At 39.4% G+C, this 144,179-nt stretch overlaps 1 protein-coding gene and 2 pseudogenes across 1 annotated transcript; 2 read left to right on the forward strand and 1 right to left on the reverse strand.

The window, feature by feature from the left end:
* Positions 1-9,496: 9,496 nt before the first annotated feature.
* On the forward strand, positions 9,497-104,575 carry UACA (uveal autoantigen with coiled-coil domains and ankyrin repeats). Its single transcript, XM_028506743.2, is given in 20 exon segments — positions 9,497-9,728; positions 50,638-50,771; positions 55,226-55,314; positions 58,044-58,108; positions 58,905-58,962; positions 66,214-66,284; positions 66,386-66,492; positions 68,481-68,662; positions 71,750-71,787; positions 75,269-75,337; positions 76,420-76,527; positions 77,638-77,670; positions 78,189-78,287; positions 90,361-90,397; positions 91,213-91,265; positions 94,255-95,160; positions 95,162-96,994; positions 98,678-98,830; positions 100,715-100,780; positions 103,352-104,575. Coding segments are annotated over 20 exon segments (4,248 nt in total). The 5' UTR covers positions 9,497-9,653; the 3' UTR covers positions 103,424-104,575.
* LOC118501213 lies at positions 62,933-66,203 on the reverse strand (annotated as a pseudogene).
* Positions 91,461-94,060, forward strand: LOC114492451 (annotated as a pseudogene).
* Positions 104,576-144,179: the final 39,604 nt, after the last annotated feature.

Here is a 144,179-nt window from a genome sequence, read left to right on the forward strand (position 1 = left end):
TGTGTGAATTATTTACAGGTATATGTCATTTTATTTAAGTTTTGGCTTTATAGTTTTATTTTCCTAAGGACAAATTATTTATAAGCATGAATACCTTATTAAACCTGGCTTTACATCTATTTACACAACTCCATTCATAACTACATGCTGACTCTGTCCTTCCACCTCATGAACAACTTCATGGTCTCTAATATTGCTATAATTTAGCCTTCGTAAGCTTCAGCTTCATCACTTATGAAACTGGGATAATAATAGTACATGCTTCTCATTTAGTTGCTGGGAGTATTAAAAGAAATTAGACATGTAAAGAACTTAGCACAGTGCTTGGCATATGGCAGTATCTCAATAAATTTTAGTTATCATATAGTAATATTAGCACTTTGTACTATGGGCTACACACAGCAAAAGTGTGAGACACAGTGCTTTGGTATATAACTATTTTGACCAATCCCTATATAGTTTAGAAACACAAATTAACCAATGCTTGATGTTTAGTTCTTGGGGGTCCCTATCTGAGCTGATCCCTTTGTGGGTAGAAAGATATAAATAAGAAATTATCTTCATGCTGTCAAAATAACACTGGGGATTTACTAGATGAGGTACACCAAATAAATATTTTAGAGTTGAAAGACTGAAAAATATTGGCCAGTTATTACCTTCTTGTTTCTCCTGAAACTTTCAAAAGCCTTGTTTCCTCACTGTACATCTTACTTTTAACTGATAATCATGATTCCTGAGAAAATAGAAGCAATCCAGATAACACCTTCTTTTCTTTCCACTAAATACACCAACCTATGTGTACCTGCACCTGTACTTTTTGCCTTCCTTCCTGTTACTAAGATGATAAGAGCCCAGCTCTTATCTCAAGAATCACAACCCTTTCGTCTGCTCAAGTACCGTATTTTTAGGACTATAAGATGCACTAGACCATAAGACGCACCTAGGTTTTAGAGGAGGAAAATAAGGAAAAAAATTTGAAGCAAAAAACTGTGGTAAAATATTTAATAACGTAAATAACATAGGCCACTGCCCCTCCCCACATAGTGAGCCAGGCAAGCTACATTTGGACTATAAGATGCACCCCCCTTCCTCCCAAATGCGGGAGTGTCTTATAGTCTGAAAAATATGGTACTTAACTCTTTTAGCTGTTCCCCTTCTCTGCTTCATCAGTCCTTTGCCCTCTGCTGGATCATACTCCTCCTAGCTTACAACAAATATTAGTAGCACACAATCTAAAATAAAAAGGTTTCTGACCTCTTGTCACCCTCCAGCTACTATCCCCATTTCTCTTCTCCCCTTCACACCACACTGGTTAGAGTTTCCGTCCCATTTCCTTCCATTCTCTCTTGAACCTACTTTAGCCAGACATCTTTCCCCCAGATGGATGGGAACTGTTTTGCTAAGGCTATTAGTAGCATTATGGTGCCCCACCCATAGTCACTCATCTGTCTTTGTGCTTCTCCATCCTTCCGCGGTATTTGGCAGGGCTGAGCTTAGAAAATCCATCTTCCCTTGGCAGCTGTGGCACCACACTCTGGTTTCTGCCTGCTCTCTAGCCATTTCCTCTCAGTCTCCTTTGCTGGTTCCACATCTCTGTTTGTTTTCTAAAAGTTGTGGTATCCACATCTGGGCCCTTGGCCCTCTGCTTCCATATTGGATCTCATTTTATTCCAGGGCCTTAAATTCCACTTATTTGCCCTTGAGTCCCAAATGTGTGTCTCCAGCCCCACATCTCCAGTGAGTTTTACTCTTGCTGTTTAGTCCATCTTCTTAACATATCCCTACTTGGACGCTCCATGGGAAATTCAAACCAGAATGACCACAGTAAAACTCTTGACTTTCCCTTTAAAACATAGCTGCTGTAGTCATCCCTAGTCAATAAATGGCACTATCATACATTTAGTTGCTTAATGTCTCAACCTGTGTCCAATTTACCAGCAAGTCAGTCCTATTTCTAGACAACATCCCAATCTTCTTCATGCCCTCCTACTCCCTCTTTGTCATTTATGATCAATTCTCTCCCCAGAAGCAGAAAGATATTTTTTATATCAATAAGATCCAATTGTGCCCTGCTTAATTAGGTTCCCATTAGAAAAACTTAACTAACTTCCTATTGGAACATGATCCAAAATCCTTACTTTGGCCCACAGACCCTACTTGAGCTGGCTCCAGCCTACCTCTCCAAACTCATATAGCTCATATTCTTCTCTCGCTCTGCTCCAGCCACACTGGCCTTCAGTATTTTCCTGAGACATGCCAAGCTGACCCTCCCCTCAGGGCCTCTGCATGTGCTGTTTGGCCCGCCTGGAGTGTTCTGCCACCACATCTGTACTTGGCAGGCACCCTCCTTTCTGCCATTCTGAACCAAGTTCAAAGTCTTCTCCAGAATACCTTGCTTGACCACCCAAACTACAGTAACTCCCTCCCTCTTGTTCTTTAGAAAATTACTCTTTTTATTTTCCTCATGTTCACTATCTGAATTTATTTATTTATTGCTCTCCCAAAATAAACTAATTTGATTTCATTTGTCACTTATTTTTTTGTGCACTTTGTCTCCTGCCTCTCACTATTCTTGCTGGAATTAAATTCCTGGAGAGCAGACCCTTTGTCTATCTTGTTCCCTGCTGTTTTCCCAGCATTTACACATAAATTATATACAAATGTATTTACATATATATTTGCATAGAAAATATTGACTTACAGCATATATTACCTATGTCTCCCAATCATTTGTGACTCAACAACAATTGCTGTATGAATGAATGACCATTGCAGACACATAACAAAGATATTTCTGAATATTACAACAGTGAATGTAGTTGAGGAGATTGTCTACTACACTACTCCCTGTCTTACAGGTAAAGCTGCACCACATGAGAAATTTATTTTAGAATGCAGCATCAGGAAAACTTTACCTCCCTTGAGAACTTGCTGTGTCTGTCCTTTTCCAATGTTAAAGTTGTCACTGATTATTTCCATCTTTGTTTTACTTTTGGCTGTTTGGAAGCTGAGAGCCAAATTTCAAATTCAAGGAGGGCAATCATTGTTCTAACAGTAAACAAAAATCCTCCCTTGCTCAGGTTTGTTTCTTACTTTTGTTATCAGAATTATGGCAGTGAAATTTGTTGTAGGTTACTTCAATTTCATTTTTGGAGAGAAGTGTGATTTAAACAAAAGCTTTTACAGTGCTCAAATTCTGGCCTAGGCTGGACAGTGTTGACCTGGAGCGGTGTGATGCGCTATGGGAGCTTTCTGGCTGTGTTTGTTTGGTAGCATGAGCAGCCTTTATTGTTGCAGGTGATGGGCTGTGCTTCACATTAGGGATCCCCAGAGGTTATTCTGGGTAGGATTTAGTTGCCTAATAAGAGTCCAAGCTTCTGGGTGTTAGGGTTTTCCAGCTTATTTTGTTGATGTGTCACTTCGGAGTTATGAGCTGAAAAGTTGCTAGCTCATGAGAGTTTATGATTCTTTCAGAGCTCCATGTCTCAGTAGTAGAAGAAACACACCTTCTAGTTTAGTCTTAAAATGCTACACCTTGATCTTAGGCAAATTCATGGACTATACTCTTCTAAGATTTAAAGGAACAGTTCTTCATTGATGTTTAAGTTTAGGAACATTTTTGAAGTTTATGGAGCATAACACATAATGCTTCTCCCTAGCATAGCAAAATAAAAATGTAACTCTTTAGAAGTCCAGGATATATTGGTATTTTAACTTACTAATTTTTAAATATATTTTGTTTGTGGCAACAACATTCATAAAATAGCAACAGGAAAAGTACACACTGATCCTTTATTATTGCATATCTTTTGATACTTACACAAAATTGATATAGATGATGCAAAAATATATATGTGGTTAATCCATAAGGACATAATAGTGAACACATCTCTTTGATCTGTATGATCAGAATTTTAATAGCCCAAAATAGCCCTGAAGGCTTATCCACAATGCGGAATAATGCTGCTGTATGCAGGAATTGTACCTTAATTAAAATTTTTCTCTCAAATAAGCATTGTAATTAAGGATTACTTAGCAATTTGATACAAGATTATATTTTAACTTTTAATGATAATTTAAACATTGGTGCAAGTAGTTTTGAAGAAGGGGCTTGTATAATTTTTTTTATAAGCTGTCTCTTCCAGGAAGCAAAAGTCTGAGTCTTTTGGTAACCAAACCCAATCATACACACATCATACACACATCCTCTATGATGCCATGCAAGGAAATAATTTTTAAGATTAACCTTTAAAAATATACATTTTTCCCACACATACAAGTGTGGAGATCCCATACAGGGGTTTGATTTTTTTAATCTAAAAATCAGGACTTATGTAAAGATGTACTAATTCATAAAGATATTATATGAAAAAATTCCAAATACTACATTAAAACATATATAATATTACATGATATCCAATATAATAATATACATAATAAACTGTGTTTTTGCATGTAACTTTATTAGAACATTTACATATCCCATTTTTGGCCTATGACCTTCCTTTCAGTATAACTAAGCCACACAGTAGTAATTTTAATCTAAGTGACTGTAAGGTTATTGTTGAATGTGCATCATAATAAAGCTTGGGTCATTTACCTATTGCCTTTGAGCATTAGATTTACCTTGACTTATTCTGTCTGCACTGTTTTTTCATTAGGATAAACAGCAAAGACTGGCATGGAGTAACAGGTGGTATAATAGTCCCATAATTTACTGGTAATTTAATTATTATATCAAGAGTATTTACTAGCCCTGGCCTGCGTAGCTCAGTGGATTGAGCTTGGGCTGGGAACCAAAGTGTCCCAGGTTCGATTCCCAGCCAGGGTACATTCCTGGGTTGCAGGCCATAACCCCCAGCAACCACACATTGATGTTTCTCTCTTTCTCTCCCTCCCTCTCTCTCTCTCTCTCCCCCTCTCTCTCTCTCTCTCTCCCCGCCCTCCCTTCCCTCTCTAAAAATAAATAATAAAATCTTAAAAAAAAAAAAAGAGTATTTACTAATACCTTGTCAGAATTTTAAAAGGCCCCTGGAGATCTGCAAGGAAAAAATGATAAGGAGGACAAGTAAAACTACTATTCAAAATCTATAGAGATAGTCTTTATTTTCCACAGTTCAATTCAAAAGCAAGAAATTTTCTACTCGAATTACCCAACAGGGCTTGTCTTGAAAGTCTTTTTGCTCCTCGTTGATGCATCATATCCTGGTGTTTTGCCTAAGATAAGAAAACTCCAAAGTCCAGGAAAGTTTGTTACGGAGTCAGAGAGTTACTGAACCCTGAACCAAATTCTTTGCATTTATCTGGGCTCCTGGATAAGCAGCCTGTTTTAAAAGAGGCAACCATGAGCTTCTGCCTTTGAGCCACACTGACTCAGGACCATCGATCGGTCTTCTCATTAAAGAAAAGCCAATGGTATTTCTGGAGCTTTGGGTAAGCAAGACTTGATAACAAAGCTTTATTTTCACCAAATGGTATGAGTTAGGTTTGCTTGACATTAAACCTGAATTCAAAGAAATAATTGTGGGTATCTCAAATACTATTATGTGTAAGATCAATTTTGCAAGCAAAGTCTAGTTTTGTTCCTGACCATGTCCCAGCTGTTTTGCTCCCTCTTTCAGTATTGAAACTAATGGCACACTTGGTGTGAATGGCTGGCTGTAAAAGGTCTAAGGCAGAGGGACAGACAGAAGCAAAGGAGAACTCCTTGGGAGACTACTGATAGAGTTATCAAGATGGAAACAGCAGGGCATAAAACAACTCTCAGTGGGGGAGATTGAAGAAGTTTCTGTAAGAGGGAATTGGCATCTCTAGAGGTTTTAGTGCCAAGTAGCCAAGAAAACTCACACAAGTGTCTGTGGTTATATGGAGCAGAAACCATCTCCTCTTCCCACCTTTCTTCCTCCCACTCTAGTTTTCAAGGATGGAGTCCTTAGAGAGCTTACTAGAAATGCAGATGGTGTCACATTTAGTGTCAAAAATGACCCATTTTTTAAAAAAGCTTTCATATGCAATGTGTTTTAGTTTTGACTGTGGCAAGAGAAGAGGGTGTGAGAACTCTCTCAGGTCTCTCATTCCTGGGGCTGCCATGAGTTGTGGGTGTGGGTGCCCTTGCTCATGACCTCATGGCTACTTGTGGCTCTGCCAGCCATCTGCCTTGGCATCTGAGCTGGGAGAGGATGACTGATGTCTTGAGCTCCTCCACGGAATTATTGACTGGCTTTGATGGTCAGGTTAACTGGAGTTACCAGGAATAGCAGGACGCTCGGAAAATGAAGACAGAAATCTTTGGATATGGAATTCATACCTGAAACTGGTCTGGAAGAGCTTTCTGTTTGAAAGGGATAATTTATAATTTTGTGTGTCAATTCTTTGTTCTCCTCCTAAGGAATGTATTTGTCACCTTGTTGCCATTATCATCACATTGAAGGTCTGAATAGTTAAATTGAACAATGTTATCTATGAATATCTCCCACGGGTGCTTTCTTATCTGCTCTGGCTGGTCTCCAGGACCACCTCTGCCTCCTTGGTGTTTCTTCTCAACGCTGTGCACTCACTGAAGCTCCCCACCCAATCCTGCCCTTCATGCAAACTCATTTCCTAATCTTTTTCTTTCTCGAATACTAGCCACATCTACTATCCTACCAAACAGTTCAGTAAGCATTGTTCTCCAGTCGAGTTATACGTTAGCTTTTTTCCCCAGTTAGAACACAAGTTCCTTGACAGCGGGAGCCAAAGGATAGAGCTGGTAAGGAGACTCTTACCTTTTGTATTATTTGAAGTTTGTTTACATTGTATGTGTGTAACTTATCAAAACAATTTTTAAAAGTGTATTTCCCTTCCTGGCTTTATATTATAAAACATTAGACTTAAAAAATTTATATAGATTCAGAACGGTAACAAATAAAAACCTATATAGGTTTGAAGAGTGCCTTTTGTTCTAAAGCGAAGACAAATATAAATAATACTGATAATAGTCAACAAAATAAAACCAAACCTGTCTGGCTGAATGCTAATAATAGTGAGTTTACTTCATGCAGGGGGCTTCTAGATCAACATGAAAAAAAAAAGCCTTGCTGTGCATTCAAACCAGTGCTATTTACTTAGCTGCTCTCAAATGGGAATAAGTAGACATTAGCTATCAAGTTTCTAGCCTGGAAAAATTCATCAGGGCCACTGGACACAGACACCATGGGGACATCATGCAGACAGTTCATAAAAATAACTTGTCTAACATTTTTGGAAACTGATGAAAGCTGTATTTGTGGCTCTGTCTGTTGCTTTTGCTTTATCCAGTAACAACTGAAAAGGGCCAGTTACCCGGACTGTAAGAACTTGGATGCTACAGCAGACACCCAGTATTCACAATAGGAGGAGTATTAATAGTTACATGAGAATAAACAATGAGAATTCACTCCAATAACCAAAAAGAACTCATGGATCTATTCAGAAGTATTTATCAAGCACCTAACATATGTTAAGAATTCTAGAGAATTCAAATATTATCAGTTTTCCCTGGTTTTAAGGAGTCCAAAGTCTAGTAGGAAAATAATGCTTGTTCAGAACTGATGTGTTAGTATCATAATAGAGGTACCGTTTAACTCTTCAGGGGCTTGAAGAACTCACTTGCAGTTGACTGGTCAGAGAAGGCTCTGTTAGAGAGGAGGGCACTTGAAATGAACATATAATTAGAAAAAAACATTTTTATTAAAGTATTATTCACACATAAAAGTGTATGTACCATAAAGACTACAAGCTAACTGAATTTTCACAAATCGAATGCACTGTTTATGTAACCATATAGAATAGTACAATACTCCAGAAGCCCCCTTGTGCTTCTTCCTGCCATTCTTGAGAAGAGTAGAGTTTTGTTAGATGAATGTAGACAGAAAGAAAATTACTGGAGTAGGGATCAGCATGCATAAAGGTGTGGACATTAAAAGACAAGAGCTGTGGTTGAAGAATGGGCTGAAGAGTAATTTGGAGTGTCAGCTGGCAGATGGGGTTGCATCCATATTGTAGCCAGGTAAATGCCAGGTAAAAAAGTTAGATTTTGTTCATCAGCCACTGAAGGTCTGAACAAAAGAGGAATAAGATATTTGATGACGGCTGGTAATTTATCAGTAATGTGAGAGGTGAGACTTGGAGGTTGGGTGGCTGGTTGGGAAGCTTCAATAATATCCAGGTATGAGATAATTTTGGCTCAGCAGTGGCAGGTGGGGACAGAGAGTAACCACCCACAGACACTATAATGAGCCAACAAAAATTGAATGGCTGTGAATCTTGAGGAAGGAGTAGAAGTCCAAGAAAACTTCCTTCTATAGAACTAATCAAAAGAAAATTGTTTACTATTTTGTCAAGTGATAACACAGCCTTTGGATACTATCTGTCCAAGAGAATTCTAAAAACTTTCTTACAGTAGTTGAATAAAACCTTGAGTTACTCTAAGGAGACTCCAAAGAAAGCCACTGACCTTTCCCACAGAGAGTTCTTTGTTAGTCAGAAATGGGGATTGTTTGTCTTTTCATATGGGTGCATGCTAGAATAAACATTTTGGTGGGCAAAATGACTCTAAGGAACACTTTTGAAGACGTCAAGTTAACAAAAAAAAACACTGTTGAGTGTTGCTCACCTGTTTGTTCTTTCTTCCTTTAAATCATTCGCATCCAGATTTCTGGATAGTATACTTTCATTGTATACTTTTACCTGTAATGTGTTTCTACAGGAAGCAAAAAAAATTTTTTTTGGAAATAAAGGCCACAATATTTATTCTTTGACGTCCTCTTATATCACTTTGGCTATGTGGGTCATTTTTTTATTAAAGGCAACCCCAGCCCTAGCATTCCATCTCTTTTCCTCCAAAGCAGTGGGTTCTTGACTGAACAAATGATTATTGAGCACTCAGTCTGTACTTTGATTTGCTATAAAGTCTTTCCTTAACTGTTTGCCCTTCTATACAACTGGCACCTTATTCTTAGAGGTTTTTTGTGGAGTCTTTGATACCTATGGTTGTTTCCAGGTACCGGGATGTGTGTAGTAAAACATCAGCAGATGGAAAGGAAGTTGCTCTGGAAAGCCAGGGTGTATGTGTGTGCAGGTAACCTGAAGTCCTTTCTGGGACTAGATAGCAGGAAGGGAACTTGACTAAATTTACTAGGGAAGGAGCACGCGGGTGGGAAAAGGGTGGTCCTGTAAGAGGGGAGCTGGCATGCATGGACCGCGTGCTTTCTGCAGACCTGAGGCTCCACCTCCCAGGTGGGCAGGTGCCAGAGGTCTGCAGCCCGGCTGTAGCGTTTCTACTCGCTACTAGCTACCCACATCAGCCGTTCCCCTAACTGGAGTTCCAAACTTTTTCTCCTGCAGGGAGAGGAAGGGTGTTATTAAGTTAGGAAGGGAAGTCCCTCCCTCTTCCAGGATTCCGATTGGCTGCAGCCAACCCTACCCCCCGAGGGCTGCGGGCGGATTGGCTGCGGGGACACGGGGCGCCACCGCAGGCCCGGAGCCCTCGGCTGCCTGGGGGCCCCCAGATGGTAGGTGGGGTCGGGACGCCTGTTCCTCGGCGAGCGCTAGCTTCTCGAAGACATTAAGGATCGCCTGTAGAACGGAACCAGGCGCGCTGCGCTCGCCGGGAGTGGGTCTGCTTTGACTTGGCCATGAAGAGCCTCAAGTCCCGCCTGAGGAGGCAGGACGCGCCCGGCCCCCAGTCCTCCGGCGCCGTCACCTGTGCGGTGAGTCCCACAGCCCGCGCGCGTCCCTGGCTCCCGGGCTCCCCTCCCTCGGAGTCCTCCCCCTACTCCGAAGCGCGTGCTCCTCTCGGCTTTCCCTCTGAGCGTCCTGCTGGTGCTGTCCCGGTGACTCCACCCCCTTCAGGTTTGGGCTCCGAGTTAGATTGGAGACCCTCCCCACCCACCGCCCTCGGGCCTCGCGGGGCCCCTCCCCCGCCCCCTACCCCAAGTCGGGGAGGTCCTGGCGCTTCGGGATCGAATCGCCCGCTTCTCCTTAATCCAGTATTTCTGAGTTGTCCTTCACTCCGGCCCTTTTCCTGCGACCCGGGGGCTTGCCCCGCTCCCCACGCACACTCGGTCCCTGCCCGGCTCCGCGGGATCCCTGGAGGGCGCCCCTCAGTCCCCGGGGATGCGGGCGGAGAGGGAGATTTGCAACAGGTACCCTGGTGGTCAGGGTAGCGGACCCGCCCCCGCTCTCCCCGCCCGGACTCCGGACCTTCTGTGAGTCAGAGACGCAGTTTTGAGCGCCGCACGGCTGGGTGGATGTTTTGTTCTGGCCTCTGTTGCCTGTCACTGGGAAAGTTTGATTTCTGAGCGAAGCAGAAGGAATCGGGCGTAGTTGGAAACACAGAGCCCCAAATGGGTGGTAACTCTGGAAGTGGGGGTGAAATTGGGAGGGTGGTTATCCTGCTGCGCCGTGTCTCACCGGTGGGACAGACCTCCATTCGGTGTTGACGTGGAGCCTGCCCTCAGTGTGCACACTAGGAAGTACTAGGGCCCCTTTTTAGTTGGCAGGAGAACAGAAATCTTGAGAAACAGCCTGACTGCAGATGTTGGGATTTAGATAATTTGGTAAGTTAGAAGAATGGCTATATCATCAAAATTTTATATTACTGAAATAAACATTTTAAAGTCTAGAAGAGTCAGAAACATAAAGGATATGTGCTCGAACTGCCCTGTTGCCCATTTGGAGCAATTAAAACGGACCTTTATACTTTACATAGATTTTACCAAATGATTGTATGCTTTTTATGAGAATACTAATTAACCTGCTTTGGAGTTAAATCAGAATTGTACCTTTCTCTCCACCTATTTTTAGGATGATTTTGCTAGGACTTAAAGGAAATTGTGGTGAAATTAGGCTCTTTCATTCCCATTTTTTTTAAAGGGGGGGGTAGCTTCAGGTTGTATGTTTGATAATTTGATGATGTTTATTAAAGCACGATTTTGTTTTATTAATATAAGCACATAGAAGGAGAGATTACTTTGTTTCACATTTTAAAATATTTTATTTATTTATTTTCAAAGAGAGAGGAAGGGAGGGAGAGAGAAACATCAAAGAGCTAGAGAAACATGGGTTGGTTGCTTCTTATATGCCCCTAGCTGGGGACCTGGCCAGCAACCCAGGCACGTACCCTGTCAGGTAATTGAACCAGCAACCTCTTGGTTTGCACACAGGTGCTCAATCCACTGAGCCACATCAGCCAGGGCTGTTTCACATTATTTTTCAAAATAATTGGAAGAAATGGCATTTAGTGATGGCACAGGTCACTAACTTATTTGTGGTACAGATGATGTTTTCAGCTTTAAAGATACACTTTTCCCATGAGAAGGGGATAAATGGTAATGGAAAAAATACAATGAAAAAGAAAAAAAGATACACTTTTCTAGGTTTATTCACTGTACTTTTTCCACTTAGTTTGCACTAAAGAATCACATCCCACGTGGAGGTTAATACACATTAATTTAATCTTTTTTTTCCTTCTAGAGATGCAGAGTAGTTATTGGTACTTCCAGTATGCCAGTTTGCATTTTGTACACTTGGAACATGAAGCATCTCTTTGAGCTTAAATCTTTAGCAGTGCTAAATTGAGCATTTTATTTTTCTTAAAATAACAGCACTAAAATAAAGAGAAATACATGGTATAAAAAAACAGAACCTATCTGATTAGAAAAAGTGAACACATTTCAGTTTAAGTTAAATATTAGAGTAAGTTTTGTAAAGTGTTACGTGAAAATAAATGAGTGTGATGACGAATAAAACCAAACCAAGCATTAAGAACAAAATTTTGCTGGCTGTTAGCTAATTCTGGCAGGAAAGGGAAAAGAAGAATGGACTTACTAACTCACTAACAGGATAATTTCTGAAGATGCAACTTTACAGCGCCAGTCAGCAGTTTCCCTAAACAATAGTTTAAACTTGTAACAGAATTCACAATTTTAATTCAGATTTAAAAAACAAAAAAGAAGGAAAGAAAGAAAGAAAGAAAGAAAGAAAGAAAGAAAGAAAAACCTTTTTTTGACTATCTCCCCCAGCTGCGACCCTCTCTGCTCCCTCCCTGGGCTGTGTAATTTCACAGCTCCACACCGTTACACTTGCTGTGCTTTTGCTTGGAAAGCCCTGCAAACTGCCTTTTGGTTCGGGCTCAATCAAGCCTTACCTTTCTACCTTTCCCCTGACCCCACCCTTCCTACCCATGCTCCCAGGGCAATTTATGCACACCACTATTATGCCTCTGAATGTGTATTGTTATTTTATGCCTAGCTCTCCTAAAGGCTTTTTTTTTCCCAATTAAAAACTGATTTACTTGACCCAGGTGAAGGATGTTAACCTTAAAATTCTTGAAGACTAAATCTTGATTTTTTTTATTATAGAAACTTTAGAACATTTACAAAGTACAATAGTATCACAAAAGTAAACACAATAGTTACAACAATTGTTAACTCAGGACCAATCCTATTTCAACTATATGCCCTGTAATTTACCTGAAGTAAATTATCACAGATTATTCTGAAGTAAATCCCAGACTTCATATCATTTCATCTGTAAATAGTGTACTTGTAAATGTTTTTCTGAAAGCCAAGCATTCTATAAACATACCAACATCAATACCATTGTCACATTTAAATCTTTTATAATAATAATTCTGTAATATCACAATGTATCCAGTTAGTGTTTCCATTTCCTCAATTGTCTTATAAACTTTTATTTTTTACAATTATTTAATCAGGGTCTAAATGAAGTCTACCATTACAATTGGTTAATGTCTCCTAAATCTCTTTTAATCTGTAGGTTTTCCTTTTTTTCTCCTTCTTACAGTTTATTTTTGAAGAAACCAGGCTATTTGTTCTTTAGAGTTTCCCAAGGTCAGAATTTTGTTCATTGCATGCCCCCTTCCTCTCCCTCCTGTATTTTCTGTAAAATGGTTGTTATATCTAGAGGCATGTCATTTTACATCCCATCTTAATCTCTTAGCTGGGATACAATAGCTTTTATAAAGGAAAAACTCCCCTTCATTGAATATTTGGTTACCCTGAGAAAAAGCATGATGTTTCATTCTTGCTCTAGATTTTCTGAATATTAACGGAACTTTAATTTTCTGAATATATAAATGTTGGGTTTCCCCGGCATTTTCTAAAAGTGATCTTTCTTTTTCTTTCTTTTTCTCTCTTTCTTTTTTTCTTTAGACTTTGTTTCTCATTATGAACTCATGGATTTAAACATTTCTGTCTATTGCTGTATATATATTATCTTTACTGGTGATCAAATTGTTCCATCATTGGTCAAGTGGTAGCCTATTTGCTTTTGTGTGCATATGTATGTTCGTCCAGTATATTACCCTATTATGTTTGGTTTTAGATATTTAGGAGGACATTTAGGTGAAGTAGGTCCTGAGAATCCAAACTAAAAATTACCAGCTTACTATCTGGAGATGTGTGTATGTGTGTCTGTCTAAAAGGATACACGTACTTCTTTAGGGGGGGCATATGCTTTAAAATTGACCTTATTGATAATGTTTTCAAAGTTTGACATTACCTCTGTAGTAAGTTTTTCCTTTCTAGGTGCACAAATATATATCTTTTTCATCTTAGAGACTTTTGGTTAATTATTTCTTTCCAGACTGTGACATGTAAGAGAGAAGAAGGAATGGGGTTGGGGGAGGACATATACATCATGCTTACTAAACTAAAAATGTGTGTGTGTAGTATTTCCTATGGCTTGTTGTTGCTCCATGTTTTCTCACCTGCAGGGTGTTTACCCTGTGCAGGGGTTGGGGTGCTATGAAAATGAGTCTCCAGTGGGAAAGCCAGGTGGGTGTGGCTCTAGCGAGGCCAGCACATTCTGAGCTTTTCAGCTGTGCGTGAGAATAGGTCACAAACACTTGCCGATTTAGTGTTTTAATGGGAGATCTTTTTAATGAGAGGTTTTTTTTTAGTGGAAGATCTTGTTTATGATTCATCTCTTTTTTTAAATAAAGATTTTATTTATTTATTTTTAGAGAGAGGGAAAGGGAGGAAGTACAGGGAGAGAAACATCAATGTGTGTTTGCCTCTTCTGTGCCCCCAACTGGGGACCTGGCCTGCAACCCAGGTATGTGCCCTGACTGGGAATCAGACCGGAGACCCTTTGGTTCACAGGCCTGTGCTCAATCCACTGAGCTACACCAGCCAGGCCTGATTCATCTCTTTTTTTAAAAATTAACTTTTCATATTTTAAGAAAGTACTTTATGATATATAAACAGCATTCATGACGATGGATAAGTAGACAAATACGGAAAAAGGAGTGTTTTCTCAGCTTTACAAAAGGCAAATTGTAGGCCAAAGAATATCCATTCACAGCTTTTAAGCAGTACGAAGGGGCACGGTGATGTCTTAGTGTTACAGCATCAAGCTCTGCAGTATAGGTGACTTGGGTTTGAATCTAGCTGCTCCCAGTAAACAGCTTTGTGACTCTAGGCAAATTACTTAAATATATTTGTTTCTGCATTTGAAAATGGGAAAGTAGTGAAGAACTCAATAAATGTTCTTCTTATTATTAACTGAAAAACCTCCCCAGAAGTCATTTCATTTTTGTCCTTTATAACCAGATGAACTGCAGTCTTTCCTGATGATCTTTCCCTTTCCAATTGATACAAGCCCTTGGCTTTTGTCTACCCTAGATTTTCACAGTATCATCGGCTGTAGCCTCCTGCCCCAAGGGAAGTAAGTAGTAGTTCTATTTTTCATTTATTAAGAGAAACCCAAACATTTCTTGAGGGCTGAGCCTAAGTACTGGGGGATGAGAAGATAAGGAAGAGAGGAGTATGAAAGTATTATGGGGCACTCTGTAAGCATCATAGACAGTAAGACCTGCTGTGACAGGTCAGTGGACAAGGTGCTGGTTCAGTCTGCTGCTGAGGAGTCAGTGCAGGTGCTTTTGCAGGATGAGCTGCTGCTGCAGCCTCTTTTGAAAAATTGAAGTGAGATTCATACAACATAAAATTAATCATTTTAAAATGAGTAATTCAGCAGCATATAGTATATTGATAATGTTGTAAAACCACCATCTCTACCTAGTTCCAAAACATTTTCATCACCCCAAAGGAAGTTCTATGTCTATTAAGCAGTTGCTTCCCACCCCCCCTTCCTCTAGCTGCTGGCAGCCACCGATCTGCAGGGTGCCTTCCTTAATCTGGGGCTAAAAAGAAGTGGGTTGGAGTGATCCAGGAAAGGATGAAGTTCCTTTTAGAGGGAACAGTAAGATCAAAGACTTGCAGCTGAGAAATGTCATGGAGTTGTGGGGAGGGAATAGTTAGATTATCAGTTTAGCTCTGGTGAATTCTAGAATAGGCAAGGGATTTAGATTAGAGATAAGCAGGGGAGGGGAGTGTGGGGCTAAATTTTGGGGTGGCTTACAGTTTTCCCTGTTTTAAGAGTGTTGGACTTTGTCCTGTATACACAGAAATGGGGAATAGCGTGGTTAGGTGTGTTTTTAGACAGGCTATTGCAGTAGCTCTGTTGGGGTGAGATGCTGCTGCAATAGTAGAGGCAAAAATTATTGAGAGTCTGAATCATTACAGTGTTGGAAGGATGGAGAGGAGGGCACGTGTTAGAGAGACAGGAGTTACCTGAGACCCAGAGATGTTGTGACTTGCTAAAGTCACACAGTTGACAGACAAGTTGTCAGAGCCCTTGCCTGCCAGCCCTGAGTGATTCCCACTAAGCCCCCTGGGCTTGATGTAGTGTATGGAACTCCCAGTCCCTGACTCGAGGTCATTGTGTTCTAAGTGAGAGAACACTGTCTCCATCTTCCTGTAGGCTAGCAACTTCGTGTTGTTGTAAAGTGGACCTGTAATCAATTTGAATGAACCCCTGATTGTCCTGATAATGGTGGTTGAAAATACTTTTGAAAGTTTAACTAACTATGCTAATGATCATTACAATCACAGATTTAGATTTTGAGCAGATACCTAAGTTATTTTCTCCAACTTTTTATTGTGAAAAATTGAACTGTCCATAAAATGAGAAAGAATAGCACAATGAACTGAGATCCGCCTGCTCACTACTTAGATCCCAAAGTTGACACTCTGCTGTAGCTGCTTTACATACATGTGCACACATTTTGAATGAACCTTTTGGAAGTGGCAGACATTACATTTTACCTTTAAATACTATAGCATCCTTCACTTAAGAACAAGACATCTTTTTACTTTCTATAATACAATAGTGATGTTTTAAACTGTAACTTGTATTTATTGATGAGTAAACTTAACTCATATAATTTATGAGGATGAAACAGTTGGAAGAAATAATATTTTCTAGTTCCTCAGACTGCTGTGACTTATACTGTACATGATAATACTATCTTTCAAATATTACTTCAGTAATATTAATATATTATCTTCATGATTTTTGTCTCATTCATGGAACACTGTGCTAATTGTTAATATTCTTTTTTTTTAAGATTTTATTTATTTATTTTTAGAGAAGGAAGGGAGGGAGATAGAGATAGAGAGAGAAACATCAATTTGCGGTTGCTGGGGGCCATGGCCTGCAACCCAGGCATGTACCCTTACTGGGAATCGAACCTGGGACACTTTGGTTCGCAACCCGCGCTCAATCCACTGAGCTACGCCAGCCAGGGCTTGATAATATTCTTTTAAAATGACTTACTTAAGCCCCAGCTGGTGTGGCTCAGTGGTGTGGTCATTGTCCCTCAAAGTGGTAGGTTGAGGGCTCCATTCCCCTTCAGGGCACATGCCTAGGTTGCATGTTAGTCCCTGGTAGAGGCGTGTAGTATGACAGGCAACTGATCAGTGTCTCTCTTTCTTTCTCCCTCCCTCCCCTTCTCTCTAAAAATATGTAAATAAGGTCCCTTTTTTTAAAAGGAAGATTCTCAAGAGTTAAAAAATGACTTAAAATACATAAATATCAATATTTATTTAGAAAGGGAACTGTATGAAGAAGAGGAAGAAAAGTTGTCTGAGCTGCAGAAATGATCTCTTTGAGGTGAGCGTCTCTAGGGAAGGGGCAGTAGTAAAGGGTGGGGCAGGCAGGAGGCAGAGGCTGGGTGCAGGCCTGTGGCTGAAGCCTGTGTGTGAGGACTTACATTCTGCTGGTCCTGTCACTAGGTTGAGCCAGGGGCCAGGACTTTGGTGTTGGCTCCTGTTGGGCATTTTTCTTATATTTCTCACTTCATGTTCCTGGCCCCACTGCTGCAAATATCCCTCTGCTGCAGGCTGAAATTAAATGGCCTGGAACCTTAGAAGACCAGGGCTGCTAGTAGACAGTGTCACCCACATTTGTGCCTGTGCCAGTGAGGCCTACACATCCGCATAGTGGTGTATGTACCACACTCTTGAGAAAAGCCCCATTGCAACATTCTGCTACTATGTAAATATTTTCTGTGTGTGGATCAAGTTTTTAAAACTTTGCTTTATAGCTAATTTGTTGAAGTTCTTAATTAAATAATTATTTATTCAGTCATTTAAATTGGAGAATGTACATTTTTACAAGTCAGCACTGTTTGCCGGGTACTGTGTTGCCTAGTAATGTAAACAAACTATTCAGTGTATACTGAAGATTATTTGAAGTTTATTTTTCTTCCATTCCTTTTCTCTAAATTTTAAAAATCACCTGGAATTACACTAAAGAAAATAACAGTACTATTTTTGAATAGCATATAAGTTGTTAAATATTCAGAATAGCTTATCTGAATGTAGAAATGATTGTGTCCAATATTTTAATTTGACTACTAAATAAATATTCTAGTTTAGAATATTCGATGCATGGCCATTTTTGTTTTCCTTTATTGGTTTATTTCTTTATAAAGTTGGTGATTTTCTTTAACATTTTCTTTAACATTTAAGTATTATTTTATTTTTCACTGTATAAATAAAAGGAAAATTATGTTGCAATTTTAAAAGTACCACCTTTCATCTTTCTGTCAGTACCATTGAAGTGGGCAAAATAGGCAAAAAGATCAGGAATGACAAGATGTCAGAAAATCTGGTTTGCATTCAGGCATTTTCCCCTGAAAAACTCTGTGACTTTGTGCAGATCACTCTACCTCAGTGAGTTTCATTTCTTCTTCTTGGAAGATGAGGATAATACCACTTGCCTTTCAATCCTACCAGAGATTTTAGGTACTAAAAAGAATGAAAACATTTTAGAAGCTATAGAACAGTATGAATAGTAATCGAAGCAATGATGGTTGTCATTGCTTAAACCATTACATTTTTTTGGTGTGCCTAAAATTGCACTGATCCAGTTCTGGAAATATAGAATGTTTCCATTCTATAAAATGTTTCCATTTTTATGAGGTGAAGAATAAAGTTTATTGTTTATATGTAGAATGAAAAAATATTCTGAATTGTAATTTGAATTGCTTTTTATATTGATTGCATGAATGGGGAACAAGAAGAGTACAACTTTTGTTTTTTACAAAGGAGTTTTGAGTTGATGAGCTAAATATAGCACAGTTGGGATGGAAAAATCCTTTGTAAGGTGACAAAATACATGTTTTTTTCCCCAATGAATTTTTATCACAGAAGAAAGCAATGAATGAGGAAGAGTGTTTTGCAAGCTGTGGAAAACATTACGCTTGTGCATTTGATGAAGAGTTGAAGCTGTGGTTAGTGTTTTATAGTTGCAGCTTTTATGAGCTTCTCATTTCATGGCATCATTCATTGCTTAATGTGCTCTTGCTACCTACTGATTAATACCAATAGGCAGAATCCTTGCTTATTTATCTTTAGAGTTCTGTTGAGCGACAGTGTGCCTACTTTTGTATCTGCCATTGTATGAGTTGTAATTACTTCGAGACTAAAAATTTCAGCAAAATTCAGATCACTAATATATAGCAGATTTTATTTTGTCTTACACTCCTGTTGCTTCTCTTCATTTTCTTCTGTGACTCCTAGGAGCTGTTACCCAGTCCCCTTGCAGAATGCCCCACCTTGGATCCAGTGTCAGCATATTGTGTATTGGCAGGTTGTTGGTAGTTTTTAGTCCATTAGTAGCTGAAATTTAGAAAGAGTTATCTTCTTTGTTTAGGGGGTAAAGGTCCAAGACTAACAAACATTTACACTCTCTTACACTTATTCGACAATATTTATTTATTGAATATTTATGACTAGAAAATTGGGTCCCCAAAAGGTGACAGTTTTGCAAAAACATATCTTTTTTTCTTTAGGAGAAAGTTCAGTTCCTTTTAAAAAAGATTTCCTTTATTTATATTTAGAGAGAGGGTGAGAGAGGGAGAAGGAGATGGAGAGAAACCAATTGGTTGCATCTGGTGTGCCCCCAACCAGAGATGGCCCACAACCCAGGCATGTGCCCATGTGCCCTGACCAGGAATCGAACTGGCAAACGTTGCTGGACGACGCTCAAACCACTAAGCCATACCAGTCAGAGCAATTCCCTTTTTGATTTAGCTAACTTTTAAATTCATATAGTTTTATATTTTTTTCAAGTTTTGAAATAATTGTACATTTTATTTCTGTAATGTGTTTATTCAGTTTTTAGCATTTTAGGATTGGAAAGGACCTTAAAATTTTTTAGGCCAGTGGCTAGATGACCTTTGAACTTTGTGACTACCACCCACAGTTAAAAATGTACAGTTTCTACTGTGATGTAGAGATGTGATAAGCAGAATTCTAAAAGTGTGACCTGCCCTGCCCCGCCCCCATGTGATTTCCCACTCTAATCCCTAGGACTTTGAATATGATGAGAAAATATGCCCATGATTATGTTATGTTACCTGGTAAATGAGATTTTGTGGGTGTAATTAAGGTTACAAATCACTTGAGTTAGCCTGAAAAGGGAGATTGTCCAGGTGGACCTATTCTAAGTGCACGGACCCTTTATGAATAGAGTTTTCTCTGGCTTGCAGTGGATGATGGGAAAAGCCCGAGAGGTTTGAAGGAAGAAAGACTTGGGATGTTGTTGCTCACTTGAGGGTGGATGGGACCATGTGAGAAGGAATGTGAGTGGCCTTAAGGAGCTGACAGAGAGGCTGTGTGCCAATAGCCACAAAGAAAACAGAGGCAAGATCTCAGTCCTACAGCTCCAGGGAACTGAATTCTACCAAGCACCTGAATGAGCCTGGAAGTGAATTCTTCCCAAGTAAGAATCCAGCCTGGCTGGCATCTTGGTTTTGGCCTTGACAGACCCTAAATAAAGAACCCACTGCTGTGGCTGGTGTGGCTTAGTGGATTGAGCACCAGCCTGTGAATCAAAGTGTCACCAGTTTGATTCCCAGTCAGGGCACATGTCTGGGTTGCTGGCTGGGTCCCCAACTGGGGGCATGTGAGAGGCAACCACACATTGATGTTTCTCTCCCTCTCTTTCTCCCTCCCTTCTCCTCTCTCTAAAATAAATAAATAAATAAAATTAAATAAAAAGAACCCGTACCACTCCATCTGGACTAATGACCTGCAAAACTGTGAACTAAGTATTATTTTAAGCCTCTAAGTTTGTGGCAATATTTTACACAGTAATAGAATATTAATATGCAAGACTATTTTATATTCATATGAAGAAATTCTATAGAAAAAATGGAACTCTTACAAATGAAAAGGTCAGAATGAAAAATAACCTGTATTTATATAGTCATGTAAAATATTCACGTGCATAGGGAAAGACCAACAGGGGATATACAAAGATGATCACAGTTGTGGATTATAAAATTTTTATTTTTCATTTCTTTGTTATGTTGTTACTTTTTATAGTTAAAATAGATTTATATTAATATAACTTATATAATTTATAATAATAGAAATTTAATTTAAACTAAGAACTTAATTTTATTTGGGAATTTATTCCTGGAAGCATGCATATTCATACTCCTGAAAGACTATTGCTGGCAAGTGTTACACATGAAAAAACAAATGTCTTCCCTAAAATTGCTTAATTACAGAATATATTATTAAGATAATTGGTATCAAGAATCTGTAGGTAATAAATGAAAAACCCTATATTCCTTAACACTCACCATTTCACTAATTTGCTGAGGAAATAGCTTTCGCCATCCTGCATTGAGGAGAGTGCTCAGGCCTGCATGTTTTTTGAAAAGAGGTTCTGTGTAGAGGTCTAGGAATGGCTGTTTGAAATATAGATTGGAAGTTGCTTATGTATGTATGGCCTTTAAAATAGAGATGTTAAAGGACTTGTGCCTATTATTACTTGTTTTCAAGACACTTTAAGTAATTTAGCCTTCTTAAAGAGCTTATTGCAAGGGGTCCTGTAAGTTTTATTAATCACAGCGAGGAAATAGAACAGCAGGCTTCCTAATTGCTTAGATCTAATTACATTCCTGCTGTGGACGTGTTTTGATAGCTTGGGAAAGACTGAGTCACAAAGGAGGAAGGAACTACATTCAGGACCCATTCTAAACACTTTTGGGTGTGGTGGTATGTTAGAGTATACTCTGAAGACCAATGAAGTGTCTCATTAATGCTATCATGTAGGGTAGGGTTTGTTGTTGGTATTAACTTATAAGATAAACTTTCCTTGTGTCTGCTCCTAACTGCTTAGCATATACCTTAAAGAGGACCATAAGTAGGGAAGGAATAGTATTGTGCTATGAAGAGGAAACCCTATCCTATAGTCATTTTTATATGAAACTGAATTATTAAAATTAACATTCCTAACCACATAGTATACTCTTGCTATTCAGTGTTGCTGGGTGATAACACTGATTCAGTTAAATAGCAATAATTGGAAAGGTTGACTAAAATAAAACATTTCCATTGAAAGTGTGAATACACCCATTTAAAACTTGTAAACCATTTTTAAACACAAGGCCAACTTTATAAAGAACAGGGTTGTGGAGTTCCTAGAATGCCCATCTTTTCCACTGTCACAATTTAAAAACTTGCAAGTGGTCCAGTTGTATATGTGTAGTGACCCTTCCTTTCTGCTGGACTCCTCATTCCCTGTTTGGTGCCATCACTTTAGCAGGCCAGATAGGCCCTATGGTTCTTTGAGGGGACACAGATGATGATGAGGAAGGTGTAAGTGTCGAGGCTTAGTATAGGACAGACTTTGGGGATGTGGAAATCTAGGTGCTGTTTTCTGCTGTGAAGTACATTTCCTGCTGGACTGGAGGTGGGATGAAAGCAGCTGGCTCTTGTCTCATATCCTGGTTCAGTGCCTGGCTCTGAGAGTGAGTCTTTCCCTAAATTTGGTGACCTAAGCACTTTACTCTTCTTATCCTGGTCCCAGCTGTACTCATTGGTGCATCACTGGGTTAGCAAATCTCCATATTTTGCTGTGTATGATGTGCACTTTTTTGTGTAAATTTTTGAGGGAAAAATAAGGATACACATTATATGTGGGTATAATGATTTCATACTATGGGTATAATAAACCCATGTATAATGCACACAAAAACATGGGTACACATTATACACAGCAAAATACAGTACCCCATTTTCTCTTCTCTGAAGGATAAACTATTATTTTTTCACCCAGAGAATCCATAATGAGAGTCCTTGGCTGATATTATCACAGATTTGTATGTTATTGTAATGTAGGAAATATTTAGTTTACAAAGATTCTCAAGATTTCTTATGCATCTGAAGTGATTTCGGTAATTTATATATAGCATTTCAAGAACATAAATATTGTAGAAACAGTTTAGATCAATCAGTATTTCATGACTATGTCTCCTAGGTTTTCCAATACGTTTCCTAGTTTTCTTAATTGTCCAGAGAATATTCTCATTTGTTGTTTTCCTCTTTTTTTAAAAAAAGTAATGCTTTCTACTTTTGTAATTTATTACAGAGGCTTTCCGAGGTGTGTTTCACATTTATTGCACTTATTAATCCTCACCTGAAGATATGTTTACTGATTTGAGAGAGAGAAAGAGACAGAGAGAGAGAGAGACATTGATGTGAGAGAAGAAGAAACAATGACTGGTTTCCTCCTATACACGACCTGTCTGGGAATCGAACCCACAACATTTTGATGTACTGGATGATGCTCCAACTAATTGAGCCACCTGTCAGGGCCAGTAATGATTTTAAAGCACCACAACTGTTCTGGATTTCACGTCTGCTCATTATTAAACATTTTCCTCATCCTTAAAATTCAGAAAAATAATATGATGGATAAGAGACACCCCATACCTATCATAGTACCTAAGAATATCACTAGTCAACATTTGAAAACCAGTGAGTTGGAATGTGTTACATACAAAGCCTGGGGCTTTCACTAGCAAAAGCATGAGCTCTGTCGCTGTCAGCCAGGTGGTTGCAGGCATAAACATTTATTAACTGTGATTTGAGTAATCATCTCAATACACTCCTCTATTAAGGTGATAAGGTGATAATAAAGATATTGAACTTTAACTGAGCTCCATCTTTCCTCAAGTACAGGAAGTATTATTTGAAAGCATGTTGAATATGTCAGCATTCTATTAAAATCAATACAAAATATTTTAATTTCAATTGTGTAGTAAAATATAATATTTAGAAGTTTGCTATAAACAGGAATTTGACTATAAAAATACAATACTTAAAGAATACTAATTAATATGGAAACTACTTATTCATACCAAATTCAGTTTTTTTCATATACAGCTACTTGACTGATGTAAAATATAATGTAAAACACTTAAATTTGCTTTTAAAAATTATTAAATATTTCTAAAACATGAACGCTAATTTAATTAACCAGTTTAGAAATCTAGCAGTTAACTTCCAAACTTCAGACCAAGGGTGTCTCTCATAAATGTATTTATGAGAACGATATTCATATTATTATCTCTGACATTAAATTCTAAATTCAATTCAAAGTACTGGAAATAACAAAAATAGCAAAACTAAAATATTCGTTATCCATTCCTTAAATTTATTTTCTCTGATTATAGAAAATTAGAACTCTTTAGAAGTTATCATTTATAATGTAAAAATTTTCCACATTTACATATATGTGATATATCAAGATATCCAAGAAATATCTGTAATGTGAAAAAGCAAGTTGGAGGAAAGTTTATTAGTTCATTTTGTTAGTGGAGATTTTTTTTAATTGGGAAAATTTACACCCAGTTCTTCACCAAACTGTTAAAAATAGTTTCCTGTGTTGAAGGGATGCAGGAATATGGGGTTCTCAAACATTTGTGGACCATACTTTCAGAGATGGATTTAGAAGCTTGAGAGTGGTGTCAGTCTATGTTTTGAATAAACACATGCACCAGGTCATTTTGATGTAAATTGTTTCCTGCTATTATTACATGGTACAATTTCCTGCTATAGGCCCCTTCAAACAGAGAACTTCTTGAAGAAAAATTTTGAAATGAAAATGATTTGAAAATCTGTGATAACTGTCCTAGCAAGTAGAAGTTCTAGGACAGTTTGAGGGTGTTCAGTAAGTAAAATTTTAAACATCAATATCTTATGTATATTTGGTGGTTTTAGTTTTTGAGAACAATTTCTCCATTATTTTTATTTTAGCCAGTTGTCATTTGTCCTGTGAGCAGGACAAGTGAAAAGTGTATAGTAGGAATTAAAAAATTTCCACCATGATAGAATATTTCAAATAATTTATAAATAGGTTGCCCATCTAAATTTTTCTGCTCTTTGGATGGTAAAGTTCAGAAAAATGTCTATTTAAGATAGAACCAACCTTCTGGTCAAGATGGAGGTGTAGGTAAACATTATTTGCTTCCTAATACAACTACAGCAAAAATTAAAGCTAGACTACAGAACAGATATCACCCAGATGTGTCAGAAAATTGAACTATATGGAAGTCCAACAACCAAGGATTTGAAGAAGCCACATTCATCCAGACAGCTGGGAGGGGCAGAGATGCGGGGTGGCATGGAGAGGCATGGAGATGCTGAACAGGTAGCCACATTAATGTGAGGTGGATAAAAATCAGAAGGGATACCTTGGGAGTGAAGGATCCCAGCCCCAGATCAGACCACCCAGCCCAGGGTTCTAGCGCCAGGAAGATAAGTCTCCATAACTTCTGGCTGTAAAAGCTAGTAGGGGTTGGAGTGGTGGAAGAAACTGAAGGATTCTCAGGAGACTCCTCCTAAAGGGCCCACAATAGTTTTAGGACTTAGGCAGACCTGCTGCTTCTGGGATTCGTCACCAGGGCAATAGTTGGAAGGGCACCAGTGGCATTTGGGGAGAAAGTGAAGTGACTAGGAACAGGATGAGTGCTGGGAGACAGCTTCCTCTGGGCAAATCTCCAGAGGCCAGGCAGCAGCATTGTCCCCTCCCTGAGCCCTCCCCCACACGGAGCCCAGAGCTGTGACATGGGTTGCCCTGGCAATTACCTGAGGCTCTGTCCCATCCAACTTACAGGTGCACTTTTCGACAGTAGGCCACACTACTAAGATGGGGTCAGAGCAGGTCTACCTAACAAACAGAAACAAACACAGGGAATTGCCAGATTGAGGAAACAAATATGGCCCAAGTGAAAGAACAGAACTCCAGAAAAAGAACTAAATGAAATGGAGATAACTTATCAGATGCAGAGTTCAAAACACTGCTTATCAGAATGCTCAAAGGAATTATTTTATGCAACAGCATTAAAAAAAACCTAGGCAGAAAAGAAGGTTACATCAAGTGAAATATTGAATAATCTACAGGGAACTAACAATGGAGGGGATGAAACTGAGAGTCAAATCAACGATTTGGAGTATAAGAAATATGCATTCAATCAGAACAGCAAGAAGAAAAAAGAATTAAAAAAAAAAATAAGGACAGACTAAAGAGCCTCAGGGACATCTTCAAATGTACCAACATCAAATCATAGGGGTACCAGAAGGGGAAGGGGAAGACCAAGAAATTGAAAACTTATTTGAAAAAATAATGAAAGAAAACTTCCCTAATTTGCTGAAGGAAATAGACATACAAGTTCAGGAAGCACAGAGAATCCTACAGAAGTTGGACCTAAAGAGGACCACATCAAGACACATCATAATTAAAATGCCAAAGGTTAAAGATGAAGAGAGAATCTTAAAAGCAACAAGAGGAAAGCAGATATTTACCCACAAAGGAGTTCCCACAATACTATCAGCTGATTTCTCAAAGAAACCTTGCAGGTAAGAAGGGACTGGCAAGAAGTAATCGAAGTGATGAAAAGCAAGGACCTACAGCCTAGACTACTCTATCCAGCAAAGCTACCATTTAAAATCAAAGGGCTTCCCAGATGTGGTAAAACTAAAGGAGTTCGTTATCATCAAGCCATTATTATATGAAATGTTAAAGGGAATTCTATAAGAAAAAGATCAAAACTATGTACATTAAAATGGCAATAAATTCACAACTATCAACAACTGAATTAATAAAGCAAACTACCCACATTTTTTGGATTATAAGATGCACTCCCCCCCAAATTTGGCAGGGATAATGGTTGTTAATGCCATTGTTGAGTTCTGTGGCGTCTAGGTGCGTCTTATGGTCCAAAAAGTGCAGTAAGCAAACAAGCAGAACAGAAACAACCATAGATATGGAGATCACTTGGAAGGTTATCATCTGGGAGAGGGAGGAGGGGGAGAATTTGGGGGAAAGATGCAGGGATTAAGAAGTGCAAATTCCTAGGTACAAAACAGACGGGATGTTAAGAATAGTATAGGAAATGGAGAATCCAAAGAACTTATATGCATGACCCATGGACATGAACCAAGGGTGGGATTGCTGGAGGGAGTGGAGGTACTGAGCAGAGGGGGGCAAAAGGGGAAAAATTGGGACAACTCTAATAGCATAATCAATAAAATATATTTTAAAAAATAAAATAGAACCAACCAGAGTGCTTCATATTATTTCTATGTGATATCAGATAATTTTAAAGTGTCCTATTTGTTTTGATTATGTACATTTTCTAGTTTTATACAATAATCATTTAATAATAAAATAAAGGAAAAACTTTATAGATATTGTGCTTTGTTAAGTAATATATTTCTGATTTCTAGAAATATAAATCAAATATTTTTCTTTTATACATTACTTCCCCCCAAAAAATGTCAGGAAAGAGGAGGGAGACTTTCCTTTTTTACCCTTCTCTATACTGTTGGATCTTTCTAAAAACCATGCATATATATTCAATTCATAATCTAAAAAATGAAATTCAGTCCTTAAGCAAAAGCTGCCTGTTTTCCTAACCTTCTTCTATCTGAACCACAGCCTTATACTTAAAATGGAAGAAATTTGGAGTTTAAGATGGAAGCAAAAAGAACATTCACAGCCGAGTAGGAGAGTGGAAGGATGTAGATGGACGAGAGGTGAGCAGTGAGTTAGGCGGAGCACTGGTGGGCAGCTCTGCTTCTGAGCTCTTCATGAGGTTCCTACATCAGAATCCACTCCAGCGCCACCTGCTAGCTCCAGACTTTGTAGGGCTCAGCTCAACTGTGGTCCCATTACTTGATTTCTGTGAGATTTCCATAGTACCCCATTGTATAGCTTTATGATAAATGTTTTTTTAAGGCAACTCAAAGAATGCAAGTAAGGAAGTCTGACCAAAACAATATTCATTGTAGAAAATTTGAAACTATGAAGAATTGAAGTCTTCTGTAATCCCACATTCCATAAGTTGTCAACTTTTTATTTTCTCCCATTATTTTTCCAAATGTTTATTTCTTAAAATTGTCATGATTAATATTTGCATGCATTTTCATTGTACTGAGCTCTGTGATCTTATTTCTAGTTTAGATGAAAATTAAAGCTAAGTGAAAGGAGATTAATTGGAGAAACTATTTAGTGGGTATGTACTTTTAAAACTTAAATTTTGGAGAGATTCAATATTATGAAAAGAACAGCAAAGAATATGCTTCTGAGCTAGTGAGAAAATCAATGGTGTTTACACTTTGTATTTACAATTTCCTCTGTGCTGTTCATATATTACATATCTTGTAAAAGTTAGAGTTAAAAGTTTTCTTAGGGGAGATCCAATTCTCTGTTGCCAGGGAGAGGGCTTTTGTCACCTTGATAAATTCACTTCAGGCTTGTTTAAGATGAAACAGCCTTGATTGGATTCAAAGATGCTGAGTTACACTGAAAGTTCACTGAGGTATTAAATGTCATCTTATTAATGTATGATGAGGACTAAATAGCTGGCTTTTGGGCTGGATACTTCATCCAGTCTCTCCATACAGGGAAGCAGGTTTGTCAAGGAGCTAGCTTGATGGAGTTAGCATCAGATCAGTGGGAGTGAATAAAAGGACTCAGATGTTTCAAGGCATGGTGGTTTGATGACTTGGTGCCCCGATCCTCTTCCTTGGATTGTTCCTGTATGGTCAGTGTCAGAACTCCTGAAATGCACCTCTGCTCTCTTTCGGGAACAGCTCTAGGCACTTCACTCCTGGCTCCTACTTGGTGGTTAAATGATAAAGTAGGAAATATATTGTTTAGTCAGGTCACAGCCCATCTGACTCTGTGGACTGTGGTGGAATTTAAGAGATCTGTCACCAGAGATCCTCTCTAAGGTTGGAACGACATTGTAAAAATTGACAGATTTCCATTTCCATCAGGGAGGAGGATGTTTACCAGTTGTGGCTACTCCCTTGCACAAAGTTCCCTGTGGCAATGAAAATGACCCTGAGTTTCTTACATTACTGCCTCGTTCTTAGGAACCAGGAGGTCTGTGAACATTCTCCTTGGTCAAAAGGAAAACGCTAAGATTGATTTATCCATATTCACTATGGGAGTGGACACATATAATACTAAGTATTTCCCATTCCTGGACAGGATGATCCCCAAAAGGCTTGTTTCTATTCTATAGAAGATGTAGTTTAAAATTTAATTTCCAGCCCTGGCTGGCATAGCTCAGTGGGTAGAGCGCGGGCTGCGAACCAAAGTGTCGCAGGTTCAGTTCCCAGCCAGGGTACATGCCTGGGTTGCAAGGCCATAACCCCCAGCAACCGCACATTGATGTTTCTCTCTATCTCTCTCTCCCTCTCTCTCTCTCCCCCTCCCCCTTCCCTCTCTAAAAATAAATAAATAAAATCTAAAAAAAATTTAAAGTTACATATATTAAAAAAAATTTAATTTCCTTTAAAATAACAAAGGAAAAATAAAATTTTAATTTTTTAATGCAGCATGCAGCTTTTGGGGAAAATGACAGTTGCTTTTTTTAAATCATAGGATTTGCTACAAACCTGCCAATAACAATAAAAATCTATCAAAAGTCTTTAGATATCCTAGCAAATAAAGATTTGATTCTAAGAGATGTGTTGTAAAGTTTGGTGCTTTTTTTTTGGTTTGGTGTAAGTGAGTAGAGGAAAAGCTATTGAGGCCAAAATTTACTATGTACTTGGGAATGCTTACTATATAAAAATGAGTTTATGTTCTTCAAGTGCACATGCTTTAAGGCAATCATAGGTATGCTTTGGTTTAAAGAAATGCAGTTTGCATACTTCCCAAAGAAACCATGAGGCATACCTTTTAGCTGGTCATCATTAGCTCTGCTAATTTATTTACCACAGATGTCCTGGAAAAATAGAACTCTACTACAGTATAAAACACTCAGTGTCAGACAAATTTTTGTTTGAATATTTGTTACAAAACCAAACCACGCACACAATAAAATTTTTTAAAGTTTAAATCAGAAGTGTTAAGTGGACTGCCATATATTTAGGTTTCTGTCCTCTTAAGGGTGGTTTTTTTTTTTTTTGAAGAGCACAACTTTTTCAGTGAGTTAATGTTAAAGATATTTCTGTGTATGATTTTTTATCAGACTTTATGAACACCAGCTAGCCTAATAAAGAGTACAAAGCAAAATATTTGTAATGTTATTTTATACTTTATAGGCAACCTTGAAGTGAAGTAGTCATGTTTAGAAAGAATTCTTTAATTTCATATGTGTTAATTTCAGTTTGCTCAGCCACTGAACAGATGCTTAAGTGCCTACTCCATGCAGACAAGTGGCTAGATTATGAGGATACAGTGTTTTCAGTACTTCCCTGCGCTTGAGCAAATTGTGGACAGTCAAATGGAGGAGAGAGTATTACCATGCTAACACATTTAAAGATGAAGCTGCAGCTCTGTGTAATAAGATGTGCGAAGGGAAGAGATACCAGAATATATCATAGAGAAGGGCCGACTTGGTCTGGGAAGTCAGAGAACATTTCCCTGAAAAAATTGAGCTAAGTTCTAAAAAAAAGTTATTGTTAAGTAGCAAAGGGAAAGGCATGCTGTTCCTAGGCACCCTGTGAGGGAACTTGGTACTTTTGAAGAACTTCACTATGAAAAATGATTGGAGAGCTGGAGGGAGGGTGACCAACTTAAAGACAACACTTCAGAGGTCAGTAAGGGCTAGACTGTGAAGAATTTTGGAAGTCATATTAACAATCTTGATCTTGAGCAATAGGAAGTTATTAAAAGAGTATTAAGTACAGTGAGTTTATATTCTAGAAGTTAACCTATTTGAATTTAGTAGCTCTATAGTAATTCTTTAGTAGTTATGCTATCTAACCACAACTCAGCATCTTGGTAGGGGTTTATTTTGTACTTATTCTGTATTAGTGCTTTAGAGTATACCCAAGTATAAATACATTAACTCCACTCTTACAACTCGTGAGGAAGTTGAGATTAGCTTTATTTTACAGATAAGGAAAATGAAGCTCAGAAGGATTAAGTAATTTGACCCAGGTCCTTAGCAAATAAGTGATGAAGCTGGGAACTCAGTCCAGGTTTTTCTGATGCCAAATCCTTGCTGGCTAATAGGAATTCACTAAAGAATTGTCCACTGTACACTTTCTGGCAAAATTGTGCATCTTGTACAATTTTAGATGTACAATTTGTACCTAAAGATGTTTTTAGTGATAAATTAGTGCCTGAGTTTGGTTTTTCAAACCAAATTGAATTTTAAAAAAGCTTCTCTTAGTTACCAGCAGAGGGAGCCAGAAAAATTAATAAGATTTGGAATTTTCCAAGTTGGGAATCTTCTTTCTTAAGTAATTCTGTTGACCTCATGTTAAGCATAATCATGAAATGAAATATGTATGTACCCTGTAGTATGTTATTTTGATACAAAGTACATGTGTAACTAGGTGTTGAAAGAAGTCTAGAAAGACATGTAACAAAAGATGAAGTTACTGTTACCACTTAATGGTGGTCTTACAAGGTTGTCTTTTCCTACTTTTTTGAGTATTTGTTAGTCTTGTCTAATTTTTCTATTAATATTTATTATGTAATAATAATTTTTATTTGTAGTCTACATGAGCCATGTAAGGGCTAGTAAGTGGTTTATAAACTGTTTAAAATATTTGTTGTTATAGTCTAAAATGCATTAATATTAATAATTAATGCATCAGGAAATAACTAATTTTCTTAGGAAGTCTTTTTCATATTGACAAGGTAAATTTAGGTCATCACTTATCTGAATCTTTAAAATTCTCAATCAGTATAGTTGAAATTTAAGAACATTTAGAAATAAAATTGTTTTAGATTCTTGTTACATTAATAAGAACATTTTAGAGTATGAGAAAAATTCATTATGAACAATATATTTAATAGGATTCAGACTTAGAACTGAGTTCATGGTATCAGCGTGTTCTTGCATCTGTCTTGTAGAATTGGTAAATAGTATACAGTTAAATTATCACTTTTATAGAACTGTTACTAAATAATCTGTACTTTGGTTGATAGCATGATACAGAAAAACAGTTGAAAAATTAGTCTTCTTCAATTTAACTAGCTTTAGGGGAATGCAAATCAAAACTACAGTGAGGTAACACCTCACACCTGTTAGAATGGCTGTTATCAACAAGACAGTTAATAAGAAGTGTTGGAGAGGTGTGGAGAAAAAGAAGTCCTCATTTACTGCTGGTGGGAATGTAAACTGGTATAGCTACTTTGAGAAACAGCATGGAGGCTCCTCAAAAAATTGAGAATAGGGCTATCATATGACCCAGCAATCCCTCTTCTGGTTATCTACCTGAAAAATTTGAGAACATTTATTTGCAAAGATATATGCACCCTTATGTTCATTGCAGCATCATTCACAGTGGCCAAGACATGGACAGTCAAAGTGTATTGGAAGAGGACTAGATAAAGAAGATATGGCACATATTGTATACAAGGTCTGTCCAGAAAAAGTCTAGCCGTTGTTAATATAATGAGAATGGTTTGCCCAACATCAGTGTAACCTGGCAGCCAAGGAGAGTGGACTGGAATGCACATGGTTGAACAAGGAAACTAGTCAATGAGGGAGGTAGATGCTGGTGAGTGAGCATGTGTACTGTGTGGCCGTCACATTCAAAATGACTGAGTGAGAAGAGCAATGATCTGCATCCAATTTTGCATTAAGCTTGGACATTCTTCTGTGGAAACTATTCAGATGGTTCAGAAGGCCACAGCTATGGGCAACTGGTGATTGGCAGCTTCATCACAACAACATGGCTGCTCATGCATACGAGCTCTGACTGGGATGTGCCCTGACTTGGAATCGAACTGGTGACCTTTTGCTTTGTGGGACAGTGCCCAACCAACTAAGCCAGAGCAGTCAGGGCTCCACGTGTTTTTTTTTTTTTTTCTGAGACCCAGACTTAAGGAGCAGCCTTTATCTGGACCTGCTATTTGCATAATATTGAGGACTCAAGGCTGGCTGAAATTTGTGGTACCTCTGAAAGCTTCTCCTCAGGTGTGGAATGCTTCCTGACTTCCAAGGCATGCAACATGGCTAGGCTCAAAGTTAGTAAGGCACAGAGGGAAATACTCTTCACACTGGAGTATAGCCAAGTTATAAATCAGTGGGTGGGGATGTATAAACCTCTTCTGAGGATGGGGGTGGTAAATAGTGAACAATAGTATAATCTACCACAATCTGTCCTTTTGATCAAAACTATTAACTTTTTCTCCCTTCTGCATACAAAATGCATTTCCTCAAGGAAAATACCTCAAGAATTTCAGTCACAGGCTTAAAGTCTAGAACCTCATTAGAATTTCCACCTTTATACATGTAGATTTTCTGTGATCCAAAGACAAGTTATCTTATACCTTTCCTCTCTACAACATATAGTAATGGAGCAGAGATAGAATATCCACAGTAAAAGTGCCTGTTAAGAAAGGAGAAGGATGGAGGCACACAGCAATCACTGGTCCCTGGTACTTGTGAGAATCCTGCTGCGTAAATGTAATGAGGGTTCATTTTCTTGGCATTAGGGGGATGTTCCTTAATGAGGCCCTGGTTTTGCTCCTGTGTGTAACTCCCAGTCCATTGTGTTCTGTGGCTCTTGGTTGTGCCCTCCATGGCGTGTTTCCTATAATATATCATCCTTTTCCATATTTGAAAAGAGGATTGGAGGATATTCCCTTGGCTGAGGAATGAGGTTAAGGGTTGAGCAACTTTCCTGGCCTGCCTCTTGCCAGTAGAAATCTGGGGCCAAGGGTGATCTAGAAGAATAGCAGACCCTTAAGCTAGGGGTAGTTTTGGAAGTTGTCTTTTGTCTTTTATCTATCTGATGTCAGATCCACTTGCTAATAATTATATTCTCAACTCTCTGGGGTATGCATTTTTCTCTAGATTTGTATACAGTTATCTTGAGCTTGTTGGGCTTCTGTGGGACCACATCCTTAGTCTTTTCCTGTGGGGAATCCCCCTCCAAGTCATTTTGTTTCACCGGAAAGGGCTCAGTGGGTGAAGGGAAAACACTCGTTTCCTTTGCTCAGTACTCACTGAGTACTTTCGTACTGCAAGTGTGGGGGGTTGGTTTTCCACACCAAACAATTCTCTGTTGGCACAGACTGGGTGTTCTACAATTTAACTCAGTTCTGATGCTACCCAGAGTTAGCGCAGACACCATAGGTTCATAGCTCAGTCCCACAAGACTGCCTCTCTCCCACCTCAGACGCCACTCACAAGTCAGTCTTGGTATTTACCAAGTTATCTAATTTTTTTACACCTAACAGTTTTAGTTACCACTATAATATGTGGTTTACCATTTTTCCAATCTCTAATAACAGTTTCTTTGCTGTCTGCCAGCTGGCTCCAAAGCTTATATCACAAAAATTTTTTATTTTTGGAGGTGGTGGTTGTTAACATTGTCCTCCTCTTATGTACCAGTTTCTGTGGTGTTCAGCTTTGTTGTAGTAATTGCTTGTGAATTTCAGTGGCTTCTTAAAATAAGGAAGTTATATTTCCTGAAGCTCCCCTTCAGAACTGAGGGTGAAGGAACAGCCCTTCTATGAAGTATGCCAATCTCTTGATAAAGTACTGAAGCAAGAAAGACTGGCCCAAATTCAGATCGCTGCCACAAGTTTTTGCTCAGATGTGATGAACAATGTATCACATCTGCTCACATTCTGTCGGCCAAAGCATATCACAAGAGTGACCCCAAAATTGATAACTTAGGGATGCCCATTCTTTCCCTGTGAGATATACATGAGTCATGTGTTTACATATGGATATACGAGATCTGTCCAGAAAAAGTTCAGCCATTGTTAATATAATATGGTTTGCCTGACATAGATGTAACCTGGCAGCCAAGGAGGGTAGACTGGAATGCACATGCATGAACAATGATAACTTCACTGTACTGGAGAATCGGGGTGGTAGATGGCAGCTGAGTGAGCATGTGTACTGTGTGGCCTTCACATTCAAAATGACTGAGTGAGAAGAGCAATGAATCTGCATCAAAATTTGTGTTAAGCTTAGACATTCCTCCACAGAAACTATTTGGATGAATCAGAAGAGTGCAGCTATGTGCAACTGGTGATTGGCAGCTTCATCACAACAACATGGCTGCTCATGCATCACGCCTAGTGCAGAGGTTTTCAGCAAAACATCAAATCACCCAGGTGACTCAGCCCCTCTAAAGCCCAGATTTGGCATCCTGGAACTCCTGGCTTTTCCCAAAACTAAAATCACCTTTAAAAGGGAAGAGATTTCAGACAGGTGATGAGATTCAAGAGAACACGTTGGGGCAGCTGATGATGGTTGGGAGAACTGTGTGAGGTGCCCAGGTGCCAACTTTGAAGGAGACTGAGGCATCATTGTCCTATGTAGAGTGTTTCTTGTATCTTGTAGCTTCTCAGTAAATATCTCTATTTTTCATAGTGCATGGCTGGATACTTTCTGGGTAGACTGCACGGACACACACATACATATATTCATTATCTTGCAAGGAAGTGAGGGAATGAATAATGTCAAATAATAATACAGCCTACCACAACTTTCTCACATAGTTTCGGATAATGCATAAAAAAGTCAAAGTATATCCTTTTTAAATTTAAGGACATATTACATTAAAGTACATGTTAATAGGCCTATATAGCTGCACCTGTGAGAGAGATACATACTTTAAGGAATTGCTTACCATACGTATTTTGGGGCCTGGCAAACCTGAAATTTGTAAGGCAGATTGTTACAGTCATGAGGCAGAATTGTTTCTTCTTTGGGAAACTTCAGGTTTTGCTCTTCAAGTCTTCAAGTGATTTGATGAGTCCTACTCACTTTATCAAGGGTAATCTCCTTTATTTAAAGTCATATGATTTTAGATGTTAATCATATCTACAAAATGTTTTCATAGCAACATCTAGCTCATGTTTGACCAAAAAACTGGGTTCCATAGCTGAGCTAAGTTGACATAAAATTTCCCATCATGTATACATAGCATTATTTTGCAGATAGTAGGCTGTAAATACAGAGAGTACTTTCTAATAAGTGTCATAGTGAGGCAGAAAATTTGCTTGATCACAACTACTAAACTAGGTATATTTTGGCTGCAGATAATTAAGCACCTAAAACAAGGATTGGCAAACTATGACCCACTGCCTGTTTTTATAGATACAACTGTACTGCAACATAGCCTTGCTTACTTTTTATATTTTTTGTTTACAGCAGTTTTCATTCTACAATGGCAGAATAGTTACAACAGAGTTGAGTCGCTGAAATAGAGATCACATGACCTGCAAATCCTAAAATATTTATTTATCTAACTCTTTTCAGAGACTGTTTGCCAGCCCTTAAAGAATACATAGAAAAGGCACTTGTGGTTCTTACTCTGTCATCGTTCTGGCTTAGTGTTTCCATTTAAATATGAATGTATACTCATTAAATATTACAATAGCAATGTTTTATTGTTTAAAGCCGTAAATTGTATTAGATTCATAAAAATTAATAATGTCTTCATTTTTTTATTGCGTAGCTATTCAGATTTTCTTTTAGTCACGGTGCGTTCTGTTTTGGTGGATAAAATACTTTCCTTTTTTTAAAATTTTATTTTTAATTGTTCAAGTACAATTTTCTATCTTTTACTCCCATCCCAGCCCACCCACCCAGCCCTCCCCACCTTTCTCCCATTTCTATCCACCCCTAGTTTTTGTCCATGTGTCCTTTACACTTGTTCCTGTAAACTCTTCCCCTTTTCCCCTGAAATTCCCCTGAAATTCCCTCCCCTCTCCCTTCTGGACACTGTCAGCCTGTTGTCTATTTCATTGTCTTTGTGGTGGATAAAATATATATGAATATTATTAATTTTTAAATGAATACTTATATATCTTTGGGAATGAAGAGAGTACTTTTTTCTATAACGTTTTATCAGCTTTCACTTATTACAATTACAGATTTCAGTGTATGTGTCTATTGTCCTTTGAGGCAATAAAAAGTATATTTCACTTTTTAGATAATGAATAAAATATGTAAACTTATTCCTCAGTTTGATTGCTCTTGTATGTCTATAAAATTGAATTAGACTATAAAATGTATTTGTTTTCTAACCAAAGAATAAATTGCATGTTTAGTTAATGGAGGGAGTCTAGGCTGTGGATTCAGACAGTCCTGGGTTTTAATTTAGTGGCTTAAAACAACAGCTATTTTATTTGGTGCTACCTTCATGGGTTAGCAGTTTGGTCTGGGCTCTGCTGTTGGTTGTTCCTCTGGTCTTGTTTGAGGTTACTCCTATGTCTCTGTCAGCTGGTAGCTCCTCTAGGGTTGGGTGGTCTCAGGTGGCCACACTGTTATATCTGGCACTTTATGCTCGCTGGCGCAGCCTAGTGGCTGAGCTCTTTCTCTTTCAAGATCTCTAATGTCTAGTTAGCTAGCTTGTTCATGCTGTGCAACACCATCCCAAGAGGATGCTCACACCTATCCTCAGAAGTCGTACAAGAACACTTCTGTATTCTCTTTGTCAAAATAAGTTACAAGGCCATCCCAGATTTAACGGATGAGGAAATATATGCCGTCTTTTGATAGCAGGTGCGGCAGTCACATTGCAAAGTGATGGACTTACAGGAGTGAAAGGAATTAATAGCAGCTGTGCAGCGCACCTCCATAAATTGCTCAGTTTCTTTATGGCCCGTTGGAAAGTAGAAATAGCAATATGACTTAAAGAGTTCTTCTTATAGTTTAACAATTATGTATATAAAGTACTTCAAGGATTTCTTAATTCTGAAATTGAATTCTGATTTTAATTTCTGTTTGTTATATACTTAAGTAGCATAAGAGTATGAATTTTTCTTCTTATTAATTTGGCCAATTTTTCTTCTTATTAATTCTTGAAGAGTCTTTTGAGTTCTAGCAAACATATTTTTGTTTAGTTAGTTTTTTTCAAAGCCGAGAAAAAATAGAAAGTCAAAGGAACAAAAATATCTCTTACTTTTTTATTGTGGTCATTTATAAGCGTATCTGTTTTTGCATTGTCGGGAACATGGAAGGCTTCCTAAATCTGTTCTGTATTGAGGTATGTGTGTGTCAGACATTGGCAAAAATGTTTGTTAAAATTCATGAAAAGTATTCTGTTCGCTGGTGTATGATGTCGGGTGGGGTACAAATGTAACAGACCCGCCTTCATTTTTACCTTTGTATTTTAAAAATTTTACTGCTGACATTTAGGCATTTTAAGAACTCTAATTTGAATACCTTTTTTCTATAAAATAGTCTAAGGATAAAACTTGTATTTATTTTTTCCCAAATAACTGATTGCTTAATATTTTAAAAGGGATATTAAACGAAATGTTACTTATCCAGCCTGAGAGGGCTGTTGTGAGATACACATTATAATTTGTTGTGTTTAAGACCCATGTGTATATTCACTTTGGAATTTACTGCTGCTTCTAGCGAGGAAGGTGAAATTAGTAATATTACAAAAAAATGAGACATTAAAATTGGAGAGACCATTTCCTGTCTATATTTTTAATAAACTCTTTTGGTGTCTAGACAGATCTAATAAAGGAACAAATACCTGCACTAGGGAGGGCAGACAGTCTGGTATTCATACAACAGACTAGAATAGCAGCAGATTGGATGGCTAGGAAGTCTTAGTAAAACAGTGCTTTCTGAGTCTTTCCGACTCCACTTCTTTATGAAGTTTTTTTTTTTTTTCAGATTTCATAGCTACCTTCTGTCCTGAAGATGTTAGATTAATTATTTAAATCATCATCATCATCATCATCATCATTATTACCTTTTTGTCCTTGACATTTTTATAGAGAGAAATACAGTAAAATGGGATGAAGCCTTTTACTGTTTTGGTCAGAAAGATGATCGATGCAATATAATTTGCCCTTTCCTCTGTTTGTCCATTGGGTGCTAACTACATGCCTTCTGATCATAAAGTGGAAGGCTTGAGAGGTTAAGAGGAGTGGATGGGGCAAAATTAAAAAGGATAAGGAAAAAAACAGGGAAAAGTCAAATGTTGGTGAGAAAGAAGCTGGTTGAACAGCTTTTGTTTTCCTGGTTTATTGTAACATTTTTCTTTTTCTATTATGTAAGCTCAAATTTGCTGTTATATAAGAGGGAGGAATTAAATAACCTTTGGACTAAGTGGAACGGGGCAACTATTTCTAATTATCATCAATCCAGTGAACTGTTGAACAGTTCTTAATTGTGGAGCCTAATCTTCAAGGAATGTGTATGCTTGGTGAGCTTTGCTTTCTGCTCTTTGCTCAGTTTTCAATTGTGGTAGAGCTTGTCTCTTGTTTAATAATGGGGAATGTTGATAATTGTAGGGTACTGTAGAAGCCTGTTGTAATACTTTGTTTCGGTTAGGTGTTCAAGGAATTTGCCTAAATGTACATGGTGTTTAGTTTTTATTTAGGATTTTTTTCCCCTTGGAAAAGATTCATTCTTTTTCTTGAAGAGGCTTATCTTGAGGATGTAATTGGAAATTCTGTTCTTTTGGAGTGCTATTTTCTTTTAAGGTAGATTTTTAAGTGTAGTTCATTGCAAAGTTTGCTCAGGTTTTTAGGTCTGAGGAATGTGATGGAGATTATGATATATATTATGGTAAAATTAATTTTATAAATATTTCAAGGCAAGTTAAGATATAGTAGTTATTGTTCAATGTAAATTTTTAAAATATTTTATTTATTTATTTTTAGACAGAGGGGAAGAGAGGGAGAGAAACATCAATATTTGGTTGCTTCTTACACTCCCCATACCACCAGGGAACCTGGCCTGCAACCCAGGCGTGTGCCCCGACTGGGAATTGAACCAGTGACCCTTTGGTTCGCAGGTCAGTGCTCAATCCACTGAGCCACACCAGCTGGGGCTCAATGTAAATTTTTAGAAACAAAAGCAGTATAGTATGTTGGGATGAATACTTTTTTAGACTTAATTCTAAAGTGGCCAAAAAAACCTTATGAGGAAAAGCTGCCTTAGTTCCCGAAGAAGTACCTTTTGAAATGTTTTTATGAGAAAACCGGGAAATCCCACAGTTTAGTGCCAGCCTCTCCACACCCTCATCATATTTTGTGGTCCTTCAGACTCCTTATGTGTCAGCTGTACTGACCTTCTCTCAAACATGCCAGCCTCCTTTCACTAGTTCCCTCTGTAAATTTTCACTGGCTGGCTCTTCCTTTTTATTCAAATACAGTGATCAGTATCACTCTCTTAGAACTTTCCAGGTTATCCAACCTAACAGTTTATCCCCAGTCTTCCCACAACGTCTCCCCTAGTCTCACCTGATAGTTTTTCTTAGTCTTTACCCTATCATTTCCCCATCAGAACACCAAATTCCATTATGTTTGTATATGGCCTTGATGGTGGTGATGGTTTCACTGGTATGTACTCATCCCCAAACTCATTGTATCAATGTAAGTACAGCTTTTTACATGTCAAACCCATCTCAGTGAAGTTGTTTATGAAAAGAGACTTTGGCTGTCTTGTTCATAACTGTATCCCCAGTGACATACAAGATACATAGTAGGTGCTTCATAAAAGTTTGCATATGCAAATGTGTAAGTTTTCATTCTTTTTTTTTCTTTTGATGTAAAGGACATCTGTTTATGGTGTTTAAATATTTTAAAGATATGTGCATTTTTAGTAAAGATTTATTTTCAGATGATTAGAAAAATGGAAATATCTTGATTAGTGGGAAACAGCTTAATTAGTGCAAGGCACTGGACAAGAAATCATAACAACAGCATTCTCTAATTATTCTGCCACTAACTCTAATTGCCTTATAGTGGACCAAGTTCCATAATCTCCTAGCGACTAAGTTTCTGCCTATAGTGCATGAGAAATGGTGTTAATGTTTCGTGTGATAGTGGGGCAACACTGTTCAGAGACTGTAGACCCTGTTAAGCAATTACTCTTTATCCTGCAAGAAAAACTACCAAAAGATTTTAAGTGAGGTGGGACAGGAGCGAGTGGTAGTAGTGGCGGTGTGATTGCTTTCCCATTTTGGACAAATCACTCTGGCTGCTTTGTGGAGAACATAGGGCAAGGGGCTGGAAGGTATATGGACAGGAACTTCAGTAGATTAATGCAGCCATCCTGATGAGGGATGGTGCTCACTTGAAACAGAGTAATGTTGGTGGGGGTGGAGCTGAGCAGATGGATTTGAGTAATAATGGGGAGGTAGAATCACCAGGACTCAGTGATAGAAGACCAAGAAGACTGATTTCCAGGTTTCTGTCTTGTACAACTGGATGGATCATGGTGTCATTTGCTATGTTGGTGAAACTTGGAAAAGGATCAGATTTCAGGAGGAAGAACATGTTTTTGTTTTGGGACATGATGATACTTTTAGGACACTAAAGAAGTATTGTCAATTAGGCAATTGAACACATGGGCCTGGACCTTAGAGAAGTCTGGGTTGCAGACATATGTGAGTCATTCGTGTATAGATTTTTAATGGACATGCATGAACATGAATGTGAAGTGCTTTGTAAATCATAAAGGGCTGCAGCTTGTGTTTGTAGTTTCATAATTTTTGGTGCTATTTCAAACTTGGCGATTTTCTACTCATCTCTTAGTAGATGTTTTACTCATTTTTTTCTATAAAACTTTTCTGATTTTCTCTTTTTTGAACTACTTCCATCCCTTACATGTAATGATCATGGTATTATCGCAGTGTATTATGATTATGTGCATGTTTGTGTACATCTGTCTGTCTTTTTAAACTGCAAGCTCAGTTGGAAGAAGGTGGCTGGGTTTTATTCCTGTGAGCTGCCTTAGGCCAGGTCTCATGTCTGCTTTGTTTCCTGTGGTATATCCACACCCAACATGTGATACCCAACATGTGACACACCCATACCAAAAGATTGTGCATATATGAATGTTGAGCGAAATATTTCTATCCCTTTACACATAGATGTTCAGTGAATTTTTATACTTATTGAACAAATTTTCCAATTGTCTTGCTGTTGTTTATTACTTATTTTATTAACATTATGTAAAAGACAAAGGTCTCTTGCTGCTTCTCTTTAGCTATATTAGGGGTCTTTTATCTTGGTGTTCATTCATGGACTTTATTTTTGAGAGAGATTACTGAACACCCTAAAAATAAATGCAAATTTGTCATATTTGTACTCATATATAATTTTAAAAAGAGGGTCCATTGTTTTCATCAGATTCTTGATGGGGCCCATGGTACCAAAATTATGAAGATCTGTGAGTCAGATACTTTTGTTCAGCATGATTCCTTTTGGTTTTAAACAGTTTTCTGTGAAATTTTTGCTGTCATCTTGTGTGCGCGTGTATATATACATATATATATATAGATAGATAGATAGATAATGTATCAAAAGTTGACTTTGGGCTAAAACTGGTTATCAAATCATTTTAGCTGTGATCTGTTGAGTCCATCCTTTAAACATAGTATTTTATATGTATTTGCATGTATTTTTAAAGTCTGCATGTTTTTTGCATCAATAAATTTCTCCTCAGGAGACCTAATCTAAATATTGAATAAGTGAAGCAACTGTTGGACTCATTTAGGTTTAAAAAAAAATCTTGATTAGACCTTTTAACAGAAAAGAGATTAGAGGTTAATATACAAAATTTTTAATAATAGTCTTCTGCATGGTGGAACTATATAGTTCATCTCTTTTCATGTATAAATTTAAATATATTGCAGTTTTTCTGCACTGAACGTGAATTACTTTTGAATTATTTAAATTTCCTTTTTTCTGAAAAAGTTATGAATTTACAATTGATGTTAATATGAGTTATCACTGTTAAATTTTTTAAGTATTTCCTTTATGTTGATTTAGTGTTTAAAGTTAACATCCAGTTAGGTCTCTACCTAGTGAAATAATTACTTTATGTTAGAATGTTATATTTATTCTCTAGAAAAATCTGTATTTTGACTCTTTTTTAAAGAAATATTTTATTTATTTATTAGAGTGATGGGAAGGGAGGGAGAAAGAAAGGAAGAGAGAAAGAGAGGGAGAGAAACACTGATATATGAGAGAAACATCAATTGGTTGCTTCTCGCATGTCCCCAACTGGGGGCCCAGCCAGTTGGGGTGCAGCGCACCACCCAGGCATGTGCTCTGCTTGGGAAATGAACCAGCAGCCTTTCAGTTTGCAGGCCGGTGCTCAGCTCACTTGAGCCACATCAACTAGGGCTGTATTTTGAGTCTTACCAAAGGTACTTTGGCTTGCTGCATTCTGAGTTTGATGAATATCTCCTTTTCAAACTAATGCAATGCCCTAGTATAGAAGTATATTCATTATAATAAATAGTCTACATTAATGCTCCTTAAAAATCTTACTGCTTCTTTTTAGAATGCTTTCACTAGCTACCATGGGCTTATCTTACAAGTACATGATTATGGACTCACCAAGATATGTTGAAATGTCATTAGCTTCATTCCAGTCCAGAGAGAATTGAGCACATCCTGTTGCATTTCCTGCTATATAAATGAGTCAGTGACGGGCCTTGGTGATAAGTATGTAATGTAGTTTAACATTTTTTACATCAACCAGATTTATTGGACCATGTATCAAAAGTGCATGAAATATACAGAAGGGGAGAGAGTAATTTAGTAAATGATCCCTGATGAACCTGTAACTCAGCTTTAACAATTATTAACCTATGGCTAACCTTATTTCATGTATACCCTGACCTACTTGATTGTGTTTAAAAATTGTTAACTCATATTAATTATGCTAACGATACTATGAGAGATTATATTTCTTTTGTTTCATTATTTTTTAAAGGATTTTATTTACTCATTCTTAGAGAGAGGGGAAAGGGAGAAAGGGAGAGAACCATCAGTGTGCAAGAGAAACATCAATTGGTTGTCTCTCGCACACCCCCAACTAGGGACCTGGCTTGCAACTCAGGTGTTTGTCCTGACTGGGAATTGAACCAGTGACCTTTTGGTTCACAGGTCAGTGATCAACCCACTGAGCTACTCCAGCTAGGACTCATTATTTTTATTTTTAATTGTGGCAAAAACATACAGTTTACCATTTTAACCATCTTTAGTTGTATAGTTCAGTAGTGTTAACTACAACATGTTCATATTGTGTAGTTGATCACCAGGTTTTTTTGATCTTGCAAACCTGAAATGCTATACCCATTAAACAACAACTCACCATTTCCCTCTTACCCGAGCACCTGGTAACCACCATTCTCCCTTTTGTTTCTATGAATTTGACATTCAGATACATCATATAGGTGGAATCATATACTATTTGTGATTTTGGGACTAGTGTATTTCATTGTCCTCAACATACATTCATGTTGTAGCACATAACAGAATTTCCGTTCTTTTTTTTATATATATAGCTCAATACTATTCCATTAGATGTATATACCACATTTTGTTTATCTCGTCATCCATCAGCTGACACTTAGATTGCTGCCAGTTCTTGGTTATTGTAAATATGTTGCTGTGGACCTGAGTATGCAAGTGCCTGTTTAAGACCCTGCTTTCAGTTCTTTCAGATATATACCCCAAAGAGGGATGGCTGGATCATATGATGATTCTATTTTTAACTTTTTAAGGAACTACCATCCTGTTTTTTATAGTAGCTGTACCATATTTTATTCCTGCCAACAGTGAACAAGGGTTCCAATTTTCTCCACATCCTTGGCAACCCTTACTATTTTCTGTTTTTGTTTTTTTTTTTGTTATAGTAGCCATCCTAATGAGTGTGAAGTGATAACTTGTTATGATTTTGATTTGCACTTTTCTTAAAATTAATGATGTTAATCATCTTTTTATATGCTTGTTGGCCACTTGGATGTCATCTTTGAAGAAATGTCTATTCAAGGCCTTTGTCCATTTTTAAATTGGGTTGTTTCTCTGTTATTCAGTTGTTAGAGTCCTTTATATATTCTGCATACTAGCCCTTATGTAATGGGAGAGGTATTTTCTCCCATTACATAAGTTGCCTTTTCACTATGTTAATTACATCTTTTGATTACCTTGATGATGTTCCATGTGTCCATTTTTGCTTTTGCTTTTGGCGTTACATCTAAGAAATCACTGTCAAATCCAATGTCATGAAGCTTTTCCCTATATTTTCTTTTAGGAGTTTTATAATTGGATCTTAAATTTAGGTCTTGCCCTGGCTGGTGTAGCTCAGTGGATTGAGTTCTGGCCTGTGAAGCAAAGGGTCGCTGGTTTGATTCCCAATCAGGACACATGCCTGGGTTGCAGGTCAGGTCCCCTGTGGGGGGCATGTGAGAGGTAACCACACATTGATGTTTCTCTTCCTCTCTTTCTTCCTTCCTTCTCCTCTGTCTAAAAATAAATAAATAAAATCTTTAAAACAAAGGAAATAAAATCAGTTTAAAAAATAATGAATTTAGGTCTTTAATTATTTTGAATTATTTTGTGTATGGTGTAAGACAACTTCACTCTTTTGTGTGTGACTATACAGTTTCCCAGCACCATATGTTGAAGCGACTGTCCTTCCCCCATTGAGTGGCCTTAGCACTTTGTTGAAGATCATTTGACCATATATATGAGGGTTTATCTTTGGGCTCTCTATTTTTTTTCACAGATCCGTGTGGCTTCTTTATGCTAGTGCCACACTGTTTTAATTACTATGCTTTTGTAAGATGTTTTGAAATCAAGAAGTGATTTTGGCCCTGGCTGGTGTAGCTCAGTGGATTGGGTGTGGGCTGTGAACCAAAGCATCGCAGGTTCGATTCCCAGTCAGGGCACATGCCTGGGTTGCAGGCCACAGCCCCCAGCAACCGCACATTGATGTTTCTCTCTCTCTCTCTTTCTCCCTCCCTTCCCTCTCTAAAAATAAATAAATAAAATCTTTAAAAAAAAAGTGATTTTGAAGTCATTCAACTTTGCTTTTGTTTTTCTAGGGTATTTGGCTGTTTGGATCCCCTTGAGATTCAATATGAATTTTAGGATAGATTTTTCTATTTCAGCAAAAAAATGAAAATTGGAATTTTGATAGGGACTGTGTTGAATCTATGTGATCACTTTAGGTAGTATTGAAATATTAACAATATTAAGTCTGCCAATTTATGAATATAATGTCTTTTCATTTATTTGTGTCTTTTCTAATTTCTTTCAACAATGTTTTTTAGTTTTGGTGTACAGCCTTTCATCTTCTTGGTTAGTTGTATTCCCAATTATATTTTTTTGATGCTACTGTAAGTTAAATTGTTTTCTTAATTTTGTTTTTGGAGTATTTATTATAAGCACATGGAAACAGTTGATTTTTGTGAGTTGACTTTGTGTGCTACAACTTTGCTGAATTCATTTATTTGTTCTAACAGTTTTTTTTCTTGTGGAATTTTTAGGGTTTTCTGTATACACATAAGATCAGATCATTCACAAACAGATAGTTTTACTTTGGATGCCTTTATTTACTTTTCTTGCCTAATTGCTCAGGTTAGGACTTCCAATACTATGTTGAATAAAAGAAGTGAGAGTCAAGCTTCCTTGCCTTGTTTCTGACCTTAGAGAAAAAATTCCAGTTTCTCACTATTGAACATGATTTTAGCTGTGTGCTTCTCATATATGGCATTCATTTTGTTGAGATAATTTTCTTCTATTTCTTGTTTGTTGAGTGTTTTTTTTTTTGTTAAATCTTGTATAATACTTTTCCTGTATTAATTGAGATAATTATATGATTTTCATCCTTAATTCTGTTAGTGTGGTATATTGCATTGCGATTTTCATATGTAAATAAAATCTCATTTGGTCATGGTGTATAATGCTTTTAATGTGCTGTTGAATTCATTATTTTGAAGCAAGAATTAGACATGGGCAGTGAGCTAATGAACAGGCAAACATATGCTACAATGGCAGATACTGGTAAGTATTATGAAGAAAAGTAAAGCAGTGCAGGAAGATAAAGAGTGGCAGGGGTAGAATGGGCCGGGACTGTTTTGATACAGACTTGAGAAGCCTTCTGAGGAAGTGACGTTTGGGAAGAGCCTGAATGAAGGTGAAGGAAGAACCTCACGGGTACTGGAGACAGCAAAGGTGGGAGTTTACCTAGAGTTTTTGGGACATATCTGGGAAGGAGGTGGTGAGAGTAGGAGTAGGAGATTAAGTCACAGAGGCTGGGGAGGTCAGGACATCTGCAGTATAGGAGGGCATGAAAATTGTCGCCTTAGCACCGACAGCTCCTTATATGGTTTTGAATACTTGTTACAGGTTTCCCCTTTTCTTGTTTCCTTTGCCGTTGCTGTCCTATTTGTAGAAAGAATGTGCTTGCTTTGTTAAGCGAAGGACAGAGCCTGAGTTCTATTCCAGATTTCCTTTGAAGAAGGGTGAAACACAGTGGGTGGAGTCTCTGGGTCCAGCCAAGAATTCATCGTGATGTCTAATGGGATTTGAGAAAAAAAATCATTGTTTCAGAAATAATACATTATGTGTATGACCTTATATGTATTTTATAATTAGAATATATACCCAATATTTTAAATTTAAATAGTGTGAAATGGATTTCTTGATGAAGTTTATAGCAGTTTGAACTGGCAGCAGGATCTCTAGCATAGCAGTTAGCTTCTTCCTGTACTGTTGTGTTGGAAAGTTTTGCATTCCTGTGAAACATTTTTCCAAAATCTGTCTTTTTGGAGGAAGTATAAATTATTCTCATGTGTTGTGGCAATTAAAAGGTAAAAACACCCTGGAGCTTGCAGATGTTTGTTCCAGTCCCTGATAATATAAGGAATGTTGGTACGAGTATTCTAAACATCATTGAGAATGTGGAGGAGTTATCTGCTTTGTCTCCAAGTGGAGTTTTATTTACAGTCCAGCTCAGTGTTTAATATACATTGGTCTCTTTTACTGTTTAATCAGTTTGTTTTTTAATCCTTGAATCCCGATAATTTGATTTTCTACTGATAAAATATTTACTTGTCATAGCAGGCAGGATGCTAAACTTGGAAATTAAGAGTACTGAGTTAAATATAAAATTTGTTGAAGCATATTCATCATAATGCAGTCTATTTAATGTCTTGGCAGCACCTCTGGCTCTTCTCATTTAACGTGTCAGGAGACAGACTGGCAGCAGTTGTAAACTGAACCTGGTTGTGTGTGGGAGACTGATGGGCTAGGAAGGAAAATGGAGAAAATTTGAAAGTGTTACCGTGTGTGTGTTTTCTTAAATTAAAGTGTGACACATTTGCTTAAAATAGAATTTTATATTCTGTGTATCAGGGCTATTATAAGTTCACTATGGATGGTCCTAAGGCTGAAGCTGGTTTTAAATATTATTTTGTGGAATAACCAAATTTGACTCTTAAAAATATTGCCATAATGTCACACACATTGTTGTTTTGATACAATAAGCATATTTTATAATATGTTTGAATCATTGGTCCCCCAGTAGACCTGAAATGTATTACTCAGAGGAGAAGCATGCATTTACAGTATATTCTTAGCTGCTGCTTTCTGTCACTCAGCTGTCAAGTCCTATGGAATCTGAAATAGAACCTGACCAATGGGAGACAGCCTCCACACTGTTTACCGATGATTAGGATGTGGACTGTTTTATCATGCACCACAGCGTCGGTGCTGCAGTTTTGAGGCAGCAGGATGCAGAGTGCACTTCAAATTTTCCACCGGAGTCCCTGAAAGGGAACAGCTTTGAAAGACAGCCTCTGAAGAATAAGAAATAGGAGGAGTTACGGTACCTGACTTGGGGCTGCTCTTATTCAAGTTCTGCTCAGCAAAGAAGATAGTTTTGAAGCATTATGAAGGCGGAGAAGGATCCTGAAGATGAAGAAAATATTGTTAGAGATCCAAGCTAAGTACAGCACGGCATGAGGAGTGTAGAGCAGGAAGAGTGGTAAAGAGAGGGGCGAGGCACTGCTTAGGAGTTTGCAGGCTTGCTTTGTGAGCCACGGAGATTTGTAACTTAATGCGAAGTAGTTTAGTGTTAGCAAAAGAAACTAAATCCTGTCTATGATGAACTGCTGGTTTTCTTGTGCTCCTAAGAACAGAGTAGGTATCCGTGCCATCCAGTCTAACAAGATTTCTCTTTTAGGCTTTCTGAATTGTATTTGTTTAAAGCGTACTACTGTTTTATTAACTTTGGTTTCTTTGTCTTACGATATTGTTTTTGATTTATCCGATTAACAGATTGGTGTTAATATTAGAAAACAAAATTTCTTCTTTCTTTTTCTAGGTTTAAAAAGCTTATGACAGAATCTTAATAATTCAGCTGTATTTCTGTTAACGGACAGTGGAGCAGTGTGGAAAACCTGCTTGGTAGAGTAGAAGTGAAAACCACGTGATAATAAGAGACTACAATCGCCTTTAATTATCTTTTAAACAGACTTACTTTTGGATTTTACCTTTTTTAGTGTTTTAAATAGCTTCTTTCTCCCCCAGCAAATTTACTTGGATATAAAGTTAAGATCGTTTTAACTGCAAAAATAAGTTAATCAATTTAGATCTAGTATTTGTGTGACTTAATCCCTTAGGCATTTGAAAAGTCTCCTAAACCTGCATCTCCGACCACTCTCTAAGTTGCTAAACCCTTTGTTTTGCTTTAAAGCTAAAGAAAGGGGGTACCTAACATGTAGTTTAGACTGAGCCAATAAGCAGGCTGTCTCTACTCATGGTTGTCAGTTTGAATTGTTGACGTTAGAAGGAAGGGGGTTATCTCCAAATTTGATGACTTTAGAGACAACAATTCTGAAGCCTGTGTAGATACTTGAACTAGATTCCACTGAAATACTACATTTTAGCAGTGGGTCAAAATTTTAATGTAGTCATCTTTTTTCATATTGAATTTTCATATTTATTTTTTACTTCAAGTATTTAATAAATACATTGCTTATATAGCTAGAAAATTGGTGATTTTTTTCTTTTGGTTTGGAGGGGATAGTATATAAAATAATCATACTGGTCAAACATTTAGAAGATATGCTTCATATAAGTGATTCATTTTCCCCCCAGAAATTTGTTATGGTATTTGTGAACATAGGAATTGCTTTGTCAGTTAATTCAAAATTATGTACATCTTTTTTTGCTCTAGAAATAATACTGGACTTAACACAAAATTTAGCAATAAGCTTACTATATAATATTTTAAAAGGCTAAAATAATATATATTTTAGTTCTGGGTTCTACATTTCTGCTTTAAGATCCAAGGTTTGGCTTCAGAATATTGAGACTGTATTTTCTCCATTCAAAACTAAAGATAGCCTTGATACAGTTAAAACATACTTTAAAAATTGCCTTTGCTCTTTTAAATACATGTGCACTGAGCTTTTGTTAAAATTAAAAGTCTTTTTAATAAAAACAATATATGTTGAATGTAAAAATGAAAAATGAACGTCACTTACAGTCCTGTTATCTTAGGATTTTTAAGTAGTTAATACTTCAGAGTCCTTTTTAAAATGTTTTCTCTGTAGAAGTTTCTTTTTATCCTAATATACATATAATGAATTGCTTTCTCTATTTAGGGGTGTGTGTGTGTGTGTGTGTGTGTTAGTGTGTGTGATTTGCCTCCATAAGTATATTTCCAACCGCAGGAGAGAGCAGTTTTTAAAAAATGTGTGCAGAATTCCACTGCATCTAAAGGTGTTTAGAGATATGTAACCAGAGCCAAGTCTCAAAGCATGAGTTAGAGGATGGGAGAAGCACACTGATTTTGGAAATCATGAGAAGTTATGGTTGGGCTTGGCCACTTCAATCATTTAATGTTTTGGAGCCTTGACTTTTCTCATCTGTTAATTGGGGATAATAATTTTAGCGTACTAGGGTTGTTTGAGTAATTCATGCCTGGCACAGGGTAGGTGTTCAACAATTATTAATTTACTTTCTTTGTTCTGAAAGCAAAGAAAACAGAGCAGAGAACATGAGAAGCATGCTTTTTCTCAAAAGTACGATTTGAAATATTTCCTGCATATCATGTGTTTTTGAAAGGTTCTCTTTGTGAAATTAGCACAACAGGAAGAAGGAAATTTGGGATGTAATTGGAAATGGAATGATATGGTATGCAATAATGTTTTTCCTTTCTTCTTTAGAAAGTCTTTGCTAGTATAGTATATATAATATGCCATGTTTACTTTTTTTCCACTTTTGTAGCATGCTGCAGATTGGAACAAATATGATGACCGATTGATGAAAGCAGCAGAAAGGGGAGATGTAGAAAAAGTGTCCTCAATCCTTGCCAAAAAAGGGGTCAATCCAGGCAAGCTAGATGTGGAAGGCAGATCTGCGTAAGTATTACTGATGATATCCTAGGGGGAATTTGGGAAGACCCTTGGGATACAAATGTAGCTTGTGAATTGTGCTTATCATCTTTTTAAATGAAAAATCTTTATCAAAACTCAAATTTAAAATGTTTCAAACATCACTTTTAAACATTCTGGACCAATAACTGTTCCTAACTTGAAAGATTTCCAAGCTAGAGAATGTTCAAGTACCAGCAGTGATCTAGTTCTTCATGTCCTATGGCATGCCACAGCCTGCGTTATTTGGTGCCTTTCCTTTAGAAGCTTCTTCATATTCCTTCTCCTATTTAATCCTTGCAGTGGCCCTCTAAAAGAAATAGGAAAAATTTACAGAGGTTAAATAATTTGTTCTAATCTCACCAAAAGTTACGGAGCTAGGATAGGAACCCAAGTTCTATGTCTCCAGTTCTGTAAATTGCACTGTGTTTTCCTCTCTACCCCCAATTCATTTGTATATTTGGGTAAATGAGACATGTTTAGTTTAAATGAGAATGTTTTTAGCAGAAAGGGGGGCAGAATAACTTGTGTGGCTCAGGGAGTCATCGATAGTGATCCTTCCCTTTAGTTTTTGTGTCACTGAGGCCTCTGGCTTGTTTACACGTTTATCTTTTCTCCCACCTTCCCCAGCCATCATTTCCCTTCCAGTTCAGGATGGGGATCCGTTGAGTTAAAGGGTAAGATCTAGGTTCTGTTACTATCATCTATAATTATAGCAGTTAAAACCACATCTGGGAAACCTTCCAAAGTTAGAGGTGAAAAGTCTCATTTCCTGAAATTCCTCTCAGTCTTATACTAGCTTGAATTTATTTAGACTATCATAACTGGAAACCAGATACTAAATATAGAGATGAATATTAAGAAGTGAATAGTAAATGTTTGACTACCTTAGGATGCTTAGATATTTAAGAATAGTAAAAATAACAAAATAAAACTTACAAATTAAATAGTTTTTAGGAGCAATAAAGTTTAAAAAGTTCCAGTTTTTCTATACTATTTTAATTTTATCAAGTTGGAAATTTGATAGCTACAGAAACATTGGTTATTTTGAGTCCTGCTCCTATTTTAGGTAAATTTTAAGCTATTAATAGGACTCACAGCATAAATAGTGAAAATTTAATATCTAAAAGTGACTTTGCTTCTCATGTTTCTGTTCTCCCAAACACTAAGATTAAAAGATATAAAGGAATCTTCTTCGGGATTGAAAATCTTCATTGAAACCCTTCTTTCTTCAGTTCTGCCCATCCATGCTTTGAATGTTTTGAATGAATGGTTGCTGAGTTTTTGTTTAGATTCTTTTGAGCTAGGGTTCAATTTTGAGTGAAATTATTTGTGTTAATGGTCAGAGTTGTAAAAATATAATGTAATTTGATGAACTATGAACTTTATTTTGTGAAATATTTGAGTGTAACTAGTCTTTGAGGTTTTCATTATAGGAGGTAGAATTCTTTCTGGGATTTATAAGATAAAATATTTTCATTTTGTTACACACAAGCTGTATTCTCCCTTAATTAAAGCATTTTATAATTAGTCAAATATATAACCTGTTACAAATATATTTTCTGTATTATCTATAATTATAAGAATAAATTTATTTTTGATGATGGGGGGTGGTTAATTTGGAAATTTAAGACAAAAGTAACAAGTGCTCCTTGAGTTCAATCCCAATTTCAAAAATGAAATATTTGGATCTTGGCTGTAGTCACTGCAAAGATCTATTTTCTTCCTGTTCACCTCTCTCTTAGGTTGCAGTCTTTTTTGCCAATGCAAAATGGGGCAGATCCATTAAGAAATTCCCCTACCCCTTGGAGAATTGTGGATTCCAATTTCCATCTCCCAGCCCTAAAGCTGTCAGAGGTTCAACTTCCCAGCTATTTTCTCTGGAATCAATAATTGCTCCTAGACAAAAATGGCCTCAAACACCAAGCTCACCTCTCTGGACCTCTGTCTTTTCTTGCATCTTGCCTTTTTAATTTTTCACTATCTTGTTAGCTCACTGATGATTTCAAACATATGCCTTATATATTTTTTAAAATATTTTATTGATAAATAAATCAGAGAGAGAGACATCAATTTGTTGTTCCATTTATGTATGCATTCACTGATTGATTCTTGTATGTGCCCTGACCAGAGATCGAACCCACAACTTTGGCCTATTGGGATGATGCTCTAAGTAACTGAGCTACCCAGCCAGGGCCAAACATATGTCTTATATTTTATGCAGCTTTTCTAGTTGTTCTTCAGGGACTGGGATTGTTCTTACAGGGTAGGTATTGTCCAAATTATTTGCATGTCTGTTATGGAAGTAGTAGTACATGTCTTGTTTAAAAAAGAAAATGTATTAAAAAAATAAAATGTATTGATTTTTTAATTGCAAAAAAGTATTTCTATAATGCAGTTTTTCAAATTTCCTTTACAACTCTTAGCATAATGATTGCTATATCTTCTTTCTGAAGCACATCTATTTATAGCACACCAGCGTTAATAATGCATTGAATATTGTTGTGATTTCCGCCCTTTAGTACATCATTAGTATATAATGATGATTTATTTTGAAGAAAGAAGTCTCCCAAATTTTGTGAGCTAAGAAATGAAAACAAGCAAACAAGAAGTAGCTCTAAGAGTGCTGGGAGAATAAAACCTGTGCTCAAAGGAAACTACCATGCCTTCAAAGATTCTAATGGTGTAAAGATACACCTTGCGTGGTATAATTCCCCACTTTAGTGTTGCAGAGAGACTGATACCCTCAACCTTACACTATTTTAATTCTACTATAAGTAGAATTTATCTAACTTTTAAGAACACTATTCCTTTTATCAGAAATGTCTCTTTCTCTCTAATTCAAATTATACCAAGTCTGTTTAACTTTAATTAGTAGTGCTTTGTCTCTAGTTTGCACTTAGGTCCTTCATAGAGATGCATGGCTGAATTTTGTAATATGTGAAAATGAATTTGTAAGGTATCTCCAGATTTTGTCCTTAAGCATTCAGTTATTCAAATATCTTAGGGTCCATCATCTGACTAGTATTTAGATTGGTTCTGGGAACATAATAGGAAGCCAAATGGACAAAAATCCTTGCTTTTATGAATTTATAGTTGAGTGGGAAGGGATTGATAGGCTATGAAGAAAATAAATCCTCAATTTACATATTATGTTAGGAAATGCACAATTCTATGTAGAATAATAAAGGCAAGGATGGGAACTGGACTCCTGAGGTTTCGGGGAATGGGGAAATGTCAAACGTTTAAGTGAAGGGGTCAGGAAGGACCCCTTCTGCGAATGTGATACAGAGTGCATCAGTGTCCAGGCACCTTGCTGAGCACATGCATACCCTTTATCTCCTGCCATCCTCACAGTGGTTATTGTACTTGTTTAGGGCCTCAGTTCTGTCTCAACCTGAGTTCTACGGCCTTTGCCAACAAGTCCTTCTGTACTTACCTGTTTGGATTTGATGGAATATAGTCAGTGTCAGTTCTTACTGCACGCAAAAAGTTTCTGTAAATATTTGTTGATTTATAAAGTGTTTGATGATCAAAGAAACAATGGGGTTTTTCATTTCATGTCTGGAATACTTGATGGCTTAAAACTACTTTTTAAGCAGGCTTTACTTGCCATATGGAAAATTGTTCAATTATATCTGTTTATGCGAAACTTCAACCAGTTGTACCAGTCCATGAGTGAAAGGAGAATTAGGTGGTAATCATTTTTACTTTTAGAGAAGCTGATGCCAGTTCTTTTATGGCTTTCAAGTGTAGTTTAGTTGGTTGTTTTTGAAGACTTATTTATGTCAGGTTTAATTTGATAATTCTAAAAAAGAAGGGATAGTATTTTGATACTATCCCTTCAGTTGGGATAGTTGATCAGTTGTCCATAGTTGCAGCCTTCTGAATCATCTGAATAGTTTCTGCAGAGGAATGTTCAAGCTTAATGCAAAATTTGGTGCAGATTCATTGCTCTACTTGCTCAGTCATTTTGAATGTGATGGCCACACTTCACACATGCTCACTCAACAGCATCTACCACCCCCACTGACCAGTACAGTGAAGTCATCATTGTTCACACGTGTGCATCCCAGCCCACTCTCCTTGGCTGCTGGGTAACATCGATGTGGTACAAACTGTTCTTGTTATGTTAATGATGGTTAGACTTTTTCTGGACAGACCTCTTATAGTATAAAATTTCTACTAGTGACTATTGATTATTGGAATATTCCATTGGTTCTAAGGAGGTATTTCTAGAAAGAATTGGCCCCTTATGTATGTTTGGGTTTAAATGAGTTTTTCGGTAACATGGGACAGATTTCTTTTTTCTTCTACTAAATACATAGATATGCCAGATTTTAAAATGTGTGTGTCTGTTGAATAAAGAGTGATGTTACTGTAGCATTTCAGTTGACCTTTGGTAGTTTCCATGGCATAACAAATATTTTCTTTTTGTTTAGCTTCCATGTGGTGGCCTCAAAGGGGAATCTTGAATGTTTGAATGCCATCCTTATACATGGAGTTGATATTACAACCAGTGACACTGCAGGTATGTTTGCCTCAACAGTCAATTACAAAACCGAAAGGAGATACAAACATATCCACTATTAATGTCCTTATGCAGATATAAATGTGATTTAAAAAGAGAAATCCTTAATTTTCTGTTTTTAAGTAGTTGAGAAAGGTTTATTTCTGAGGTTTTGTCTGGGAAAGGTCAGGTACAGGAAACTTAGTAGAAAGGATTACTGAACTGATGATCAGTTGAGGGTCTCAAGTCTAGTGGTGGTCTTGGTAGTGTTACAGGATCCTAAAATCTCAGATTTTGAAGAACTATTAGGGTTATTCTGTTCAGTATATGGATCCTTTATGTTGTAAGGTCATTTGGCATTTGGTTGGACATACCTTGTGATAGGAAACTAACAACCTCGTGACAACAACACTACCAGTAATGGTCACAACAAGAATAGCTGACACTTCCATGACATCTGAGTGCTACACACTTGCTGACTCCTTTCATCGCTACATCACCCCGATGAGGCTGTGAGGCACTGGGTCCTTCCGTGGATGTGTCACTGGCAGAGTCTGTGTTCTTAATTATTGTGCCTCACAAGGAAATCTGTTCTGTGTTTGGTTAACTAAATTTTAAAAAATTATTATAGATAGTTAGGGTCTATCCATTACCATGTTTTCTGCTTACATTTAGCTGTACCTCTGTCTGTCTTTTAAAATCTTTCAGCATAAGCCTGAGTGCATGTCACAAGGTCAACCTTCAAGTATTTGAACACAACTATTGCTTTACTTCAATGAGTGTGTTAGTTTTCTGTTCATCAGGATACCCATTCTCAGTTCTCTGGGACTCTTGACAGTTTATTTCTCTGCGGTTCTACTTCGTTATTCAATTAAATAGGAGATGACCTAGAACAGAGAATTTTCTTACCAGCTTCAATGTTTTATTCTACGAGGCCATGTGTGGACAAATAAATACATTACTGTTAACTAGCTCTTTGTTTAGAAATGGAAGGAGGGAGAGGAAGAGGGATCACAATTGAGTTAATGAGGAAAATCTTTACCTAAATGTGTATCAAATTCTAAGTTGAAGACCAAACTATCTGTCACCTTTGAAAGAACAAAAGAATAGGTCTATTATATATGCCTTCCACTGATGCAGGGGAATATTTATTTTTAGAAATTTGAACTAACTATACCTTTTGAGAACTCTTAAGACTTTTAAAATTTATTACTGATTCAAGTATCTTTCTTGGTTTTGTCTGTATCCTTTCTGATCTGGATGTTTTTGCCTAGTGGCCAATCAGTAACTTTTGCCCAGCTTCCTCCTGTGCAGGTCAAGCTCACCGGCTTCCCCAAGCTCAGAAGAAATCATTTCATATACTCTGTTTCAGCATACCTGCTTAACTTGGTCTTTTGTTTTTGCTGTTGTTTAGTCATACTTTTATTTGCTCTGTTTTATTATGTTTGTCCTTAGAGTTGTCCTTTTCTGAGGACAAGGACCTTGTCTCACTTGTTATATTATTTGTTATAATCCAAATGTGGATATTTGATAAAGTTGGATTAAAAAACTTTATTTGATCTTAATTTCTTTATTTGCAAGCAATATGAAAGTATATTGAAAATAACCAGATTTCAAGTTAGTGTGGTTTTGGTGTATTCGTGACTTGGGTCTTACCAGGTATGAACCTTTACTATAATTTATAGTGGTAAACCTTAGATCTGATATTTTCTTGACTTTTAGTGCCCTGTCTTAAGTGGCTGGATCTGAATTTGGCCAACAAAATACCTGACTTGACATTTTTACGTGACCGAGTGTCTGTGACATTTTGTTGAACACCAGGGACTATTTCACCATTCCACTTTATACCCTCCCTCCCTCCCCTCCCCTCTCTCCTCCTCTCTCCTCCTCTCTCCTCCCCTCTCCTCCTCTCTCCTCCCCTCTCCTCCTCTCTCCTCCCCTCTCCTCCATCCCCTCCCCTCCCCTCTCCCCCTCCCCCCTCCCCTCTCTCCTCCCGTCTCCTTATAGGTGAACAAGACTGATTTTAAGAGAAAATTTCTTTTTTTTTTTAAGATTTTATTTATTTATTTTTAGAGATGGAAGGGAGGGGGAGAGAGAGAGAGAGAAAAACATCAGTGTGTGGTTGCTGGGGGCCGTGGCCTGCAACCCAGGTATGTTTCCTGACTGGGAATCGAACCTGTGACACTTTGGTTCTCAGTCCACGCTCAATCCACTGAGCTATGCCAGCCAGGGCCAAGACAGTTTCTTAATGAACTTTGAATTTTAGTTGGAATATAGAAATTAGAGAATACCCTTTCTTTGGCATACCTCTTAATTTACTTCATTTTAGTATATATGCTGCTGATTTGGAAATGTTATGAGAAATCTAGGTATCTTTCCTTTTCTCTCTTCCTCATTTTCTTTTTCCGTCTCTCTTCTCTCCCTCTCTCCCTGCCTTCTTTGCTGTGCCAGTGTGTAATTACTCACTGTCTGAGGCACTGCTATAGGTATTGTAGGTACAGGTCAAATGAGACAAAGTGCTTGCTGTCTGTGTATTCACGTGCATAATTTTTCTTCCCGCCTTTGTTGTTTTGGTGTGTGCAATTATATCTTATTAAAATATCCATCCAGGTGAAATATCTTAGAAACTCTTTCTATATCTTAGAAATATCTTAGAAAACATGCTTACAAATTAAGTAACCTGTCAATTCATTTTGAAAAAATTAATCACATTTCTATGGAAAATTCACATATATTTTAAACTCTTATAGGGAGAAATGCTCTTCACCTGGCTGCAAAGTATGGACATGCATTGTGCCTACAAAAACTTCTACAGGTAGTAAAAGTGGTTAATATTGGCTTTATTATTTTGACTGCAAAATAATAGATGTGTTTTTAATATGTTTTCAGAATTTGAGATAAAAGAAAATAATAGGCTAACTCTAATAGTTTACATAGTATTTTTTCATAGTTTGTGAAAGAATGTGAACAATAAAGAGCACAAACTCTGAGGGAAGTGAATTGCATAACTCGGTGTATTAAAAATAAATAACAAAGATGTGACCTTCCTGTTGACATTAGCTGGAGGTTGGAATTCTCTGTTGTCTGGTACATGACGTAAGATAAAGCAAGGCAGCATAGAATCTGTGCATGTCTAATAAACATCAGTAAAACCTACACTAAATAATATTAACCATTACTTAAGCATGTAATCAGGCAGCCACAAAATTCTATGACTTAGCGGGCTGAATTTTCAGTTAAAGGGTCCAGTCATCTATTACCATAAACATTTTCACAACTAAGTTTAACAGTGGGACTCATTGGTTTTTCTGATTCAGTTGTTCAGTTTTAACCTATGATGGGGAAAAAATACAACCAAACAATAACATAGTTTCTATATCCCAGGCAATTGTAATGCACCATATGTTTTCCTGTTTGATGAAATATTGTTAAATTTACAGCATAAAGTTATTATATTTGTTTCATGTCAAAATATTTTAGTGGCCTGTCTAGTAGTCCTTGTTTTTCAATAAATGGAATATTTAAAGATTAAATGACAGCTATTCATTGGAATTTAGATGTTTAATTTTAAAATGAAACTCTCAGATGACTAGGTTTCTGTGTTTTAACAGTACAGCTGTCCCACTGAACATGCAGACCTGCAGGGGAGAACCGCACTCCACGACGCTGGTAAGCTCAGGTTGCACCTGGACAGAAACAAATACTTGTTAAGTGGCTAGGCACTTACATTCATTTTAAAGCTTTAACATGCATGTATTTATATGATTCATGGAGAAATACAGTATTACAAATTTCTTGAATTTGAATTTTTTTTAGATTGTACAGCTTAAAAAGGTTTGTTTAGCCAATATTTACTGTCCAGTTTGCTAGATACTGAAAATCCAAAAATGAATAAGCTGTAACCTGCTCTCAAGGGCTTGCAAGGAAGGAGGGAGAGAAGGATGGAGGAAGGGAAAGGCTGAGAGAGATTTAGTAAGTTAGTGAGTTAGTTTGGGAATTGGCAGGAGAAATGGGAGGGAGGAAGACTTTTCTTTCTTGAAAACTACATTTACCTATTTAACATATCTGAACTTCATTTTTCTCATCTTCAAAATGAAGTTAATACTACTGCAATAAGTGTTTACAATTAAATCATAAGCAGTGCCTGACACGTAGTAATTTCTTAATTAAGGGTGGTGGTGGCTGTTTAGTTAGAGGTGTCAGTGCTGAATTTCATATCACTGTAATGTGCTAGATTTTAAAAAAGATTTATACTAATAATTTCACAGACTTTATTACTCAGGGCTGCATATCTAAACTTACCTGTATTATTCCTTAGGTGTCTTAAAATACTTAGAAAAAAGTTGGATGTTAAATATTTTTGGAATGTAATATCTGACCAGTGGCCTGACTCTTCTAGGCCTGACCATCCTTCAGTTTATTAGAAGGCCAAAGGAAAGAAAAAAAATCACTTACCCTCTCTTCTCACATATGTGGACTGTCTGTAATAGATTCAAGCTGTTTGTGTTAGACATGGATTGTACTACAAATTTCCTTCAAACTTCGTATACCTTAATTTTTTTTTACATTTTATGTGCTTTTATGATAGTTTAATTTTTTACACAATGCATTTTTCTTTTATATTTGTATAGAATAATATTATTTTCAAAGTATTTTAACATACATTATAACTTCAGTCTCACAGTGCCCCTGTGAGTTACTATAGATTTTATTTTTGATGATAGTTTTGTATTGCTACTTAAATAAAATGTAAGCCTAGATTTATAAGTGATGTGCTTATCAAGCTTGTACAGTTATGGAATCATCAAGACATGTTTACAAATTAAATTTAAAACCATTAAAATACAGTTTATATTTATAATACTAATTTGCAGTGTTCGATGGAATTTTGAAAATGATTTTGCCTCTTACTGAAGTATGAATATGTGACACATGATATTTCTGTTCTCCTACCACTTTTTCCCAGTTTTAAAAATCCCACATCATTAATAATCACTTTTAAAAATTTGTTTTTAACTACTTATTATGGACAATTTTAAACACACATAAAGTTAGAATATTATATTAAATACCTATACTCTTCACTCAGCTTAGACAGTTGTTAACATATGGCCAGTTTGGGTTTATCTATACCATCACACATTATTCTTCCTCTCCGCTGGCTTATTTTATATTAAATTCAAGACATGATATAACTTTATCCATAAATAATTTAATTTGTATCTCTGAAAGATAATGATTTTATTTTGTAAGCTAAGTATAATACCATTATTATACTTAATGCATTTGAAAATGTTTTCAGTGTTGTCAAGTCAATGTTCCGTTTTCTCCAGTTGTTTTTACTTTTTAGTGCCTTTTGAGGTATAATTATATGAAAAAATTTCACATAATTAATACGTAATTAACATGCTCTTTAAAATGTAATAAGGGGTTGGATCTCAGGTTGTGTTTTTACCATACAAAGAGTAAAATCAACCAAAAACAAAACACACATGCACATGATGATGACATTTTTGGATGTGATGAGGATATTCGTTTAGTACCTGAGTGTGGTAATAGTTTCACCATGCATGCATATATCCAAACTCATCAAAATGTATATGTTAAACATGTGTGATTTTTTTGTATGCTACGGATTTTATTACCCCTGTTATTTAGAGCTGGTACAACTTAACCAATTGAAATCTTAACATTTGTTCAGTAGTTGCATGGATGAAGCTAGAATGAAGTTGATGCGATAAAAAAACTTCAGTATCAACTGCTTATAAAAAAATTGTTAAGTGGTAGAGGTTGGCAGATGGCTCAAGGTCATTCATGAGCTGAATTCTTTCCATCTTATTGCTCTACTTCCTCTGAGTGTCTTCCTCAGCTACATGGTTGAAGCAGGGTTGCAGTCATATCTGTGTTCCAGTGAGCAGGAAAGGGAAAGAGCATGAAGAAGCACATGCCTAAATTCTACGGCCCAGATTTGGAAGTCTATGATAGCCGTCTATTCATATTCCATCAATAAAAGCAAAGGGAATAAGCTGTATCTATCTTCAAGGAAGGCTCAGTAATGTAGTTTCTAGGTCGCTAGTCATGGCTGAGCTGCTATACTGTAGAAGGGAAGAAAAGATTTTGGTAGCAAATTGCATTTTCTGCCACAATCCAACCCTCTGGCCTTCTAGATGTTGCTGCAGCCCCTACTTTCCCCACACAGAACTCTTTACCTCCTCCCTAAGGGAGAGGATACACAAGCCAACCCAGTTACTGCTGCTTGCTCAAATTCTAGGATTCCTGGGCAGTGGACTTTTTTTATTGTTGTTCTGATGTGGCTCTTCATGGTTCAGCAATCTGTAAACTCAAAGAGAAGAGGTCTGCTCCCCACAATATATAGTTATGGAGCAAGAACAGGATAAATGAAAGACAAAGTCTCTTTCAGAAAAGGGAGAACCCAAAAACACATTGCAGTTACTAGTCAATAGCAGATATCAAATGCTGCTGAGCAAAGCTTGCAAACTTCCTACTGAGGTCTTGGAGTAAATTTCTTGGTTCGCTCCTCTGATGCCCCCCTGGTTCTGTTTTCTGGTGGAAATGCTGTGTCCATCATCTTCTGTGGGCCCTAGCTCTGCTTTGTAGGAGGTTCTTATTTGTCCATTGTCCTCTGAGACCACAGATAAATTGATGTTGAAGGGTACGCCCTCTGTACCGAAGAGCTGGAGTGATCATGAGTTGAGCCAACTGGGCTTCTGGGGTCTCAGGTAATATAATTCCCCTAGACTTTGGTACATTTCTGGTCTCTTTGTTGCCAGCCACTTCATTATGTCCAGAACCATCTCCGAAGTTATTTTCTGGACATACAGTTCTTAACCCTCCTCTATTCCTTGTTTTTTATTTCTAGACTCATGAGTTGTACTTTTAATGGCTGCTACCTCAAAGCTGTCTGAAATAATAGTCTTGAACGGAAATATAATATCCTTAATCTAATGTTTATCCAGAACTGGATCTCTTTTTTCCTTTTTTCTTTATTGGGAGTTCTTTGAGGAAATTTGTGACCTAGAATAGTTTTACAACCTGTTGTTTGATATAGAGAAACAATTGTCTGTCCACAGCTGTGAAGGTCCAAATATCTGGACATTCTCTGTTTCCTTCCATCTGTGTTCATAAATTGGCTAATTCTTGCTTGACCTCATCTCTTCTAAATACCTTATTAAAGCAGTAAGCAGATGCCCATATGCACTAAAATTTTGGCTCTTTCTATTGCTTTACCTAGAAAGCCTCTATGGTCACATGGGGTACCTTCTAAATGATCATAGATGGTAGCTCTATGAAATGTTTTTCCACAGCATAAGAAAAACCACAAGGTTTCTAGCCTGAAACATATTTACTTTCCACCTAGTACCCAACCACTAAACTAGTGCCTGCAGTTTGGGTGTTTGCTACGGCAGCACCTGTTTTCAGATAGCGACATTGTTTGAATCAGGGGTAAGGCTAGGCTGCTGTGACCAAGGCACTGTAAAGTAACATTGGCTTTAAAAAAACACCCCACAGAATTAACTTACTTCTTTTTCTTGTTTTGGCTTGTGAAGCATTGTTTGTTTGTTTAATACATCTAAACAGAATGCATATACAACACAGAATTGAGACAGAAAGCATTGGTTCAACACTAGTGAATCTACAAGAATTAGGATTTAGGAGAGGTGGAGATTATCTGAACATTTTTAAAAACTGTAATCTGCAATCAAAATAAGCTGATAAATTCTCTATTAACACTTATAAAGAGTCTTCATTAGACTTTCTTTGTGATTTTTTTATTAAACAAGAGATCCTCAATCAGCTGCTGTAGGATTCCACATGTAAAACATAAATAAGGGAAGTCCCCTGGCTGGTCTCCAGATTGTTAAATGTTCTCCCCACTCCACCCCACTCCTAGCTTCTTAATGAAGCACGTTTCCACCCTCATAGCACAAAAGAGGATGTGAATTGTTCCACAGACATCTGTCTCCCAGTACCACCCCTCATGTACACCAGGTTTTCGGCTATGTTCTAGGATCACCATGTTGTACACATTGAGCTACATGTCTGTGCTAAGCATGTAGGATAATAACTGATGGGGGAAAGGTTTGTTTTTTTTAAAAGTTATGTACACAATACATTTGGTGTATTTCAGAAGGTACAGTACTTTTCTTCATTTGTCCGTGAAAGAAGTTAGACATTAACTTCAAAAAATTAGCAAATGGCTAATAAATTTCCTTGAAAGTCACAGTCACATATGTAGTGCATCTGGAAAAGAGGAGGGACGAGACAGGTCCCTCCGGCTGTCATAGGTTTCATCGAACACTGGACCTGCTCAAGGGTGGAGAGAAAAGGCAACTTCCAAAAAGGAGTATGTTATTAAATGAGGCATTTACCATACACCTTCTTAAGAGCACCAGGTGGGGGACATGTTTTCTAAACTAAATCTAGGAAGTGATTGTGGAATCACTCCATCCTCCTTAAGTGCTGACCCATGGTTAATTATTTTTTTAAAAAAATGACTCAACGAAAACAAGTCCCTTCCACACAGAACCCCCCAAAGATAAAAATCTAGATATCCCAGCACACTCTCCAAAGTGGAACCTGGGAACAGCTTTAACAACTTGAATTAGACTGTTGCAGAGGCATCACAAGTATGCCTTGCTTTTAAACAAAAATAAAATAAACTTTTTTGAAACAACAAAACAAAAGCTAGTACTGATCACGTTTCTGACAATGCACAGTTACTCAGAGTTAACGAACAGTGAGCAGGGGAAGGGGCCATACCTATCTATGGGCTTTGTCTCACATGAGTGCATGTGGCTGAGTGTAGAACATGTGTCATTATTGCAAAAACAAATTATAATTTTTAATTTTTAGTTTGATTTAAACATTGCTTTTAATATGATGTTGATACCAGCTGTGCAGAAGGATGCTGGAGCGATGTCCACCTGTGGCTCTTCATTTCTGGAGGCTCCAGGGTAGCCAGTACTGCTTTGTCAAATGCATTCTTTAAGCCTGTCTGTGTGAGCACGGAACACTCCACATACTTGATGGCCTTCAGGTCACAAGCCAGCTGTTCAGCAGTCTCTGGAGCGATAGTGTTCTGTTTGTTCTTGAAAAGTTTCTCAATAGGAGAGGGGTCATCTCTCAGATCAGTTTGGGTCCCAACAGCAAGAAAGGAGTCTTCAGACAGTGGTGAGTTATCTCAGGTACCTACTTTTCTTTCACATTTTCAAAGCAGAGTGGAGAGACCACTGAAAAGCAAACTAGAAATACATCTATTTGTATATAACTCCATGGTGGTAGTCATACTCCTCTTGCCCTGCAGTATCACAAAGTCCAAGAGTATATGGCTCTCCACCAATCATAACTGTGACAGCATAGTTACTGGAAACAGTACGTACTCAGTTGCAAATGTGTTTGATATGTAGGATATCAGGAGACATATTTTACCAATGGTACCATAGCCCAAAACTCATTTAATTGTTTGCATTGCTGAAACAGTTTTCTATTCACTTAAATATTCCCAATCTGATGATGGCCTTAGCTTCTTTAGCAGGGCATGGACAGTACTCCAGAATTAATTTCTTTCATGTCACAGTCCTGATTTTCACATTGGCTTGTACCTCTGCTCTATATGGTCATCCAGGGATCCAGATTCCTCCCATTTTGCACTTTTACCATCGCCCAGGGCCTTGTCCTCATCTTTAAGACTGGAGCTGGTGGCAGCACCTCTGTTTTCCTGCTAACAGGAAGGAGAAAGATTGTCCAGGAATGTAAAACCACTGCTTTGAGCCCTAGACTAGAAAGTGGCACACATCACTCTTGTCAGGGTTCATAGGCATGATCTAACTCATGTGGTCATACATACACGCAAGGGACACTGGGAACTGTGGTCTCTTAGGCGAGCCACCATGTCCCCAGCACAGTTTCACTGCCCTAGAAGAAAGACGACCAGAGTTTGGTGATCAGATGCCACTCTCCACTGTAGCACCTTTAATAGTGACTGTACTTGTTCACTGTCTCATCACTCTGAAATTTATCATGCTTTACATTTTTTATTTTTATTTTTAATTGGGCCTCATGGTTTTTAATTTTATTTCTGAGTTAATGTATTCAGTTTCAGTTTACCTTTTTTTAAGTTTATATATTTTATATAAAAGACTTGCTGAATTAAAGACATCCAGAAATGAACATTTACTTGATCTCATGTATGCTTGGTTTTGTTCTATTGAATTATATACCACAGACAAAAGGATGTTGACTTTGTTAGTACTTTTTGTGCTGATAATCTAGGATTAATGCATAGGCTTTAAATAGTTCATGGCAGTATAAACACAATTCTGTTTTATGAATTTAACAATATTTTTTCATAATACAAATATGTATTCTAGTGTTGGTCAGAGAAGACACATTGTGCAATTTTATAATTTTTAGCAAAATGACCCTGCTTTGTGTCATTAAGGGCAGACATTGCAATCTCTGCTTTGGAAAGGTAATATGAATTGTATGAGTCATACTTTATCTCCTGTGGTTCTTTTATAAGAAAGTGAATATGGTTCTTTAATAAAAACCCAGCTAACACTTCAGGGATCGAGCCAGTTATAGCCATGTTTAAAAATATACTATAAAAGAAAATTTAAACTGGATTTTTATTATCTGTGTTTATCCTTAGAAGAGCAGTATATTCTTGCCTTCTGTAGGGTAATAAAATTTGTTGTTGCTTAAAAATTATATGAGATTTATAAGATGGTCTTGTCTATTCCATTTTCTGATAGAAAATTGACGCTTATAATGCTAACCTGAGAGTGAAGCTTGGTAGTTTAGAAAATGAAGAATTTATCACTTAAATGGACCTAGCAAAATACCACATGTCTTACCAACAGATGTTCACCATTCATCATTTTCCTTTTGTCCCCAAAGCTATGGCAGACTGTCCTTCTAGCATACAGCTGCTTTGTGATCATGGGGCCTCAGTGAATGCCAAAGATGTAGTAAGTCAACTTACGTTTATTCTCATTTCAACTCATGTGTTCAGACTTTTTGTTTTGGGAGATTTGTTGTCTTATGCTGCTTTATTTTTCTCATTGCTTAGGATGGGCGGACACCACTTGTTCTGGCCACTCAGATGTGTAGGCCAGCGATATGTCAACTGCTGATAGATAGAGGAGCGGATATTAATTCCAGGGACAAACAAAACAGGTAAATGTTTTTTTTTTTTTTTAATCACAGCTCCCCACACCAGCTGGATGCACAGTGGTTCTGAAACTGCTGCTGTGACTTGGTCTTTCCATCCCCTTTGGTTCTCCCCTTCCTTGGAATTAGCACTTCCTATTTTTCCTCAGAGCTGGCTGAAGAAGGATGGAGAGAGGCACACAGGGGAAAGTGGCGGGTAAATGCAGAATACACACAATGATTAGGGCCTGTGTTGGAGTTGAAGAATTAAAGAAAGAGAGTCCCAGTTATTTTTAAGCTATAAGAAAATGTTTAATGAAATGGGCTCAAATAAGGTATAAGGAAGAAGAATAAAAAATTACACCTGCAGTCCACTTCTTCGTTAGTGAGTCCTTTGGTCCTTGGCTGTCCTGGCGACTCACAGGTTTCAGTCCAGATTTTCTCAAGGTGTTTCCTCTCCTCACCCTGCCCAGGCACCATGCTGCCTCCTGCTCTGAAACTGGGTTCATTCCCCGTCCCAGGTTTCTGTTCATTTATTTTTGCTTTTCTACTTCATGCCAATTATAAATTGGTTGCACTTATAATTTCTATCTGTGATTTTCCCTTTCCCTTTTCCTAGGTCTAGTGTATCATGGCACTTGCTATATTATAATTCTAGTATTTATAGTCAGAAGGAATCTGACAACAAAGTATCTGAAATATAGCCCCTCCAGTAGTTGAAGCATTGCAGTAATTTATAACAAATTTCTAGAGTTTTATAGATGATTATGAGTGAAGTTGATTTCTTTATTTTTTTAAATGTATCCTATTTTTTGTAATTCATTGGAAGCAGGAAGTATAATAGTCTTTAGATGTTAGATTTTTATGGCTCTAATTGCTTTTATTGTTCAGGCATTTCAAAGGAAGAAATTCTTAAGCAGTTAAATCATTGATGTATTAAGAAAGTGGCTTTTTGTATTACTTTGTTTTTGCAGATATAATCTGGTTCCAAGCATTACTGATGCATTTGATTTAAAAATAAATATCAGTATCAGAGGGCAGTGAGCTGGTCGAGCCATGTATCATGCCTCATTTTTGAAAACTGATCTTATATTTTTTTCAAGCATGTTTTTTTCCCACTGGAATTAAACAAAAAAATCAGTGAGGTAGTGCAATGTGTATTATATAGAGTAGATAGCAGATGGTTTTAAAAATAAAATCTTAGGTTCTAATACTGTATTCATTTCTTTTTGTTCCCTGTTCTACCTATATATAGCATTTCCCCCAATATTAAAAACTTTGTTAATTCTTGTTTTATATAAAATTATATGCCAGTAACTATTGCAGAGTATAAAAGAAAAATAGAACATACATAGCAGAGTAAATCAGGAATCAGTTTCCTTATAAAATCTAACGTACACATTTGAAGACAGAGTTAGATACAGGATAAGCCACTTTATTTCATGAGGTATTAGTTTCCTCAGCAATAAAAATAGAGAATTGGGCAAAATGATCACCAGGATCCTTCTAAATTTTCATAATGATTTCATTGTTTTGCTGCATTATTACTACTTGTTGATATAAACAGGAATTTAATTCTTGTTTTGTTTAGAGTGGAAGGGACTCATTGGGGAGGTTTGCATGCTGTGATTCAGCTCACGAAGGGGCTTGGGTAGTTCGGATTTGTAGGTTTTGAACAGGCCGGGTGACAGTGTCAGTTGTGGAAGATTTCTGGCCATTTGCTTGTCGGACATAGTAGGACCTGAATAAAGGGAGTTAGTTTGGTATTAGAAGTAAATAATGTATATAAAGTGATAAAAGATTTTAGCTCTGCAAACTAAGAAACAAAGCAAATGTTTTTATAAATGTTTTGATGTTAAAATACGAGATTAAAACTTAGAGTAAAATTTGAATCTGTAATCAGTCTGACTTTTTAAAGTAATATTTGTTCTTTAAAAATGGGGGCTGTGGAAGATTTCTGAAGTGTTTTCTTGGATATTTCTCAAGGTCTTTTATTCTTCTGTCTTCCCTTTTAGAACTGCTCTCATGCTAGGTTGTGAGTATGGTTGCAAAGATGCTGTAGAAGTCCTAATTAAAAATGGTGCTGATGTAAGCTTGCTGGATGCTCTTGGACATGATAGTTCTTACTATGCAAGAATTGGTGACAACCTGGACATTCTAGCTTTATTGAAGACTGCATCGGAAAATACCAACAGAGGTACCAGAAGTTTTCTGTAACTAGAGAAGTCTAGGTTAATAAGGAACAGTTTTTAAAGATTTAGATGGTAGGACTAAGTTTTTAAAAAGCAAAATACTTTTTATTGATGGACAGTGTTGGTTTATCTTCCTTTATGCCATGGATTTGTGTATTTAAATTGTCACCTGTTTTTTTTAAGTATTTGTTATTGATTATGCTATTACAGTTTTCCTAATTTTTCCCCTTTATCCCCCCTCCGCCCTGCCCTCCAACCCTCCAGCATTCTTCCTCCTTAGTTCATGTCCATGGGTTGTACATATAAGTTCTTTGAGTCCTCTGTTTCCTATACCATTTTTATCTTTCCCCATCTAATGCTTCTTCTTCCCTGTACCTTTTCCCCCCTATTCCCCTCTTTGCCCTCCCCACTGAACTCCCTCTGTGTGATGTCCATTTCTCTGATTCTGTTCCTGTCCTGGCTGTTTGCTTAGTTTTTGTTTTCATTGTTTTTCTTTTCTTTTAGGTTCATTTGTTAATAGTTGTGAGTTTGTTGTCATTTTATTGTTCATATTTTTATCTTCTTTTTCTTAGATAAGTTCCTTTAACATTTCATATAATAATGGCTTGGTGATGATGAACTCCTTTAACTTGACCTTATCTGAGAAGCACTTTATCTGCCCTTCCATTCTAAAGGAAAGCTTTGCTGGATAGAGCAATCTTGGGTGTAGGTCCTTTTGCCTTTCATGACTTCAAATACTCCTTTCCAGCCCCTTCTTGCCTATAAGGTTTCTTTTGAGAAATCAGCTGACAGTCTTATGGGAACTCCTTTGTAAGTAATTGTCTCCTTTTCTCTTGCAGCTTTTAAGATTTTCTCTTTGCCTTTCATCTTGGGTAACTTAATGATGATATGCCTTGGTGTGTTCCTCTTTGGGTCCAACTTCTTTGGGATTCTCTGGGCTTCCTGGACTTCCTGGAAGTCTATTTCCTTCACCATATTGGGAAGTTTTCCTTCATTATTTGTTCAAATAAGTTTTCAATTTCTTTCTGTTGTTTTTCTCCTTCTGGCAACCCTATAATTCGGATATTGAAATGTTTCAGGTTGTCCCAGAGAATCCTCAGCCTTTCTTCAGTTTTTCGGATTCTTGTTTCTTCATTCTGAACATCCAGTTGGATGTTTATTTCTTCCTTTTGTTCCAAATCATTGCTTTGAATCCTTGTTTCCGTCTTGTCACTGTTGGCTTCCTGCGTATTTTGCTTTTATTCATATTGGGTATCTTCCATTTGTTCTTTTCATTTTTTGACCAAGCTGAATCAGATCTGTGAACATTTTGATTACCAGGGCTTTAAATTCTCCATCAGATAGGTTGGCAATCTCCTCATCTGTTAGTTCTGAGGTTTTGCTCTATTCTTTTCTTTGGGCCATATTTCTTTGTCTTGGCACAGCTGATAAGTTGTAAGGGGTGGAGCCTTAATTATTCACCCAGGCAGGGCAACCCTCCTTGCTGTGCTGCCTGTGTGGGAGGGGCCAGAGAGGGAACAGTGCAGCTTGCTTGTTCGTCTCTAGCTCACTTCCAATAGACTCTCGTGTTAGACCAGAAGTATCTCCCATTGTGGCAACCCAGCTTTAGCCCACAGTCAGCTCTAAGTCTCAGTTTTCCCCTTAAGTCAGTGTCTCCCTGAGCGGCCCCCAGAGCTTGGAAGTCAGCCCCACCCCTCAGCTGCCTCGCCACCGTTTTCCTGCATGGTCCGTCTTACCAGTCTGATTGGTCTGGTTGATTTTTTCTTTAATTCCATGGTTGTCAGAGTTCTATGCAGTTTGATTTTCTGGCGCTTCTGGTTGTTTATTGATTTTAGATTGGTTGTTGTCCTCCTTTTGGTTGTGCGAGGAAGCGAAGCCTCCATCTTGGCCGGAACTCCCATTGCCACTTGTTTTGAGGATGTGAGTGTAGCATATATTGTCTAATTTATCACTAAACCCTACTGTACTATGGAGTAATTTAAGAACTGAGTAGAAGGAGTCAAATCAAGCATTTTAGTAGTGTATTTTTTGATGGCAGAGGTGAAACTCTTAACTTTTATATTTATGGTTTTAAAGAATCATTGTTCAAACCTGCATGTATAATATTCAACCAATATTTATTGAGTACATGTGCCAAGTATTTTTCTATGTTTTTTAAAGAGAAATTGGAAAATATAGAAAAGTACAACAAATAAAATTTGTCAGTCATCTGACTACTGATGAGCCTCTGTTAACATTTTGAGAAATATCCTTCCAGTCTTCTCCCTATGTATGAAATCTAGGTTACTGGGAATGGGCTGTAGATTACTTTTTGTGTAATATATTTTGTAGGCCTTTCCATTATAAATAAATATTTTTTTCTATGATATGATTTTTATTGATGCTTAAAATTCCAACTATTTAAGTTTAATTAAGCAATTTTCTATAGGTGTCAATTTGTTTATAGTTTTTACTAATATAAATAGCAATTTAGTGACTGTCCTTGTACATAACTATTTCAGCATATTTTTATTATACCCTTAGGATTAGTTCTTAGAAGTGGAATCATGGAGTTTCAGGGTATGCATATTTCCTTAAGCTTTCAACATACAGGGTCTGGCATAAATAGTGCCCCTTTTATTACAAGATCTTTTATTATAAAATCACAAGGATGTACTTTTGTAACATAACAATATCACATTCAAGCATACCATGTGACATTTTAGGTGAAATGTTCAAATTAAAACTGTAAATTATTATGCCCATATTATTACCTTACCAACCATACTGAAGCAGGCATTACTTCTTCCAGATCCTGTATATTATTGATAAGTTACCTTTCAATTTAGGAGTGTTTTAAATATTGAATTTTCACTTGTCTTCTCCTTACCATTGAATATTATCTACCTGGATATTGTCATAGCAAAAAAATATTGCCAATTAGAAATGCAAAAATGATATTTTACTGTTATTTTAACTTTAAAGTAGTAAGCTTGAGAGGCAACTTTAAAATTTATTTTTTTATATTGACTCAATTGTGTAGTTAGGAAATTCATAGCTACTCAAGTTAACCAGCTGTTTCACTATTCTTCCTCATCTCTTTAAATCTTCAGGGAGAGAACTTTGGAAGAAAGGACCATCATTACAACAGGTAGATATTAATTTTAATTTGAAAAATTATATGTTTAAGGTCTGCCCAGAAGGTATCCAGCCATGTAATTTGAAAAGTAGACATTTATTGAAGAACATACACGATACAAGAAACATTGAACATAGGACAATGATGCCACAGCCCCCTTCAAAGTAGGCAGCTTGGGATCTCATACTGTTCTCCCAATTGCCATCAGCTGTCCTGTTGTATTTTCCTGAATCTTATTGCTGGTCTGAAATCTCTTCCCTTTCAAAGGTGATTTTAGTTTTGGGAAAAGCCAGAAGTCACAGGGTGCCAAACTTGGGCTGTCGGGGGACTGAGTCACCTGGATGATTTGATGTTTTGCTAAAAATCTCTGAACAAGACGTGGTGTATGAGCAGATGTGTTGTCATGATGAAGCTGCCAGTCATCAGTTACCCATAGCTATGACCTTCTGAATCATCCTAATAGTTTCCATGGAGGAATGTTCAATTTTAACATAAAATTTGATGCAGATTCATTGCTCTACTTGCTCAGTCATTTTGAATGGGATGACCACACAGTACACATGCTCACTCAGTGGTGTCTACTGCCTCCACTGACTAGTACAGTGAAGTTGTCATTGTTCACACATGTGCATCCCAGTCCACTCTCCTTGGCTGCCAGGTTACATCCATGTCGTACAAACCATTCTCATTATATTAACAATGGCTGGACCTTTTTCTGGACAGACCTTCGTATTATTCAGTTTAAGTAAAGTACTTAATAAATGTGGTTAATGATTATACATAACTGAGTTTAAATGAATGCTCCTCTCTCTGCTCAGCTAATTGTGCCCATGTAGAACCTAGGTATTAAGATCTGGAGGCTTTATCTAAATGCTGTTGCTCAGCCTAAGCCAATGGATTTTTACTGCAGTGAATGTATCCAATGAGAAATAGCCTCCTGATTGCCAACCTTGAACATCCAGCCCTTTCCAGTATGAGATATTGCACCTTGTTGAGATTCTTGAATAATGAATTTTGGCCTGGCAAGTCATGGACTGGTTCTCCTATTCTTCCTTAATAACAGATCAAATATTTACTGTTATGGGAAAATATTCCTACACAATAAGAAATGAAGAAAACAGAACTCAAAATTGATTATGTATTGTGATTTCAATACCACTGTTAATGTTTTGATTCCCTTTTTTTTCTGTGTGTTTAATTTAATGAGGAGTTTTCTTTACAAAAAAAAACCACATGAAATAGTGGAAATAGTGGAAAAATACATGAAATAGTTTATGCCTTGCACTAATTTTATTATCAAGTCACCATTTAACCCAGATTTTGTGATCTAGTCTCAGTAAATGTCTTATATTCCCCAATCTCTTCAAGTTACAGGGGTTGGTTTACGGCACTCTGTCCATCTTGCCACAAGCTAGTGTAGGCAGCTTTCCTCTTCTGTGGCTGTTTCCTTCCAGGCTTTCAGCTTTTCTCTAGCAAAAGGAATCTGAGCACTTCCAAACCCTGAAGAGAAAGTAATCAGGTACTTTCTGAGCAATTCTGATCATCATTCTGCATCATTTCTCCACCTCTCACCTGAACTTGAAAGCTATATTAAAGCATATTTTCCATTTTAATCTGTCAGAATTAAGTAATACATTTATGCGTGGATCATATCTGCTGTCATTTTGCTTTTCCATCTGGAGCAACTGTTTGAGCCTCCTCTCTTGTTCCTCAGATAATTTAAGTGGGGGTTGGAGTGAAATAAAACGGACACTATTGTGTCTATACCAGCCATCTCACAGGAGTCAGAGAAAAATAATTTCTAAAACATATAGATATTTAAAGAACTATTATTGAATATCAGTATGGGCATGGTATTCTGCTTAGTGTTATTTAAAAGAATACACGGAGTGAATATTCTGCTAGAAACTGTAAAACTCACTTATTTCCATTATTTATTAAAAACATTAAAATATATTCTGTAACTAGGATATTTTCCAGTACTAAAGGACATATAATTCCTGTTAAGAAGACTACAGTATAGTTTAAAAAATAAAGCTTACTCAGTTTGCTTCACAGATATCTGTAGAGCACCTATTATATGCCAATTACTGTTCTAGCTACTGGGGAGATCTTAGTGTTCAAAGTTTCTGAGTCATTGAAGTGATGGAACTAACTCCCAACCTAGTGAGAGAGATGTTCAGCAGGTAGATGAATACTTAATTAAGAGTATAGCAGAATCTTTGAAGAACAGTGAACAGGATTAGGAAATAAAGAGGGAGGGGACAAGAAGTTGTTTTAGATTGTGTGGTCAGCAAAGGCCTCTCCCAGGGTGTGACATTGGAGCAGACATCTGAAGGAAGTGAGAAGGAAGCCACGGGGATCTGTGGGAGATGCCTTATGAGAGAGGAAAGGGAAGTGCACGCTCCTGTGAGGGAGCATGTTTAACAAGGCTACAGTGGCAGGAGAGAGATGCACTTCATGGGGCAGGAGAAGTGATGGGACTGGTAACCCAGTGCCAGATTATGAGGGACCCTCTGAAAAAAAGGAGGAGGTGTGAAAGTAGTATGAAACTGGTCAGATTTCAATTAAGAACAGTCCTTTGGTAGAAGGAGAGAGGCTAGAAATATAGTTTGGGCCATATTGTAGATACAGAATATCTTCTTAATGGGAACTTGCCCCTTGAATTCTAAATTCAAACTCGTTAAACACTTGGTTAAATGAAACTTGACAAATAATACAAAACATAAAAATTATTATCTTGGAGAATTAAAACATTAGCTGCTTTTTCTTTCTTTTTTTTTTTTTTGCTCTCAAATAGGAAGAAAGAAATAGCTTTCTAAATTATTGTGTAGATTTAAAGGTCAGTCTGGGTGAAAAAAGGTTGTTTGCTCTCTTGTTTAATAATTCTGTTTTTATTAAAGCAGATCTCTAAGCTGGAATAAGGTTCCAAAGCAGTAAGTGTACTAGACAACACATACCCAACCAAGTCTTGAGAGATCCTTTATATAGCTCTGGTCAGAGGATTGTCTGTCCCTTACCGCAACCCCTTGGTATTTTATTTCATCAGTGCTCAAAGAAAGAAATAATTTCCATATTTTTCTTTCAACATGTATCTCTCCTCCTCCTTGTTTTAAAGACTAAATTCTTCCTTTGGGAATGGTTGATGATGCCTTATGGCACAACTTTAGTTTTCTGTCTAGTACAAATTCTGTCTTTCAGAATTTGGTTACTTTGGTTAAAACAAATCCTTAACAATAAGTATTTTAAGTTGCGTTTCTTTTTAGCATTTTAAAATAAGTTATACTTGATTATTTAAAATCAATATCCTTAAATATGATTTCCATTTGGAGTTTTAAATGGAAACAAACACTGCTACCTTGTGTTATGTACACCAAAAGTTAATGTTGGATAAACTGAAAAATCACTAATTGGGTTTATTGCCTGTTGAGGACAATGTATATTTCTGTATTCTCATACTTGCTAACCTGTGTTCTCTTTTGTTTTACCAAAGCGAAATTTGACACACATGCTAGATGATATAAATATGAAGTCAAATCAGAGGGAACATCAAAGCATTCAGGTAAAAAAATATTATCATCTTTTTTGCAAAGAATTCCAATGTTTTTTGTTTTTGTTTTTGTTTTTTGGTAGTGGGGTAGAGGGAAAAGAGAGGGAGCAAAACTGTGGGGGAAATGAGCAGGGGAAGCAAAGGTGGCTCGTTGCGTTTTGTGCCTCCGTTTTCTTATCCAGTCCCTTTGGAAAGAATTTACTTTCAGTATGCATATTTGGGTCAGTATTATCTTACACAAAGTGTTGTTTTAGTGCATATTAGGAAGCAAATAATTTAACAACTTTACATGACTTTTTGTTCATTTAAAAGTATCCCTTTGGGCCATAAATAATAAATTGCTATTCATTGTACATAATTAATTATAATGATAAAATGATGCTTGTTAATGTAAGTAAAATAAAATCTGAACTTTTTCTGAGAGTAGTTTTATTTCAATTCAGAAAAATAATTTTGTTAAACACACAGCACTTTTTACCTTTTATATTTGTGAAAGGGTTCAAAAAGTAATTGTTATGTGGGTTATATTAGAAGAAGATCCCATAATTAAATAGTTTATCTTATGACTGAAATACCATTAAAATATAAATTGAATAGCTGTTTTCCATATGCTAAAGCAAAAGTATTTTATTTGAGTTTTATAGTTTACTATGTAGTATTAAGAAACTGAAATATATAGCCTTAAATTGGAGACTTAAATGTTTTTATTTTCATAGCACTGAAGTGGTGATTAGTTTAACAAAAGAATTAGAATAGTCTTGTAAATTTGAGAGGTGTTAAGTTAAAATGGCATATTCTTCTGCTATTTTCCATTTCTAGATAGATGATCCTTTTACTTTTTATTAGAATCATGATGGTTTGCTGTCTTGTATGTACTTGTATTCACTGATATCATAAGACTATAATTTTCTTTTATTTCCAATCTATGGATTTATATCATGTGAATGTCATTGAAATTATTATATCTTTATAGTTAAAGCTCTTTTATATACATATATATCATTATATGATTGCAAACTTTTAAAAAATTTCTTTTATAAGAATTGGTCTTTTAAGGTTGGTCTACCTAGCACCTGTTATCTTTACTGTTTAAGGAATTGGAGCTTGAAAATGGAGATTTGAAAGACAGGTTGAGAAAAATTCAGCAAGAACAGAGAATATTATTGGATAAAGTCAATGGTTTACAACTACAGCTAAATGAGGTAAATAATCTGCATATTAAAAAATCCAAACTATTTTGCTATCAGTAATTACCATTAATAATAAATTGTTAATAATCACCTGTCAAATCAAGTCAGATACTATGTGCTTAAAAAGCTAAAATTTGGTCATTGCTCTGAGGGAAGTTCTGTCTCACTGAGACCTTTACATGAAGCTTTTAATGTTTGATATATGAAGGGGAACCCAATAAAAGCAGAATTATCTTCGGAGGGCGGGCCCCTTGTAGTACAGGCTTCTCCCACTAGGTGAGCATTCTAGGAACCCATCTGTACCAGTGTGCCAGCTGGTGTTGTTGTGATAGGCTGTGTTTAACTTGAGTCAATTTTTTTGAAGACTCTTTCTACAAATTTTCCTATTTCATGATGGGTGATTTACAAGTACCTGCCCACACTTCACTGAGTGTTCAGCAGTTTTTGACCAAAAACAGCATGACCCCCATGCCCCATCCTCCCTGTTCACCTGATTGCCCAAGCAATTTTTTTTGTTGTTGTTTCCCCGGATGAAAAAAGTCCTTAAAGGGAAACGTTTTGCTGATATGGAAGAGATTAAACAAAAAAACAGCAGAAGCACTAAAAAGGCATCAAAATTGATGAGTTCAAAACCTGTTTTGAGCAATGGAAAAAAGTCTTGATAGGTGTATTGCATAAAATGAAGAGTACTTTGAAGGTGATGGAAGTTTAAACATGTAAGAATAAATACACAATTTTTTATAAATAAATTCTCTTTAGGGGGGGATCACCCCCTCACAAGAACAGAAAATAATGTTGGTATGTAGCAGTAACAAAGGACTTAATTATAGTTGGGACTGTGGGATTAGGAGGAAGGGGCAGACAGAAATGTGAGGAGGAAGAGCAGGTAGGGGGTGATAATTGATGGGTTTCCAGAAGAATCAAAGGTGCTTCTGAACCTGGAGAGTGAGAAGAATGAATGACAACTCAGCAGAATCGGGTGGACATTAAGAGTGGGGCATTCTGGTTCCCACTCTTAAAGATACTTGCTGGTCTTTTTAAAGGATATTTGCCATGCTTAAGCCTTTTAAAATGAACTTCCAAGAATGAAAATGCATGTATTTTTTCTTTTTTTCAATTTAGGAAGTAATGGTTGCTGATGATCTGGAAAGTGAGGTAGGATGATAAGTTCTACTTTAAAGCTGTGAAATGTTATGCAAATTGATGATATTTCAGTAGAGGTTTAAATCTTGCATTGAGATGGAGACCAGGATTCTATTTCTGGTTATCGCTCAATGGGAAAAAAAGCTTACATGTGACTGTAAAAGAGCATTTTGAATATAGTGGCATGGATTACTGTTGATATTTTGTTGTTATCACCTCTGAATATCTCAGTTTCTGTGATGTTTTTCATGAAAAGATGTAAAATTCTAAACATTTTAAATAAAATATCTGAAAATATTTAAGACAAACAGAAATTTTGAGTTTTTCATAATGTTGTTTGTGTATATTATATATTTTATTAGTATATTTAAAGAAATTTTTAACTCTGCTAATAGTTAAAAATCCACTATGCTAGAGATTTTGTTAACTGCAGCCCTCAAAGTAATTCTAACTCCTGTTTCCTAAAACATTTTAAACTCAATTTGAAGCACAGTGTGATTTTGTTCTGTATTTATTCCTTTCTACTTCAGAAAGAAAAGCTGAAGTCCCTTTTGGCGGCTAAAGAAAAGCAACATGAAGAAAGTTTGAGAACTATTGAGGCTCTGAAAAATAGATATAAATATTTTGAGGTATAGAAAGCTTACATAAATTATATCATATAACTCATAATGGGTAGTGTTAAAGGGCTTGGAGTCAGACGTCAATTTGTGTTATCCTTCTTTTCTTTAGTTTAAATACATTGACCTTGGGCAGTTTTTTATTTAAAATTTCTGAGCTTGTTACCTTTTGCAAAATCGGAGTTATTGTGCCTTTCCCCCAAGTTGTTGTAAAGGATAAAGGAGATAATTGATATTGACTAGCATGTAACTGACATTTAGTTTAGTTTCAGTTTCTCATTCCCAACCTTCCTCATTGTCCATTCTTACCATTTAAAAAGGTTTTTTACCTGTAAATTTGCAATGATTATGATGGCAGTAATAACAAGGCATTATATCAATGAATAGTGGTATTTCCAGGATTGTCTCAGGAGAAATTTCATACCTATCTAGATTAAGTAGAACACATTGTTTGATGAAGAATAGGGTGAAGAATAGGGTGATGAAGAATAGGGTGTTAAGAAGGCTCAGATCATATACTCATCTTTGTTTGGATCAATTAACTTCTAGTTTCTCCAAGGCCATGCTTTTCTTAAAAAATTGTATTGAAATATTAAAAAGTACACATGCTCAAGAGTATTAGTTGAAAAATTTTCACAAATTGAACATACCCAGTCAAGAAACAGCACTATCAGTATCCAAAGGCTCCTCACACTTGTCTCCTGTCAGTACTCATGCTCTCCGCGCCAAGGGTGACCACTCTCCTGACTTTTAACTGCATAGATTCATTGTGCAAGGACATAATATGTGTTTTATAAATGTCATTCATCACTGGGGATCGCTGAAGAGGGTGGATTATTCAGTGTCAGTCTTTATCCTTGTTGGGGAATATACCGTATTATTCAGACTATAAGACATACCCCCCCCCTCCATTTGGGATGAATAATGGTTGTAAATGTTGCTGTTGAGTTGTGTTTATATTTACATTGGTGAAATATTATTTATGTTATTAAATGTTTTACCACATTTTTTGCTTCAAAAATTTTTTTCCTATTTTCCTCCTCTAAAACCTAGGTGTGTCTTATGGTCTGAAAAATACAGTTCCTCTGAAGTACATAACAAAAGTAATTTTTTAAATTTTGATTTTCAATTACAGTTGACTTTCAGTATTACTTTATATCAGTTTCAGGTATACAGCATAGTTGTTAGACAATTATATAATTTACAAAGTGGTCCCTATGATAATTTAAGTACTCACCTGGCACCATACACGGTTATTACAGTATTACTGACTATATTCCCTATGCTGTGCTTTACATCCCCATGACTGTTTTGTTACTACCAGTTTGTTCATATCTCTTCGTCTTTCCCCTCAGCGTCCCAACCTCCTTCCTCTCTGGAACAATCAGTTTGTTCTCTGTATCTGTAACTATTTCTATGTCATGTTCTTTTATTTTGCTCTTTAGATTCCACAGATAAGTGAAATGATTTGGTATTTGTCTTTCTCTGACTTAGTTCACTTAGCACAATACCCTCTAGTTCCATCCACATTGTTACAGATGGTGAAATTTTATTCTTTGTTACATTATTAGTTATATTCCATTGTACGTATGTACTACATCTTCTTGATCCACTCATCTACTGATTGGTTGCTTCCATATTGTGGCTATTGTAAATAACACACAATAAACATAGGGGTGCATATATCTTTTCAAATTAGTGTTTGGGGTATCTTTGGACATATACTCAGAAGTGGAGTCACTGGGTCATAAAATAGTTCTGTTTTTAATTTCTGCATACTGTTTTCCATAGTGGCTGTACCAGTCTTCATTCTCACCAACAGTGCATGAAGATTCCCTTTTCTTTGTATCCTTGCCAACACTTGTTTGTTGAATTATTGATGATAAGCATTCTGACAGTCATAAAGTAGTATCTCATAGTTTTAGTTTGTGCATTTCTCTACTGATGTTGCTCTCCTTTTTATATGTCTATTGGCCATCTGTGTGTCCTCTTTGGAGAAATGTCTATTCAGGTCCTCTGCCCATTTTTTAATTGGATTGTGTGTGCTTTTGGTGTTGAGTTGTATGAATTCTTTTTTTTAAAGATTTATTTATTTATTTATTTATTTATTTATTTATTTATTTTTAGAGAGGGAAGGGAGGGAGATAGAAAGAGAGAGAGAAACATCAATGTGCGGTTGCTGGGGGTCGTGGCCTGCAACCCAGGCATGTACCCTGACTGGGAATCGAACCTGCGACACTTTGGTTCACAGCCTGTGCTCAGTCCACTGAACTATGCCAGCCAGGGCTGAGTTGTATGAATTCTTTATCAATTTTCGATATTAACCCCTTACCTGATGTATCATTGGCAAATATTTCTTCCATTCAGTTGGTTGTCTTTTTATTTTATTGATAGTTTCCTTCGCTGGGTAAAACCTTTTTAGTGTAATGTAGTTCCGTTTCTTTACTATTATTATTTTTTGGTTCCCTTGCCTAGGAAGATATCAGAAAAAAATACTGCTAAGAGAAATGTCAGAGAGTTTATTACCTATGTTTTCTTCTAGGAGTTTTATGGTTTTGAGTCTTGCATTTAAGTCTTTAATCCATTTGAGTTTATTCTTGAGTGTGGTGTATGAAGATAGTCTAGTTTCTTTTTTTGTTTTTTTCTTTTTTTGGCATGTATCTGTCCAATATTCTGAACACCACTTATTGAATAGACTGTCTTTACCCATTGTGTGTTCTTGTCTTTTTTGTCATATATTAATTGACCATGTGCATGTGGGTTTATTTCTGGGCTCTCTATTCTGTTCTGTTGATCTATGTGTCCCTTTTTATGCCAGTACCGTGCTGTTTTGATTACTGTGGTCTTGTAGTGTAGTTTGATATTAGGTTGCATGACACCTTTTACTTTGTTATTCTTTTTTTTAAGATTTTATTTATTTATTTTTAGAGAGGGAAGGGAGGGAGAGAGAGAGAGAGAGAGAAACATCAATGTGCAGTTGCTGGGGGCCGTGGCCTGCAACCCAGGCATGTACCCGGACTGGGAATCGAACCTGCGACACTTTGGTTCGCAGCCTGTGCTCAATCCACTGAGCTACGCCAGCCAGGTGTTTTTCAAGGTTCTGTGGCTATTTAGGATCTTCTCTGCTTTCATATAAAATTTTGAGTTGTCCTAGTTCTGTGAAAAATGCCATTGGTATTTTGATAGGAATTGTGTTAAATCTACAGATTGCTTTGAATAGTCCATTTTAATGATGTTAATTCTTCCTATCATGAACATGGTATATATGTCCATTTACTTGTATTTAATTCAGTTTCTTTCTTCAGTGGCTTGTAACTGTTCAAGTACATGTATTTTACATCTTTGGTTAACTTTACTCCTAGGTTTTTTTTTGATTCAACCATAAATGGGATTGTTTTTTATTTTTTCTTTCTGATCATTATTGGTGAATAAAAGTGCAGTCAACTTCTAAATATTTATTTTGTATCTTGCTACTTTACTAAATAATTTATGAGTTTTAGTAGTTTTCTGGTGGAATCTTTAGGGTTCTCTCTATATAGTATAATGTCATGTGCAAATAATGACAGTTTTACTTCTTTTTTCCCAATTGGCTGTCTTTTATTTCTTTTTCTTGTCTGATTGCTGTGGTGAGGACTTTCAATACTATGTTGAATAAAAGTGGTGAAAGTGGACATCTCTTGTTCCTGATCTTAAGGAAAATATTTTTAGCTTTTCCCCATTGAGTATGATGTTAACTGTGTGTTTGTCATATATGGTCTTATGTTGAGGTATGTTCCCTCTTATCCCACTTTGTTGAGCGCTTTTGTCATAAATACATGCTAGATTTTGTCAAATTCTTTTTCTGCATCTATTGATAATCATGATTTCCATTCTTTATTTTGTTAATGTGGTATATCACAATTGATTTTCAGTTAATTGAATCATCTGTGCATTCCACAAATAAATCTCACTTGATCGTGGTGTATGATCTTTTTAATGTATTGCTGGTTTCAGTTTGCTAATATATTGAGGATTTTTGCATGAATGTTCATAAGGGATGTTGGCTTATAATGATTTTTTATAATGTCTTTGTTTTGTTTTGGAATCAGGATAATATTGGCCTCATAAAATGAGCTCGGGAGCTTTTCTTTCTCTTGAAGTTTTTTAATAGTTTAAGAAGGGTAGGTGTGAGTTCCTTTTTTTTTTTATGTTTGGTAAACTCATCTGTGAAGTTTACATTCAGTCCAGGACTTTTGCTTGTTGGGAGTTTTTTGATTACTGCTTTGATTGTGTTTGTTGTAATTAGTCTGTTCAGATTTTCTGTTTCTTCTTGATTCAATCTTGAAAGATTGTATGTTTCTTAGAATTTATCCATTTCTTCCAGATTGTCCAGTTTGTGGGCATATGATTATTCATAGTATCTTCTTATAATCCTTTATATTTCTGTGGTATCCGTTGTAACTTGTTCTTATTTCTGATTTTATTTATTTGGGTTCTCCATCCTTTTTTCTTGGTGAGTCTTACTAAAGGTTTATCAGTCTTGTCTATCTTTTCAAAAACCAGTTCCTGGTTTCATTAATATCTTGTGTTTTTTTAGACTCTATTTTATTTCCACTTTGATCTTTATTATTTTCTTGCTTCTACTCCCTTTGGATTTGTTTGTTGTTCTTTTCCTAGTTTCTTTAGATGTAAGAGTAAATTGTTTATCTGACATTTTTCTTATTTCTTGAGGTAGACCTGCATTGCAATGCTTTCACTGTGTCCCATAGATTTTGTGTTGTGTGTTCGTTTTCATTTGTTTTTCAAAGTATTTTTTGACTTCTTTGATTTCATTGTTGACCCATTCATTATTCAGTAACATGTTATTTAGTCTCCATGTGTTTGTGTGTTTTCAGTTTTTTCTTTTAATTGATTTCTAGCTTCATACCATTGTGGTCAGAGAAGATGCTTGATTTGATTTTATTCTTCTTAATTTATTGAGACTTGTATTGTGGTCTAGTTTCTGGTTTATCCTGAAAAATGTTCTATGTGCACTTGAAAAGAATGTGTACTCTGCTGCAAGGGAATGAAATGCTCCAAAAATATTAATTAAATCCATCTGTTCTAATGTGTCATTTAAGGCTGCTGTTTTCTTGTTGATATTTTTTGTCGGGAAGAACTATGCATTGATGTCAATGGGGTATGAAAGTCCCCTACTATAACTGTACTACTGTCAATCTCTCCCTTTATGTTCATGAAGATTTGCTTTACACATTTAGGTGTTCCTTTGTTGTATGCATGAATGTTTACAAGAGTTTATTCTCATTGGATTGATTCCTTTATTGTTTATGTAATGTCCTTCTTTGTCTCTTACTATTGCCTTTGTTTAAAGTCTATTTTGTCTGATATAAGTATTGTGACGCCCACTTTCTTTGTTTCTATTTGCATGAAATATCTTTTTCTATCCTTTACTTTCATTCTGTGTGTGTCTTTTGATTTGGAGTGGGTTTCTTATAGACAGCATATATATGGGTCTTGCTTTTGTATCAGTTCAGCTGTCCTATGTTACTTGATTGGAGGATTTAGCCATTTGCATTTAAAGTGATTATTGTTAGGTATGTAGTTGTTGACATTTTATTATCCATATTTATGTTATCTTTTCCTTTTTATTCTTAAGTACTTTTAACATTTCTTCTAATGCTGGTTTGGTGATTATGAACTCCTTTAGCTTTTCTTGTCTGTGAAACACTTTATCTTACCTTCAATTTTAAATCATAGCCTTGGTTAAAGTAGACTTGGCTGTAGGTCCCTGCTTTTCATCACTTTGAATTTTGTGCCCATTTCTTCTAGCCTGAAAATTTTTTGTTGAGAAACCAGCTGACAGTTTTATGGGTGCTCCCTTGTAGATAACTACCTGTCTTTCTATTGTTGCTTTTAAGATTATCTCTTTGTTTTTAACCTTTGTCATTTTAATTATGGTGTGTGTTGCTGTGGTCCTCTTTTAGTTCATCTTGTTTGGGACCCTCTGTGCTTTCTTGTACTTGTGTGTGTGTGTTTTTTTTCACCAGGTTTGGGAAATTTTGAATCATTATTTCTTCAAATAAGTTCTTAATCCCTTGTTCTCACTCTTTTCTTTCTGGTATCCCCGTGATGCAGATGCTGTTGTGCTCGATGTTGTCCCAAGAGCCCTTAAACTGTCTTTATGTCTCTCATTTTTAAAACTCTTTGTTTTACTTTTTACTGCTCCGAGTGGGTGTTTTCCACTCCCATGTATTTTAAATCCTCTGCTTCATCTGTTCTGCTGTTGATTCCCTCTAGTGTCGTCTTTATTTTGGTTATTGTATTCTCCATTCCAACTGGTTCTTTTTTTATGGTTTCTGTGCCCTTTTATATGCCTGTTATCTATCTCTTTGTTGAAGTTTTCTGACCATCCTTATAACCATTGTTTTGAACTCTCTGTCTGGTAGCCCTGCCTCCATTTTATTTAGTTCTTCCTTTGGAGATTTCTTCTATTTTCCATTTGGGACGTGTTTATTTGTCTCCCCATTTTTCCTGCCTCTCTGTGTTAGTTTCTATGTATCAGGTAGATCTGTTATGGTTCCCAGTCTTGGCAGGGTGGCCTTATGTAGTAGGTATGCTGTGGGCTCCAGTGACCTAGTCTTTCTGATCACCTGATCCAGGTGCTTGAGGTACGCTGGTTATATGTTTCCTACTGTGTAGCTGAGTATTGGTTGCTGTTGGCACATTTGTGGGTGGTGGTTGACCCTCCTGAGGGCTGGCTGGCTGGCTGTGAGAATTGGTTATGACGACAGTGTACGAGCTGTTACATGGGGCTGACCCCACGGAATGGAGTTTGCCACAGCAGTGTCTGGAGTCATCACATGGTGTATTGGTCCTGGGGGCCTTTGCCAAAGAACCCCAGTGCAGATTAATATCAGATGCTGTCTGTGACCAAGCCTAGGGCTACTTGTTAGGAGTTACAAAGTGGTCCACAGTTGGTAGCTGCTTATGCTGGGCCTGGCTGCGTGTGGAAGGTGCCAAGCTGTGAACTGAGGCTGGCTGCCACCAGTACCAGGCCTGGGGCAGGTCAGCAAAAGGCACAAGGTACTCTAAGACCTTCTGCCACCTGTTGGCTACCTGCAAGGCCCAACCACTGAAAGAACCTAGGGTGGTACTCAAGTTGGGTGAGGCATTTCTCAGTGAGTCACCTGGGTGGTGCAAGTGGTGTTCACCATATTGACACAGATTCAGATTTTGTACTTTGCTGGATCTGAGCCCACAGCCAGATGTTTTGTGGGCTCCTCTTCCTGGCACTGGTGGTCCTGGCTGGAAAGGCCTCTTGCTCTTCAGGGGGAACCTTTGCAGCTGAGATATCCCTCCTGATTCTCCACCACCACACCCAATGGGCTAGGTACAGGGCCAGCCCATTTCATGTCTCCAACCCCCCACCAATCTCTATGTAGTTTCTTTGGCAAATGCTTAGTTATAGGTCTTCTGTTCAGATAGTCTTCCAATGGTTATTCAGGTTTATTGTTCCATAATTTAATTGTAATTTTGATATGGTCATGGGAGGAGCTAAGTGCAACTTCCACCTACTCCCTTCTTGGATTCCTCCATGACTAATCAATAATTTTTTTCTTTGTAAATATAAAAAAATAAGTGTATAGCTTTGAAAAAGAATGTAAAAACATGGATGAATCTCACAGACATAATGTTGCATGGAAGAAATCAGACACAAAGAGTATACACTACATGATTATACTTTTATGAAGTTCAGAATTAGACAAAACTAATCCATGGTGATGGCTATTAGAATAGAGGCCGTCTCTGGCAAGGGGTTACTGACGAGTATGTGCAGGAAGAAGCTGTGATGGTGCTGAAAATGGACATCTTGATCAGGGTTGGGATTGCACAAAGTAGAGATACGCAACACTTCATTGCACTGTACGCTGAGTATTTGTGTACTGTATTGCAAGTGAGCTATGCCTTGATACATTTTAAAAAATTAAAATTGTGATTTTATTTATGTGACTGAATTCTGAAGATTATTTAGAAACACAGTTTTATAAGCTAAAGAATTATCTAGTATGATGGCCTCTATCTTTTCCACATTTGAAGACAGTTTAATGTTAGCAGTGAACCTATTAGTACCTAACATTTCATAGTTCCAGCGATGTGCCAGAAGCCTCTCCGTGCACTTTACTTGCATTTAATAAAGACATGAAATCTATGTGGTAGGTGTTATTATTATCCCCACTTTGTAAGTGAGGATATTGAGGTGCAGAGTGATCTACCATGAGGGGTTTTACAAAGAGTGCGTGGCAGAGCCAGAACTTGACCCCAGGTAGACTGGCTCCTCTGTGCCCTTAACTACTATACCAGTGCCACACTTGGAAGAGCTTGGATAAGAAAATACAGATGTGCCTGTGGGCCCTTTGAAATGTCCATCAAAGTTTGGCACCTATAATTGGGTACTGTTTATGTATTACTTTTTTTCTAATAGCAGCCCCTCATGTGTTGAGAATAAAATGGTTTTCTGTAGTTTTAGATGAAATTAAAGCAAGTCTGTAACTTTCAATGAGGTTATAATAAACTATACAAAAATAACATTTTTTCTTATAAAATACATACTTATTTTAGAAAAATTAGAAAATGTAGTTAAACTAAAAGCGGAAAGTAAGCATTCCTGCCATCCTGCGCTCTTAGTACCTGGCTGGCGCCCCCTCAGACCTCCTCCTGTGCCTCACGCATATTTAGTGGTGGGAATATTGTGCATCCTCTTTTGTAACTTTTTTCACTCAGTATAATGGGGACATTCTGTCCAGTTAATACATATTCATTATGATGAATTTTTTAAATATATTTTATTGATTATGCTATTACAGTTGTCCCATTTCCCCCCTTCTCTCCCCTCCACCCTGTACCCCCTCTCCCACCCACGTTCCCCCCCTTTAGTTCATGTCCATGTGTCATACTTAGGAGTTCTTTAGCTTCTACATTTCCCGTACTATTCTTGCCCTCCCCCTATCTATTTTTTTTTTAATATTTTATTTATTTATTTATTTTTTTTAGAGAGGGAAGGGAGGGAGATAGAGAGAGAGAGAAACATCAATGTGCGGTTGCTGGGGGTTATGGCCTGCAACCCAGGAATGTACCCTGGCTGGGAATCGAACCTGGGACACTTTGGTTCCCAGCCCGCGCTCAATCCACTGAGCTACGCCAGCCAGGGCTATTTTCAACCTACATTCTATGCTACTTATTCTCTATACCTTTTCCCCCTCTTTTCTCCTCCCACCCCCCTGCTGCTAACCCTCCATGTGCCCTCCATTTCTGTGGTTCTGTTCCTGTTCTAGTTGTTTACTTAGTTTCTTTTGGTTTTGCTTTAGGTGTGGTTGTTAATAATTGTGAGTTTGCTGTCCTTTTACTATACATGTCTTTGCTTTATCTTCTTTTCTTAGATAAGTTCCTTTAGCATTTCATAAAATAAGGGCTTGATGATGATGAACTCCTTTAACTTGACCTTATCAGAAAAGCACTTTATCTGCCCTTCCATTCTAAAGGAGAGCTTTGCTGGATAGAGCAACCTGGGATGTAGGTCCTTGTCTTTCATGACTTGGAATATTTCTTTCCAGCCCCTTCTTGCCTGTAAGGTCTCTTTGGAGAAATCAGCTGACAGTCTGATGGGAACTCCTTTGTAGGTGACTGTCCCCTTATCTCTTGCTGCTTCTAGGATTCTCTCCTTCGTTTTTACCTTGGCTAATGTAATTATGATGTGCCTTGGTGTGTTTCTTCTTGGGTCCAACTTCTTTGGGGCTCTCTGAGCTTCCTGGATTTCTTGGAAGACTGTTTCCTTTGCCAGATTGGGGAAGTTCTCCTTTATTATTTGTTCAAATACATGCTCAATCTGTTGCTTTTCTCCTTCCCCTTCTGGTACCCCTATAATTCGGATGTTGGAACATTTAAAGGTGTCCTGGATGCACTTAAGCTTTTCCTCATTTTTTTGAATTCTTATTTCATCATGCTTTCCTGCTTGTTTGATTCTATCTTCCTTCTAGCCCACTGTATTGTTTGAGACTCAGATTCCTTCCTTTCACTATTGGCTCTCCTCCGTGTATCTTCCTGCATCTCTTTTATGGTAACCTGTATCCTTTCATCTAATTTGCGCCCAAAATCAACCAATTCTGTGAGCTTTCTGATCACCAGTGTTTTGAACTGTGCATCTGATAGATTGGCTATTTCTTGGTTGCTCAAAAGGATGAGTCCTGGGGGGACTGATCTGTTCTGATGGAAACATATCTCTCCCTGTCTCCTTTTTTTTTCCGGTCTGGTTGCTCTTGTTAGGGTGGGGGAGGAGCCTTAGGTGTTCACCGGGGCTGGGCACCCCAGTCGCTAGATTGTGACGTTATATGTAGGGGTGGGGGCGGGGGCGGGGATGGGAGGGAACAATGGCGGTAGTTCCGTTCTCCTGGGCTCAGACCCTTCTCTGGGATCCTGGGCTGCGAGCTCTGCCCTGGTCCACAATTGCTGCCTCACTGAGTCCGCCAGCCACAGCTTGCGTACTCAGGGATCACCGCTGTGTTCTTGCGCCCTGGATGGCTATCGCGCCGATTTCGCGCCAGATTTTCCCCGACCTCCGTGTGCCGCCGATCCGTGCCAGGCCCGCGCCCACCCGGGTTGTCTTCTCCTACCAGTCTGAATGTACGGGTCTACTTCAACTTCTTGGCTGTCCGACTTCCATTCAGATAAATCCTCTGTCAGTTCTAGATGTTATTCTGTCTGTAAATTATTGTTGTAAATTATTGTTGTTCTAATCTTGGTTGTGCGAGGAGGTACGGTGTGTCCACCTATTCCTCCATCTTGCCCGAAGTCCCATTATGATGAATTTTTATACTAGAAAAGATTTTTTACTTTCAAAAAGAAAATTATAGAGTCCACTTTGTATGTGACTTAGTATTTATGAAAGCAGCCATTTACAACTAAGAATTCATCTCTACTGTATTATCTTACATGCATAAAAATCTTCATAAACTTCAAACAGAATTTCTGTATCATGTGTAATATTTAATATGTAGGTGTTTCTCTTATGTTTATAGAAAAATATGAGAAAATATGAATATTTTAGAATGAGGCTAATTTTGTTATGATAAAAGTATTTGTTTCATTTGCATAATTAAGGAAAGGTAATAAACCCAAACTAAGTTTTTTGAAACACTTATGTTCATAGGCCTCCCCCACCTACACATTTATAACTCCATTTGGTAGCTTTTTCAAACTCTACTATTAAATATTACATAGAACAAAGAGCTTAACTAAGTTTGCAGGCACATTTCCATACCTTTGGGGCAATAAGAATTGGTGGAGGTAGCATTAATTTAGTTAGAGAACCATAGACCCTTTTTATTGTGGTTACCTACATCAGAGTTCTAATACACACAAATACACAAACATTAACTTACATATCCATATCTTCCCTCTTGAAGGTATAATGTTTTAAACTTACATGTTAGATTCTTTGTATTTGGCTTACTTGAAAAAAGGAGCAACCCAAATATATTTTATTCAGAGTAAAGTTTCTCTCTTCTCCTTTTCCTGATGGCGCTGATAGGTGTATTAATGAGTGTCGGTTTTTGCCTCAATTTCATTTCCTGTTCTCTGTCTCCTTGTGCCTTCAAAAATAATGTGTCTATAAATTCTGAAAGAAGAGGTTAATACTAATATTTCACAGTTGGTGAGGCAGGGTTCCCACTCCTGGCAGTGGGAATTTAAAGTAATATGGTGCAAATGTGGCATTTCCTTCCTTTTGAGGAAAAGAAGCAGCAAAGAATATGCATTGAAAATTATTTCAGTTCATTTGGAGCTCTTTTTTTTTTCTGTTGCACAATAAAGTTTTTCCTTGAACACTTGGCTGCTTTTATTAAAATGCTTAGTGAAGTAATTTATTCCCTGCTGATTGTTGCTGGTGCTGGGTCTTTGTGGGTTCTAGCAGAATAATAATACTCAGGAGAAACAAGGAATGTTTAAAATGTGGTTTTAATCACTGGATCATTTGGAGATAAATTAGATACTAAATATAACAAAAGGAAGCAATATTCACCTAAAATGTTTAAATTTATACTTTTGATTTCAGAGTGATCATGTTGGATCAGGAAGTCATTTCAGTAACCGTAAGTATAAAAATGTAGATTATCATTACAGTTCACCCAGTTTAAGCAAAGAATGTTTATGCCTATTTATTTTGTGTAACTGTATGTGTTACTCCTGCTGCTAAACTTCATCTAACTGCTTGTATGTTACATACCTCAACACATGGAACTGTGTAGCCTCTAACGTAAAATCTGGTCATCCCTGAAGCTCTGGCTCTCCATAGCACATATTTTAAAAATTGTATATGGTATGCATTACCAAGTTTACCTTGTTGGTTAGTAGACATTTATCTTGTGATATTTGGGGCTTGTTTTTTGTGGAAATATACATGGTTTTCTGATTTGGAGAAATCTATGGATATAGTCTAAATTCAGGTAATAATTTTAAAATTAGTTTACAAGCTCCATAAACATTTATTTTAGAGTATACATAATTAATCTTCACTTTTGTTTCTTGTTTTTCAATTTTAAACAATTTCTCTAGAACATCTTTTGCTTCTCATTGAGTATTAATATTTATCCAGTAAATTGCAATAACACCATTTTTATTTTTACTGATTACAAGGTACATATATAATAATTGTGGAGCTTATTTAATTTAACAGTGTTATATATTTCTAAAAGCAAACTTAAGATCTATTCAGAAGAATATACTTTCCTTATATACAAAGAAAAAAGGAAAAGAATGGATATCTTAGAACAGAGATAATTTTATACTATAACTCATATTTCTCTTTTGTTTGAAAAGTAAAGGAGAGATAATAACAACCAAATTAATATTTAGCCTACTTTGGTATGGATATTGAAGTTAATACCATTTATTTGGATTTATTTAGGAAAAGAAGATATGCTTCTTAAACAAGGTCAAATGTACATGACAGACTCACAGGTAATACTACTTTTTAATACAAAAATTATAAAAAATATATCTGGCTTTAAAAAGAATAATTTTTGTGTTTATCAAAAATATATATGCTGAATACAGCTTTCATGATAAAAAATGAAGTTGGTCTTGCATTCTTTAGCAGATACTGCTGTCTCTGGTGCCCCCTAGTGTGTTTGTGATGACAGTGGCTTAAAGAAGAGATTTGAATGGACAATTTCATGGTCTTTATAGTAAGCCTTTATTACAGCAGTGGTTAACTCTTCATATTTTCCCATAAAGAGAGGAAAACATGTATGAATAATTAAAGAGACATTTGTTTTGACCTTGAAATATATATTTCCTTGCTTTCAAATATGCTGTGTTTTAGAAATTCACCTCAAAATAAATAAAGCTCCCAAGAAGGTAGTGGTGTCTGATTTTCTTGTTTATCTGTTCCTCACATTTAGTTTCCAGTAGTAACAAGGTTTACATTCCTAATGCCTCTTATGGACTTCAGAACTGACAAATATTTGGGCTTTAGAGGCCTTTTTATGTGCCTTCATCTGTAGACACAGTGAATTAGTGTACATGATGTCTAAAATCACTTGAAGCTGGAAACTACTAAGGTGAGAAAATGGATATCAATCAACTGAATGATATATAAGAAGATTAGATAATATTTGATCATAGTAAAACAAGTATGGAAATTGGGAAGCCGTGTTAAGTAACTTGTTGGTAAATTATAGTAGTCTTAATCTAAAGATAATTGATAGGTTGAAAGGTAATTAGAAGTAGACTGAGGCTGGGAAATTATCCCATGTTGTAAATTTTCTTCTTAATCCAGGGAAGGGTAGTGTAGCTTGAACTGCACATGATGCTAAAATAGTAGAATGGGTCAGCGGCGTCTCCGGGTGATTGAATTGCAGTTCTGCCATCTTTCCAGCTCTCTGTCATATGGACTGGAAGGCATTCTGAAAGTCACATCCCCATGGCCGCCCAAAGAGAACCCGAAGTTCAGTTCAAACTTTTATTGGTTGGTGATGGTGGGACTGGGAAAACCACGTTGTGCAATGTCAGTCTGACAGGTGAATTTAAGAAGAAGTATGTAGCCACCCTGAGCGTGGAGGTCCGCCTCTCTGGTGTTCCATACCAACAGAGGGTCCATCAAGTTCAACGCATGAGACACAGTGGGCCAGGAGAAGTTGGCAGGCTGAGAGATGACTACTAACATCCAAACCCAGTGTGCCATTATAATGTTTGATGCCACTTCAAGAATGTGTCTATCTGGCATGGAGATCTGGTACGAATGTGTGAAAGCATCCCCATCATCTTGTGTGACAACAAAGTGGATGTTAAGGACAGGAAAGTTAAGGCAAAATCAGTTGTCTTCCACTGAAAGAATAATTTTCAGTACTACAACATTTCTGCCAGAAGTAACTACAACTTTGGAAAGCCCTTCCTCTGGCTCGTTAGAAAACTAATTGGAGCCCTGGCTGGTGCCTCAGTGGATTGAGTGCCAGCCTGTGAACCTAAGTGTTGTGAGTTCCATTCCCAGTCAGGGCACATGCCTGGGTTGCAGGCCAAGCACCCAGTTGAGTGCATGTGAGAGGCAACCGTACATTGATGTTTCTTTTCCTCTCTTTCTCCCTTCCTTCCCCCTCTCTAAAGATAAATAAATAAAATATTTTAAAGAAAGAAACTAATTAGAGACCCTAACTTGAAATTTGTCTCCATGCCTGCTCTTGCTTGTCATGGACCCAGCTTTGGTAGTAGAGTCTGCGTATGACATACCTTGAGGTTACTCAGACCACTGCTCCCCCAGATGAGGATGACACCTTGTGAGAAAGGGAAGCCGGAGCCCAGCATCAGAAGTCTAGTTTTATAGGCAGCTGTTCTATGATGTCAGTGGTGCAGCGTATTTGCCAATTTATTATATTGCTAAGCAGAACCTGTGCTTGATCTTTGGGATGCTGAAGGAAATGAATGGACTTTGGACTGAATGTGGCAGTTTAAAAATACCTTCATTTTTTGGACCTGCATATTTAGCTGTTTTGGAATGCAGTTGTTTCCTTATTGAGTTTCAAATATAAGACTGCTGCAGGTGTATCACAATATTTAGTGGTGAAACCTTGTTTGTTCCTGTCATTCTCATTCCTTTTCTTTTAGAATCTGAATAAAGTTGTATTTCACATAACAGAAATAAAATAAAATAGTGGAATGTACGCATAACACATGGCTTTTATCAATGAATTGGTACTTGTAAAGAGCCCTTATTGTAATAGGCTATGTGGGAAAAAATATAAATTGTTAAATTTAGTCTTTCATGATTATAAGTTTCACTGACAAGTTTAATTATACTTCAGCATTTACTAGAAGGGAACAAGATATCAATCAAATATTGTAGTAAGATTGAATGCAAAGTTCTAATTTATCTTTCTATTTGAGAGAAGAAAACTTGTTGATTTTTTACAGGTTGATTAACATCATTCTCTTGACTACTCTCAAAGTAGCTAGGTTTACTTTGGTGTTATTTTTATAACTTAACATTATCTTGGAGTTAACAATGAGGATAGCCAGAAGTCAGATTTTTTTTAGAAATTAAATAATTTTTAACTTTTTTTCAAGGGTTTTGATGGCTTCAGAATTGGAAGTTCTAAGCACATTATATGTCATAAAATATAGAGGTAATGAATGTGTATTGATTGAGCTAATAGTCCTGTGTGGGGTAGGTATTGTGAATGGGGAAAGTTACGACAGTTTCCAGAGCCCACAACTATTTTCTTTGTTCTGCTAGAAATACACGTAAGTGAACAGACTTCCAGAATGTCACTGCTTAAGTGTGTATTAAGAAAATCATACCCAAAACTGTTTTTCTTACCTCAAACATCAGTACTATATTTTTCCAAAATACTAGTCTGAAAACCTTTTGACTACTGATGTTCTGGATACTGTGTAAGTTTGGCAAATAAGTGTCTTTGGCTTTTGTGATTGATACCTTTCCCGCCCTTTTCAGTGTACTTCCACAGGTATGCCAGCTCATATGCAAAGTAGATCTATGTTAAGACCGCTGGAGCTGTCCTTACCCAATCAAACCTCATATTCTGAAAATGAAATTTTAAAGAAAGAGTTAGAAGCAATGAGAACTTTCTGCGATTCAGCAAAACAGGACCGACTCAAGCTCCAAAACGAACTGGCACACAAGGTGGCTGAGTGCAAAGCGCTAGCACTCGAATGCGAGAGGGTCAAGGAGGACTCGGATGAACAGATAAAGCAGCTAGAAGATGCATTAAAAGATGTGCAGAAGAGAATGTATGAGTCAGAAGGGAAAGTGAAACAAATGCAGACGCATTTTCTTGCCCTTAAGGAGCATCTTACAAGTGAAGCAGCTACAGGGAATCACAGGCTAACAGAGGAACTGAAGGATCAGCTGAAAGACATGAAAGCAAAATACGAAGGTGCTTCAGCAGAAGTGGGAAAATTAAGAAACCAAATCAAACAAAATGAGATGTTAGTCGAAGAGTTTAAGCGGGATGAAGGCAAGCTGAAAGAAGAAAATAAGCGACTGCAGAAGGAATTCAGTATGTGTGAAATGGAGCGAGAGAAGAAAGGTAAGAAGGTCACAGAGATGGAAGTCCAGTTAAAAGAATTGCTAGCAAAGTTGGCCCTTTCTGTGCCAGCAGAAAAATTTGAAAGCATGAAGAGCTTATTATCAAATGAAGTAAATGAGAAGACAAAAAAGTTAATTGATATGGAAAGAGAATATGAAAAGTCACTCAGTGAAATTAGACAGTTAAAGAGAGAACTTGAGAATAGTAAGGCCAAGCTTTCTCAGCATGTCAAGCCAGAGGAACATGAGCAGCTCAAGAGCAGGTTGGAACAAAGATCAGGAGAACTTGGGAAGAAGGTCACTGAGTTAACGTCGAAAAAATCAAGCCTTACAAAAGGAAATTGAAAAGGCTTATCTGGATAATAAACTCCTCAACCAGCAAGTGCATAACTTAACAACTGAAATGAAAAATCATTATGTTCCTTTAAAAGTGAGTGAAGAAATGAAAAAGTCACATGATATAATTGTTGGTGATTTGAATAAAAAGCTTTTAGATGTAACACAAAAATACACAGAAAAGAAGTTGGAGATGGAGAAATTGCTGATGGAAAATGACAGTTTAAGTAAAAATGTTAGCCGCCTGGAAACTGTGTTCATACCTCCTGAGAAACATGAAAAAGAGATAATGGCTCTGAAATCCAGTATCAGTGAACTTAACAAACAGCTGTCTGAACTTAATAGGAAATGTGGTGAAGACCAAGAGAAAGTATATTCACTCATGTCTGAAAACACTGCATTGAAAAAGACTATGAGTAATCAGTATGTGCCAGTTAAAACCCATGAAGAGATTAAAACTGCACTGAGTAGCACATTAGATAAAACTAACAGAGAATTATTAGACGTGAAGAAAAAATTTGAACATGTAAATCAAGAATTTATGAAACTAAAAGATGAGAATGAAATATTAAGAAGAAACCTGGAGAACACTCAGAACCAAATAAAAGCTGAGTACATCAGCCTTCGAGAGCACGAGGAAGAGGTGCGCGCGGTCAGCGAGAGTGCGAGGAAGGCGCGGGATGACAGTGCTGAAATCCTGGCCAGCTACCGGAGAGGCCAAGAAGAGATTGTGACACTACAGAGTGAAATCGAAGCCCAGAAAAAAGAACTCGACACGATACAGGAATGCATTAAACTAAAATATGCTCCAATTGTCAGCTTTGAAGAGTGTGAGAGGAAATTTAAGGCAATAGAGAAAGAACTAAAAGAACAGTTATCAGAGCAGACACAAAAGTGTAATGTCAGGGACGGGGAGAACAAGAGGTGCAAACAGGAGAATGACAAGTTAAAGAAGGAGATCTGCACTCTTCAGAAGGAGTTGAAGGATAAGAATGCTCTCATTGAGAATTCTCACGAAGCAGAAAGAGCATTAAGCAGAAAGACAGAAGAGCTGAACAGACAGTTAAAAGACCTGTCACAGAAATACATGGAGGTGAAGAACGAGAAGGAGAGACTAGTAGAAGAAAATGCCAAACAGACTTCTGACATGCTTACAGCACAGACACTTTTGCAAAAGCAGTATGTTCCATCGGAACAGGTAGAGGCCCTGAAAAAGTCTCTCAATGGTACAATCGAGAAGCTAAAGGAAGAACTGAAGAATAAGCAGCAGTGTTATGAGAAGGAGCAGCAGACAGTGACCACCCTGCATCAGTTGCTTGAGAACCAAAGGAGCGCCTCTGTGCCACTGGCAGAGCACTTGCAGGTGAAGGAAGCCTTTGAGAAAGAGCTTGGGATCCTGAAAGCTAGCTTGAGAGCCAAGGAAGAAGAAAACCAACACAAAACTGAAGAAGTCTCCAAACTCCAGTCAGAGGTTCAGAATAGTAAACAAGCATTAAAAAAATTAGAGACCAGAGAGGTGGTTGATTTGTCTAAATATAAAGCAACGAAAAGTGATTTGGAGACACAGATTTCCAACTTAAATGAAAAACTGGCCAATCTGAATAGAAAGTATGAGGAAGTATGTGAGGAGGTTTCGCATGCAAAAAAGAAGGAACTATCTGCAAAGGATGAGAAAGAACTACTCCATTTCAGCATCGAGCAAGAAATCAAGGATCAGCAGGAGCGGTGCGATAAGTCACTGTCAACTATCACAGAGTTACAGAGGAGAATACATGAATCTGCTAAGCAGATCGAAGCAAAAGATAATAAGGTAGGCCCTGTGTAGTCTGTGTGCCTTTGCATTAGAAACCGCAGAGCAGACAGGGACTTTTTCAGCATCCTGCAGGCAGGTTAACAAAAGCATTAACGTAATGACCATTAAATGCCACCCTCCTATTTAACTACTGGTATGCAAGAAAATTTGGAATTGAATAAAAAAGTATAGTCACAGGAAAATCAAAAGCATTTTGAGTTTTGTTTCCTCAGCTGGTACAGCCAGGAATTGAGGAAAGATGAGGAGATGCAAGGGTCATGTACCTCATAGTGGATCCAGTGGGTTTCAGGGTACCTGAAGAACAGTGAAGGACAAAAAGGAAAAAACTATGTTTCTGGGCTGCAAGAAACCAAGAATGCTGGGGAGCACCCACACATAATCTTGGCACTCACCCGTACCAGCACACCAGGCTCTCCACTGTATATTCTCTCCCCACGCTTTCCACAAACTGGTCCCATTATCCAGAATGTGCTGCCCCTCCTTTGTGCAGTCAGATTCTGTTCATTTCTCCTTAGTGCTCATGTCAGTACTTGTCCTCCTTCCTGAAGCCTTCACTGTCCAGTCTAGTCCACAGTAAACCGTCCGTCTTCCAAAATGCATGTTTTCTTTTGGCTATGCTGTCCACTTAAAACATACATTTTACAGTGTCAGAATTATGTGGTCAATCTTCCCAACCAGCTAAAAGAAAAATATAACTTACCTTTTCTTTTTATCATCCATTCTCATGGTATAGTTTATAGAATAGGTGCTCAACAATATTTTCAGAAGTGGTAGTTGCATAAAGTATGTACAGTGAAGATGAGAATTCAGGGAGACTGAGTGCAGTTTTATCAGTTCGGCAGATAATTGTTAAATGCCTTCTACATGCTAGGTGCTGTGCTCAGTGCTGGGGACGCAGCCCCGAGGAGAGCAGACACAGCCCCAGCCCTTGGGTAGGTGCAAGTACTAGCCCAACACAGCTGCACCGACGGCCCAGAATTTGATGCTCCCTGTTTGTTCGGAAGGCAGTTATGAATATAATAATATATCATTATAACAGCAAGTTATTAATTTCTACTTAGAATCGTTGCCATTAATTGAGTGTGTATTATGTACCAGGCATGCATATCTTTATGATAATGTTTGATTTTCTTAACTATGACAAATTTTCCCTGTTTCACTGATAATGAAATTAAGGCTTAGAAAAAGAAAGAAAATCAATCAACTGAGTTCACACAGCTGATAAACATCAGATCTGCCTAATTTAAAGCCTTAAAGCCTATACTCTGTACTATTCTAAACAGCCTCCCTGATTTTTCCCTCTTTAAGACAAAGTAGCGTAAAACCCTACATTCTTGAGAGGAACAAGGCACATAAGTTAGTGCTGGAGGTACATGAGCCAGGTTTTTTTACTTTCAAACATTGTTGGAGAAAACCTCTACCTTCCTCTATTTCAAACAACCTGGAAGCTAGTCTGTATAACTTCACAGGTACTTGTGTGTTATCTAAAAACAAGAGCACTGGGGTCACACTCAAATCTCAGGGCATATACCATATTCATTATTTTGTAATGCTTTTGTAAGGAATTCCTGAGGAGTATAATTCAAGAAATTAAATATGTTTGTATATACTACGTAAAGATGTTCATTGTAAATGAGTAATATATATTTCTCCCACAACTTGTTTTCTTTTTTAAATAAGATAACTGAGCTGCTTAATGATGTAGAAAGACTAAAACAGGCACTGAATGGCCTCTCACAACTTACCTACACGAGCGGAAGTCCAAGCAAGAGACAGAGCCAATTGATTGACACTCTGCAGCAGCAAGTGCGGTCCCTGCAGCAGCAGCTGGCTGTGAGTACCAGACCCACAGGGCCTCGGGCTGCCAGCGCAGGTCACAGTAGCTTGTTGGTTTATAAGAGCCAACTGAGAAATCAGATGGACTTGTGGCTATGTTCAGATCCAAGAATGTAATCATTTTTGCTAAAAGTTACTTACACTAGTGGTATAATATACTTTATTTGGTGCCTACTATCTGCCAGGCACTACACTACACATTTTACATACTTTAAACTTTATCCTCATCACAGCCTTACAAGGCTTTATTCCCCTCATTTAACATTCCATGTTAAGAAAACAAAGATGAAGATACTTGATGCCCGGAGTCTTATGGCTAGGGTTTGATCCTGGGACGCACTGACTCCAAATCTGGTGTGTTTCCAGCTGCGGCACACTCTCTAAAGTATCAGTCCACTCAACTAAAAGGAAGTTTTCTTACACCCTTTTATCTTTACGAGTAAAGATAGGCATTCCCATGGTGTTATACCTTATATTGTTATATATTAAAAGAAAATATCTGGATATATATATTCATATAGGTACCTATATCCATATAAATATCTATAAGGGTATATATCTCCTTTATATATTAAAGGAAACATCTGGATTTAGAGCTGAAGATGGGAGGTCAGTTCTAAACCTTACCTTTTAAAAGCAAGTGACATGGGACATTACCCTTTGCACTTGGCTTCTTCATCCATAAAAATAGGACAAGAAGAACTGGTTGCTTGTTTGTTTGTTTGCTTTTTAATGGAATGAAATTATATGCATGGAAGCACTAAGTAAAACATAGTCCAATCAAATGTAAATTGTTGCTAATATTTTCCTACTCTATAGGAATTGACTATGAATTATTTTTTAGTACAAAAAATTATTTTTTAAGTGTTCACTTTATAACACTGTAGGCCTATAGCACCTTGTTAAAATTGCTGATTTGGGTCTTAACAAAGGGATATGATATAGTAGTCCCTTCAGTAACTGGAAATATGTGCTTGTTATTTATTATGTTCATGATGACATTGTGCTAAACACGGTCAGGGAAAAAGAGTATACAGTCTGATCCCCAAGGCGTTCTGGGTAGTTTTAAGGGCAAAATATAGATCCAACAAAAGTAAAGTAATGACAGAAAATACCAAATATAGAATTGTGAATACAGTCCCAGATTCTAAGTGATAATCAAGTCCCAGGAAGGAATGATTACTGGTATGGCAGGAGCTAGTTTCAAAGAGGAAGGGCTGAACTTGTAAGACAGATGGTGTTTTGGTAGGTGAAAGGGAAACAGAACCTTCCAGGAAAGGCAGTAGTGTGAAGCAAGGCATGGAGGTGGAATGCTAGTGGCATGGCCTGGAGCAGTAAAAGGCCGATGGGCCTGGCCAGTCCAGGAGCTGTATTTGCAGCCAAATCATGGAGCCTATTGAGAACTAAGCTGATGATTTTAGATTCTCTCTTATATGCAATGAAGTACCACCCAAGGTTTTTAAGCCAAACGTGATATGAGGAAAGATATGCCTCTATCTCTAAAGCATGCTAGGGAGTAAAGTCTAGAGATGGGGACAAGAGAAACTTTGCAGTAATCTAAAGCATAAGTTGTTAAGCATTCATATTATTTAGCGGCATTAGGCGTGAACTAAGGCAATAATTTCATGTGACTTGGGATAAATAGGGTTGCTTTCACTATGGATGTTCCCATAGAGCCATGAGAAAAGTTCACACTATTGTTATGCTGTGGAGTTGTGCACGGTGGGTCCTAGGTGGTTTATTACAAGCAGCAGCAGCAGCACTTTAATAATACTGCTGTTTTGTAGCCTCGGGCCCAAGGGCAGCAGTGTCACAAGCCTCCATGTGTCTGAAAACATGAATGCTGATAATTCTGATCTGCCTGTCTTTCCACATTTCTAGGATGCTGACAGACAGCACCAAGAAGTAATTGCAATTTATCGGACACACCTTCTTAGTGCTGCACAGGTAAAGAGCAGTCTCTCCTTTTCAAAGGATATTATTTTAGAGAAAATAATTTTTTATGTTCAAGTCAATGTGTGTGAAAGTCATGTTTAAAGTAGTTGTGGCCCATATGCTTAGTTAAAAATAATTGTGTTCCTTTTAACCATGGCTTGCACATCTCCCAGGGAAATTTACAAAGCTATATGGCAACACAAAGTCTTAAATTTAGTGTTATCACCATCTGCTCGTCACCCGTGTTCTACACAGTTTTGCAGCACACGACAGCAGCACACGCTACTGGTGCTGCTGGCCGGAGATGGTGCCTTGACGGCCACACGTGGCGTAACGAGGAGAGTGGGACAGACTTCCTTGTCTCTTGGTAGCTCGAGAGCATTTCTTTGAAATGTAGAGAGCACTATAAGAGTAAAAAATGACAAGTAAGATGTGCCCAGAATTATAATAATTTAAGGAAAAAATTTGATTCTGTTAGGAGATTATCAATAATACTTATGTATTGAGTCTTAAACTCAGTGAAGCATACGATTAAAAATTCCCTTCTTTGGGTTCATGAGAAAGCTCTATTTAAAAAAAATAAATCTCACTAAGAAATTGTTTAACACATGAAAGATACTATCCTTAATGCTCTGTAGAAACCCTATGATCAGCATCTCCAAAATTCTTGTGATAGGTTTTTCAGGAATATGTACTAAAAGAGACTATGTTAGAATAGCAGGTGAGACATAAGTGGATTTTTTAGGATTTGAAGTGTGTCAGGCCACACTGTTAAAAGGAAAAAAAGCATGGGTATTCAGAGCAAAGGTCAAAGAAAAGTCATTTTTAAAAAAGAACTGGATAAAATAATAAAAAGGAAGAAACCACGACGTAGAATTCTTAAAAGAAAGAGGCTGGCTGGTCCTATAAGACATGAATGGGAATCCACTAGGATAGAATGACTGTGATGATAAAAGAAAATGCCTCGGGCCACCTTCTCTTGAGTGGGTAGAAAGTAAGCTGGAATTGGAAAGTGTGCTGCAGTTACTGGAGGAGGCTGTTGAGGGACCAGGATGGGAAGTTTAGGAGGGGAAATAGCAGGAAAGCATACAGATCTGTATTAGAGAGGGAGGAAGAGCATGCTCTCCCAAGAGATGCTGCAAACTAACAAGCTTCTGAAACTGTTCCACTGACTCCTAATGAAACATAACAAAAGCAGCTGGCATCTGAAATAGTCTTACCTTCTGGCATCATAAAGTTAACTAAGAAATTCAGTTTAGTCAACTATGGCTAATGTTTGAAATTTAAACACCCTGCTGTTATAGAAACAGATTTTGGAAGCAAAACTTTTTATATTAATAGGAAGCATTATGCTGAAACCTATTCAAGTATTCCAGCAAAGTAAAAGGAGGGGAAACTGTAATAAACTCACATATTGACTTGCATTTAATCAACCTGCTTGCCATCTTTTTAAGTTTAAAGTGTTTCTTTCTAAATGCCTAAGAGGATCTCAACCTCACCAGTAATGGGGGGAATGTAAATAAACAAGGAGGTACCATTTCTCTCTTACGAGACTGGTAAATGTTGAACAAGGTGCCGGGCTGTAGTGTTTGTTGGGCAGGGCTTTGTGAGAGGTAGGCATTTATCCCCTGTTGGTGGGAGTGTAAACTGTTACAATCTCTATAGAAGGAAACTTTGTAGTACTTAGCAAAATTAAAAATTGAGCTTGCTTTTTTAAAAAAAGTTCTCACCCGAGGACATGCTTATTGATTTGAGAGAGAGAGAGAGAAAGAGAGAGAGAGAGGGAGAGAGAGAGAGGGAGAGAGAAACATCAGTTGGTTGCCTCCCATATGCACCCCAACCAGGGGTCAAACCCCCAATCTAGGTATGTGTCCTGACCAGGGGTTGAACCCGCAACCTTTTGGTGCACGGGATGATGCTCCAAATAACTGAGCCACCTGGCCAGGGCTGAGCTTGCTTTTTGACCCATCAATTTGTTTTCTAGGAATCTGCTCATAAATACTGCAAAAATCTTAAAATACCCATCATTGGGGGAATGGGTAAAGAAGTTATGATATAGCCATACACTGGTATGTTATACAATATTTTGAAGTAATTAGGGGAATAACTTGGGATAGATTTCTATGACACCAGCTGAAAAGCAAGTTGCAAAATTACATGTATGATTCTATTTATGTAAAATATATAAATATGGGGATTTTTTCATTAATAACCTTTCTAATTAAAAAAAACTCTCAGCAGGAGCAAGAATAAAAATTTCCTTGCAGTTTACTTTGCTCATTTATAACTCACACTGTGCCTTATTATCCAAGCTGTTACAAAAGAAAAGTGTGTCTGTTTTCTGACAATAGATGTTAAGAGCAACTGGTGTGCACAACTTTTAAATGAGTTTCTTTGTTTCCATGATAGAGCTCTACTCCATTTTCCAGTAAATCCTTTAGAATATAACCGAGGTGGTAAGGTTTTGGCATTTGGTGAATCACAGCCAGTTGGGCCCTATTATAAAGCCTTAGTCTTTCGTTCGAATTCTTGTGTAAATGAAGATGACACGAACTATTTCTCCCCTTTCTTCTCTGTCTCAAGGGTCACATGGACGCGGATGTGCAGGCAGCCTTGCTCCAGATCATACAGATGCGGCAGGGGCTCGTGTGCTAGGGTCAGCGCTGACCCACGGCGTCCGCCTCACCCTCTGGTGCTGAGTGTTCTTTTGCAGCTACGTGGCCTTTCTGAGCCTTTCTGTACTAATATAATTGAAATAAAATATATTTTATTCCATCAATAGGTTTTTAAAAATTAGATGAGTATGTTATTGAGTTTTTTAAATATCAGTTCCAATCTTATCTTCCACATGTGTTAATTTTACAGTTAGGCAAACAGTATAACGCTTTGCCCTGGACTGGCCACGTATGTTCAAACCTTGCATCCCTGATAAAACATGAGCCGTCTGAGTGGGGTTGAAGAGGGGTTAGGCTGAAAAAAATTACTTAAAGATTTCTCTCAGAGAAATTAATTTGGTCGGTGGCCACTTTCAAGTGGATCAAAAGATCTCTCAGATCTTCAGTATGAGCCATGAGACTGATGCAGTTTCAAGGAATGCATTGTAACTTGGCTGGCCAAGTTCATTTTTACTGAAGTAACTTGAGTGCCTTTGACTTCTTTTGGAATTACAGATTTTTTTCTTACACAAGTAACTTTTATGCCTTTTAAAATAAATTTCTTTTCATAATGGTTTGCAGTGCTAAATTACATTTAGATTAAGAACAGGCCAGGGTGGAATATATCAGGAATTTATAATAAAATTGCCTTGTAATCTCCACAACAGTACCTTGGTTTTCACTTGTGGTGACTGTTCTTGCTGCAGTATTTAGAGAAGTATAAGTGGTATGCTAGATATTTCAGAGTCAAAAATTTTAGGCTTTTTTAGCATTTATGTTGATATTTGCAACTGTAATAACCAAGCACTCGTTACACATGCATCCTCCAAATGTTTGTGCTTATTTATAGGAAAATTGCACTAATGAAATTAATAATGTGAAATGCAACTTTTTTGCAAAATAGCATGAAAATAGATCTTTAAGATTTTAGACAAAAGTGCAATAATATAGTAAACTTTAAGAATGTAGTTAGCAAGAAAATAATAAATAAAATTGGACATGTTTATAGTAAATACTCTGTTGTAACCAACCATTTTTATTAACTACATCTCATTAAAGTTTATATGTTTTGATATTTTTATGAATTTTGTTTACCATTTACATTGAAAATTACTAATTTGACTATTAGCAAATAAACTGAACAAATGAATTATTTCTGCCAGTTTTTTCAATTGCAAAACGTACATTAGCAATCATCTTGGAATGTCAGGAACCAGAGTGGTGACCCCACTCTGGTGTGATAACGAGGGCACAGGATGGTCGGGTAGCTTTTCCCACCAAAGGAGTCATTGAGGTTCTTCCGTGTGGAGACAACAGTGAAAGGTCAGGGCAGGATTTACTCTTAGCTCTTTAGGTGGATGTGCAGGGTTTACATAAGCAATATTTGGATTCTTTAATTTTTATATTTAATGTCCCAACCTTTCTGGCACCAGGGACCGGTTTTGTGAAAGACAATTTTTCCATGGACCTGGGGCAGGGGGTGGATGGTTTCGGGATGATTCAAGCATGTTACATTCCAGCTCACCTCCTGCTGTGTGGCCTGTTCCTAACGGGCCCGGATGTTGGGGACCCCGTTGTACAGCCTGGGTTCTGTCTCACGAGTATCAGGTCACCTGCCGAAGCCCCGCAGTGGAGTAAGTTCCTGAGTGGTCACGTCTCCGTGCTATGTTGTCCGTATTAGGGCTGGAAAGGGAACTTTATTTGTATTTTATTTTGTCTTCAACCATCAATAAAGTGTTTTCTGTGGAATACTGTTTTGAGCATCCTTGTGAGGAAACAAAGTCTATTTACTGTCTTTGGAGAATTTGGTGTAGAGATCCATGGGGTTCAAAGTACAGATGGTGATACCCATTTGCAGCTGCTGTGTCGAGTGAAGGAAGCACCAGGGACTCTTGAACTCGTCCCAACCACTCATTCGCTCATCTTGTGATATCAAAGGCAGAGACTGCATTTACAACACCGACGGCTGATGTTTTTAAGACAGTAAGTGAGTGGAACATACAAAACGGGTGATGCCGGCCTCTGCTGCCCTGTGCTCAGAAAGACTGTGAGGCCTGAATTCCTGGCCAAGAGAGAGAAGATGTGTTGCTGTCTAAGACGTGAGTGCTCTCTGGAAGGACCGCTGAGCTCCTGTGGAGTGCGGTCCCCTCTGTGGAAAGCTCTACTACACTTCCATTGTTTAGTCTTTATTATCGCTCCTGTTCATCAGAAAAGCTTGTTCCTTTCCACAGAGCATCAGTGTTGTAAAGAACTATTCACATAAAATCAAACATTCATCCGATGAACATCTTAAGTTTTTACATTACAGTGACTAATCTTTCACTATACCTGTGTTGTTCTAAAACTACAGATTAAATTAGTTTAATCTTTCTGATGGCTTGGTTTTTATGTTAACCTTTTCTCTTGTTCCCAACCAAATGTTATAGTTCAAAATGTTCTGTTATTCTAAAAGCATGGGATTATTGCTGCTTTAAAAATCTTGCAGCTTTAGAAGGTGATCCCCTATTTCCCGAGTGGTCCCAGCTGTCTGTTAACGGGGATGTAAGTGCTGTTCTCGTATACACGCTTCTTACCTGTCTGAAGGGCGTGCTCTTGGTTCACTTGTTTCAAGATAGAATAGGGTAGAGGTTCAGATGAGCTGTTGGTGTCCATGGTGACTGCTTACACGGATGCCAGCCATTAGCCAGCAGTGGTTATGTCTGCTTCACCACGGTGGAGGAAAACGACTTCTCACTGCCTCTGTGTTTTCCTCGTCACTGGATTCTTCAGCCTTGTGATGATCTTTTTTCCTCTTGCACATTCTGTTCATCTAGGTAATGACATACCTCTGGTGCTAAAATGAGGTTTGAAAGAAGACTGCCTGTGATGAGCATGCAGAGTGTGGCTGCTCACATCTGGCAGAAAAAAAGAACCCGGACCTTACTCCTGGCTGCTAAATGTTGTGAATAATTTCCAGAAAGAAAAATAGGAATGGCACCATAGAATGCATCAGGCTCAGAATGCATCGTGCACACAATACAGAATGGACACTAGGCAGTCCTGCTCTTGCTCCACTGTTCCCCCCGAACTGGAGCTGACACTTCCTTGTTTGAAATTCTTGCCTGTGTTTTGGGCCTTGGCTATTTGAAACAAGGCCGTCTAGACCAACCTCTCCAGGTACATACTAATCTGCTTCTTAGCATCTCTGTTTCTTATAGCAGGTAGGGGCCTTTGGCTGACAAGAGTCATGAATGCAGAGATTTTTTTTTTAAAGATGAAGCAGCAGAGATGGCTTTCCAGTAAGATTCCCTCGGCACTGAGCGCACTTGTGTGTAGCATAATTGGGCATGTGGCATCACTTACTCATTAGAGGGCATTTTCATTATTTACATCTGCATGAACAAACACTGATGATGAATGAATTCAACCAAAGGGAAGGTTACAAAAGTGTCATATATAAGTGAGACGGAGCCAAGCCTGTGAGGGCTGCCTTCCCCATCGTGTGTGTGTGTGTGTGTGTGTGTGTGTGTGTGTGTGTGTCCCATTCAGTGACGTGAGGCATCAGTGAAAACATGCCCCTTATAATTGATATTTAGCATCAACTTGTACTTACTGGGCCTGAATTTTATATTTTAAACAGGTTTGCAATTTTTTTGAGATAACAGTCCTGGGAATATTCTGAAATCGGGAAGGAGTTTAGAGAGGTTATTGCCTTCTTAATAATTTAGAAGACTTCTATTGCTCTGCCAAGTCAGAAGATTAACATTTAATAGAAAAAAATTATATATCTATAATTCAGTCACGGCTATTAGATCAGATGGATTTTACATTAAGTGAAAAAGATGTTGAGCATTTAAGGACCATTAAACTACAGGACTCTTTTATATGGTTTTAAGGCCCAGGCCCTGCTGCACGGAGTATTTGTTTTACGTATACAGACTGCATTAAGGGTGGGGAGAAGGGCATGCATGTAAAAGAAAATAGGCCATGAAGGAGTGTCATTGTCCACATTGTGAATAGCTACCGTGCAGATTCAGTCTTATTTTATAATAACTAGTGTTATGCATCATTAAGTTGCTTTCTTACAGGCTGGAAGAATGTGGTGAAGGCCCCTTTAAAAGTAGTGCCTGCAGGAGATCCAAGCAACTGGGATCCCTCTGTTGATACTTCATTTTGAGATACCACATGTCTCTTAGTTTTCAGATCGCTCTATATTGTAAAGAATTTGAGTTTGAAAATGCCTACTCCAGTGGTCCTTAAAGACCATGGGGGGAAAGACCTGAAGAGGAGGAGTTACTTCTAATGAGTGTTGCTTTTACTAGTGATACCCCAACAATCCAGAAAGGACTGGAATTCCACGCGCGGAACAGCCACTCACCTGTGGGGGGAACGTCTGCACCGTGCTGCTTATTAAGTGCTAGTAGCACACTTTTCATAGTTGCAGTTAAAACATGACGAGCAATACCTTAACATAGGCTTTTCTTGTTGTTTACACCATGCCTCCCGTCCCATTCCCACCTCCAGAAACTGGGGGCCAGTGTTACGTAGGAGGATAAAGGCACATAGACCCGGAGCATGTGGGAAGGAATGCAGTTATTATAATTTGTAACTTTTCCCCTACAATGTCCAAACAAGTTTTGTGATTTTCTTTCTGGCTATTCTAAGCTTTTTAAAAATTGCCTCTGACTAAAGTGGCACCTTATGGGCTTCTTCAGAAATTCTCTGAAGGATTTAAAAATGAAGCCAATTCATATTCAGAGTATTCCTGCTAAAAATCCGTTGAGCCAAAATAAAAATGACTGCTACCTAAATTTTTTCCTCTCCGTTGTTGCTAGAAACATTGTCTCACTTACAGGAGCTTCAAGCTGCCATGTATGCACAGTGCGTCATTACAGACTGTTCTCTGTGGGATGGAGGGGGGGCCTGCCACCGAGGCACCGCGGGGCTTGCAAGCACAGCCCTGAGGACAGAGGTGTGCCTGCCTCAGTCACATGGAGGGGAGCTGCTCCCTGGAGCTCTGGGGCTCTTATTTTTTTAAAAGTGAGTTATTCCAGTTGGCCCTAATCCCTAAGTGATATAGTTCTTCTAAAACCATCTCTATTCATTCACACCAATTGACACTTGAAGAAATTCCCCCAGCCTAAATATATCTGTTAGAGTTGAAAGTGTTTAAGAGGATTTGCAATCTGTGATGATCCAAAATACTATTCATTGTCAATATTTTTGCTGTGCCATAGCCAATCTTGTTATTATAATGTGCATAGCCTCTTAACAGTGGCAAAGCCCAAGTACATCACAGCAACTGGGATGACCGTGAGGAGGGCTTTTCTCTAACTGCGTGCCACCATCTGGCTCAGCTTGCTGCATTGCTTATGAACATCAGGAAGCATTTCTTAATAAGCCCTTGCTTTTCTTCCAGACCCTTTCGGGCAATTTCGGCCTCTGTTCTCTAAGTAGAGAGCAGTTACCAGGACAACAGAGAATTTGAGGTAATTTCAATTGTGATCTGATGCTAATGAGAAAAAGGAGCTAGTGCCTGGAACTTATATTCTAGGTTCCCAAGCGAATGTCAATATGCATATTTAGTGTTTTCACCTTACCTCATTGCAGAAAGGATTGTAAATTAAGGCGACATGCAATTTTTCATTAATGGGGGGGGGGGGGGAAGGGAGATGGTAAATACTAAAAGAATAGGAAAAACAAGCAGCAGCTGGGGATGCAGAAAACATACCGTGAACATCAAGTATTCTGGTTACTTTTCTGCAGCTGACCTCAATTTGACTCAATTTCCCAGCAGCCAGTGCCAGGCAGAGGGCATCCCACACTCGAGGCCCAGCATCCATTAGTAAGAGCACAGGGAGCCTGGTTCCGAGGCAGCCAACATGGCCTGTGGCCCCAGCCCAGCAGTCAGGACACTTCTTGCTGGAGCGTGCACACCCTCCAGGACGTGGGCCGTGCAAGAACAGGGGCATCTTCCCAAATGCTTCTGTGAGACTTGATGGCAAGAGGCTTAAGCTAGTTTTCAAATAATCTTATTTTGGACTAATTTGTAGCCTATGAGATCATTGAACTCAGACTAATAGTAGTCCACATTTTGAGGTTTTTGGGTCCATGAAGAACTTTCTTTTTTCTCCTGCCTTATTCTTGGTGTATAGATGTTTCAAACAGGTTGTTAAAGCACATGTTTATCTTGGGTAGTTTCTGCCTTCCTTCCTCTCTGTTGCGTTCGTTTCCTGTGTCACTGCAGGCCTCCAGTGCTCTGACTGCACCTCAGGGCCCCGCCCCCTCCGCCCCGCGCACCTCCGAGTCTGGGCCTGGGGGTGCTCGCGCTGCCCTCGCCTCCATTCCAGGACAGAAAATGCTGTAGCTTCCCGAGACAGGAATTAGAAAACAGTTCACCAGGTTAATTTATACCAGTTGTAAATTATAGCATGTTAACTACTACGAATGAATTTTCATTTTAAAAAAGCATGTTAACCCCCAATGATGTATTAATCAAGAGTTAAAACCATATTTTCAGGGGATGATAATTTGCAACAAGTGGAGGCATCAATTCTGCATGAATTATATCCGCCCACCCTGAATTCACAATTCCCTCTAAACTATTGCTGCTTTTCACAGATTTCTCCTTCCCTCTGTATTTTTGATAAAACTCTCTTTTTAAAAAAAAAAAAAGTGTTATGCAATGAGCCATAACCACACAACATATCAACCACCTCACCTCTCTATGTTTAGGGAATTCTCTGCCTTATGAGTCCTTTTTTTACAGGAAACTTCGTAGTTTATTAAAAATTGCAAGTGTGACAATGTGAAGACCAAGTTTTCCATTTGGCATCATTCACCTGAGTGTGATCAAGCCCCACCCTGAGGACTGTGGTCCCTCATGATAACAATGGCAGGCCTGGGAGTTTCGAAGCAGCACCCAGTGATCAAGTGCGTGGGCACAACCTGGGCAATGATTATCTTAACCTCACACAACCTGGTGTCACTTTGCTAAAAATCTGTTTAAAAGTACCTTTCCTTTCAGGAGTCTTAAGTAGCAGATCCAACATATCCCCAGAGGTGTGTGAGGCAACCGGCCCACGTGTGTATCAGCGCACACCACACCACACATCCAGGCACACACCTGCCTGCAAAGGAAAGTAGGCAGCCCCACAGTGTGAAAAGAAACGGAATTCTGCGCATTCCGCCGCGCCCCCTTCTAAGCTGTGTGGCATCCTGTCAGAACCTTTCCCTGACTTTGCCATTGTGGACATCATGTTTGCGTCTGTACGACCTACAAGCCTGCTCGCTGCCCCAAATGGCTCCAGCCCTTCCACTGTCCAAGCAGCATCAGGGACACAAACTTTCCCTTAAATAAGAGGAGGAGATGTTTGCATCACACGTGCCAGGCTCAGCACAACACTCAGCATATGTGCCCGCCTTACACAGACACCCCGGACCTGGGGTCAGTGTGATGCCTGCCCCACAGGTCACACCTACCGGAGACAACCACGCTAAGGACTTTAAGGGGCCACTCGCTGGGATACAGTTCTTTGTCTTTCTTCAAGAGATCATTGTATATATGATCATATGTGGCTTGGAAAACAAACATTGGGCTTGTCTGGCTTGGGTTGGGTCCTGGAAGCTTCGTGTGAGTTCCTGTTTCAAAGGACCAGAAGCTGAATTTCCATTTGCTGAGGATGTTGTGTGCCTCTGCGCTCCGGTTCTGGTAGCTGGAGCTGACCGCTGGCACCCGTGGCGTGAGGGCGTGGCTACGGCAGCGGGGCCTGCACGCTCCTGCTCCTGGACTCCAGCCGGCCGCGGGGCTTCCCTGCAAACGCTGTCTCTGCCTTATGAGTGTTAGTGAGAGGAACAGACACCTGCCCTCTATAGAGGCTGAAAATGCCCAATATTTGCTTTCCCGATATCCGGGGATGTGAGCACATGACTCAGACGAGGTCATTTTGCCATCAGTGCCCTTGACTTTGACTAGGGGAAGAAGTGACAGTAAGAGGCAGATGTCAACCAGGGGTTGTTGGTGCCAATTCAAAGCCAACACAAATCTCCAGTTTGAGGTGTGGTGAAGAAGAAAACTGTATTCAGTGTAAAACAGCTCAACTGTGATACAGCACGTTGGTGAGGCAGCCCTGGGGCCAGGCCCCGAGAGTTGGATAGCTCTGCTCTGCTCCGTGCTGGTCTGCTTTGCCCTGGACTCTACTCCGCTCTGATGTGCTGGCTCCACTCTGTTGCAGTGAGACACCTTTGCTGTTTCAGCATAGCCAGGAAAACACAATCATCAGTCTTCATGTGGAAAGAGAAAGTGTACTCCTAGAGCCCGTGGGGAACTGGCTTATATAGACAGAAATCCCCACCCCTGGTCCCCAGTTGGTCCCTCCTCATGCAAATGAGGGCTCCAAATCTTCACAGTTGATTGGTCCAAAAAGCATTATCTTGTGTGGTCAGAATGGAGCTGCTTTGATTGTTCCATGAAGATGTTGATGGGGGATATAGCTGCACAGCTCTGACTGGAGGGGGAAAGCCTCAGTCCTACTGGTTGAAATAGGACTCCAGGAACTCCTCTGCAAGGGCCGGTTCAGATGGCAGAAACACAGTGCAGGCAGGCAGCTCAGTGCAGGCTTGTCCCTGAGGTGAAGTTTGTGCGAGAGGTCCCTGTGTAGAAGTAGCTGCCAGGCTTGGTTTTTAAAAATTTGGGCCCAGTTAGCCACCAGGAACCCTTCTTAGTAGGTATCTTCTTTCTCAGGGCCCACACAGATGTGGTACTGACCTCTCTCTCCCAAAACAGGGGCGCTTGGATGTGCTCCAAAACCAAGTTCCTGCTGCAAAGATGGAGGTGGCCGAAAGGTTAGCATCTAATGTTTGATGGGGCAGTTGCTGTTTCCGAAAAGAGAGACTTTCAAGTAGGATTTGGAAGCCTTTCCTGTCTACTCAGGTCCACACCTGGTTTCCCAGCTTCCCTGTGATTCAGTGAGCTACCCAGTGCTTTCTTAAAACACCCTCTGTTTGCTTAAACAGCCAGAAGCTTCTCGCTTGCAATTAAGAACATGGGCTGACATACATATTTTCCCTTTACTTCAAAGCAAAGAATATTCAATTTAGAAACTTTTAGAAAATATAGATGGTAAAAAGAAAAAAATAATTTACCCCAAACCTACATATAGCTGTTAATGCTTGGTGTGTATTTTTCAATAACACTGCATGCATCCCTTCCAAGGACGCCTGTCCTTAGAAGGTTATGGCACAGGATGTTGGGCCACTTCCTTCTCTGTTCAGGAAATCCAATAAATAGGCTTCCTACCTTTTTTTTTCTTTTTAAAGAGAGTTGAGTGCTTGATTGAATTGGACTCTGTGGGCAAGAATTGCTCTTAACCCTTGTAGCTAATTTAAGAATCAGCTATAAAGGATGTTAACTCTTTGCCATATAAGTGGCAAGTGTTTCCCTCTGATTTTCTTATTTGTCCTTTAACTTTATTTTTTCTTTCCTTCAGAAGGTTCAATGTTGTAGGGAATAAAATTTGTCAGGCTTTTGTGGTTTGTGCACTGGTGTCATATCATACACATTTTCCCCAACATGTGTACCTATATTTTACTAGTGCTTTTATTATCTTATTACTTATATTAAACAAATAATCCATTTGGAATTTGTTTTTATGGTATCATGTAAGGTGCAGGTTCAGCCTGATTACTGTCCACATTGTTAGCCAGATTGTCTAATGAATCAATTATCCTTTATCTTTAAATCAAAAGTCTTTGTTTTCTCCACTGATGTGTAATGCCATGTTGAGATGGTATTAAACTCCTGTATGTGTCTCAGGCTGATTTTTGACTCTTCACTGTGTTCCATGGGTCTACCCAGCTCCTCCCTCTGCTTCAAAACCTACATATTCTTTCAAGTTCCAAATCTTCCTGCAATTGTTTGTAAGAAAACAAATGACAGTCTTGGATAAATAGGCAGGGATTTGGGGGAACTTGCCCATTGGGGATTGATTGTGAAGAACCGAGTTCTTTCTTTATTGTGGGCAGGGAATTCAACATTCTGGTTAACGCGGATTTTTTGTAAATAAGCAACTGTATTAAAGCAATTTACTTTGCCTTTGACAGAATTCACAAGGCCTGTCAAGACTGCATGTCATTGCAGGGTCTTCATCAACACCGCGGACACCATCATCATGCTGCGGATGTGCTCATTAACAGCTTGAGCAGAATACTGGGTAAAACATACTTCACCATATTTTTCTTCTTGGCTGCTGGGACTGAAGTGAGTGGCAGGGCCCTTGGAGACAGATGACAAGTCTATCAGTTTGCTTTGTGAATTACTGCACCCACCCCAAGCTGGACTGAGAGAACTATCACAGAGTGATAACTAAGACAGTGATAAACAGGTGGTCAGTAATTCACGGAGCCATTTCCCAGAGGAGGGGAAAGCTTCTATCCTACTAGGATCCAAATAGCTTCCTGGCATGGAAGTCGACAGGACTCACTTAGGTGGGATTTACAGCAAACCACAGAATACCACTCTTTAGGCTCAGATCTTAGAAAAATAATGTGTAGGAGTTTCCCACACTGCTGGGGTTACTCGTATAGGAGGGAAGCTAGTGAAAACCCATGCTTGGACTGATAAAGGAGGGAGCCAAGGCATTTGTACTGAGTGCTTTTCCCACTTTTCCCGATAAGGACCCTCTTCTCTCCCAGCCACACTGGACCCGTGTCATGACCTCACAGTCCGAGGCTTTCCAGACTCCTTGCTTAGACCACGTTATTCCCACCACCTGAAGCCATCTCTCACCCCATTCCTTCCTATCACAGTTCACCTAATTCTTCAAGGAACAACTCCAATTCTACTTCTGTGCAGCCTTCTTTACTCATTAATATTTTATTATTGATGACATCAGGTCAGTTTTCAAAATCAAAGCACAGCCATGTGGCAAGAGATTCTCTTTTGGGAGAGTTTTACTTTTATTCTGAACTCAGAGAAGTTTGCAAAAGATACCTTGTATCAGAAAGGCGTGTCCTGATTGTTGGGGACTGTATTAGTTTCCTATGGCTGCTGTAACAAACTACCACAAATATGGTGGCTTGAAGCAACAGAAATTATTCTGTTACTGTTCTGGAAGCCAGAACTCCAAAATCTGTTTTACTGGTTTTGTTTCTAAATCTCCTAAGCCAAATTAAAAGCTACTGACTGTAGGAGTGCTTGGAAAACTTTGGCTCTCTCTGGAACTGGCTGCCCTAGCCCAGAGACTTCCACATGAAGAAGCGAATGTACAAAAAAACAGCAGATGAAAACGATCTAAAGAAGAGAGTTGAGTGGGCAAGTAAATGTACTTCAAGAACATCTCCTGGCTGGTGTAGCTCAGTGGATTGAGCGTGGGCTGGGAACCAAAGTGTCCCAGGTTCGATTCCCAGCCAGGGTACATGCCTGGGTTGCAGGCCAGAACCCCCAGCAACCGCACATTGATGTTTCTCTCTCTCTCTCTCGCTCTCTCTCTCTCTCCCTCTCTTCTCTCTCTAAAAATAAATAAATAAAATCTTTTAAAAAAAAAGAACATTTAACATCCTCAAAATGACAAAATGACAGTGAAGAGCAGGTCCGTGGTTGCCAGGGGTAGGTGGAGTGGGTATGAGCGGGAAGCAACAGCACGAGGAGACCTTCGTGGTGGTGGAAGAGCTCTGTATCTTGGCTGCAGGTGAGGTTACATAGTTATATGAATCTATTCAGGTGATCACATGACCTAGAATTACGCATACCCTCTGTACCAAAATCAAGTTTCTGGTTCTGATAATTCCTTGTATTTATGTAGTGTAACCAATGGGGGAAACTAGGCACATAGTAAGCAGGTCCTCTCTGTAAGACCTTTAAAACTTTCAATGACTCTATAAAAATAAGCAATGACTTACAGAAATATATACGCAAGGTAAAAGTAGTTATATTAGAAAATTGAGGGGTAAGATAAAGTAGTAGAAACTCCCCATATCATAACTACACTTGGGCTGCAAAGTCAGCTCTGACCTTCCTAAAGGCCAAAGAAAAACATAAGTCTGTAAAGTCGTTTGTGTTTGCCACTGAGTCACTTCTCTACACCAGAGGAGGGCACCTTTAGGACCTGTGTGGACCAGACAGCTTTTTCTGTCACTACTTTACAATGAAAACATTGAGCAGCAGCGCATGCCAGTCCTCCCTCTTCTGCGTTCATAGCTGGGTGCGTTCAAGAGGTTGGTCTGTCCTTATGCCTTGGCTGTGATGGTTAGCAGGGAAAGCCAGGGCCTATGCTGGAAAAACTAGCACAGTGAATTTCTAAAGTTCAAAGCTTACTGGGAACATTCTAAAATGGCCCTGTTCCAGAGAAGAAGTTCATGTCTTGGGGGAGGGGGAATTAACTCTAAATCCATTGAAGGGTGTCTTTAGTGATAAATGCACTCCATTGGAAGTTGGGATTTTTCTTTCTGTAGAAAGTCTTTTTGTCTTGCTGGAGACTGAGACAGAGAGAGAGAGAGAAAGAATGAGAATGGGAATGAATGTGCATGTGAGATCACATTTGGTATTATCTATGGACCCTCCAGGACATCTTTAATGATGAGAATTTATAAGGTTTTGTGAAATGTACAGCTGTGAGCAAGATTTGGTTCTGGCTCCTGGGCATGTTCCTGAGAATGGGTGTGACCTCAGATAAATAACTGAATTCTAGTATCTAGACCTGATAAGAAAGAGAGAGGCTTCGATTATTACACAAGTACTTCTGAGCACCAAAGTTTTATGAGGTTCCGTTTGTGGGGTGGTCGTTATCTGTTTTGGCATATGGACCCATCATGTTCCTGCTGTTTTCTCTGAATTGTAAATTTTGGGGTTGCTTTCATTGACACTAAGTTTGGTTGAGATATACGTGCGCTCACATGCATGTCCATTCGCCCCTCCCCTCCGCTGAGATGCAGTCAGCTCTCGCTTATGTGCGTGAACAAAGCTGGCAAAAACAGGGGAGAATGGGGCTGCTGCGGATATCAGAGCTCCTCTCCTGCCTCTGCAATAGTGACTGGAAGACAGGCCATTTGAAAGGCGAGATTAAAGGCAGAGGATTCAAAGAGCTCACCAAGGAGGCGGCAAATTGATGCCAGAAGCAGACTCATTCAAGAGCATTTCATAGCTGCGCACAGTGACTCTTCATTTCACTTCAACCCACTCTGTGCCCAGAACTCTCAGTGGGTGGCCCTGCTTCTGGGGTCACTCATCCAAAAGTTGGAATGAAACTTGGCTACTTCCCCTTGGAAATTATTTATATAATATTAACCAAAGAGTTCAGCTACAAGAATAGTTGTCTGATTTAAGAAGTAAGGTCGTTTATTGAAAAAAAAATATTAGGAAGCTCATGGAGTCACTGGGAAGATGTCTCAAGGCTACACAGCCAAACCATGTCTGAGAACTGGTCCAGTGCCAGGTCCTGGGCACCTAACTGTGCTGACCCCGAGGGAGGCTGGGAAGGTGAGCATTGGGCATCATCAGCACTGCCTCATACTGAGACTCATAAGGTGGGAATTTCTCAATGATGGAAATGGACTTAAATCCAAAGTCAAAGATCAAACAAATAAAATACAAATATCTACCAGCTTCCCTTTACTATGAAACACCATAAAACCATGTTGTCGTGCTATGAGTAAGTCCCCTCCAGTATTCAAGTCTTGTTAACTGTGGGCTGTATTATTGTGACCAAATTTAATAACTGGGCAAGACAGCACAGCTGGCTGGATGGCCCACTGAGAATCCCACTGCGTGATGCAACTGGGTCTAGGTCTCAGCTCACATATGGTGTTATTTGGGGTCAGCTCCAGCTCAAGTATCAGGAGAATGGTTCTGAGTCCTGCAGTGGGAAGGGATTCTAGAAAAGCTGCAGTGATTCTAAGACTCTCCTACATGGCTGGGTCTCATGACGTTGTCCAGATATGGGGACAATGCCAGCGATTACGCTGTCCGTTTCTCTACTTCACAATACGAGTTGTCTGCTGTTTCCTTGCTCAGCTTCATCCTCCTTCCAGCTCCCTTGATCCCGTTGCAGAAGCAGAAGACAAACTGAGCCTACCTCCGTTTGAGGACAGAGGTTGGCCGAGGATGGAGGCAGTTACTGTTGTGCTGTGTCTGGGTTTGCATTAGGAGGTAGTGTGTTATTGTGAGATTTTACCATATCAGTAATACCCCTTCTTTAAAACAAAATAAACATAACTCCCTCTGTTCTAACCCTCATGTAATAAAAAAAAATATGTTCACCCATTTTTCAAGGGGAGACAACCCACTGTCTCGTAAGAACTGTCACCAGTTTCGGGTCCAAGTCCAGGGTCTCTGGGGCATCCTTCTCCTCTAGTTTTGTCACTTTCTTTTTTGAAATTCTGTGATCTGATCTAGAGACTAAATTGTAAAGTTAACTATGCCAAGAGTGAGGGATAATGGCAGGAAAGACAAGGAAAATCGGTAAAAGCCCATAGATGTATACATGCAGTGAAAGGAACTATGGTTAACTGCCCTCGTCTTGAGTTTTGCAACTGGACCCGAGACCAGAAAAGGAACTGGTGACATTTCTCCCCCACAATCCTGGAGCTTCCCTTTGCCTTCAGCCAGAACCTCAACTGGATTACTTAACCTGGAAAGGCGACCCAAACCTGCATTTCTGAGGGATCTGAGCCCTTTTTCTATGGAATTCTGAATCTATCTTGTATTGAATCTATCTTGTACTGACATGTGAGAACAGATTAGTACATTTTCAGCAATGCTGTGGGCCATTTGTTCAAAACAGCCATTATTAAAAATCAAATTATATAAACTCATGATTAAATAAGTATATTAAAAACAATGTAATAAATACCCTCAAACGTATCACTTTCTGATTATTTGACTATTATTTGTCTTTTGGGGGTTATTTATATCTTTTAAACCTGTGGTAAAATTATGGCATAATTGCATGCCACCATTCATGCTGCCCAGCTGTTTTCCATAATGCAGGGAGGTGCTGCTGGAGCGTGAAACCGGCCGTAACTGGGGTCTGCACTCCAAGGAAACCGGCACACACTAGCTCGAGCACCATGGCCGCAGCTTCCATTCCCCTTTACCACTCACGGTGCCAGGAGCAGTCCTAGGGACCCTGCTAGGTTCCAGCCTGTCTTCCTGCCACATGTAGTGGCCGTGTGACAGCACTGCGGTTATACAGAGGTGAAACAGCCAAGTTTCTGAAATGGCCAAGAGCTTGAAACCATGGTTTTGTCTTCTGATGGAAGTGTTCTCTCAAGACAGAAGTATTTAAACCAAATATTAAAACCCTGCATCATGGGGATGGGAAGCAAAAATGCTGCGAGAGAGTCATTAGAGTGCTGACATTAGCGTCCACCACTGGGTCCTGGCCTGTGTTCTGGTTGCTGGTTCGAGGCATATGCTGTACACTGTAGCTCAGCATGCTGACCTCAGAGGCGCTGTCTCCCCAATGATGCTGTCACTTGAATTTTCAATAGGTGACTGCACCCTTCTGGCTGCCTCTGGGTGATTTGGAACATGGTAAAAACTAATGAATGAAGACAATCAACAAATTTTCTAACATTGCAGAAAAATGGATTCCTCAGAAGCAAGGTTGTCGTCAACACTGAGTCTGTGTAGAAGGCGAGTCTGTGGAGGACCACACAGGCAGAGGCAGCCGGGCGTGGAAAGCAAAGTCAAATGCGTGTCAGTGAGAATGAAGCTGCATCTCCGCATGGTGCTGTGAGAGGTCTCATGTCGGTCTCTGCTGGTATGGGGTCAAGAATTTAAGGATCAGAGCTTTTCATTCTTTCTTTCACCTGGTCATTGACCTTAAGAGGAACCACCCACCCCATAGTCCTTGAATTTGTCAGGTTTTCCCTGTTGTTCTTCAGTGGCTCCCCCAGGCCTTTGGATTGAAAGCCAGATTCCTCGGTATGGCTGTTATTCGGAGCCCCATCTGCCACTCCAGCCTCATGTCCCACACCCATTTTTTGTAGCACTTCATCCCCAGCCAGACCAAGCCACTCAGCATGCTGACTGCTGTCTTTTCCAGTGCCTGCCCCTCCCCCACTGCTGTGCTTTGGCACTGCATCTCTTTTGTCTGCAGACACAGCCTTTCAGATGTCCTCTGCTTTGGTCCTGTAAGACCCATGGTCTCTTGACCCCTCTGCCTGAGGGAAATGGAAACTTTCCCTCAGGCATCCTATACCACAGGCCTGAGGGAGGGAATGTGTGCTGGATGAATAACAAGCAGGTGTCTGTGGGACCTGCTGTGGGTTGAGAGCGGCCGGTGCAGCGACCGCAGCAGAGCATCATGGGGCCAGGGAGGAGGGGGGTGGGGGCTCAGAGAGAGTGTCTGAGTGAGATCCTGGCGCTGCCTCTCTCTGCCCAGGCCCAGCCACTGGTGAAAAGCCTGCCTTGGGGCCTGTTCAGGGCCCACGTCAGGAGCAGCCACACACCTCACTTGCCCTTTGAAGGCCCCTGGGCTCCGACTACTCCAGGGAACAGGCTACATAATGAAAGCTCACCAGTGAAGCCAGAGCTCACACTTCCCATGGACAGTGTGGGTTTTCTCTCTCTCTGAGGTCATTAAGAAGTGCAATACTTTTGCGTGGGTAGCAATAGAATCTTAGAGGCATAAGGGACTCCATCTTTTCGAACATTGCCAGTGGCGGGCAACTCGCTGACAGTCTGTGAAGCTCTTTCCTTATTTTGACCTGACTTCCTTCTATTGGTTTTGAGCCTAAAAATATAGGTGGCTGGAAATGACATTAACTTTTTTGGGGGGCAGCCACATTCCATTACCGATTTTTTATTGGGCTTATTACCAAATAAAGCCTCTAGGACTATTTTCAGATGTGATTAAATCAGGCCTCTTGTAGTGTTAATATACAGATAATTGAGAAAAAGGTAAGTACAGGACTTAACAAGTAACCTATGAAATGTTGTCATGTTGTTTTATGTCTGTCCTCCTAGTTTGTTCCAGCATTATAAGAATTAAACCAGGGCGCTAGAGATGTTGCAAGTGGGCCAGGGCGGGGGGCCCCCTGGAAAGAGCCAGGAACCACTGTGGTGTCCTCCAGGAAGGTGAAGATGTGGAATCCTGGAAACTGGGGAGGAGACAGGGAACTGGGGCCGAACTAGCCCTTGGGGCGAGGAGCAGGGAGGCTGTGAGGTTGCACATAAACTGGAGCAGAGTGCGCAGAAGGGGAGAGTTTGCAGGTACTGAGCACAGGTGGGCTAACTGGGGAAGCAGAGCCAGGCAGCTGGGGGACCACGCCTAAGCCCCAGCTGGGAAATGCAGGTGAAGGCAGCACAAAGCCAGTCCCAGACCCAGAAACAACCTAAGGGGGAGACGAGATGGGAATGGGGAAATAAATCATGTAATCCACCTGTGATGGAATATCCTGCCCTGATGATAAAGGGAGTTTCCCAAGAGTTTTAATGACATATTTCTTTTTTAAGTTGAAACTGAAAATCCTATTGTTGATCCTAAATATGTAGTAAACATCTATGGTGTGTGTGTGTGTGTGTATGTGTGTGTGTGTGCTCTGTGTATATGAATGAACGAATGAATATTCTGAGCATACATTCTGTACTGAGACAGAAAAGAATTAATTAAAAAGTAAACATTGGCCCTGGCTGGTGTGGCTCAGTGGACTGAACACCAGCCTGTAAACCAGAAGGTCACAGGTTCAATTCAGGTCAGGGCACGTGCCTGGGTTGCAGGCCAGGGCCCCAGTTGGGGGCATGTGAGAGGCAATCTGCCTTGGAGATCACCTGCTTCTTCTATAATTAGAAACTATGGTGACTATTACCAGAATTTACAGCCGCAAAGAACTGAGGCACAATGAAGGAGTACAGTGAGTGGTAGGATTCCTGCTTAATACTTACACGCCTGAGCTGACTCCTTGTAAGGCAGGTATCCCTCCTCCACGTGGGTTGTGCACTCATTGGTCCTTCGGCTACTTATCAGACACTTAGCACGGGCCAGGCACTCTGCTGGCATGAGCGGACAGTGTGCTGTTTCGCTGCTACGATGGCCGCATGTGGTGTACCAGGGCTCGGGATAATTCCTGCACAACACGCAGTAACGGGTAAGGAACACACTTTACTGGGAGAAGCACACAAAGTAAAGATCAGCAAGGAGAGACATGAGGTCCTCATCTTTCAACAGCCCATGGAGAGGCATGCTAGACTTGGTGTCTGATGGAGGGAGGCCAGATGAGTGGTCCAGAAAGCAATCACCATACACCTGGGGACCAGGGGTGTCTGTGGGAGTTTCAGGCAGGCACAGACCCTCCTGCTGAGCAGAGGAGTGCCTGGTCCCATAAGGGGAGGAGGAGAGGGGTCCCGACAACCCAGAGAAAGCTACCGGGGTTGCTTCCACATGATCCTCCTTATATCCCATGCCCCAGCCCCGTCCTTGTTCTCACAAAGCTCACAGCATCCTAGGGAGACAGACAAGTATCCAGAAAAGCACATTCCACTGGCAATTTCAGGTCTTATCACTATAGAACTGGCAAGATTCTGCCATGGCTCATCATTTGAACCTACTAAGAGTTCTAGAATTTTGTCATCCCAAATTTGCTGTCCTTCACAGCTTTGTGTCATTGTCACAGCTGACAAATGTCCTCAGTGTCTTCATCCCAATGGTCCAAGGAGAAGGCTACCAGGAGGGTCCTTGGGGTGGATGGCTTCTCCCCTTCCCCATACAGCCCCTGTGAGCGAATTGCACCTGGACCCTGTGACCTGTCATGCCTTCCCTCTCCTCACCTGCCACTCCACCACCAGCTCAGGCCTTGTCTCCAGCCTGAACAGCCACTGCGGTCTCCTCGCCAGTCCCCTGGCTTCTAGTGTCTTCCTCCTCCTATGCATCTTCCATTCTACATCCAGCATTGTCTTTTAAATGGACCTCCAACTGGAATATCGTTCAGCAATAAAAAGGAACAAACTGCCGATTCATGCTCCCACATGAATCAAAACACAGTGCTGGGTGAAAGAAGCCAGAAGCAAAAGAGTGCACATTGTATGATTCCATTTAGAGGAACTGTCCAGAAATGGCAAACACACAGGATTCATGCTCCCACATGAATCAAAACACAGTGCTGGGTGAAAGAAGCCAGAAGCAAAAGAGTGCACATTGTATGATTCCATTTAGAGGAACTGTCCAGAAATGGCAAACACACAGAGGCAGAAAGCAGATCAGTGTTGCCTGGGGCCCAGGGTAGGAATGGGGGTTGACTACCAGTGTGCATGTGGGGTGATTTGGGGTGACAGAAAAGTTCTAAAGCTGGATTATGGTAATGGTGACACAACTCTGCAAATTTACTATGAATTACTGTATAGCACACTTAACAAAATGTGGCACTTATTGGGGCAAAGGAGGGACTGATGAGTGTGGATGTGCTCTGGAAGGCTCTAGGGTATTCCACTGTGTTTTTGTGTGAGGTCATCGTGGTAGACTTATTAATGAGATGAATATTATACTGATTCTTTACATGAGAGAAGAATTTTTTAACTAAAGAGATATAAACATATTCTTATTTTAAAGAGGTTGCTACTATCTGCTGACAACTTTCTTGAACTCTGTGGTTGTCTGACATTGTTGAGGGGCCCTTCCGTGGTGTTTGGTGCCTTCCCACCCTGTCTCCAGTCATTTCTTAAGAACCTGGCACTCTGGTCACTCTGGAGTCACATGCTTAATGCCTCCATTCACCCTTCATCTCCACCTTGTGTCCTGGACAAAGTTCCACTCATCTTTCAAAGCCCAGCTCATGTGGCTTAGTGGGATTGGTGGTACTGTTATCTTTTTATCCTCACCTGAGGACATTTTTTCATTGCTTTTAGAGAGAGGAAGGCAGGGAGACAGAGAGAGAGAGAGAGAGAGAGAGAGAGAGAGAGAGAGAGACATCAACTGCCTTCTCATATGTGCCCTGACCTGCAACCTCGAAACCTTTTGGTCCACGGGATGACACTGACTAACTGAGCCTCACTGGCCAGTGCTGGTGATCCTTTTATCTGTGTTCTCGCATCCCCTCCATTAGAGCACATTTCACATTGTAATGCAGCCACTTGCCTTATCTCTCTCATACTAGAGTATGAGCTCTTGAGTGGAGAGACTGTCTTTTTCATCTGTGCATTCCCAGGGCACACAGTGGGTACTCAATAGTGGCCTCATTCATTCAAAGCAGTCCATTCAGAACTGTGCTTCTCAACCTTGGTGCTATTGACATATTGGACCACATAAAGCTTTGTTGTGTTGTGGGATGTCCTGTGCATCATAGAAGGTTAAGCAGCATCCTTGTCCTCTACCTGCCACATATCAGTGGCACCCCCACACATAACCCAATTGTGAGAACCCAAAGTGATCTCCAGATCTTGCCAAATGTCCTGTGGAGAGAAGCATGGGTGTAGAGCTTTCTCAGTGCTTAGGATCTCTGTTGTGCTCCTTGGAAAACATGCTGGGACCAAGGGCACAGCCCTGCAGCCCACTCCTAGTTACTACTTGCCCAGCTGCCCTCATGACTGAGGTTGCTGTTCCAGGGCAGAGCCCACACCCAGCCCCACTGACTCACAGGCGTCCACTAGCCTAGGATCCCTGTCAAGCCCCAAAGCCCGCCAGGCCTTTCGATGAGTGTTGATTTCTCTTAACTGTGTGTGTCTTCACCTTTTATGTTCTGAACCCTTTGCCTGACAGCAACAGCAGGAGTAAAACGGGAGTCCAGCAGTTCTGCTTTCTTCTGCCACTTGGGAATAGTCCACAGGCTCTGGCTTGTCCTCTCCCACTTCTCCCTTCCATTAACAAAGCTCTTTCAGATGGAGGTGGGGGCCAGGTTCTTGGCAGTTGCGAACAAAGAATTGAACTGACCACACAGATATTGTAAAGTGAAGCAAATGGAAATGTATTAAGGAAAGTACACTTCCCAGGACAGAAGAGCAGCTCATCTTTGGCCAGAGAGTGGCTTCTTTCTATTGAACAGTTATAGGCTGTATAAGGCTTTTACTTAAGCTCCTACACATGCAATTCCCACAATCCTCCTTGGCTGCCCGCTTGGGGAGGATTATTATTAGGTGACACAAGGCGAGTCTTGGAAATCAGGAGGTGATTGATGACAGCCACAGTGTCTCAGGACTTCCTATTCCATCTCCCACCTCACGTTGTCCTTCGGACAGTCACAAGCTTCTGTTTGTTCTGGGGTTTGACCTCCTAACACCTGCCTTACAGGCTGGGGTGCATGGGAACCTTTGTTCTCTGTCTTGCCATGGCTACTCCTCTGCCTGTTGCTTTAAATACTTGCTCCCCTCCCCCACTGAGGAGTGCATCCTGGAAAACCACAGGGTTTCTGTAGTTGCTTCTGGGGAATTACTTGTATAGTCTAAGGGTTTTAAAAGCTTCCCATCTGTTCTGAGCCATCTTCCTGTTCTTAGAGTTTCCAGCTGTGCCTGTCCTGAAATCTATGTCCTAATGGCTATAAATAACACTCATTTTAATATTAAATATTTATGTAGTAGTATAGACAGATTCAAACACAGACTGTCCAACTCCCAAGCTTGCAGGTTTATCCACTCTACTACCGTGTCTCTAGTTTCCCAGATTTATATTCTTGGTTATTGCATTGTCTTAGTTTCAGTCCCTCCAGACACAGAGCCTGGGAGAAGGATTTGAGTATCAGTGCGTATTTAGGAAAGTGATTCCAGGAAACATTGATAGGGGAGTGGATAAGCGATGCAAGAATGAAAGGACACTCAGGGTGGGGGGCGTGTTATCATTTGAGTCACCCTTCCGCAATAGAAGCTGAACCCAGTGGAGAGCCCAGGGGGCACTAGAGAGCACACCACAGAAGCCAAGGGAGTTGGGGTCTCTTCACCAAACTCCTCCTCCCTGGTGGTGAGGGCTGCTGCCCAGGGCACCAGTCCGCCTCTCCAGGGGTGGTGCACAGTCTCTGGTGCTCAGGGACACAGGAGGATATGGGCACTCGCCTAGTCCACATCCATATTCTGAGTTGATGGTCATGTTCTCGCTTTTCTTTCTCTTCCATTTTTACGGCCAGTTCTTTTTTGACCACCATTAAGTCCGTAGAAAGAGTTACTCTTTTTCTTCCACTTTCTGTTTGATTACATTGTCAACAGAATCAGACTCTGCACTTAGGAGAATGGAGGATGATGCTCCTCAGGTGTCTGGGGACTCTCATTGGCCCCGTGCCTGCTTCTGCGCACATGTGGTGGTACCTGTTAGCAAGCACTCACCATCCCTTCCCTGTGGGCTAGGCCAGGGCGAGGAGAGGGGTATGTGGTGAACATGGGAGTCCTGCTGTTCCCTGCTCATCATCACTACGAGGCAAGCAGAGGCATTTGGGCTCCTTTGCCCCGTGGGGAGACATGCTGCAGGAAACGCCCGCCTCCTCACGGGCAGTGTTGGCCCACCTGCACTCATCCCCTCCTGCCCCTTAGAAGTTCCACCATGTCTCACCCCCAACAAGGGCCCTGACCCTATGACAAGAGCTGGTGTCACAGCCTGGGAAGACTATGAGGCCCTAAGTAGACACCTGCTGTTTTTCTTTGCAAAGACTCTTTTTTGTAGAACTAAGTGTTACTTTTCCATTCCATCTGTCTCCTGTAGAGAGGTACAGAATGGCTCCATCAGTCCCAAACCAGGGTGATCACATGACCAGGCTCAACCTACCAAAATGCCCTACCCCAAGGATTAGTTGCAGGTGTGAACACAAAGGCAACACCACTCAGAGTTCTTTCCTGAATGGACATGCAGAAATTTGGAGAGAGAAAAATGTTTTTGCCCCCAGGTTTGCTGAATGATAACTAGAGATACCTTTGACAGATGAATGTGGCTGCCAGCCTCTTCCCTTGGCCCCTGTTCTTGGCCCTTTGAATGCAGAGCAGTGACTGTGGGTGATCGCAGTGCAGTTTGTGGAGGGAGCTGTACTCAGGGCGTTCATCCCAGCAGCCGTGGGCAGTAAACCAGGGTCAATGCAGCAACAGGAGCACTTAAAAGCCATGGACCAGATGTTCACTTAGAAATATGGTGGGTCTTAAAACCACAGCCTTGTGGGCCCGCAAAATAAAATTAAACACTAGTGGAGGCAGTTAGACGAGGTTAGTCTCCAGGTTCCCTCTCTGTTCTCCAGGGGCTGTGAGCAGCTTCCAATGCGTGAGCTCAGACTCTGCCAGGCTGCCCTGCACAGCCTCATGCAAAGTTTCAGCTGCTCAGAGCAGGCAGAACTGGATTTGAAACCCCAGATTTGCCATTTGCTGATTGTGGGGACCTTGGACGCGCCACCTAACTTCCCTGCAACTCAGTTATCCAATCTGAGAAACAAGGATAATAAGCTTCATAGAGTGCATTGGGAAGGTTTGGCTCACAGTAAGAGCTCAAGAAATGATGGGCAATTCTCGCACTCTGAGGGTGGGCTGTATTTTTCTGGGACAGGAGAAAGCATTTTATCCAACGGTAGGAACGTTGGGGGCTTAGCCAATGTGGAGGAGCTCAGTAAGGAGGAGAGAGCTGGATATTGTCTTAAAAGGAAGTGGTGCCCTCGACAGCCGTCCACTCCTGCTGGGTGTCCCCCGGGCTCCCACGGCCCTGGGTCGTCCTCACACCTGAGGCAAGGCACTCGTCACTCCAGGCTGTGGCTGGGCAGGCCCAGGGCTGCTCTCCCTTCCCCTGAGAGCACTCATTTTCTGAGGCTCGTCTCCTTGAAGACCTCAGCCTGCAGCCCCCTTTTTCCTTCCTCTTGTCACCCCTCTGGCTGTCAGTTCAGCAGCGTAGCCCAGAGAACACGCGACTCAGCTGCTATGATGTGCAGTGGACATGGGCCCAGCCTGGTGGCAGACAAACAGCCACCTATGCTGATGTGCACAGCCCGGGGAGGAGGGAGCAGAGGTGCCATGGGGACACGAGAGAGCCACTTGGCACACTGAGGTGGGCTCTGGAGGTGTGGAAGGCTCCAGGAACCAATGGTTAACTAAAGAGTGAGCAGAGGGGGCTGGGAGAGGAGGAAAGGGGTATACACGGGACAGAGTGTACACGCAGATGGAACAGCTTGTGCGTCAGTACAGAGGCAAGAGAGCCACATAAAGCTCCCAAGGGTCGGGGGAAAGCGATGGGGTAAGTTGCCAGAGCTGTGGCTGGGCCATGTGCTGGAGCAAAGCTGTGCTTGGCCTGGGAAGCCATGTCAAGAGGCTCGGGTTTGGTGTTGAGGTGATGGGAATCAGGGAATGGTGTTACGCAGGAGTCTCAGGAGATTTCTGTTTTAGAAAGAGGTGGGGCTGCTGTGGACACACTGGTTTTCAGAGGGAAAGGGTGAAAGGAGGAAACCTGGTCAGGAGCCTGTCTTGGTCACCCAGGTGAAAGCTTCACCAGGGATGGACAGGAAGAGAGATGGAGGAAGGATGGGTGGGGAAACTGAGGCACCCAGCTGACAGCCAGCATCCTGGCCTCATAAGGTGAATAAGGCCACCTTAGACCCTCTACTCCCAGCTGGGCCACCCCAGCCAACACATGGGGAGCGGAGCCATGCTTTCTCTACTTGGCAACCCAAATTCTGTCCCATAGAATGATGGGTAATGAAGAGATTGTTGTCTGAAGGCCCTAGGTTTCAGGGTAGTTTGCGATTCGGCAGTAGATCAGTAAAACAGCATGGCCGCACCACCAGGGAAGTGCCATGGCTTGTGGACGGTAGGGTGGCTGCCCGTGCATTGGACAACTCAGAGGGAATGGCCTTCCTGCCAACTACTGCAGGATTAAATGCAGCTCTTGTCCCCCACGATGAGGTTCTGTTCTGTCTTCCCCGATCCCTTCAATGCCAATTGGTCTCTACTCCTGGAACAGAGACTTCCAATGCTACTGCCTCTTAAGCATGTGTCCGTAGAGAGAAATGATGTGCTGTCAGAGGGGCAAATGAGGCCAGCCTTCTGCAGAGACATCATCGTGGTGTTCTGTTCTGGGCAGACTCCTAGCGTATGACTTCCTTCTGTGAGAGCTGGCTCAGCACACTCCAGCATCACAGACTCCTTATTCATCTGATTATGTTCAGGACATCCCAGTGGGAAATAAAAGTTGTCAATAAATCACACAGTGGCTGCAGATACACCGAATGACCTGGGCAGAGTGCTGGCTGTACCAGCTGCTATGACTGCAAGGGCCAGGGCCACTCATGAGTGGTGCTCCTCCAGAGCTGAAGAGCACGTGGCCTGCTCTTATCCTGGACATAGATCTGCCTCCCCACTCCCCTTGATATCCTTAGCAGGATTAAAATCCATGAGCACAGGACCCTGGACTTGTCGGAAGGCCTGGGTTCAGCCTCTGTATTAGCTGTGTGATATTAGGCTGGCTGGTTGGCCTCTCTGGAGATTTGGGCTTCTCATCTGTGAAATGTCCAGAAATCCTTATTGTGACAACTGAATGAGAAAATGAATGTGATATTTGCACGCCAAAAAGTACCATATATGCACACTGGTGGCATCACTGTGGTGATTATTTCAGAGTAACCATAACATGTCAGGGGTGCCCTAGGAGAGGCGCACTAGATTGGGCACTGAAGTACCACGAGCAATCAAATATGATTTCTTACCTTTATTCCGTGTGTTTCCAATAGAGCCAGTAGAGTCTTCCCCATCAATTTCACATAATTATTGTGAGACTCAAACCAAACAATAGTTGGGGGAGCCCTTAGGCAAAGCATTAGGTTGTACAAATGTAGGATACTTTACAGAATCACTTCTTTTCTTAACTCTGTTGATTGTGAGCTTTGTTTGTTTGTTTGTTCATTTGCCAATCTTCCTATTCTCTGGTTTTCAGTATTATAGAGAATTTTCTCCAGCACTTCCTAAAACAACCAAGATAATTTGGGCCAGTTGGTTTTTCAGAAGGAAAGAAAAAAACCCAGTATTGAGTACTCATGATATTTTAGGCTTTCCAATACACGAGCTCATTTAACAGCCTTTTAAGACCAGTGTCATTTGTCTCTGTTTTCATGGAGGAGGAAACTGGGGCCCAGCAACTGCTCAACATCATGGAGCAGGAGCTGAGCGCAGGCCTGTCTATCACACCACACAAGAGACTCAAGACCACCATTTTCTTCCCATCAGAGGTACTCTCAACTTCTCACATTTTTGCTACTCCTTCCCCATTTTGACCTTTCTTATCACAATTGATATTCCTTTAGTTATGATTAACTTATGAATTCAAGTGTCATATGAAGTTATTGGCAGTCTAAGCAATCAATGGTGACAGAAATACGACGGGCTGGTTCATGAGGCGGTAAAGCTTTCCTGTAATGTGTTACGCCCATGCTTCTCTGCACCGCAGAACCACGTGGGAGAAACACAGTCTCTGTGTGGAATGTGGGAGAACATGAGAACGTTTTCTTTTTAAGCAAATGTTGGATTGTTCATGTCAGGAAGACAATAGGTTTGCGTATCTCCTGGGCTCAAGGGAAACTAGCAAGCAGCACCCTCTTACCTTGCAGGAGACTAAGGCAAATAAATACCCAAACAGCTCCTTTATTAATTGTGACCTAGATATTTGGTATTTTTAATCCTGAAACTCGGACCTTGATAGATGTATCCATCCAGAAATGTCGGCATGGGCGTTTTTGCTCTGGGAGGAGTGTAACAGAGGTGTGCTTCTGCACAGCAGCCTGTTCCTGGGAGAAAAGGAAGGAGGCTGGACTGCACATAGCAAGTTTCTCTCTCCTCCTTCCTAACTCACCAACCTGAGTGAGGCAAAAGTGTTACCAAAAGTGGTGCCCCTCCATGTAGAATGAGATCTGAGTGGGGAATACGCTTTTGCTCCTAACAATGACAGTGGGTCTTGAGAAAAAAACTATAAGACTAGCTAGAGCATCGTAGAATTTTCTAGAAAATATTAATTGTTGAAGAGGAAGGCAGTCTAAAATGACTCTCTTAGCATGATAAAACAGGAATTAATGGATAGAAGAAGAAGAGTAGACAAAGTATTTCACCTTCCTCAGAAATTACCATTTAATAAATGTCAAAGACTGAACAGGCAATGAAAAATGGTTGAGACAGAAGATGCCAATTTTGAACTCCTCTTGGAAGTCCTTGTAAAAAGAAAGCCTAGGCTTGATTCTGAAGGCTGTACTAGAGAAAGGAGAAAACACCTTTGACCCAAACTTCATTTGACTCTTGTTTCAAGTGGTGAGCCAGTCTACCCCATACAGAAAAATTCTACTAAGAGAATTTATGGAATGGCTTTTATGCTAAATGATTGATTTTTGTCTGAGTGTTTGTAAAAGCAGCTACAGTGACATCTGGTAATGATGAACTGGGTACTTTGGATTAGTTCTTCCACTTAGCACAGTGAAAAAAGAACAGATAAAATATTATTTTAAAAGCTCTCCTTAAAGACTCTAATCAGCTGATATAATGGTGAACAGTCTTGATAGAGAACAGAAATCTGTAGAGGTAAATTCAGAATTTGGGCCTTTCAGAGTATGTTCTTTAACCAAAATTGAAATACATTAGAAATCAATAATGATAAAGCATCAAGAAAAAATTCCACATATTTGAAATTAAACAACACAGTTCTATACATTCTATGGGTCAAAGAAGAAGTACTAAGAAAATTAGAAAATGTTTTAGGCTGTAGGGCATGAAAATGTAACATCTTAATTTGTGGATTTAGCTAAACCAGTGTTTAGAGGGAATGGCATAACCTCAAATGCCTTACATTAGAAAAGATGAAAGATCCAAAATAATGCCCAATATGACCATTTAAACAGCTAGGGAAAAACAAAATAGAAAGCACAAAGTAAGTAGAATAAAAATAATGATAACAAAAGCACACATCAGTATCGAAAAGATCAAATAATACAAATATCAACCAGGCCAAAAGTTTTTTTCTTAAAAAAAGAACACAATTGGTTAATCATTATCTAGGCTGATTATAAAATTATAGACAGAAGAGAAGAGACCAGTATCGAGATTCAATGGACAGACACCAGCAGCATGGCAGAGTGAGAAAACCTCCAGGTCTCTCCCGTTGGAGTTACAACAGTTGGACAGCTAGCACATATCCACATTTGAGAGATCTGCACATTGAGACATGAGAAGATGCACAGGAGTGAGCAGGGCAGATGGGATGGAAGGAAAGGACAGACATGGAAGACTTGCACAGTCTGGTACTCCCCATGACCCCAGGGGATGCAATAACAATGAAGGGTCTGGGGGCAACCCCTACAGGGCAAACTGAAGGAGCAGAGATAGAACCAGGCCTGGGTGGCTGACACATGTGGAGGCAGGGCCCAAGGTCAGGAGCAGAGAAGCTGTGCGAAGACTTGCAGCTTCCACAGCTAGCCAGCATTAGACTAGAGATTCTGCAAGGATAAGTGTTCGATCTCAGAACACAAGAATATATGTTCTTGTCTAGTGCACATTGAACATTCTCAAGGATAGACAATTTGTTAGGGCAAAAACTAGCCTCAGCAATTTAAGAAGATTGAAATCATACCAAGCACATTCTCCTAACCATTGAAACAAGAAAGCAATTGCAACAAGAAAGGCTAGAAAATCCATAAATATGTGGAGACTACATAATATGCTATTAAACAATGACTGAGCCAAAGAAAAAATAAAAAAGACATTAAAAGATGCATAGAGACAAATGAGAACAGTGATAACAACATATCAAAAATTTTGGTATGAAGTGAAAATTGGTAATAACAGAAAATGCTCTACCTCAAGGAACAAGAAAAATCTTGAATAAACAACTTAATATTCATCTTAAAGAACTACAAAAAGAAGAACAAATTAAGCCCAAAGTTATTAAAGAAGAAAATAATACAAATTAGGCAGAAGTGAATAAAATAGAGAAAAAAGACAACAGAAAAAAATTAATCAACAAAGAGGTGGTTCTTTGGAAAGACTAATAACATGGACAAACCTCTAGTTATACTCACTAAGGAAAAAAGAGAAAAGACTCTAGTAAACAAAATCAGAAATACAAGAGAAGTTATGATGACCACCACAGAAATACAAAGAACCACACAAGAGTACTGTGAAAGGCTACACGACCAAAGTCGATAAGTAGAAGAAATGGACAGGTTCTTAGAAACATATAACTGGCCTAGACTGAATCATGCAGAACTGCAAAATCTAATTATACCAGCGATTTTCAACCATTTTCCTGGTAAGTGATGGTGACATTGTGGAGAAAAAGGAACACTCCTACACTGCTGGTGGGAATGTAAACTGGCATGGCCACTATGGAAAACAATATGGAGATTCCTCAAAAAATTAAGACTAGAGCTACCATGTGACCCAGTAATTCCTCTTCTGGGTATCTACCCGAAAATTTGAAAACATTTATTCATAAGAATATATGTACCCTTATGTTCACCGAAGCATTATACAAGGTAACCAAGATATGTAGACAACCTAAGTGTTCTTTGATGGATGATTGGTTAAAGAAGAAATGGCATATATATACACAGAAATACTACTGAGCCATAAAAAGGATGAAATACTGCATTCGCAACATTGTGAAAGGATCTTGAGAGCATCATGTTAAGCAAAATTAGGTGGAAAAGAACAAGAACCATATGATTTCTTCCATGGGGATGTAACATAGAAAGTGACAAATGAATAAATGAAACACTCATAGACACAGACACCAGAAGGATGATTATCAGAGGAGGATGGCAGGGGATAAAGAGGGTGAAGAGTGTCAAATTTATGGTGGCAGAGAAAGACTGGACTTTGATGGTGAGCACGTGAGGCAATACACAAACGATGTATTACAGAACTGTGCACTTGAAATTTATATAGGATCATTAACTAATGTCACCCCGATAAACCTAAATTAAAAAAGATGTTATTACTATAGATACTACAGACATTAAAAAGTTAGTAAGATAATAGAAGTAAAAAGTGAATTTAGAAAAGCTGTAGGTAATTATATAAAAATTTATTGTAATTTTATGTACTAGTGGTGAACATTGGAAAATAAAATACCTTCATTTAATGCAAAGTCAAAAACATAAAACACTTGGGATTAAGTAAAATAAAAACATGCCCGCTGAAAATTAAAGAACATTGCCAAGAGAAATTAAACATCTAATTAATAAATATATATACTATGTTCATGGATCATAAGACTCAACATTGTTAAATGTGTCAATTCTCTCCAAATTGGGATATTGAATCCATAGATCAATCTAAATCAAAACAGTCTTTTCAAAACCAGAAATTGACAATCTGATTTTTCAAATTTGAATTTGCAAAGAACCATTAATAGCAAATATGATTTTAAAAAGAAGAAAAAAGTTGGAATTCAAATATCTGACTGCAAAACTATACAAGCTATGACAAACAAGGCAGTGTAGCATGTACACACACAGATCAGCAGAACAGAGGAGAGCCTAGAAACGGCCCCGTTCATGTGTGAGCACATGATTTTTGACAAAGATGATAGAGAAAGGGTAGTGTTTTCAACACTTGGTGTATATATATGTCAACACTTTTTCAACTATACACTTAAAATGGGTTCTTATACTTAAAAATATAAAATATTCTTACAAATCAATGAAAAGATAAACATGCAGACAACCTCTAATGGAAAAATGAGCAGGAGACTACAGCAGACATTTAAAAAATGGCCAGCAAATACCTGCAGATGTGCTGAACCTCATTACCAAGACAATGTGATTTAAAACCCAAATGAGATTCCGCTGCCGATCCACCAGAACGGATACAATGAAAGGCTGCCTGGGCTGGGCGGCCCAGTGGGTTGGAGCACTGTCCCATACACCGAAAGGCTGAGGGCTCTGTTCGGTCGAGGTACCCACAGCAAGCAACTGAACCTCGTCCCTCTCCCCCTCCTCCCTCTTTAAATTCAATAACTGCCTTATTTTGCTGTGTATAATGTGTACCTTTTTGCCCAAATTTTTTAGGGAAAAATAAGGATGCATATTATATGTGGGTAGTACTAATTCCATATTTATATAAATTCTTTTATTCAGGCTTATGTGTTAAAAAGTCTAACTCTAGAAAGCAATAACGCGATATCTGTATGTTCAAAAATAAATGCTAAAATTTTTTATAATACAAAAAACAAGTATCTAAATATAAATCAACAAATAATTTAATTAAAAAATTAAAATGAAAGATTTTCCCCCTGAAAATTTGGGTCAAAATGTGAATGTGCATTATATACGGCAAAATATGGTATATCCTCAGGTGAGGATTAAAAAATGCAAAGATTGATTATACTAATTAGGATGCTGGTGGAAATGTGAAGTGGCAAAAACACTTTGAAAAACAATTTGATTTTATTTACTAAACTTGAAAACACATATACTCACTGACTCAGAAATTCTGTCCATAAATGTGTACACAACCAAAATGCAAACCCATGTGCACACGAGACACATGCAAGAATATCTACAACAGCATAATGCACAGTAGTGCAACGGACACCACAAATGTTTACAAACAATGTAGTAAATAAACTGCGAGCTATTCAGACTCAGAAATTCTCACAGTGAAGAAAACGAGTAGGCTACAGTTTCAATGTGAGCGAATCTTGCAGACACAGTGTGTAAACGAAACTGAACACAAAATAAAACACCGAATGATTCCACTCATATATTGTTCGAAGAAAACAGGCGAAACCAAACCACAGTGTTTAGGGATGTATGCTTAGTTGATACGAACTCTGTAAAGAAAAGCGAGGAAGTGCTTATGTGGAAGTTTGTGGGTGAGTCAGCATTCCATCAGGGGAGCGGGACCCTATGAATATCGTGTGATGCAGGATTAATTAGACCTTATGTGGTTGTGGGAGAAGCTGGGGTAGTAGAGCTCCATCCAGAATGGGGAGTCGAAGGGGACAGAAGAGCTACTAACCAAGCCCATGAAGCACTGTTTGCCAGAGCTTTCCAGGAGATCCAGGCAACAGGCGCACCAGCTGCTGGATTGGGGCTGGTGGAGGCAGGAGTCTGTAGAAGGCTAGCATGTCTGAACAGCTGCCGTGTTTGGGTTTGCAGCTGAATGTCTGGTTGTGAGCTGGGGTCGCTGTTCAGCAGGCAGGGAAAAGAGGACAAGTTGGGGTCCACAGGGATCTCAACATTTGTCTGCCACCACATCTATGATGACCTTCAGAAAGTCATTACTTTCTGCTATTTCACTTCTGCCTTCCAAATCTTGCAAAAAAAAATTGGAGGGTGGGAGGGAAATTTTTGAGTTATTGTACACGTAACTCAGGTTGCCCAGGGAGCCCAATTCCAGTGAGCAGGGTGACGTTGGTGACGCAGAGGGGCACAGGGAAACCTCTGGGAGGCTGGTGACATCCTATTTCTTGACCTTGGTGGTGGCTACACACCCTCTTTTCGAGAACTGAACGTATGTGATATTGAAAAGTCAAAAGACTAAAACAAGCCACTGTAACCCTCTCTTTCCCACCCCACCTTCTACTCTGAAGCGACTAGGCTGTTCTGTGCAGGGTCTCTCAGCAGAGGGGATGAGACCACAAATGCAAAGAAAGAAAGAATTCTTCCTCCCTCCAGCTCTCTGCATTTCAAAACTTAAGCCTTTTGGCTACTGGAAACCACGCCTACTATACTGCAGAGACAAATGTCAGCAGTGGACTTGGATTCGAGGGAAACCCCTCACAGACACTACTTGGGCAGGTTGGTGCTCACTTACCGAAGTGTACAAGCCATGTAGTCAAGACATGGGGCAGAGGGAGGAGCGAAATTGTTCGGGCTGGCCAGGCTCCCACACGATCGACTCTCACTTGTGAGTGATAATGCCTGAGCGAGGGTCATGTCAAATTTTCTGAAGCTCGACCACCCCCATTTGAACCAGCTTTATGTACTGAAAGGAGCACAGTTCTATCCACTAAGGCTGGTGCTGGGGTCTTTATTCAATCAAGGAAGGCACCTCTGGGTTTAAAGCTGGTGCAGTGCTGCATGTGGGTGAGTGTGATTAGGTCCCAGGGCCCAGCTCATCTGAGCTGAGCCTTCGTCCGTCTCAGGGGTGCACAATGGGCAGTGTGGTGCAGTCCACTTGGGCACCAACAGAGTCCTCCTTTACCATCCTTTGCCTCCCCACTCCATCCTACAACCACCCAGTCTCCATGTCCAGGTGTCTCTGGGGATCATGGTAACAGGTACTAGGACCAGGTAGAGGATATTGTACAAAACTGCTTGCAGCAGATACAAATTATTTGGAAGAAACATTGTGGGTAGAGCAAGACTTCTGTCATCCCTGTCCTCCAACCTCCATATAAAAATTCGCCCCTGGGCTGGGGTTCTGCAGAGGGTGCTGGGAGATGTGGAGTTATTAAGCTACCATGTCTCAGCTCCTAACAACTCCTCCGCAGTCTGCTTCACAATGGCGAAGCTGTAACTTTGTGACTTTGTTTGTTGCCCCTGATCCCCCATGAGGTGCTGCTGATAGGGAGCACTGCAGGGAGACGGAGGATGGAGGTACATAACCCTTCTGTGAGCTCGCAGGTCTTCCCAGCTTTATTCTGGCAGCAGAGCTGGTTTCCAGAGTTTCTTGATGTTCCCACGATCAACCAGCCCATCTCTCCATATTAGGGTAACTTCGAGAGGCCTGTCCTCTGAGGTCCTATAGTACAACAGCATTTAGCTCGTACCCCTCCTCAGAGATCGGGCCCCAGGTCCGTGAGACCCCTCCTCCAGGGCCTCAGCTCTGAAAACCCCAACTTCTTCCCTTTGTTCCCCAGGCCTAGAAGCCTGGGAGCCGTTTCTGCAGTTACATGCTTGTGTACCATCATTGTTCCTTTTCTGCCTTTTCAGCCCTTTATCACCTATTCTGTGCAGCCAGCTCCCTGTGTTAAATCCTCTGGTCGACTGCTAACAGCTATAGGATTTCTTATTTGGGGTGAGGAGAATGTTCTGGCCCCAGAGAGTGGTGGTGGTTGTACAACCTCTGAATTTACTAAAAACCACTGAATAGTACATTCCAAAAGGGTGAATTTAATGATCTGTGAATTATATCTCATTAAATCAATCCTCTGTTAAATTACTTGACTGGCTCCTGATTGATGCAGCATTAACCGAGGAAAGAGTGGGGGTTCGCTTCACGTGTCATCTCGGCTGGCCACCATATACGTGTGCCCAGATACGTGGTCAGACATTATTCCGGTGTTTCTGTAGGGCTGCTTTGGCTGAGATGAGCACTTAAGTTGGTGGGCAGATTGCCCTCCATAATATGTGTGGGTTTCATCCAGTCAGTTGAAAGCCTGAATAGAATGAGAAGAGTGGTCTCCCCAAGCAAGAGAAAATTCTCTAGTAGACTGCTTTTGGTTTTCACTGGTAACATCTAAAGAAGATTTCTTCCAGTCTTGAACTGGAACATCAGCTCTCTTGGGTCTTCAGCTCACCATCCCACCCTGCAAATTTTAGACTTTCCAGCTTCCATAACTATGCGAGCCAATTCCTTAAATAAATAAATACACATGTGCACACAGTACACACACATCCTGGGCGCTCTGTTTCTCTGGGGAACACTGAATGACTAACACAGAAGGAGTTTTGGCGGTGCCGGGAGAGGAGAAATAACCCTGTTGGGACCCTGGCAGGCCTGTGGGATGTGTAGCACCTGTGCCTGGTTTTCCTGGTAGAGTTTTGAGAGGCAGCAAGATCCCAGAGAATCAATGGTTGTGCGAAGCATCTGAGCAGATGGAGTCTCACAGTACTTCTCCCTCCCCTTCATGCGACCACAGACTGAGTGCCAGGAGCCCAGGAGACGAACAGAGAAACACCTTTGGGGGCCATCAACTAAGAACTAGATGGGACAATGTGTTGACGGAAGAGACCTGGTTCTTCTTGCTGACGCATGTAAAGAATTACATATCAGCAAACCTAGTAGTATGTAATCAGTTTATTAGTGGCCTGTTCCCATGGAAGAGAACAGGACTGAGTAGAGTAGGGGGTGAAGGGCAAAGTTTCAGAGCAAAGCAGGGTGAGGAAAGCAAGAGAGGCTGGAGATCAGGGTGGCAAGCCCCTGGGCAGGGGGCCAGAGGCCCTGTGGCCCGAGAGCCAAGCGCCCCCCCAGAGAGAACGAGCGAGTCCTTTGTTCTCAGGACTTATATAGTTGGTGGGATAGGAGGGAAAAAAGTTATGTATTGACTAATGGGTAAATGTGGTGCCAGCTTTCCTGGGGGGATGTGACTATGCAAATTTAGGGATGAATGGGGGTCTAGCTGCCCAAATTCTTATCTTGCTCCAGACTCCATTTGATCATCCTGTTATAAAACACATATGTGACAGGAGGCAGTTAATTAAATTTTGGGGCAATTTCCAAAGTTATTTACGGGCTCTTTCTGCAAGCATCAGGGACTCCCTTGTAAGACGGATAGTGACCAGAGGTAGGCAATTAACCAAACTCGAATTATGGGCTTTTTCTTGCTAATGTAGTGTTTCTTGTGATATTGGAACACCTGGTGATATTATCAGACCAGACTTAGGACTGCTGGCTTAGCATGTGAGACTTTTCTCCTTTCTCCTCTCTGCCTCGGTTTACTATTTATTCCACCTAATTGGTAAAAGGTGTTTCCTGGCAACCAGGGTGCTAAATGCTGGCCAGTGACAGTATTGCAGTCTCAGAGTTCTTCCCATCCTGTCTCCTGCTTCATATGGGCACCTAATGATACTGTTACAGAGCAACAAGGGGGGGGGGGGGCTAAGGGTGATATACTATTACCCGAAAGGAACCCCCCAGGTTCGTTATGTCCGCTGCCAGAGGAAAGATGTCTCTCAATGCCAGAAATGTGTGAAAATGAAAGGAAATGTTTATTTAATGCTATACAAACTTAAAGTAGTGACCTAATGTCTTCATCAAAATCCCAAAGTCCCTTAAAACACCCACAAACACACATAGTCCTTCCTTCCCCCTTTGCCCAATCTGGGGTACCATATTTCAGGAAAAGAAATAGAAGTCCGTGGCTCAGGCAGCCCCCAGTTCTCATCAGTAATCCATCTCAGCTGGTAGGCCTCCCTCGGTTCCCAGCACCATCAGCTGTGTCACCAGGATCTCTGCTAAAGCCAGGTGGTGGTTCCCCCTTCTAAAGCTGTGGGGGTCCCTACTCTGGCAAAGCCTCAAGGTTCTCTCTCCACTGCCCCAGCCATGTGGTCCTCTCTGCTCAAGGGCCTCGGGAGTCCTCACTCTGGCAAAGCCGCGTGGTTCTCCCCTCAATGGCTGCTGTGTCTGGGTTTAAATCCCCGAGCCAATCTTCCTTTGCAGCCCCATTTCCGATGCCTCCTACAATCAGTTACACCTGCCAGCACTCATATCCTTCCAGCTTTACTGGGCTACCATCCTGAGTTTGGGTAGGCATGGCCCCATATCATGGAGCCAATCTTCTCCAAGCTCCCAAGCAGGCATTGTGACTGCCCCCCAGGGGACCTGCCCCCAATTACATCTTGGTGGGGAAGTTGCTTCCATTCCCCTGGATCAGAGTATGACCACAGCTATTTAACATATTTATGTAACCAGTTAAAGGTTATAGATATGTTAAATGACCACACCAGAGGTTAGCTGCAAAGCTGTTAGTATGCAAGACAGCTCTCAATGGCCCTGCTCCATTTGTCCCTTCCCCCAACCCACACCTGTGGGGGGTGGGAGGGTGAGGACATCCTAATATTTCCTGAACACCCTGAGTTCTCTGCCCCATTCCAAATCCCTATTTGGGGGCCCCCCTCTTGGCTGCATCCTGTTACAATACATGTCTGTTAGGACATCAAGGATGTAATAGATCTCCCAATTCCTTTGAAGCCTTGGTTCTCTGCAAGTCCTTTGGGACTCTAATACCTCCCCCGCCATTCAGTTTTGAGATAATAGAAAAAGTATTCTCCTTTACACGTTGAACTTGTGAAGTGGGATTCTCATTCTCTTCATAAGTATTTGCTTTAATTTGTCTATTTTCAGGATATATTTTGGCATTTTTGTGGCATCTGAAATGAGTTTTCAGAAACTGAACCCATATTTGTGACTTTGCTGCTTAGTGTCACAAGCCAGCTATCACTACAGGGGCTGGCTATGGATAGAATGAGAAACTTAAATCTAATAAAAGGCCCCAAATAGTTGTCAAGTTTGAAAATAAGAGCAGAGAGAGAGCCTGACTGATTAGACAGGAAGAAGGGAAACCACCAGGCACAGGCGCACAGGAGAAGAAAAGGGAGCCTGAAAACCGCCCCCTGTGCGCAGGCACCTGATGAGAGCAGAGTGCCGGCCGCCTGGGGCAACTGCGTGTTTATTGGGTGGCGCTGGACAACCTTGCTCACTCTGTGAAGAAAAGGTTGAATCCTACTCTTATCCTATGCAAAGGTGAACTCCACTTAGATTTAAGATCTAAATTTGAAAGGTGAAACTGTAGAACTAACAGGAAAAATTTTTAGAAGACATCCTCACTATTTGGGGATCACAAAATCTTAAATGAGACCCTCAAACCCCTCTCATTAGGAAGAAAAATTAATGCATTTTTTGATATCAAAATTAAAGATTTTGTTAAGTCACCTTCATAGATGACATTTATAAACCTATGACAGGTTGGGAGGTATTTTTTACAATGTCAAAAATTATTGGGAGAAGTGGGAAAATTGAATATAAACCCTAAATTTGACATTAGTGTTGTATAAATGTTAAATTTATTGAGTGGGGGATTTGTATTAATGGCTTATGGAGGAGAATATCCTCATTCTTAGGAGATTCGTATGGACATGTTTAGTGGTGAAGTGTCTGAATATCAGCAACTTACTTTCAAAAGTTTCATCAAAATATATTTATGTATCAATATACTTATATCATAGAGATAAATAAAGCAGACATGGAACAATACTAACAACTGGTAAATCTACTATGATATTCACATTAGTTTTTTGTTAGTTTAAAAACTTTTAAAATAAAAAGTTGGAGAAAATAGCAATAAAGTGATATTCAGAATATAGAAAGAATTCTTGAAAATCAACAATAAAAAGATCAAAAACAATTTAGAAAAATGGGCAAAGGACAGGAATAGGCAATTCACAGAAGGCAACCGGATTATATCTAGTACATGAAGACACGCCGAAAGTCTAGGGCAATCACAGAAAGGAAAAACTAAAGCAAAAATGAGGCAGAGACACATCACGCCTGTCACGCTGACAAAGATTAAGAAGCTGGATAATGCCACACTTTGAGGAGGCCACGCGGCACAGGAACCATGGGTGTGAGGGTCCAGCGGTCCGGGAGAGCAACACGGCAGTGCCGAGAGAAGCTGGGCATACGCGTACCCTGGGATGTAGCCCTCAAATGCGAGACACTTCTTCCTGGAACCCAGGCACCGAGATGGTCAGCACAGTGTTGCTTATCTTAGGGAAGATGTGAAGCCACCTAGGATTGGATCACCAGAGGACTGGATCAGGCCAATAAGGTAGACACCCAACAGTGGGGTCCACTTCCCACCCAAGTCTTACAAGAATAAGGAGCCAGAACTTCACCTAGACCCCAGAGAATAGGAGGAAATTCTGGAAGGATTCAGGACTCAGGGGTCTAGAATGAGTCCTGAATCCTTTCAGGAAAAGAAATACAATTATAATTTTTGCCTGTTAAATTGTTACATGTAGAGATTTACTCCTGCTACCGTGCCATTAGCAGCTATTAGGCCCTCTAACTCCCCAGAAGCGAGTGGAAAGAGTACGCTTAACCCAAAGCCCTGGGCCCACGGCGGAAGAACTGTAGGCAGAGGACGGTCTAACGGGGGAGGTTTCTGCGCGGCAGTGGGAGAGTGCGGAATCCATGGCGCCATGTAGGAGATCTTATGCCTGGTCTAAAAAGACTTTCATAAATCCTGGAACTTCTTTTTCTTAAAGAAAAAATATAATTGTGTCCTAAAAATAAATACCCACTGTTGGAATGGATGCCAGCAAGGACTGAGCAGTGTATGTGAAGGTCTTTCCAGGGAAGAAAAATATATGTGTTCGTTTACTCTGTAGGAAAAATCCCTTGTTTTTAAAAGTTAATGTATCAGTCCTTTTTGCAGGTATTGACCATTACCTGCTAGCCTTCACAGGAACTTAAATGCCAATGCCTCGGTCTCTCTTGATGTAAAGCAAGAGGCTGATACTGAAACTGCTATGGCCAAGGGCGAGGACACAGAAAAATTTTCTCCCTTGAATCTCAGAGGAGTCTTTGCTTGTTGAGTTTATGCAAGGACAAAACTTTGGGAGGAGAGCTCTTCTGAACGGGTGAGCATCTTCTCAGAAGAACCTATTCCGACCCCTCCAAGCTCCTAGGAAGAAGGCCGAGGTGGGAGGGAGGAGCCCACTTGGGTTGAGCGCCACCTTGTGTCAGGTGACGGGCCAGGCACCCCACACGGTCTGTTCTGTATTTTTCTTACGCCCCCTCAAGCATCGGGCATCCTCCCCTGCCAGCTCACAGACCAGCACTCTGAGGTCCAGAGTTCACACAGCTATTTTGTCGGCCTACTAGCATTCCAAGCCCAGGTGGGTTTTCTACCAACTGGAGCTGCTACACTCAAACGAAAACTGAAAAGTATTCTGAAGCTTTATGCCAGGCTTCAGCAGAGCTCCAACTAGTTTGATCTCTTAAAAGTGCCCCAACCCACTTTAAGATGCTTTGGCAGTGTAACACGGTCAGCAGAAAACATCTGCGGGAACAATTACTCTTCCAAATAGAGTCTATAAATTTCAGGCAGGTCTCCATTTGTATTCAGACTTTATTAATACCCCAGCTTTAGGTTCAACATGTATCATTCCCTGAAAAATGGAAAAAAAGAAAAAGTTCCTTGTAGCCCCCAGGGCCCACACAGAACAGGGCAGAGGCTCAGCTTCCCGGGAAACACCAAATGCCCAGAGAGATGAAGCAGGAGAGGCAGCCGGGTTTCCAAACCCCTGAGGGGCTGTGATGTTGAGGCTGTTTGCCACTAACCTTTCAAAATCCCTGCTCTGCAGGGGGGCGGGTGTCAACTGGAGATCTGGGTTGATGAAAAGTCGAATATTCAAACTGACCTTCACCAAGAATGATGAGGCAGGGAGCTTTAATAGCATAACAAACGACTCTCCTGAAATAAAATGTCAGGCAGGCTGTTTTTTTTTTTCTTGGACTTCTTTCCTCATCATCTCCCAACTCCTCTAACCACCCCCTCCCCGTCTACTTAAATTTTGGCTTATTTAAACTTCTGGGGAGTTGCCAGTCAGGCAGAAAGAAGTGAAATCAGGACCATTCCAAAGCCTTGGTTTTCAGACATTAATAAATTAGGTGAAAGATAAGGCATTGGTGAAAACCCGCAAAGGGCCTACTTTAAAGTGGTTCTTCCTGCCTGGGTCAGCACTGGCCTTGGCCGGGTGTGGGATCATGGTAGGACTCTTGGGGTATGTGGGCTCTGTGATTGGCACAGCTTGGGATGGAGACATGAAACTGATCCTGAAGTGGATTCCACAAAATTAGGCCCAACAGAATTGTTCTGCTTGCAGATGAAATGTTTGTTTCAAGCTGATGGGTTTTGCAAGTGTGTTGCTGAAAACCCCAACTGTCCTATTAGGAGAGAACAAGCCTGCATGCAATGAGTCTGTGGCTCATTTGGCTTTGCCTGGTGCTGGGCTCTGTGATTATGGGCCTGGCCTTGCTTTTTGTTTTTGTTTTTTTCTTCCCCCCAAAGAGGGGAATGATTCACTCACTATGGCATTGTTATTTATAGGAGCATGGCTAGGTCTCATATAGAAAGTTCTAAATTTTAATGTTCCAAATTGAAACTGTAAAATTTTGCAGTGAGTTCTATCTA

This window comes from Phyllostomus discolor, chromosome 1 (genome assembly GCF_004126475.2).
Source record: "Phyllostomus discolor isolate MPI-MPIP mPhyDis1 chromosome 1, mPhyDis1.pri.v3, whole genome shotgun sequence".
Classification (NCBI taxonomy): Eukaryota; Metazoa; Chordata; class Mammalia; order Chiroptera; family Phyllostomidae; genus Phyllostomus; species Phyllostomus discolor.